This window comes from Pseudopodoces humilis, chromosome 2, assembly GCF_049639895.1.
Source record: "Pseudopodoces humilis isolate 2021_Gansu_Grassland_sample_001 chromosome 2, ASM4963989v1, whole genome shotgun sequence".
Classification (NCBI taxonomy): domain Eukaryota; kingdom Metazoa; phylum Chordata; class Aves; order Passeriformes; family Paridae; genus Pseudopodoces; species Pseudopodoces humilis.
Genome location: NC_142201.1, coordinates 78,155,078 through 78,299,256, shown reverse-complemented (window position 1 = coordinate 78,299,256; position 144,179 = coordinate 78,155,078). Strand labels below are relative to the sequence as shown.

At 38.4% G+C, this 144,179-nt stretch overlaps 2 protein-coding genes across 7 annotated transcripts; one reads left to right on the top strand and one right to left on the bottom strand.

Annotated features, from left to right (window-relative positions):
- Positions 1 to 45,834: 45,834 nt before the first annotated feature.
- On the top strand, positions 45,835 to 86,081 carry DEUP1 (deuterosome assembly protein 1). The gene is made up of 13 exons (XM_014248514.2): positions 45,835 to 45,878; positions 49,909 to 50,080; positions 51,373 to 51,468; positions 56,633 to 56,767; positions 59,538 to 59,648; positions 62,033 to 62,245; positions 66,985 to 67,130; positions 67,748 to 67,850; positions 69,474 to 69,671; positions 70,663 to 70,749; positions 73,161 to 73,360; positions 79,574 to 79,874; positions 85,911 to 86,081. Exons 1-13 carry the CDS (start codon positions 45,835 to 45,837, stop codon positions 86,079 to 86,081), a joined length of 1,977 nt encoding a protein of 658 aa, XP_014103989.2.
- A 6,565-nt stretch (positions 86,082 to 92,646) lies between these two features.
- On the bottom strand, positions 92,647 to 121,611 carry SMCO4 (single-pass membrane protein with coiled-coil domains 4). 6 transcript variants are annotated; one of them, XM_088051520.1, is made up of 2 exons: positions 121,451 to 121,611; positions 92,647 to 93,729 (listed from the first exon to the last, which is right to left on the bottom strand). In XM_088051520.1, the coding sequence occupies exon 2, from the start codon at positions 93,596 to 93,598 to the stop codon at positions 93,419 to 93,421; it is 180 nt and encodes a 59-aa protein (XP_087907646.1). In that variant the 5' UTR covers positions 93,599 to 93,729; positions 121,451 to 121,611; the 3' UTR covers positions 92,647 to 93,418. The 6 variants fall into 6 exon arrangements, with proteins under 6 accessions (XP_087907646.1, XP_014114130.1, XP_087907644.1 ...); XM_014258655.2 differs by lacking the exon at positions 121,451 to 121,611 and adding an exon at positions 120,922 to 121,104; XM_088051518.1 differs by lacking the exon at positions 121,451 to 121,611 and adding an exon at positions 120,972 to 121,104.
- Between the last annotated feature and the right edge of the window lie 22,568 nt (positions 121,612 to 144,179).

The window sequence follows — 144,179 nt, the reverse complement described above, 5'->3', positions numbered from 1 at the left end:
CAGAGTTAAATGCAAAATGCAGGTGGCCCAGTCTCCATAGCACACACCAAAATAAGCTGTCCATTGGTATCTAAAACTCATTTCCCAGGTAAAATGTCTCAATCATGGCACTCAGCAATATTAACTTCAGAAAACAAGGTGAAAAAATCTATCTCCAAAAGATGACTTAGGAGAGGAAGGGTCTCTGTGAGCAGAAGTAGTCTTCTCTCCAGTGGAGGCACACACATCCATCTCACATGGATTCCTTAAGAAGCTCCTGTCAAGATTCCTGCCTTTGATTGTCACAGGCAAAGCAGCATGGAAGTGTTTTCACTTCAGTGAAATACTGTGCCCGGTGTCATTCAGCTTCAGTGCTGGGTGAATCAGGCAGCAAGGAAAGAAAGGTGGTAATGGCACTGCAAAAAATCTCAGTGAACGTTATCTAAACCCCTGTGCACTACAGGACAAGAAGGATAAATTCAGCAGAAACAGGTGCTTTGAAGGATGGTCATTTCAGTCAGAGGAGGAGAAAATTGGAGGGGAAAGCTCAGAGATGGGCTTGTTTAGTCTAACAAAACAAGAGCTGAGACATAGCTGGCAGAGAAGATAAACAGCAAACAGAAAATATATATATGGTAAATCAAGAACAGGTAGCTATAACAGGTTATGAATAAGTTTTAATCTTCGGATTGGAGGAATGTCTTTGAATTCTGCCTGAATTAAAACTACTTTTCAATTTCCTGGTTAAAAAAGAGGATGATGCATGATGGCTTTCTGTACCATGAGAACCTGGACCCACTGATCCAGAAAGGCTTTTTGCAGTTCCCAAACCTCTATTTCTGGGCTGAATTTTAAAAAAAAACTCTCCAAATCTCTTGACAAATTTTCACAAATAGTGAAAACATGAAAAACTATACAGGGTTCAAAAGACCTGAACATTTAATATGGAAAATAAGTTGTTTGTTTGATTTTTATTATTGGATTTCCATATCTATTTGAAAAGTGACATCTAACCTAAATGCCTCTGCAAATCACTTTCCCATTCATGTCACAATTTCAAAACTTTGTGAATCAGAGTAATTGAAATCTGTTCACACCACTGACTGTTACCTTCTAAATAATACCAAAGATCAAATAGATGCATCAATGAACATGTAGGTCTAATTACATTAAGTATTACGTTATAAATGGAGCAATAATTATGTTTAAAGCAGATTATACTATATGGAAAAGGAAATTTTTATTATATCATTCTTTTGATTTGAACAACAATCAAATTATATCTATGAAAATGCTGAATGCCTTAGTGCATAATTAAATGTACAACAATAGCTGCATATTCACTATAAGAAGTAAGTATTCAGGTGGGAGCAAGATTTTGATATAGCCAGCAGCATTAAGCAATTATTTATAGGTAACAAACTAACTTGTCAATAGAGCAAAGGAGAAAAAAAAGTATTTTCCATTTGTTACTGTTTGGAATCTGTCATCAGCTTTCCCTTTGATCTGACCTTGTCTCACTGGCAATAGTGTGGAGCGTTTGCTCAAAAAACTCAGTTGCTGTAGAAGCAGTGCAGCTGCCTGGTGACCACTCCATCCTGGGGTCTAGTGCTAACACCGGAGATTGCTTCATGAGAAATTTCACAGAAATTGTCACCAAGAAAGTTCAAATGCTTCAGAAAAATAAGTCTAAATCCAAGTTGCCTGTAAGGGAGGGCTGCAAACATTACTGCGTGTGTAATAAATGTCCTAGTAAATGGTTATTTCAAGAAATGTAGCAAGGTGAATGCTTATCCATGACCACAGGTTAGAAACACTTTTGTGTTTGTGCTTGTGCTTGATTTACAACTACAATATATTTGTAATGATTAATAACATAATTAATTCTTTAATAAACCTTTGAGGAACAGAATCTAAAGACCTAAACAAGTTTAAAATTTTGACATTCCTGGCAGTGATGGTTGTGTCAGAGGCTTGTAACATATTCCCCAAAGATGATAATAAACTGTGATTCTTGGAATTTTAAAAATGTGTCATGTACTGCAGCCAAAGATAAATTTTGGTCAAAAAAAAGTGCATATCAATGTAGATGAGGAACAGATTTTCTCACACAATCCTATCTCAAAGTACTGAATTAGCAAATAAGAGTTAATATTGGCTAATGTGACAGATACCTGTAGTGTACAGAAGTTACTAAATCACAAACATATGCTTCAGTAAATGAAAAAACATGAAACAGGGAAACACATTTAGAAGCAGTAATTTTTAAAAAGTTCAGGAAAAGAAAGTGGACATCATTCTTTGTACCTCTCTTGTCTCTGGCAGCTCCCTTGACCATCATCCCACCTCACATGCCATAACCTCTCACAGTCTCTGCAAAGTTAATCCTGTAGGGTACTTGAAGCAGGGGAAAAAAATTAAAGCAGAAGCTGGATTGACATGTCCATCTATAAGGTCTTACTTCATTTCCCTGAGCCTTCCTCATGATAAACAGAGGAAGAACTTGGAAGTAATTCAGTCTTGAATATCACTGCTATTCCTCCTAACTCCTTCTATGGCCACTGCAGTATGTGGAACACCAGAATTCCAGTTGAAAGATAAATAGATGTAAGATGAGACAAGGAATTATCTACCCTCCTGTTTACCTCTTCCATTTTTGTAACCAAGTGCTTTTTACCATGGCTTTGGCTTTATAGGTTTTATGTTCTTTTGAAGGGACACAAGGTGGTGGGGTGGTATCTTTTATCTAGTTTCAAAAAGAGCAAGCATTGTCAGGAATGCACTTGTTAGGGGAAGCTGTAGATGGGCTTTCTGGGCACTTCTGATTTCTTCCATTAAGTTTTTCTGCCCTGCTCTCCAAGCAGCAGAAATAACATGGCACTTGCAATTCCACCAGAATCCAAGAAACACAGATGTCCAATGGAGTTGATTCTTTTGATGACTGGCTTTTGATGATTGGCTCTTTCCTTCAGTTTACAGAGTATATAACTTTACAATGAGAAACTAAGTCTTTTTAAAAACTATTATTTTTCCTTGCAGGAAAAATGGAGAGCCATTGAATAGCAGTGGCAACCATTTCCAAGATTATGAGAATAATATTTAATTCATTTTTATACTGGTGTCTGATGTGATTTGAAAAATACATATACCGTTTCCGTTAATGTAATGTTGGAACAAAGGCAAGAATGAAGAAAGCTGCCTCTGTTTCAGACCTTGCACTATGCCAAAAGAGTTCAAAAACACAGTAAATTATGCAGCTGTCAGGTGACATGTGGGAGATAGGGATCAGAAAAGTTCAAGCTCCTCTAGTTTACTCCAAATGATGTTTTCCTCCAAAGATGATTAGGCTCTTAGGAAACACCTGCAAATGTAGACCTAATTAAAACCCTGACTTGCCTACAGAGCAGCTGACTACCTTGCCAAAAATGCTCTTTCTATAAGTATGTCCTTGTTGCACTTCTCTGTTTATTCTCTGAAATTCTCATTTTGCTTCTTCTGTGGACACTTCCCTGAAAAGAATTGTAAAGTCCATGCTAAAAACTGGTTCAGCCTCATAAATGATAAACTTCTGGCTGCCTTCTAATTGCACAGCACACCAAAATTCAGAACAAACCTTTTATACTGAAAGCACACAAAACCAACACGAACTATGAAATATTTTCACTGAATTTTCTAAGAAATGTTGATGACACCTGGCCTCATACATAGTTACAGTGGGGGAGATTTCACCTCTTGCAAAAGACCCTGTTTTTTTGCCTCCCAGCTTGGGAAACAGGCAGGAGGACACCAGTTCTTGTCAGAGCTGATCTCACTGCCACTCCACATTCGCAATCCATATTATTATCCATTGATCCAAATGATCCATATTATCCAGATATGCTGAATATTCTTCACAGGATCGACCTTTTTGCTGTGAGGGCTGATCGTCTGCCATCCGCCATCAGTAATAACCAGACCTGCTCTCAGACCTGCCCGCTCCCGTTGCTGTGGGCTCTGCTGCCATCAAGTGGAAACCAGCACGAACTCGAAGGACCTTACCTCAAATTCTTAAGGACCTCTCCACAAAACCCGGGGGGCGCTGGTGTATTAGTGCCTCAGGAGTCGCCCTGAGGCTGGCGGGATGGATGGATAACCCACAGCAGAGCGTGGCTGATAGCAACGCTGGCTCCTCCAAAATATTCCGCCGGAGACTGTGCCATAGGGCAAGCAGCGAGCAGTCATTCAAGTCTGCTCAGTGACAAAGGAGCACCTACTCATCCTCACTGAAGTGTTTGAGTCAGCAGGGCAATTTCTAATTCACATAGATGTACCCAAAAGCTCACATAGACTGAGATGTCCCTCTGAGTATCAGGCAGAGGTGCAGCAAGGGCAGGAGAGATGGGGGCTGAGAGTGAGGGCAAGGGCGGTGCCATTCCTGACCACAGAATCATAGAATCATGGAATGGTTTAGGTTGGAATGGACCTTACAGATCACCTCATTCCAACCCCCCTGCTGAGGACAGGGATACCTTCCACTAGACCAAGGTGCCCAACCTGGCCTTGAAGGGATGGGACACCCCCAACTTCTCATGTCCCACCACACCCAGTCAGAAAAGCGCAGTAGGTGAAGAGACAGGGACTGGTGTCAGCCATGGCCCAGGGATGGCCAGCCCAGCCAATGGGCACAGGCAGGTCTCAGTCTGAGCAAACAGCACAAGTACAGGCTGGTCCCAGTGATGCCTTCCCATCACTGCTGCTGAAGCTGAGCTGCTTTGCAGAATAAGCATTCAGACCAGCACCACGATCCCCTTTGCTTCCCCTCCCTCTGGGCATACATATATCTCACAATCACATTTTTGGTGCAGAGAGTGACTTCTCTATTTGCACCACTGACAGCACATGGAGACTTACCTGGCTGGTTTCTATGTGCTATCAACATCATTTAGAGTCATATTCAACCCACAGATGTGAGTAAGAAAATGTGCTGAGAAAGAAAATAGCTAAACAATTTCTGCCTTGTAGATTTTTGTGCTAGTATGTATTGGATACTGCAAATTATGCAGAAATCTTTTCTAGACATTAATCAGTGAGTGATGAGTGCAAGGAGAGCAGCAAACAGCAGCATTTAACCCTTCACAGAGGGGCAACCCCATTTCCCTTCCAGCACCAGGCACAGTGCTGGTTGAAGGTTGGCCAACTCTCCAGCACAAATCACCAGCCACAGTAGTCATCCAAGCACCCTAAAATGTTAAATCAATGTTCAGCTGCTATCTCTCACAACAATTTCTGAGAATAGCCTATATTTGACAGCAGGTTTCACCTGTGAGCCAAAGACACTTTCCCTAAGCCAATTTAACCACATCTGCAGAACAAGCTACAATTCCACATGTTTAGAATTAATGTGGCCCACTGAGAGGTGCTTTGTTTTCAGTTTGGTATAGACAGTTTATATTGCAAATCTCAACTCTTTTAGGAATGAGATGACACCTCAGTTTTTCTGGTTCATGTTTGCCCAGGATTCAAGAATTCAAGAATTCTGTTCATCATGCAGATACATTTTAGCAAATTCATATTTAGCAATTCATCCATGTCAGTATTTATGTGGAAGCACTGCTTTGATCCCTTGACACATTTAATGCTGGATTTGTAGCTAAAGAGAGAACCTCTGTATACTTCTGTAAAGAGAGAATAAGGCAAAAATAGTCACAAAGGTCTGTTTTTCATCCTACGTTACTATGTCATATAAGTCTTTTTATAAAATGATCAGGTTACATCCTAAACAGACTCTTCTATTCCCTTTTGTCTCCTTAAATTTTCTTCACAGGGAATTAAAATTTTTCCTAGCTTAATTCTTTCACAAGGTCATTTGAGCTTTTTCACCAATGTTGTCTTCCATTTTAAATCATCTTCACTCAGTGAATATTTTCTCCTTTCCCTGACATGTCTCTTCTGATGTATTTATATGGAGCAAATATATTACTTGCTAACTTTGGTTTGGAAGGATAAACAAGCCAAAGTTTTGCCAGATTTTTCTGCATTAGTAACATCAAATTGGCTTGTACTTGTCTTCCATTGCACAAATGTGTATGACCAAGTAAAAGAATGGCAATTGAAAGTAAGAACCAAAAATACTGTGGAAAGGGCAAAGCCACTCAAAGCCCAGTAAATAGGGGTGGGAATGTGGTAGGTGTCTCTGTTCCACAGCCATACTGGAAAACCACAGCACGTATTTGGCCTGAATGGAAATATAAAAACATTTATATTCAAATGTTCTACTAAGAAAACTGAGACAAATAGTTTTGATTTACATGGAAGTCTCTTCAGTCCCAAATGAAGTGTTTAATTTAGTTGTCTTTTTAATTATTTAGTCTTTTTGTAGGCCTTGCACTCCACTTTCTTTTTTAAAAAGAACTCTAGTAGGTTTCGGGTACATAATGTCAAAACAAACAATTTAACAATACCAAATATATAATTCTGAAAATGTTAAAATTAAATGCTTTGACATTTCCCCAATTTATCCTCCTCTTTTGCAGTCTTAACTATTTATTTGTTTTGACTTGCCCTTACAGTTTGCTTAACTAAAATGACCATTTTTGGCAAAGTTACTGATCCTCAGAACAGAAAATGGTCCGTATCTACCTACTGGATGTGCCTCATCTTACCCTTCATCCTGTCAGCAAAGGTGGTTTATAGCAGTATCAGCAAAATGGCAAGTGAAATGTAGAGGGTGATCAGGTTTCAGTTATTATCTGCTTCTCCAAATAGAAAAGCTAAGAAATACCAAATGTAGTAGCAGATGGCAGGTTAAAAAAAAGTATTTTTACCAGCGAGTTCCTTTATACAGAATATTATGAAGATTAAGAAACTTACATGGAGTAAAGGGATAAATTTATGGAAAAGAAAGCTTAAGAGGGTGGCTGAAAACACAGACATCACCTGTGGCTCAGAAAAATGCGAAGCTGCAAACTGCTGAAGGTTGGAATAACATTTTGGCAAATGATTGTTGCATGCTTCCTCTGTTCCCTGTGGATGTACCTCTGGAAATTTTCTGAGGAAGGATACTGAGCTAGACAAACCCTTGATCTGACCCACTCATCTGGTCTGAAGTGCGTTCGTGCAAATAACGCAAAGGAACAGAATTAATGAAAAAACCAAGCTCGGCTGCTCTGCCCGTTGAGCACAGCTGTGTTTCAATGGTACAAACCTTATTAAAAATGTCAGATTTGATGTCTGAAATGCTCTTCTGAGTTCCTACTGAAAAGTGAGCAGCTGCCCATCTGGGAAGCTTTAACAACCCAGATATTATCTGTTTTATTTCCCTATTGGTAAGCTTATGATAGCTTGACCTATCAAACTGTTTACTGTGCCATACCAGTCTACTTTATTTCTTTTTGTCTTATGAAGGGATTCAGATATGTTGAAAACAGCAGTGTCAATAAATAAGCAGAAGGCATCTGCTAATGTCTTGTGCCAAGAAAAGGAGAGTGGGGAAACCAACATAATTTAATTTAGACATTTACTCAATAGCTTTAAGCCCATCAAACACCAATACTTTATAGTTCCCTTCACTTTGCATAAACATTTAGCACAGCATTGGGGGAGAAGCTGCTCCTCAAACCCAGCTCTCCCCACTCAATGCTGATTCCATTGCATCCTTTAAAGAAAGGGCTGGCAGCATTACTCTGCTTTATCTTCTGAAATGAGCAGAGAGAAAATTAAACTGATTAAGTTTTGGTTTTTTTTGAAGGCTCAGTCTTTTAGCTGGGTTCCTAAGCATCACGGTGACAGCTGTTGGTCTCACTTGAATATGTAGCCTTGAAAAACTACTTGAAAAATCTGCTCTGTGATTAATAAATAGCATGTTAAAATCACTGTCAGTGGAGTTGAAGAGCCAATGTGTGGATCACTACAAGAAGATTCAGGCTAGAGAGAGGAAATTCCTAATTTTATAACACCTGTAAAAGCTTTTCCATTAATTACAACTCAAAATAGTAATTGTTTTTGCCACTTTTAGAGACATAGGAAGTGTCTTCTCAAATAAAAAGATAGTAATGCTACACTACATTTAAAAGTTAAATTGGTTCTCAAAGCCTTGATTCATGGATCACTTGCTAGAGGTTTGTACACATTAAAAAAAATACAGTTGGTGTCTTCTGATTCCCAGCTACATTAAAAAATGCAAATACTCAATATTGTCAAAATAGTATTTTGTCTGTCAACAGCTCCTGATTTCATTACTGGAATGGTGTAATTTTGTAATTGGGACTTTATTATCCATGATGGTGAAGGGATGACAAATGTCACAAAGGGTTACATGAATCACACACCAAAAATCAGGGTAAGGTTGCAAAAGAAACATTATGTGATGACTCACTGCTTAAGGACTATGTTAATTAAATATTAGTCAGGGCCTGAAGTGTCACACTGAGAGCTCATTTCAATTTGTGGCCCCAGTTACAGCTACAAATAGTTGGAAATGCACCCAGTGAGACACAAAACACCCTGCTGAAGTACTTGGGTACAGCTCTTCAAGGTGTGCATGCTACTGCATGAAGGGAGAGAAAATGAGGGTGGAGAAAAACAGTGGAGCTGTAATAATTTGTGATTGAGAGACGCTACTGTAAGAGGAATAGTGGGGGGCAGGTAGGTGTGGGGAAAGAAGAGAGGAGACCGCTGTTATTAGGGAATCTGCCCAGAGAAATGATGGGCTCAGGATGAAGGAAGCCCATCCGTGCCCTGCACTAGTCTACCCTTGCCTCTACCCTAGTGCTCCCCATGAAGTGCCAGCCACTTGGACTGGACATCCTCCAGTGAGGCTGGGATTTGCTTTCAGCCTAAAGAAGAGTTGTAAACTAAGTCAGCTGTTGGAGCTGCAACTGGGAAGCTGATCCTGAGGATCTTCTCTGAAGTGGGATGTTGTACTGATGCAGCAGTGGCTGCTAGGTGGGTGTTCAGGAAGTCCCACCTGGTTCCTTCTTTCACCAGGGAAAGGTTTCATTTCTGCTTCTCAATTCTCATTCTGTAAAATGAGATTATCTCCCTTCATGATTTTGTGACAGTAAATACATGTCTAGATATTCTGGTTATAAAAAAAACACACAGAAACTTGCAAAAGGAAGTTAATATCTTTTTGTTTTCAGAGTAGGCTTTAAAGTTTTAAAGCAATAAAGAGTATTGGTCATTCACTGAAGAAAGGAAAAGCTGATGATAAAAGACAGCCTACAGATAAAATATTTGATAATGTATGTGGTAATTAGATACAACGTAATAGTGCAGCTGGACAAGAAGTCTGATGTAGGATTGTGCAGCGCTAACCTTGCAATTTTAATAACATTCATTTACTTCTGACTGGGTAGCATATATCAGAGATATCTCAGACCACCAAATGATAGAACATTCACTCCTTAATTGCTCTAAAATATGCAGTAGGTCTTTGCATGTAGTTAGATGTGCTTTTTTGAAAGTATCTTCTTTCCAAGGTGCTATCAAATACTTCAGAGATTAGAATCTCAGAAAGCACACAAGGAACTGAAATTACTAGTTGCTTCATTGTAGCTTTGTGCACCAGCTAGCTCACAAGTACTATGGTAGGGTTGATGAATCCTTATAAATTTTTCTGATATGCAGTCATACATCCACAAATAGACACACACATGCACACGCTTACCTCTCTCATACCTTTCCCTTTGTCTGAGTCTCTCATTGAGGGTATGTCAGAGTTTCAAAACAACCTCAGTTATGTTCTCCTGTATTTTTCTTCAAAAATGTTTTCAAGTGTTTGCCATTCCTCCTGTTTTGGTGGCCTCTGCAAATCTGACAAGAGGGCACACTCTCCTTTCCAGACTGTTGGTAAAGATGCTAAATGGGACAGATCCCAGGACCAACCCATGCAGTATGACATGTGTTAATGGCCTCCAAGGTAGAGTGTCATCCAATAAATGTGACCCTTTAAGCCTAATCATGCCACCAGTTCTTCTGATTTTGTTTTACCTCCCAGCAGCTCACAGTGCCCTAACTTGAATCATACTTGTTTTATCCATTTTCCTTTCCACATCCCTATGTAACATCAAAACATCAAAAGTCTGATGGTAACAAATGTCGGTAAGGTGTATATAGGAATTTGTGTTCTCCTGGGAGACAAAGGAAGCTGCATCATAATAAACTTCCTTACAATAACACTAAGTAGTCTTATTAATGCAGTGATTGTGAAAATGCCACAAGCCAGACAAAAATCCAGGTTCACACCGTGCAGGGATACAAGAGTACAACCGTCATTAGCAGAGACGTTGAAAGAATAGAAGATGCTTTAGAAAAAAGGTACTGAATGCTAATTCTCTGCTGCTCCTGGTTATTTCAGGGAAACTGGACTCTTTCCAAAGTCAGGCACTTTGTGCATTGCTGTGCAACAATGAAAGAGCCATTTGGGGTCAGCAGTAACTGTAAAATGAATGGACAGCAAAGGAGTGCCTCATTACTCAGCTTGACTGAAGACAGAAGAATATTTGATGATCACTTCTATATTCTGTCTCCGAAGCTGACCACAATTAAGACAAGCCAAAATGTTGATGGCTAATGGGATGCCACTGAGATTCAAATGTTATGTAGAATCCCATGGCATATGAAGTCAGAGCCAGCAACACGTTTCTGTGGTCTAATTAAAAACAAATACAAAAATTTAATGAACACTGTGTTAGTGCAAAACATTACCCTAACAAGAGAAGATGGAACTCTTGCAAGCGCTGAAAAAAAGCTTAGCTGGTCGAAGGATCAAGAGGTCAAACGTATTTCACCATTTTTTTTAGTTTCCTGCAGGAATTATAAACAGAAGGACCTTTGAGAAACTTAAGCAAGAAAAATAGCTACAGCAGCACCTGAAACTACAGTGGGCAGAGGAATTTCAATGGCATTCATTATAGCCTGAAAGAAGAAATTGCTCACTTCACTGGGTGAAATGTATTAACCTCTAAAAGGCAGTGAGTCAATAAAAATGATTTAAGACTTCTTTCTGGCCTGAAATTCCATGAATCTATGAATACCAGATGACACCTGTGCAAAGCCAACTGCTTATCATTCACACCATGATCTGCTTTGTTTCCTCAAGTATTAAAAGGACAATGTTCTTCTTCTCTATCTGCCTACTTGCACATCTTAAAAGAGTTTGTAATCATATACCAGAGACTCTGACTTGTTGCTGCCCTCCATGCAACCTACTTGGGAGCTGTGAACTTGGGATACATGCATAGAATCACAGCATGTGATAAAAGTGAGAATATGACTAGGCCCTGGTTCTTTCATTTTTATCAAATTCTTCATTCCAAACTATGGATTTCCCATAAATCCCATAAATCCCATAGCTCTCACAACACTGCCAGGACATAAACAGCAACAGTGACTTCAGATTGTGATTCCTGGTCCAGTCCCACCACAAGACGCAGAAGGAGACAAGGGCATCTTCGAGTGAAACATTTCCTTAGCCATAAAGTTTTGAAAAGATCTTCCATGAGCTAGGGAAGAAAATATATTAGGAAGAATTAATGGTTTTCCAAAAGTCAGACAGATGGGGAGGGTGACAGGCAGAGAGGGAGTTGTTTGAGAATCCTCTCTTGGTGCTCAAGCTTTGGTGTTATGGAAAGCACTCCATGTCTTTCTCTGGCTGCAGCAATCAGCTGCTTCCCTGGAAGATCAGATGAGATTTTATTGCCCTGTGCCACAGCCTGATCAGAGGAGTCAGTCTGCAACTTGTGAAATGCCAAGAGTTTTCTGTTTTCATCTCTGCTGCTTTTTCCCCACTTTTTCCACTGCAATTAGACAGTAACCTTCCTGTGCAACTATGCACCCTCATATCTCAAAGGTTCTGTGGCAGAGTTTTATACCCCTCTATCCAACATGCTGTCATCCTCCCAGCTTTGCACTCTGTGCTCTGGACCACAGCCATGGCCATTGCATTGGATTTCTTACGAGAAGCAATTGCTACCACTGTGTGAAGCACTCTTTTTGTCTTCCTCTTCTTCTTCCCCCTTTGTTTTGTGGCTTTTGATGTATAACATTATGTTAGGGAACATGGATTGCCTAGATGCCGATAGGAGATAGCAATGATTTAGGTAGCCAACTGGCATTACCCAGTGATACATTTGCAAAAAGCTGAGAAGACCATTAGCATGGGCAATGTGTATGTAATCAAACCATGCTCTGAGCAGTATTATTAGCAGAAGAAATAAGGACGATTAATATAGAGGTGGAGTCCATCAGGGTGAAACCACATAGTTAATATAGAAAGAATATCTGGAGAGTAAACCAGACAGAGCACCAGAGACAAAGACTCTTGGGGAATGCCCACCACTACCACTAGTAGCAGAACTACCACCTCACCTCCCAGCTAGCTGCCATGGAAGACTCACTTTTCTGTATCCCTTCCCTTTTTTTCTTTCTCATATTCCATTTCTCCTTTCTTTTTTTCCTTTCCCATTTCCTTTTTCCTTCCTTAAATTTGTAGATCTTCAAATCTTCCCTTTAAAATGGCCATTCCTGCCAGAGCTGATGTCACTCAGTTTTTTTTATTTTGTCAGTCATATACAGACACACTCTCTGTAAAACATCTATGTGGATGTTTTTTGGATAAAACAGCTGGGTAATGAGTCATTTCAGTGATTTATTGCTGCTGCCTGGGGAGCGCAGCGTTTCCATTTTGAAGTTTTGTAACAATTTCCTATGAATTAATATAAATTAATACCTAACAAGACTAAAAGATCTTGCTTCTTCTTGTCTGTTCTTTCTGCATATAAAAACTCTTGTCCACAAAATTCTGTATCTTTGTCTCTAAGACAAATGCTTCTTTCAAAAAACTGTGCTCTCTGCCTCTCTGGCTTTCCTTTAACAACCTGGAAAAATTCCTGCTGGATAGTTACTGTCTCAAGAGTACTACAGGTCATCTCTGAAAACTGTTTCGTTACTCATCTGTGGGAGGCAGCAGGCACCAGTAGACAAGGCAGTATACAGAGACTCAAGTTGCTGGGGTACATTCCTGCATATGACTCCCTTTTCCATGTTTTTTGGCAAGATACACCACCTTTGGGCCTTAATTTCTTTATCTGTGGCAAACAGAGCATTGGTACAAGGTTCTTACGGTTATTACTGCAAAGTACCTCGATGCTAAAGATGAGAAGGAACTTAGATAAGTACAAGTGTTCTTGTGAGATTGAGCTTGTTGGCTATTTAATCTTTATGAACAAATAGGTCCTAAAATTAGACCATTGTGAGTTCAGTTTATTTCATTTTAGCAAATCTAGGAACTTTAATGACAAAGGAGAAAAGAAGCTCATGCAAAATGCATGGAGAGGTGACTGGTCAGGTTCTTCTGCTGTTTTTTATACAGTCTGTTCAAATGAAAAATCCATCATTCACATTCACAGCTAATTAATAGAAGTGACTTTTTTCACCTGATTTATCCGTCTAGAAAGTAGGAGTCTAATTCAGACATCTAATTTTCTGCTATGTTTGAGAAGGAGACACTCCAGGATAAGCAGTCCCTCCAGTTATTAGGATACTATCCTGCACAATGGTATCTTAATCTGGTATCTGTTTTTCTACTAAACCTACTGTAACTACAATACTCTGGAATAATTTATACAGTTTTGTCATTGCATTTCTTTGGTTGCTCGTAATCTTTTTTGTGAAAAAGCAGTCTGCTGAAATCTTCCTTCTCAGTTTGTGTTTTTTTTCAAGATATGTCTTGTTGAGTGACTTCAGAAATTCTTTTTACTATTCCTTAAATTCATGATAAAACATTTTTTCTACATATGTGGATTTTTTTTCTCATATCAAGTATTTTGAATCTGAAGTTCATCTATTTATTGCTTGTGCTATTCTTCTATCTTAATCATGTTCCATAACACAATGTCATAAACAAGTTTTGTCAGCATGTTTTCACATTTAATCCTAAAAGAGTGAAAATAGTTAAGACATCAGTCACTGGACCACTCCTTAAGGAACTCCACTCCTGACTTTCCTCTGCATAGTGCATTCCCCTTCAAAGGCACCTATTGCTGTCTCTCCTCTAATTCCTATTCACTTGAAATTTCTTCCACTAATTTGCATCTTTTCCAATTTCCCATACGGCTGGTAGGCCAGACAGATGACATCAATGCCATTTCTTTTGTCTAGAAAATAAGTTAGCAAAGAAGGATGTCAGGCTATTCAAATGCAACTCGCATTCAGTAAATCCAAGCTGAAATTTATCTCATTCTCCATTTTTTCATTGTCTTTGCTTTCTTCTTCCATGGAAATATGTGTCAAGACCCTGAGGACACTCATAGCACTTAATTACCTGATCAGCCTTGCCTGAGGTCTCCACCCACCCCTGCCAGCTCCTCCACAACTGCCAGCCCTGCTTGTTCCCTGACAGTATTTTCTTAAACTTCTCATACCTTTGGGATCAGAATAATGGGCCTGCAGTTACACTAAGAACCATCCCTAAATAATATCACTGGGTTTTTATGCTTTCCCTGACTTGAGGTCTGTGTGGACGGACTGCTGTTAGACCAATAGTTTTGTGTACTCTCAGGTTTCTTACAGAGGAATCTGTAAAGATCACACTCTGTCCCTGACCTGAATTCACCAATTTCACTGACATTTTTGTGTGTGCCTCAGTTCTGGTAATTTTTACTTCTACATTCTTAATCACAGAGCTATCCTGCCTTTCCCCATATGTTGAGCATGATCACCTTTACTAACAAGTGAGAATCTGTTAGTAAACAATAACAATTAATGCTTCATCAGAAAACTTCTTGTAGACCCTCCCTCAGTTTGTTTGTTAGGTATATGCCAAAGTTAGAGGCCATTTAGAAAATTTGAATGTTTAAACACTTCACTCTACTGGAAATCTGCACCCAGTTGCCAAGGTTGCTGTCACAAGATTAGTGACATTCTGCACTTCAGCTCATATAATGTAGTCTTCAGGCATCTCAAGAAGCTGACACAGGTGTCAAGAGACACTTTCCAAGGCTAAATATTGGAGTTTGCATTTTAATACAGTACATTATTACCAGCAAATATTCTCATCTAGCAGCCATGCACCATATGGTTATCTAGTTTCAAACAGATTGCTAACCCCAGACTGCCTTAATTCAAATAAATCATGGCATTCTCTTAATATATTGGAGACTGCATCTGTTATCCTGCACCTGTCACTGCTGCAGCAATAGAATGATTTATGGTTCTCAACTTCAGGGTGTTATGAAGTGGCAGATGGATAGATGCACGTGCCACCATCAGTTTGGGGACAGATGGGAGTGTAGCCGTGTCATAAACTTCAGACATTTACTGATAATATCAAAGCTCTTTTTTCTTTTGGGAAACACACCTTGGTTAATGGTTACTTGCCAACATTTCCATGATTGTTTGATAACTGGAACTGTGCTTAACATCTGGTTTAACTTGTCATACATGACATAAAGTTTGCTTAAAAAATTTGTCCTCACTGGAGAAATGAAGATCAGTACATAGCTTTGATATACAAACAAGAAAAAAATTCTCTAATTATTTGTTGTTTGCAACTCAATTTAAAGGTGATTTTGGTGGAATTTGTGTGTGTGTGTCTGTGTCTGTGTGTCTGTGTACAACTCAGAGAAAACAGACCTCCTACTTATTCAAAAACCAGCAATGAAAAATATTCATAACTTAGCAAATAAAAACAACTACAATCTTATTTTTAAGTTGCTCTTTCTTAAAGATAGGATTCATTTCACCTAGCCTTAAAAATCTAATAAAAACATGTCTCTTGTGGCCCTATGGGCAATGAAGGGCAGTTCCACTCAGGTTAAAAACACATGCCAAAGAGAACTACTTTTTAAGTAAATGCAGAATACTTTTTTTTTAATTGTTTGCCAAAATTTTATTGCTTAAAAGAAGGTCAACCCCAAGACTTTTTTAATCATTAAGATTAGGAATATATTAAGGTTAGGACATTGTGTGACTTGCTCAGTTTAAATTATTAATTCATCTGTTTGCCCTATTATTTTTTTTACAAGGTCCTTGCCCTAGCTTTCATCAACCAGTTGATTGAATAATCATATATTACCAAGAACCTCTTGTTGATGTCTGCTCTTTTTCTTTTTTTAAGGTATTTAAACATAGCTGTTAATATTTTCAATTACAGACTGTTTGAACACCATGGAAATAATTCATGTAGTTTGAAGTATTTCCAAACATCTTGAAGACATTTACTTTGAAGACTCTTCTTGTCATTTTATGATTTCAGCTTTCATAATTATCCCCATTGTATGCTTGGAGAGCAGCAGAACATGGTTTTCTTCATTATCACATAAGCATAATACCTTAGACAACAAGATGAGACGGATCAAAAATACATTTCTATATAGTCTTTCTTCTCTTTCATGACCAAATTGGAGCAACTGAATTTCTAATGCCATGTAATGGCACACATTAGTACAGGCAGACTATTTTCTATTGTGCTTTTCATTCATACCAAGGATCTGTAAATGACACCTGAGCTGGTCCAAAATTTTCTGTAACAAATTGTAACGTCTGAAATTTTAACAAACCTGTAACGAGAGTCTTTCATTCACATTACTCTTTTGATGATTGCTTACCTATTTCCATGCCAACCTGCTTCCTCAGCAGGCACCAAGGGACATAGAAAAATTTCAGCTGCTTCAGGTTTTGACCTCTGTGACTATAGAGGATTAAACACTACAACTAAATTCACTGTTTCTTCAGAAAATTATTGGTGGAATAATGAAAGAGCACTTGATTAGTTACATCTACACTTTTGTTCTTAAGGGCTTCATCCTGTCCCAAACAAAAAACCCTGTTAGAGCTGCAACTGCAAAAATCCCAGACTCTTCTACAGGCCACCAAGCAGGTTATTGTGGAACAGAAGACCTCTAGATCCCTGAAGTATATCTGCAGCTAAATACTAAGGAATTTTGACTCCATTAAAAGTTAATTACTCATCTCTGTTCTCAAAACTATTTTTTAAGATGCAGAATTTGCTTTTTCAGCAAGCTATGAACTAGACACTGTGCACTAACAGATGTTACTATATATCTCAGTAGACATCTCACAGCTCACTAGAGTTTTCATATTTGTTTGATGCCATGCTGCAAGATTTTCAAGATTTTTACTAATGCAAATTTGCAGCTAGAGTACTTTAAAGGCTTTTCAAAACAGCCTATAGACTTCTCATTCCACTGATTTCAAAAGTGCTTTTGCATTCTGTGTCATGAAAACAAACATTTCTGAAGTTATCATTATTGCCTCTGTGGCAAATACTCTGCAACAGGAGACCATGGTCTGTAGTGTAGAAATTTCTCTATATATTACAGGAATTACTGATTCTACAGTTGGGCTTTAGAGCCTAGAAGGTATTCAAAATGCAAAATTATTGTTAAACTGTGAGCAAATTAGCATTGTTTTCTAAAAATTGCAGATATGGATTTCCATTTCTGAATGGAAATTGGTCTTCAATATAACATAAATAAACTTTAGGACAGCGGGACAAATTCTGCCTTGACAGAAACACAGTAATTTCTCTGTATTTTCCTAACAATGAATAGATTGTAAATCAAGACAGATTTTCACCAGTACTGAGCAATGGAAAAGTACCAGTCTTGGAGAAGATATAAGTTAATTTTTCTATTAAAATTGAGCTGGCTCAGACAAACCACAATTCTCAGTCAACAGCTTTACCCATATGAGAAACAAAAATTCTATGCCAACCTTATGTTTTCAAGTGAAGATACATTCTCAGAGTTATTAGTTATTTAAGGATGACTCCAAAACCTGTGGAAGTCTGCCATGCATTTTAATAGACTTTGGAAAAAGTCTTTCAAAATCATAAACAGATTAATAGTAAACAGAAAATACTCCATAAAGCAATCTCAGTGATCGTTCATTATTTTAGAACGTCTACCTTTGGAAAACTCCCAATGGAAGTTATAAACACATTTCTGATTTATGAAACTACATGGGCAGAGAAACCTGCACACAGAAATAAACGTTCTTTGTTTTTTATCTTTTGTTTTCTGCATTGTATACATAGATTATTTCAACCTGAAACTCGGCAGCCTGAAGAAAGTCCTAAAGCTGGTAAAAATTCTAAATAAAATAGAAAAGGCAAAGAAATCATGTCTGAAAGTCTGAGAGAAAGCTTAGTTGAGTTTATAATGTTTCTATAGATTACCAACAATTACATACAAATGGACTTAAGAAATCAATGGTTGTCAGTTTGATATTCTTGAAGGAAATTACTAATGTCACCAATTTTCTAAAACTAGTCATAATTTTTGTGATATTTAGTGCTATTCTAATAGTTCTAGATTCCTTGAATACAGTAATAATGTAGTAATTCCAGGCTTCATGAGAAGTCAAATTAAGTTTCTAATCCCTAGAGCGAAAGAGAAAGAAGCATGCCAAAGGCACAAAACCAAAAGCTAACAAAATGATCAATTAAATCTACAGGGGTGTTTTATCCCAAATCATACTCTTTTGAACTACTAGGATTTAGCAGCTCTTAAGAACTACTGTTAAGAATACAAAAATGCTAATCTTGCATAACTTGGGGTCTTATATTCTCATTATATTATTATATGATTATATTCTCATTCAGGCTTTGTTAATCAATGTCATTTGGGGGCTGGAAGAAGGATTTTGTTGGTGAGCCAATTTTTCTTATGTTACTGGCAGTCCCTTTATTTCCCTCCTGAGATGTATACTTGTCTCAAAAGAAGACTGGAATTCCAGGCAGTGCCCCCAAAGGAGTCATTTGAGCAGAATCAGTCAAAGAGAGAGCACTAGCAAATGTTAATACTTGGTTCAGAAAATGTGACCTGCTGGGGGAAGTTGAAAGAATCAGGATTGTTTAGACTAAATAAAAGAAGAGACACCAATTTTGTATGCTCTTATATAAAGTGTTGCCAAAAAGCAGAAGAGACAACTCATTCTTCATTCCTGTGACAGACAGGATGAGAAGTCACAGGATTTAGCTGCAAGAAGGCTCATTTAGGTTAGATATTTAGTAAATTTTTGACATATTTAATATTTGACATAGTTTTACAATAGCATTTAATGTGCCCCTCACCCATCACTGAACATGTGCTAGGGAAAAAGCAGACTTATAGAGAAGATATTCCTTATATTACTGGTAACAGAAAAAAACCCAGCATTCAATTCTAAATATGAGTAGCTTCCTAGGTTCTTTAAAATGTGGAATGAAAAAGACCAAGAAGGCAGAAGAGTTGAAATTAAGAGGTGACTTACAGATGATTTTTCTGTACTTTTCAAGTGTACATTTTATCATAATGAATTCATAATTATAATTCTAGATATAATAATGCAGGATTCCCCACATGCTGAAAGAATTATCCCATCATTCCCATCCAATTAACAAAAATTAATCATTCTTTTTTTGAACCACACTAATCCAGTCCCTTTTAAGACATTAAGTTCTAATATATACACTTAATCACAAGTTTCATATAGCAAGAGTTTGACGTAAAGGGCTCATTATGCCAACCAGTGAAATTATAAATAAACTTCTGCAAATTGCAACTTCTTTTTTTAATCCACTAGAAAAATTATGTCATTAAATTTATTTACTCTTTTTACCTGGAGATATCAAAACACTTGAGAAATTTTCATTACCCTCAGGACAATCCAACAAGGTAGCAAAGTGTTAGTGTGACGTGCTTGAATCATAAGAAAATTGTATGACAAAGACTCTTTCCTCAGATCATACAGAAAATAAGTGGCTATCATTAGAGCAAATTAAATAATTCTTCTTTTCTATTTACTAGATAGTGCTTCCTCTCTAACCATGATAATGTCATGATTGCTTATTTATGGCAGAATCGGGCAGAAGTAATTCCACTACACTGTAATAACTGATGGAAATAAAATGAGAATCTGGTCCATCAGGTGTGGCATTTCTACTTCTGCTGTCATTTGCTCTTTCCCTCAATTTTAACATACAAATTTGGTGTTCCATAAAAGTATCTGAACAGATCTGGCTTCCAGACCATCCAATTCACTGAAGCTGAAAGTGGAATACTTCACCAGGGAGAACAGACTCAATGCAAGTGGTTAAAGGTCAGCTGCAAGATATTCTGCTTTCTAAACTGCATGTGGAAATCGTATTACTTGTGCAGCTCCATAATAGAATAGCTGTCCATTAGACAAAAGTAGCAATGCAGAAACCTCATTGTAATAATACTGTCTTTCAATAATGTAATTACTTCATTTACCTTAAAGCTTCATTTAGGCTGGAAAAGATTGAGTTCACCCATTAACCCAACTGTAAGTTCACCACTAAACCATGTCTGTAAACGCCCCATCTATACATATTACATACCTCCAGTGATGGTGATTCTACTACTTCCCTGGGCAGCTTGTTCCAGTGCTTGACAACCCTTTCAGTGAAGGCTTTTTTCCTAACAATCTAAAAGTCCTCCACTACAGCTGGAGGCCATTTCTTCTCATCCTGTTGTTTGTCACCTCAGAGAAGAGACTGACCCCAACCTCTCTTCAATATCCTTTCAGGCAATTGTAGAGAGCAATAAAGTCCCCCCAAGCCTCCTTTTCTCCAGGTTTAATCACCCCCTACTCCTCACTGAACTTGTGCCCCAGACCCTTCTCCAGCTCTGTTGTCCTTCTCTGGACACAATCAGCTCCTCAATGGCCTTCTTGTAGCAAGTGGGTCAAAACTGGACACGGGAGTCAAGGTGTCTCCTCAGCAGGGCTGACTACAGGAGTACAGTCACTGCCCTGCTCCTGCTGGCCACACTATCACTGATACAGACCAGGATGCCATCGGCCTTCTTGGCCACCTGGAAAACACACACTGGCTCATGTTGGGCCACTGCTGACCTGCACCCAGGTCCTTTCCCACAGGGCAGTTTCCCAGCCATTCTGACCCAAGCGTGTAGTGCTGCCAGTGGCTGCTGTGACCCAAGTGCAGGAATCAGCACCTGGCCTTGTTGAACCTCATACAATTGGCCTCAGCCCATCAATCCAGCCTGTCCAGATCCCTCTGCAGAGCCTTCTGGCCTTCCAGCAGATCAATGCTGCTGCTGTTTGTGAACTGACTGAGGGTACACTTAATCAAAATTTCGGTTTGGTGAATCCCAGTGAATCAGTCTTTTCTAAGTTTATGTTTGTTGTAATGCAGTTAGGAAAAATGGTATGATCCAAAAAATGCACCCCCAAAAATGTAGAATTGTAAGTTTTGTTCCCTTATCTTGTTCTCCCCAGTTCCCCTTATTGGTTGTGTAAATTCCCTCCACCCCTTTCCTCCTGTCTTCAAAAAGGGGTGCTTATCGATACCTCTTCCTCTTTTCCTCCTGCTACCTCACCCCAAAGGATCCCAAGAAATAAAGCTGTAGCTGCCATCTCAGCAAGGGAAAGAGCTCGTTTTTAGGCTCTTCTTTGGCAAGCTAATCTATCTCCCCTGTCTCCCTGGCTGCTGCGGGGCAGACAGTGGAGGCAGAGAGACAGGGGACATTAGAAATTATAGCATGCTTTCAGTTGTCTTCAATACATTTTTGTCTCTTGAAGAGTTTAAAAAACTATATTAAGTTCATGAATTACTGTTTCTAGGCTTCATCCATACCTATTACAGCATAGAAACTAAAAAATAATAAATGCCTTACACTTCTAATTGACATTCAATAACTCTAGTTTTTCCTTGTCATTCTGGGGTGATTCTTAGATGTTTCTGAATGCTTTGAGAACTCCATTTCCAAATTACCCTAGCAATGAGCATATACCAACTCACGACATTTTCAACTGCACCAGATTTCTCAGAGCCCTGTCCTATCCCACCTTGAATGTTTGCAGGGATGGGGCATCAGCTCCAATCTGAGCAAGCTGTTCCAATGTTTCACAGCTCCCACAAAAAAACTGCTTAATTTTACCTGCTCTGACCCGACCTCTCACAGTTTAAAAACTTTACCCCTTGTCCTATCACTTTCTACAAGTCCTATTAAAAAGTCTCTCTCCATCTTTCTCCTTTGAAGTACTGAAAGGTCTCAATGAGCTCTCCCTGGAGCCTTGTCTTCTCCAGGCTTAACCCCAAGCTCTCTCACTCTATCTTCATATGAGAGGTGTTTCACCCTCTGGTCATCTTCATGTCCCTCCTATGCACCTGCCCCAACAGCTCTGTGTCCTTCCTATACTAAGGACCCCAGAGCTGGACACAACACTGCAGGTGGAGTCTCATCAGAGCCATCTTCTTTGGCCTGCTGGCCACGCTGCTTCTGATGCAGCCCAGGATACACTTGGCTTTCTGTGATCCAAGCACACACTGCCAGGTTATGTCCTCTTCACCCACCAGTCCTTCTCTACAGGGCTGCTCTTGAGCTAGTCATCCCCCCAGCCTGTGTTGATACTAGGGCTTGCCCCAAACCTGGTGCAGCATCTTGTACTTGGCCTCTCATGAGATTCCCATGGGCACACTTCTTGAGCTTGTCCAGGTCCCTCTGGATGGCATACTATTTTCACAGGTGTGTCAGCTGCACCACTCAGCTTGATGTTGATAAAATTCCTGAGGGTACACTCAATCCCACTATGTCATCACTGAAGACATTAAACTGCACTGGTCCCAACACAGACCCCTGAGGGACACTACTCACCACCGATGTCCATCCAGACAGAATGAGACATTCTCCACCTACCCTCTGAATGCAACCATCCAACCAATTCCTAACCCCCTGAATAGTCCATCCATCAAATCCATATTTCTCTAATTTTGACAGAAGGATGTTGTCGGGGACCATGCCAAAGGGTTAGCAGAAGTCCAGGTAGATAGCAGCAGCAGCTCTTCCCTCATCCACCGATACAGTCACTCCATTGTAGCAGGCCACTAGTTTACTCCGGCTCCTCCCTGTCCTCCATGTGTCCCTATGTGTCCCCTATTAAACCATTCAGATTACTGTGGATAGAAACAGATCTACAGCAGATGGGAACAGACTCTGGTTCCTCAAATGAATGTTTTTATCACCTAGCAGAATACATGTGGTAGGTTTTGTCCAGCTCTGCTTTACTTCTTCTGAATTACTGTGCAAAGTAATTGTGTGGTTATATTAATAGCTCAGTGGCTTTCACTGAGTGCTCACTTAGCCATCTCTGCACTGCTTCTCAGAGGCCCTCTTAATATGGTTAAGCAAATAGTTCTCAAATGTCTTAAACTTCCTTCAGTGAAAAGCTCTCAACAGAAAAACATTATTATAAAACTGGATCCATATATTCCTTTGTGAAAAAAATACAACAAATCAAAACAAGAGAAGTGAGTTAGTTCTGTGATATTTTTCAAATAAAACTATATCTTTAAGAACACAAAGGTGTTTGTTATTTTATTTCTGAATTCTTCAAAATGACTTTTTGATATTGAGGTACCCATAACAATTCATTGTTGTGACAGTCTCTAATATCTAATAGCCCTTTAACATCTCTGTGCACTCTAGTCTCCCACATCTTTTCACAGCAGGATCTATATATTCTCCCTGCCCCAAGGGTACTAAAAAGTCTGTAGTTCTCTTTTTCTCCTATTTACTTACTTTTTCTGGGAAGACAGTATGATTAATGTCTCCCTGGAAAATGTCAGGTAGCATTCACTCCACTCTAAGTCAGCCAAACCAGTTCCCTTCTAGATTTATTAAATAGATCAGTCCTTCTATTACTACCAGCACAATTATTACTCATTAGTTGCACTGCAGGAGCACTGCAGCACCTCGGTTCATCTTGTTATGGCACTCCAGCAACATATAGCAAATAACTGAACCTGTTCTCATGGATCTCAATCATAGGAAACATTTTATACAAAAATTATTACAGAGGGGAAAACAGAGACAATGTAATTTTTGTGACTGGTAGGCAAGATCCTCATTATATGTAATTACAAATAAATGCTGTCCTCTCCAAAATATGAACATGCCAGTCTGGAAAAGGCAATGCATCCTGGAGCAAAGGGAGAATCCTGTTTCTTTACTCCTGGCAGGAAGGGTTATAGCAAAGCAGAAACAGAACCTGCAACACATTTGTAAATTCCTTCCACCCTATATTATGATTTGAATTACCAGATGTCCATGGTCTCCCAGCTCTTCATAACCAGCTTGGTATTTCGATACTGTGATCTCCTTAAGGGCATAAACAGACCCTTGAATCCTTAGAAGTCCCTGTTGAAACAGAACTTCCCTGACATTACTTTTTTCATATCCAGTATCATCTGCCCTCTGGTGCATTCACATTCTGAACAGTGAGTATGGCCATAGTGCTCAAAGGGCAGTAATATTCTGAAAAAAAATATTCTGAAAGAAACCTCAAATGGCACTGTATGGATGCAGCTTTCACTTTCTCCTTGGTACCTCTAATGCAAGCTGTTTACTTTGGCATATTTGAAAGACCACGCTGTTATTTGTCCCAAAACTTGCCACAGATTGATTTGATAATCACAGCAAATTTTTTGTGTTTCTTTTTGTCTTCAGTCCTAATAATTCAACTCATTTATCAATGGCAGTGAAGGAATGAAATGCCTCTTGCTGAGCAGCACTTGCAGAAGTACAAGTCAAAGAACTTTATCAATTTACGTGTCCAGAAAGTGCTATGAAACACTCAGCATGATTTCTATATGTTGTGTTTCCAAATTCACACAGCTGTAACTGCTCTATTTTGCCCACTTTTCTGACTTATACTGTATTTTCAGAGCAATCCTTGACACAGATGCATTCAGCCTGCTGAGGATATCCTGCCTTAATATCCACACTGAAAAGCAGATGACCACAAACAGAAAGGTTAGCTTCAATCCCTTGTCAATTATGGACTTATATTCTGCTGTTAAGAAATTAAATTTGAGGAACACTCAGAACCATGTGATCTAGAAATCTACCTGCACTTCTTTCCTGCAACATTTAACTGAATTTACAGGTGAAATCATCACAAATGTAAATAAAATGGATTGGTGTTCATCTGGAAAAATTCTGCTCATGGTTACCATTTACATCCACTTTCAAACCTCCAGATCCTTAAAGGATTACTCTTTTTCTATTTTTTTTTACACAATCTGAACCAGTGTGACACATTTGCCTGTACTGGAGATCTTGACGTATCACAACACAAGAGCTCCACATTTCAGAGACAAGATACAGTTAATGTGGAAAAGGAAATCAGCCTGCCATGCAACAAACTTAATAGAAGGTATGGATAAACTCTGAATTGTCTGAAAGACCCAAAGAAAATAGCACTTGATCAACAATGGCAGATGATCTGAAAGGTGTTCAAAAATGAGCCATTAACCCTGGAATTTGTATTCATGGAATTTGATGTCATAAGGAAATAATTATTTTTTCAGTTAATCGTAACAGAAAATAGCTGGTTTAACACATAACAAAATATTGCAGCTAGCATGGCCACAAATGCACTTCTATAATTTAGCTGCCTTTATTTTGGTACTGCATCTTACCCGTGTAGCAACACAACTTCTGCTCTGCAGCTGTGGTAAAATCTACAGCAAATATTGTTTTATTTTCTTTTCAGCTTCAACAGAAATAAAAAACTGAAGCAAAGATTGTAAATAATGCATAATTGTCTTATTTTGTAACTTATAAGTACATTTTATTATTTATCAAATAGGAGTAATGGATTTTTTTCTTTATACCCTTTTAAATCTGTATGTTCATAAAATTGCAAACCAGATGCAAATTTTACAATCCTCTTATTTTTACAGTGATTAGTATGCATTTCATCATAAGTATTTGTTCATCCTTCTAGTCCTACTTCAGTGTGGAAGAATCTCATGTACTGATATGCAATTTGGTCCACTACAAACCAGTAAACAGAGCACTTAGATATGTTGATCCTTTTAGTCTCAGTGAAGCAAAAACATGTCACTCTGAAAATCAAACCTTCTGATAATGTTTCCATAGCTTTAGTTACTTTCCCATGAGAGTCCAGTAAACATAAGCTGTTTATCCCATTCCTTCTGAGAAATGTTTTTTGATGGACGTTTTGCATGACCAGTGTGATTGGGAAGGTGGTGATTTGGTTATCCAATCCCTGGTCATTGTCAAGAATCTATAAATACTGGAGTCAGAAAATAAAGTTACTTTCTTTCCTGACACACCATTGAGACATGTCCCCGTGAATAATTCCATGTCCTTTAGCAACGAAAACATGAATGTATACTAAAATTATGGGCTTGAGTTTAGATGTTTCAAAGGAAAGGAAAAGAGGCACTATCTTAGGCAGCAAGACAGCTGTTGTGTTAAAGTGCAATGTCCCATAGGATTGACACAGCCCCTGGATCCTTTAAGGAAATTCCCTCTCTTTACAAGTTCAGACTGGGCCTATTAATGCTACAAATGCCCTGTTTTCATCCTTCCTGTTGCAGTCTGTTCATACTTCCTCCTGCAAATAAAGCATACCATGTGATCTGTTTCTTGAGCAGAAGTAAAAGCAATATATTCAAATCCTGTAACATCCTAGTTTCTTTGATCACAGCTGGGTGGCAATATAGACTAGAAAGACTAATGACTTATAATGAAAAAATATTCCCCACACATTCAAACACATTTACCTACCATTTGAACACCTTTCTCAAGTAATTAAAAAAATTCAAACAGGAATTAAAACCAGTGGGTACCAAATAACCATGATAGTAATTAGCTGTGATTTTCTTTCAAGCCTTTGTCTACCTCAGCTATTTGGATTGCACTTTATCATTAGACTGCCTTTTCTTTTCATGGGTTTCTTCATTGCAGGCTCTGAAAACCAATTATAACTACATTTTTGAAGGTCATTTAGTCTTTAAGTCTATAAGGTAACGAGGACCAGGATGCAAAACTCTTTTCCTGTCATCAAAGCATGTCCTCTTCCTACCAGTCTGTAGAATCCATCTCTCTTTAGTTTTTCCCTCTGGTTTTGAATTCTTGTACACACAGTAGCTTGATCTAGATCCAAAAAAGTGACAGAAAGTACATCCTAACAGAGACCCTCCAGACTTTGTTTAACAAAACTATTTTTTCCTGAAGTCTTCTAACTTCAAGGTTATGATGCGAGAACTATCTCACAGCATTAGCACCAAAGTCCAACATTTGGCCGCCTGATTTCTGAAAGACACAGAAATCAGACATGAAAAAGATAGACACTGTGGTAAAACCAGGTTCTTGTTCAAATATAACTCTTCCTCTTGTGTTTCATAGTGCTTTCTCCAGCTGGACCCTCCAATGTTATATGGAAAGTCAGAACACTGTCAATGTACTTTAAAGGGACAGTGTAAGAGAATTTTCATGTTAATACTTCTGGCAATGAACAGAAGAAAGCAATAGTAACATTACATAAACTGATCATTTTGGTAATTTCTAAATACTTCTAACATCCTTTAATCATAACAGTCAGTCTTTTTGTACATAGAATTTTTTCATCAGAAAGAGGAGACAATAAACTGAATCAAAAGCTTAAAAATGTACTAAAAATGTGGCAGCCATTGAATACAATGAGAGACAATGGGAGAGGAAGAGGGGTCCAGCAAAGCTGGTTGCTATTCAAGGATCATTTCCTTCAGGCTCAAGAAAGATCTACTCATACAACTTAGAAATCAAGCAAAGGTGGCAGACGGCCAGTACAGGTGAGAAAGGAACTCCTGAGTGAACTCAGGCATAAAAAAAAGTGTGCAAGAGGCGGATGCAGAGGTGAGTTAGGAACGCCAAGGCCAACCCAGAGCTGAATCTGGTGAGGGATATACAGGGCAGCAAGAAAAGTTTCCACAAGTACATCTTCAGCACAAGAAAAACTAGAAAGAACATGGTCCCACTGCTGAATGGAGGAGGAGAACTGATAACAAATTATATAAGAAAGGATGAAGTTCTCAATGTCTCTGCCTGAGTCTCTACTGGTAAGCCTTGTCTTCAGGAATCCCAGGCATCCCAGGCCAGATGAAAAGCCTGAGACGTGAGGGAAGACATACCTTCAGAAGAGGAGGATCGGATGAGGAAGCCATTAAAAAAATTGGACATACAGAAGTCCACGGGGCTGGTTGGCTGCCCCCACAAGTACTAGAGGAGCCAGCTGATGTCACTGCAAGGCCACCCTTGATTATCTCTGAAAGATTAGAGCAACTGAAAGAGGTTCCTGAAGACAGTAAGAGAGTAAATTACACTTGTCTTCACAAAGAGCACTGAGAAAGATTCAGAGAACTACAGGCCAGTCAGGTTCACCTGAATCCCCAGTAAGATGATGAAGTAAATAATCCTGAAAAACATTCCCAAACTCATGAAGGACAAGAAAATGACTGGGACTAGTCAGCATGGGTTTACAAAGGGGAAATCACGCTTAGCCAACCTGATAGTAACCTAACTTGATGGATGAGGCAAGAGAAGTGAATGTTGCTTAGCTCAACTTTCATATGGCTGTTGACACTGACTGTCTCCCTTAATATCCTCATCAACTACCTGACAAAGCACAGGTTAGACAAACAGACAGAAAACTAGATTGAAAACTGTCTGAACAGTCAGGTCCAGAGGGTTGTGGTCAGCTGCAAGAAGTCCAGTTGGAAGCAAGTTACTAGTGGTGTGCTCCAGAAGTCAATACAGGGGCCTATGCTTCTTTAATGACCTGGGTGGTGGGATAGAGTGCACCTTCAAGGAGTTCAGAAATAATACAAAACTGGGAGGACTGGCTGATAGTCCATATTGGTGTGCTGATAGAACAGACTGGACACATTGAATAAGAGTAACCTTCTGAAGTTCAGAAGAGGGAAGAGCAAAGTCCCTCACCTGGGCAGGAATGAGGCAGTGGACCAGTTCATGCTGGGGACTGACCGACTGACACACCACTGATAAGGCAGACAAAGACCTGGGGTTGCAGCAGACAACAGTGATGACCGTGAGGCAGGAAATGTGTCATGGCAAAAAGAAGTCAGCAACTTCTAGGGCTGCATTAGGAAAAGTGCTGCTAGCAGCTGCAGGGTTCACTCAGGGCTGGTGAGGCCAGATCTGGAGTACTGAGTCCACTGCTTCCCAGTACAGGACAGATATGAACTTCATGGAGTGAGTCCAGAGCAGGGCCACAAAATTGATTAAGGGAATGGAACTTGTTTCATAACAGGAGAGGCTGAGAAAGACAGAACTGTTCAGCATGGAGAAGAGATGCCTCAGGGAAATCTCATCAATAAATAAATATAAATACCTGGTGAGAGGGAATGAAGAAGAGGCAGTCAGACTTTTTACATTTGTGCCCACTGTGAAGACAAGAGGTAATGGGCACAAATTAAAAAACATGAACTTCCATTTACTTTTCTGCACTCTGCATGAACAGTGGGATTGGACTTAATCCAAGGAGGTTCTTTCCAAACTAAACAATTCTGTGGTTCTGTGACAAAACAGCAATGAAAAATCAACTAATTAATCCTAAAGTGATGCTGTCCATAAATTAAGACACAGTAAAATATGCCAAATGCCTCATTCTCAGGAAATAAAATAATAATTTGGTTTTACAGCAAACCTAGTATTGCAAATGACTGAAAGAAAAGCACGTTTCTACAGAAACACTATGTAGCTCTGGAAACCAAAATCCTCTGTAGAATTATGAGTATCAGTCATTTTGAATTATATTAGAATACATTATTGTGAGGAAAGATAGCAGAGTGCTAAATCAAAGGAAATACAAATTCTGCTCTCTTTTAAAAGCTCTGCTTTTCTCATTAAAAAAAACCTTAAGAAAATTCAAAGCTTACAGAACTTACTATTATTGAAGCACAAGATATCCAATGGTAACTAACAAATGAAGATGGTCAGGTTGAACAGTCTGGTAAAAAAAAAATAAAATATAATATATCATACCTCCTATGATGTTTGTCCTATTTAAAAGTGAAAAAAATTATGAATTTTGAACTGGGAATATAGTCCATGCCTTGTGATTCTGTTTTCTCTGTTTCTTGATTTAAGTTTTAGAACAGGCATCTCTATATAATGTCTGATTAATGAAGGCTTGAGATCTTGTGTACATTCTTAGGAATCACTACAATGCAAATAAATAGCATGGAGAGGACAAGGTGAAAAAGACATAGAAAGAAAGAAATTTAAAGCATATCCTTATTTCAGATTGAAAAAGGAATGGAAGGCTGGTGCCTGAGCTTTGGGAGAGTCATAGCATACTGGAAAATTTTACTAAACTATGGATCAGCAAAGCCATGAATCAGAAGGCCAAATCTTTTCCTCTCATTTCCAAAAGAGAAAAAAAAACTGTTGGTTCTGAGGTCGGGCAGAAGAAGGCAAGGTCTGGCTGCCTAAATACTCACGTCTGGTACTGTAGTAGACACTGTAAAGAAACTAAAATACCTAGCACGTATGAAACATAAAGGAAAATATTCAGAGAGCACACAAACCCATCCAGATGAGAAAGAAACCATTTAGGGGAACATACCATTACATTATTCACAGTTACAGAGCTTCAAAAGATAATACAAAGCTCCCCAGATTTCAATATGCAGTCACAGAGAAATAATCATCTAAGAAAGCAGCATAGACTCACATTAACTTTGTGCCCAAACTAAAAGCTAATCCATAGTATTGCAGAAGATAATGCCTGTTCAAGATGTTAGAGAAATACTCACATGTAATATATGGATTCTTGAAAAAAACCCTATGGATTAGGACAGAATTATTTAAGCCACTAATTATTGGTATGACTGCAACCTTGGCAAAAGATCTGCCAATAATAGAACAGAAAAAGCCTGAGTTAGTGATCCTGCTGGCAGAATTATTGTTGAAAATTCACAAGTTAAGGCATGCACATTACAATGAACAGTAGAACTCTCAGATGGGTTTGTTTCCATACTTCCTTTCATCCAAAATTATAAAATCAGAATAAAACCTTCAGCTTCCAAAGCAAAGTATAATGAATAAAAAAGCTGAAAATTATTTTCACTTGAAGAGAAAATATGCCTCTCCCAGTCTGAAATCACTGTTTTCTGAGAATAAATTATATTCTAGAACCAGTAATGTCTGAGTATGATCTATACAATCCAAAGCAACCAATACCAAGTTTGCCAACTACAACACTTCACAGCTAACTAGCTACAATTCCTAAAAGCATCAGAAAAGATAGTGAAAATGAGGAAATGTAAGAACATCAAAAAAGTCATACAACCCTAACAGCAGTACTATCTTCTTAATCAAAATTAATTATGTGTAACTCATCTAAAAAACAGTAACTTCCAAGGGAGGAAACCTTCTCCTTCATTAACTGGTGTTTAGAAACACCCCATTTAGATCTCAAAATCGTGCATAAATACACTGTCAGTAATAATGTGAGAACAAATGGGGGACAGAACAGAGAGCACAGTGGAGCTTATGGCCAAGATATCTTGGCATTGGCTGGGTACAAGCCATATGATAGGAAACCGTGGATGTAAAAGGAGAGCTAGAAAAAGTACAGCATATGCCAATATCAAGGTTTTTGAAACTATGTAGTTTTGTAAGGCTGCCAAGTAATGAGAACAATATGCTGTCTAATAGGCTAGTAGGAAATTTTTGCTTGGGGCTGTCCCTGCTTAGGGCTGCAACAATATATAAACAGAACTTTGAGAAGAATCAATGACTTCAATAAACAACTTCAACTCAGAGTCCAACATCTTTTTGCTTGGGCTTTGATTTCTTTTTACTAGAGCTTCTTGCTTGGGCTACTTTTTGCAGCCCTCCTTTGAAGTCCCATCTCTCAATTGAGCAGCAAAAAATCACCTGGGTTTGGGGTTCTCTGAGAGGTTGCTGTTCTCTACAGGTAAACCAAATAAACAACACTTGAATAACTACTCTTAGAAAAATGTCACACTTTTCAAACAGGTATTAAGTACATAACACTTCCTGTTCCCCCACATTCAACACTGTATTCAAAAAGCAGTCTTTTCAAAAAGAAAACAGCAAGTCAAGGAATCAAAATTCTATTAAATAACATCTTTCACTTTCTGAGACATTGTTTTGACAAGCTTCTCTATATTGTTTCATTAGCAGCAGCATTTTTAAAGAAAGAAATGTCACATTAAGTAATAGGACTACATATCAAACTACCTGTGTATTTTCTGCAACATTAATTCCTCAAGATGGTGGAAAGTATCACATTGATGTGAAAAGTGGTTCCTGAGTTTAAGATTCAGCTCACTTAGCTTTAGATATATAACATCCAGTTTTCTATGTAAACTAGGCATTGTATCTTTCCTTTATAGTCACTGGACAGAAATAAGGACTTTGAAGGAAATTTTCAACAACCACATTTTAATTATAAGCATAGGAAGAGACTAATTTGGCCTAGAAATACTTACTTCTGTTCACAGACAGAAAGCCAGAAATTTCAGCTATAGACAACAACTATGTAGATCTTTCCAGGTCTTGAGACTTAGTTTAAATTAATTTGACCTAAAATCATAGAAAAGCAGCATTGTTTATAGCTAAATTTTGAGGAATTTGTTGCATACCTAAATGATATCTAGGTGTTAATTGTTTGTTTAGGTGCAGGTACCTTAAAAACACATACATTCCACATACATTTTTATGGACTACATGTATTATCAAACTGATATAATGTAAGTGAAAAAATGGCACCCAGTTTGTCTGCAATTTACTTCACTTCCTACATATCCTTTATCTCAGGTTAAAAAGGCAGTGAAAAAATCATGGAATATGGAGCATGCCTTTTATCATAGCAATCTTTTCTTTTTTCTTGTCTATTCTTCATCTGTATCTTCACCTTTGTCTTGACCTCGTTTAAGATATCCCGTTCCTTCAAGAAGGAAGGTTGGACTAGGTAACTTTCAAAGGTCCCTCCCATCTCAAACTATTTTATGATTCTATGATTCATCCCCTTATATTATAAACTTTCTGTGTGAAGAGTCTCTTACCAGAAGCTTTCTTAACTGGGCTTGAGGGCTAAACCAGCTTCAATTACTTCCCATGTGTATTGATGTATTGATGTGGACATCAATAACAAAAAAATGTGAAATTACTATAGAACTGTTGACATACTATGAGCCAGCTGCTAGACAGTAACTTGTTAAAAACCCTAGAATTCAGCATCCAGAACTTATTTCTAAAGAAAAGATATTTTAGGAAATAAAAAGAATGCAATTGAACTTGACTGAAATAGAGTTCACACAATTGGCTCCGAAGAACTGTAAAACATTATTAAAATCTATGCTTGGCCTTGTGTAATCAGCTACAAGGAGTTATTGAGGTACAAAGGATGAGGCCTGGGAAAAATGCTTAACAGCAACAGGTAAACAAGAAAAATTAAAATCTTTAGTAGTAACAGGCAGTATGTCTTTACTGAAGCTAATAGTGCAGAAGTTGTATGTGCAAAATGAAAAATAACAAAAAGGGAATTGTAACAGGAAACTGCTTAATATGAAAATAATCTATTCTCAATTGACCACTGATTCCTTTAGGCATTTTTCAAATGTAGTTGAGTAAAATTCTCTTCCCAATTCAAAGATTTCATCTTAGGCCACTTCACTCTGTGTTCCACCAATTATTCACTCTATGCCTTCCCCAAACTATGCACATACCAAAAATACACCAACAAGAACTGGCTTTCCAGACAGTGAGAAGGATGCAGAATTATAAGCCTGTGTGCACACTAAAAATGATAGAAGATATTTCCAAATTCACCATTTGTGTAACACATGTCAGGTTTCATAACTAAGAAAAATAACCTACTAGACCCTGAAAAAAATGCAGAAGGCAGAAGCAGAAACGTTCCCAGGTTTGGCTCCATGTGGCAGTAACAGATGACTGGCCATGTGACTTGGAAGTGCTCTTAGAAAAAAAAAAAACAAGAGTAACATTCACTTCCCAAAACTCAAGGAAAGGACAGCAATGTGGTGGATCTGTTTCGACATCACTCTAATGCTGCAAATATGGTTACTCTCTTTGCACTGATAAAGAATTCATCACATCACAAGAACACATGCTTTTTTTTTTCCCCAAAGGTTTGAAAAAATGCAAGAAGAACATAAAAAAAATCTTTATCAGCATGTCAGTTGGTGCTTTGATCTATGGAATTCTTTTCAGCAGAAAACTTGGTGGGAAAAATCCTTTACACTCTATAACAAGAACCATCAAAGCAGTTTAATTTTAAATGGTCAGAACTGGCTGATTTTTAGCACAAAGATGTTAAACTGCAACAAAGACATTTACAATGTTTCTACACAAATAAACTATTATTTAAATAAATATATTAAAAAGTGTATTAAAGACCTAATTTTCAGATGTGGTAGTGCTTAAAGGCCATATAAAAATTCTAATATCCCACTGATTCTGAAAATTTGAATGCAACCCCTCTGATTTCAATGCAACTCTAACAGTCATTTTGTAAAATAATCAATTAAATGTGTTGAACCACACTGGAAAACAGCATGAAAATGCAAAACACCTTTTCATTACAGCATATTAACAGAAACATTGGTTGGCTTAGATTTATCTTTCTCTGTCAGGCAAGATGAAATTGCATTAAACTACTTTTAGCTAAAGTGAGTAAGAAGAACAATCTGTGAATGAAGAATGTATATGAATACTCGGCCATGGCCACTGAGTTACAGAATCCCAGACAAGAGCATTATTGGATGACATGACTTGTTAACCAAGCCAAGAGTATTTCTTTCATATTCCATGCACAATAAACAGGAAATGGTCACTGCTGCAAGAGCTGAAAATAAAGAATAGATAAACAAATGAGAATATAATTAACAGTATATCAGATTTCTCTGTCTGGAAATTAATCCAAAAAGTATGCTGAAAAGTGTATGAAGCCTATGACAAATTTCAGAGTTGAGTCAGAACTCATGAGTTCAAAGAACCACCCCTCTTCTCTACTTGTTAAAAGTTATGATCATAAATTTGGCCTAGATAGTTTCTTTTTTTCACAGTAGCCATACACATGATGGCCAAAAATCCATTGCTCTCAAGCATCCTCAGATACTTCAGGTGATCTGTTATCCTACTGAATAGCTATACTGACATAAATCTGGTTTGTCAGGAAGCATGAAATGTTACAAAAAAATTGCTACCATGTAAGTGTGGCTGGCCCTATCTGACTGGTCTATATCCTCTGTAAAATAGGAATTTTGGGGGTTGGAGAAAAACTAAGAAACTAAAAAACTTGAAAACTAAGCAAATCTTGGACACCACTATCGGCAGTTGAGAGAAGGGGACATCCAAGTCAAGATCATAAGCCAATTGTATTCAGTATACAAGGAGTTTATATATGGTTTTACTAATTCGGCACTTATATAAGGTTCTATTTTTGGTAACAATTTCCCATTGGTTTTGCATTCTTCATGACATCAGTTGCCTGATAATCATTACAAAGTTTCACAACATATCTCTTGATCACTTCTACCCCAGGGAGTAGTTATCTGTATCTGTCTCTCCCATGGTTTCTGTTTGATTAGGCCCAGCACAGGAGGCTCCTTAATCAGTTCCATTGTGCTCTGTTTTATTCCCCACACACCACCACTGCTGAGGTTCCAGATGACTGGGAGCTGGCCAATACGATGCCCATTCACAAAAAGGGTGTGTAAAAGACCTCAGCACCCAGTTAGGTAATGGAAGAGTTTATACTGAGTGCCATCACACAGCAGTTACAGGATGGCCAGGGTATCAGACCCAGCCAGCATGGGTTTAGGAGAGGTAGGTTGTGTTTGACCAGCCTGGTCTCCTTTTATGACCAAGTGACCCGCCTGGTGGATGCTGGAAAGGTTGTGAATGTTGTCTGGACTTCAGCAAGGCCTTTGACACTCTCTCCCACAGCACACTCCTGGAGAAGCTGGCAGCCCACGGCTTGGACAGGAGCACTCTGTGCTGGGTTAGGAACTGCTGGATGGTCTGGCCCAGAGACTGGTGGTGAACAGTGCTGCATCCAGCTGGGGGCCAGGCACAAGTGGTGTCCCTCTGTCTGTGCTGGGGGCTGTTCTGTTCAATATTTTTATTGACAACATGATGAGGGTATTGAGTCGTCCATTGGTAAATTTGCAGATGACACTAAGCTCAGAGTGTTGATCTGTTGGAAGGTAGGAGGGCTCTGCAGAGAGACCTGGAACATTTAGATGAATGGGATCAAATTTATCCCACCAATGGGATGAAATTTAATAAGTTCAAGTGCCAAGTCCTGCATTTTGGCCACAATGACCCCCTGCAATGTTATAGGCTGGGGATGCTGTGGCTGGACAGTGCCCAGGCAGAAAGGGACCTGGGGGTGCTGGTGACAGCTGGCTGAACATGAGCCAGCAGTGTGCCCTGGTGGCCAAGAAAGCCAAGGGCATCCTGGCCTGGATCAGGAATAGTGTGGCCAGCAGGAGCAGGGAGGTCATTCTTCCCCTGTTCTCAGCACTGGTGAGGCCTCACCTGGAGTGCTGTGTCCAGCTCTGGGCCCTCAGTTTGGGAAGGACGTTGAGATGCTGGAGCGTGTCCAGAGGAGGCAACGAGGCTGGTGAGGGGCTGAGAACAGAAGCCCTACAAAGAATTGCTGAGGGAGCTGGGATTGTTCAGCCTGGAGAAAAGAAGACTCAGAGGTGATTTTATCACTCTCTACAAATCCCTGAAAGGTGGTTGTAGTCAGGTGGGGGTTGGTCTCTTTCTCCAGGCAGCAACTGACAGAATGAGAGGACACAGTCTCAAGCTGTGCCAAGCGAAATATAAGTTGCATATTGGGAAAAAGTTTCTATGGAAAGAGTGATAAAGTACTGGAATAGTCTGACCAGTGAAATGGTGGAGTCACCATCCCTGAATGTGTTTAAAAAAAGACTTGATGCGGCATTCAGTGCCATGGTTTAATTGAGGTATTAGGGCATGGTTTGGACTTGATGATCTTGAAGGTCTCCTTCCAACCTAGTCATTCTGTGATTCTGTGAAATACCCAAAAATCACATCAGTGAGGTCTATCTGCCTGTTGAAGAAAACCTCCTGAAGAGTGATACTGTTTCAGTCAGCAGAAACTAGACTGGATATAAAGGTGATTAGAACTGGCCTTTAAAGATCATTATGGCTTTGAGAGAAGTAGGTAAAGAATAAGGTTCTTTATAATACTGTAAATTGAGTGGGGGAAGCTATTTTTAGTCCTCAATTTTATATTTGGGTTTTCAATTTAAACTACTGGGAATGTAGAGAGCTGAAAATGTTGCTTTAATATCTCCCCAGCTGTGAACTTTCTCTGATAAGATGGAAAATACTAATATCACCTTATATGCATGCAGCTGCCTTTGTCCCAGAGGACCCTAGGACATCAACAAGCTATTCATAAAGAAAAGTATATTCACTCAATCACAGATTGCAGCAATCAAGTATTAGGAATACAAAACAAATTAGAATAGGAGACAAAACAAGAACATTTTGGGTACTTATCTCACACAAATCCCTGTGCTTATAGCTCATAATTAGACAACCTTATAAGATAATAACTTAATTATTCAACAGTTGAATTTCAAAAGTAAGCAGCATTGGAAAGGGAACAAAAATTGAGCCTTTCCTGAGATGTAGAGGATGCAGAATACAGGATTTCTAGTCAAAGGTAATTTTTTATCTCAGTGCTCCTAAGCATGTGCAAAGATGTGCAAGATAACTGTGGAGAATATGGAAAGTTTTAAAGAGATGGAACTGGAATTGTTTTAAGGCAGAGGAAGAATATTCAAGATTGTGAAAGGATGACTAGAGAACAAATCCATGGTGGCTCTAACATTACTAAATAACCATGTTATTTAACAACAAGGTAATAACCATGCTATTTAGTAGTTGGTAATAAGTAATTAGTAACTAATAATAATTTAGTTATTAATAATAACCATGTTATTTAGTTATTTAGAAAACAATTAAGTTCTTACTGAACCAAGATCTTTTCTGCAAACTTGTCCACAGTGAATCTGGTTTTATGCAATATTATGAAAGTAGCTAATGAAGTTCTGGAAATTCCTTTCAATTCTCCTTAACTGGTGCAAAAGTTTGAAAGGAGGATTGATTCTTCATTTAGTATTTGTTCAGTTCCCTGTTTCAGCTAACCTGTAACCCTTTCCTGCTCTAGTTGCAAGGCAGTGCTACATAAAAGACAGTGTGCTTATATCCACAATGGACTTGACAATTAAGTAACACAGGTGCATCATAAAATTGCACCAAAAAGCATAAGCATTGTGTAGTGGATATGATTTCTCCTTCAAATTTTCCTTTGCCTGGCATCAGTGTATGTACAGCTAGCAACTATCATCCCAAACAGCTCCCAACACACAAAGGTGATTTGGGTCCTTACTGGCAGAATCTCATTCCTCTTACTTTAAAAACTACTGTTGTCCAACTCCCTTCTTCATGTGCTCCATACCTCCATTGTCTTTCATCTACCTAGTCCTTCCTCAGCCTGTCTCAGCTCCTCCCTTAACCCTGGTGTTTCTCATGCACCACACTGATATCTGTAAGGACTGGTACAGGACCATCTTCATCCTCAAGTCTTGCGTTTCAGATACGAGGAAGCAAGCAGAAGATAAATCTTATTGCTCAAAGAGACAATTAAACCAGGGCTGATTTCTTTCCCACTTTCTTGTTTACCACTTTACAGCAATGGTAGCAGTGTCTAAAGTATGCACACACAGACAAAAACACACAGAAAATCTAATTGCTATTTCCTAGAAAGAGCAACAGAAAAGGTAACTTGTCAGAGGTTAAAGTTCATGACATTCAACAGTGATGTCTTCTGCTTCCTTTATTCAAAAACAGGCTCAAACCCTGGCAAATTATTCATGAGAAAAACATAAAATTTGAAAATGTCCAGTGGCCTGAGGAGACCATTCCTTGGATATACACTTTGCTGTTGGTATCTTCATTGCTTTGCCTTAAGATCTGATGGAGGTCAGGCTGAACCCAACAAGCAGCAGCAGAAGGCAGGTTTGAATGTACTAGTGAGGAAAAATACAGCCCCTACCCCAGCTGGCTCAGCCTAATTGGGGCAGGGAGGTCAACAAGAGCAGCTGCTTTGAGAACTCTGCCTTATGCCCCCGAAGTGCCAATCAGAAACTTGGCCAAGCAACCCTCAAGCCATGAAGGGGCAAAGGACTGAGTCAGGTGTAGTATTTTTCTTGCCACACCTACTGTGTTGGAATATGGAATACTTCAAGAATACCTCTCCAAAAATCTTTTGCTCTAGACAATCAAACACCCAAAACAAGTGTAAGATTCAGACATCTGTGTTCATCCTCGTTTGCATACCCAAGTGTCTGTGTCTTTCTCATGGGTCCTGCACATTTTTCCCCACTAATTTTATTAGCTACCCTAAATAAAAAACAAACTGACCATGGCTTATATCTGTCTGGCCAGTTAACCTTTCAGATAATAGCACAGTGCTTATAATATAATAATGCTTATAATATAATATACCTGCAATAAAGCTGCAATGTAGTCTTATGAGATGGTGGTGTTCAGGTTGGGAGGGAAAGTCAATCATTAAGGCTCCACCCTTAGAAGTAATTGAGTACTGATGAACAATCTTCTTTTCCATCTTGTAGAAAATGTAGAGTATTTCTGTTAGCTCAAATTTTCTAGGAAAGCTTTGCTTGCTTTTGCTTTTTTTATCAGCAAAGTGAAGCAAAGTTTCCATTGTTGGTGGTGGTGTTATGCATTTGGATGAAGTTGGCCCTGCAAGGAGCACTCACACTAACTCAAGTCTCATAACTGTGAGCTGCCTGTTAAGCAGAACGGGATATTCAAGCAGATGCAGTATTTGCTCAGCCCAGACTCAGCCTTGAGCATGTAAATGCTCAGAGCAAGCATCTGCAGAAGCAAGCAAATACTGTGCTACTGTTATTTGCGGTCTGACTAGAATTATGGCTCTCAAGGTCAGAAGGGTGAGTTTAGATGTTAGGTTGATAAAAAGCTCTTTTCTGTTTCTAAAGAAAAGCAAGAGAATGACAAAGCCAGTATCCCAAGTGCCTGCCTCTGAGTCCCCAGCCAAATACCTCTTTACAGTCAAGTTAAATGGAGGCTTAACTTTTCCAGGCAAGCCAAATAGCTCAGGCCTCATGATGCATTTCTATAGAAGGTAACACAATACTTTTTAATTGCTCTACCACTGTACCCCAATACTAATTCTGAAAATAATGACACTCAGATAATTAGAAAACTAAACAGTGACTCCAAAGATAAAATAAATAAAATTAGTTAAGGCACAGCACCTGATCACCCAAGCATTACCTGAAAATGTCATCTTAATATGACCAATACAGTGCTGTATTCTATATTATACATTCTTATGCAAGTGAGCAATGTGAACTCCTATGACATCTCCTCAATTGCTATCTCTGAAACCCCAAATGACAACTTAAATGTCAGCACTGTTAATTACTTCTCTATGAGGTATTTCAACAGAATATTCACTTATTGTGCTTGATTCAAAAAAGAAAAACTTAAATCTATGCAATATTACAAAACTTCAAATTATCTACTCTTTGGTCATTAAATTTAAATATGACCAAAAGCAGCTTGTACAATTGTTAGCACATTTTGTACTGTTGGAAATTAAAATTATCAAACTATCAAAAAATAATTTAAATTCGGGATGAAAACAAACCACAGTTTGTTTCCTGTAATCTTCTCAGACAGTACAAAGTCAAATTTATGCTGCTAGAATGTTTATTTTAATTTTTTCCTATAACTTGCCTATCTTAACCAGGATAATTTTTAATAAATTCTCATGTCAGTATGGCACAACATAAAAACTGAGGCAACTGTGGCAGGATATATAGCAACAGATGAAATGTACAGTCTCAAATTTAGCTGTCTCTTTTTTAATTTTAAAGATCACAGACAACTGACTATTTCATTTGAGAAGCAAAAACAAGTTAACCAAGAAGAATTTTTGTCTATAGAGCTAGAAAACATACACATACTGTCACACCATAAAATATTTTTTATATTTTTATGCTTCAGTGGGAATAACTGCAAAGGAAAGACTATGCCATACTGAAAGATGTTGCAGTAATGCTAAACACTATTATGAGTTTCCAGAAAAAGCAACTTTAAACAAGCGATTGTTCTTTTGTGTAGACAGTATCTAACATTATACAGATAAAATTCAACAAAGATCTTAAGTCAAAACAACCTCATGCAATGCTCCAGGCTTGGGTCAGAATGTCTGGGAAGCTGTGCAGTGGAAAAGGCCCTGGGGATGCTGGTCTATAGCAGCTGAACACGATGCAGGGTGTGCCCAGGTGCCCAAGAAGGCCGATGGCACCCTGGCCTGGATCAGCAGTGGTGTGGCCAGCAGGAGCAGGGCAGTGACCGTCCCCCTGTACTTGGTTCTGTCTCTTCGCCCAAATAGCAAGGGACAGGACAGGAAGAAATGGCTGCAAAGATGCACCAGGTGAGATTTAGATCCTACATTAGGGAAAATTTCCTCAATGAAAGGCTTGTCAAGCACTGGAATAGGCTGCCCAGAGAAGTAGTGGGGTCACCATTCCTGGAGGTAGGTAAAAAATGTGTAGATGTGGTGCCTGGGGCCATGGCTTAGTGGCAGACTTCACAGTGCTGGGTTAGAGGTTGGACTCCATGAACTTTAAGGGTCTTTTCCAACCTACATGATTCTACCATTATTTTTTGTCATCCTTAGAGACTGACACAGAAAGACTAATTTGTAAGTGTCACAAAAACAGGCCTAATGGGACCTTTATCTCCTGTCTGCATTCTCCCAGAGCACTAAGCTTAATCTTCAGGTTTCCTTTTACAGGATAAATTCTTAAAATTCTCCACTCCAAGGTTTCAGCCTACAGTATGACATATCAATTGGTTTACCTGGCAAATCCTACTAAATCCAAACTATTTCTGTTCTTTCCTTCAGTGATTTCATAAGCTGCTTAAGAAAATAGTAGTTCTCAGTTTAAACTAAAACCAAAATATTTCGAAACAGTAATCTTCATCTATATCTATATTATGTCAGGATTTATCAACTCCTGCCAGTAAATTAGTTAGGCACTTTCAGAATCTTCAGGCACATTTTATGCCCATCTCATTTTCAGAAGCAGAAATCCCTCTTGCAAAGGTTCTTTTTAAAATGTCATTCTTCTGTTATTGCTTACATCTTAGGGATTTTTTTCATAGATTTTATTGTCTCTCAGTGACTCCTGCATAGTTGTTGATGGATGGCTTATACTCAGCTATTCCTTTACTTTTCTGTAAATTAAGTTGGGGTGTCCATGTGCATTCAAACTAACATACAGAATGCAATTAATAAACTTTTATGGAGCTGCTATGAATCCATCATTTAAATATCACTAAAATAATGTGGTTTCTATGCTAAAGAAATGAGTCTGTTTCTTATGAGAACTATACTGAGCTTACTGGAACAAAATGTTCAATCAAATCTGTCATCTGAGATTGCAAAGTAAGTTGTGAATATATCCTGTAAATACAATCTGTATTTAAAGTTAAATACACAAATGCACTTAGCTTTTACATGCTATTACACATTGCACTACAAAACCAACACATGTCAAAGAATTCAAGTGACAAATACCTAGGAAGTAGGTATATAATCATTTATCACTGAAATTATATTTGAATTATGCTACTCCATTAACACCACCACTTTTATTCCGCTCTGAAAATATTCTATATTGAATTGTGTATTATTGCTTTAGTATTAGAAACTCTCAATCCCTAGTTACAGAGTCCAACATTTGGACTTGTTAAATTTCATCCCATTAATCATTGTCCAGCACACCAATCTGAAATCCCTCTGAAAGGCAGCTTCCTAGCAAATGCCTAGTTCCCCTTGTTTTTGTAAATAGATCAGTGTAATACCTTGTCTTGTTTGACATTTGTTCACACTCCGTTGTGTACCTGCCCTGATCTACTTTCTTTTCCTGCAGAAATCTGCTTATAGTTTTCCATTAATTTTAATCTAAAAGCTGATTTGAAATGAGCTTTTCTTTTTTGACTGACTGTCTGTCTGTCACAATTTGCAAGGCATGTTCTTTAAAGTCAACAAATAACAGTTTTGAGTCTCATAAGGCAAGCCCTAGTCAAGAGATTATGTGGATGAGCAAAAGCAAATAGAAAAGGTCAGCAATTTGATATGGGATTTTTTTAATATAGAGGGGGAGGTATTTAGATATACATAAGAAAATTAGAAACACAACTCCAGCTAGTGGCAATGGAATTGTCCTTCTAAAAAGCTTTGAAAATGTAAGTAAGAAATTAAAAAATTATTTCTCTGTATTTTTTTAAGTTGCCTCCCTCCCAATTCTACTTGGGCATGACAGATGGAAATTAAATTTCTGAATAACTGATTAGCACTGAGAGAGGGTAAGACAGGGAGGAAATTAAAATATATACACTGGGAATATGGCTGAAAAGTTCATTTCAATTGAGCAGATGAAAAAATGGAGATTTGCTGGCAGTTGCATTAGAAGTCACTTCTAGTATATAGTACTTTAAATCATCTTAAAGCTCAGTATTTAAAATAAATATCCCCAAATTTCACTATTTAAAAAAAAATCTCAAAACTATTTCAATTATAAGAAATTATATTTCAACATTAACTTAATTACAGTAAGTAAATAATGAAGAAAAGTATAATGAAGTATTAAAAGTGTAATGAAGAAAATGTTTTCAGGGCTCAGAGTGCAGCAATTGGTCCCACAGATTTCTCCTGTCATCCTGAGGTGCTTGGCTACAAGGGAAAACTCTTATTTTCCAGAATGAATGGCAAACCTCATCAGGGAGCTCCTGTCACCTGTTCTAGGCGACCCTGCCTTGGCAAAATGATCTCCAGAGAGATGACCTCCAAAGGTCCATTCCAGTCCTAATAATTCTGTCATTCTGTGACTTTCCCGAAACTTTGTATATAATTTTTAGTCTCTTATTAAAAAAAAAAAATTAAAATTAAAAATCATATTTCACAGCTTGAAACACCATTTCTGCTGACACAAAAACCATCTGCCACAGGACAGTATGTAGGAACCCAATGAAATAGATTATTCCTTTGAATGAATTGTATTGAATTTGAATGGTATTAAAACTGCTGTTCACTTGGCTAATTTGAGTAAATATACTAAAGGAAAAAAAAAAAAAAAAAAAAAGCCAAAGCTGGACATGTAGTGCACAGAAATAGACTAGCAGGTCCTAACACTGCTCTGTGAAATTTCAGGACAGTACATACAAAGTAAATGGCACCATCCTGGTAGAAAAACTCACTGGTGTTTGAAGAGATGTAAACTCCTCCAATTTATTACTGTAAAGAGCTGAAATAGCTGTGCCTAAAAGCATTTTGTTGTTCAGTAGGGCAGACTGAAGGCCACAAGAATGGAAAGACATCAGACCAAGGTCGTTTGCAAAGTAATCTGAAAATCATTTGAAGCCCTTTGGCAAAAGCATAGCTAGTCATTCAGGGAGGAAAGGGTAATGTTCATCCTTTTCATTATCTAGTAATAACAGTGTTTTAAGGGGATGGGGAAAAAAAAAAAGAAAAAAAAAAGAAAAATAAAGAAAAAACACCTTGCCTACTGATTTCTTAAATTATGGTAAAGAAAAAGCACATGTTCTTTACCTTCGGATCGAAGGAGGGACGCAGGGAGTGACCGCGGGATGTCCGCGTCGCTCCCCCTGCGCCCATAGGGGCAGTTCTCGGCCCTGTCCCGGCCCTGTCCCGGCCTTGTTCCGGCCCTTCCCCGGCCCTTCCCCGGCCCTGTCCCGGCCCTGTCCCGGCCGCCTTCCCGCCTCGCCCGCCGCCCTCCGCGTTACCGTGGCGACGGGCGGGAGCCGCGGCGGGACGGGCAGCGGGGCTGGCCGGAGTGCGGGGCTCGTACCGCGGCCACAGCGGCAGCGGGGGCGGCAGGAGCGGAGCGGGGAGCAGCGTAGGTAACCGGAGGGGAGGGGGCGGCCGCGGAAGCCCGGGGGGTGCTGTCCGTGCCCCGGTCTCCTCAGGTGTCCGGCGCAGCCAAGGCTGTCCCTGTGCCGGTGTCACCTCAGGTGTCCATGTCCTATGGCTCGTCCTGTGGCAGCATCACCCCTGGGGCCCGGTCCTTTTCCAGCCAGCGCCCCTTTGGCAATTTCACCTCAAGTGCCTGCTCCCTGTGGAGCCAAGGCTGCAGTGCCATGTGTCATTGCCCACACGTCTGTGGGTTCTGGTACCCGTGTGCTTGAGAGCCCCACTGCTCTTCCCCGCGAGGAATTAGGGCTGTTTGATGCTCCCCCGTCACCCATAATGTTCTTGCATGCAGGCAGGCATGTCCTCACATCCCTGTGTCCTGCAAGCACCCACAGAACCGGACTGGTCTCAGCAATAGCATTAGTTCTGACCTTCCTGCCGAGGTATTTGAGGACTGCATGTCTTGGACTGCATCTGCCAGGCAAGGGAGTGACCAGTCAATAGGAATCCGAAATGCTGTTTGGGAGCACTTAGAGCCTGGGTGGAGATTAATCACGGTGTGCAAAGGAACAAAATGTTTGATGAACGCAGCCGTGAATCTATGGCAAATTTAGATTCATGTGCTTCAGAATGTCTACGCAAATCATTGACATCACACAACAGGGAATGATCCGAAACAAATTTCCGTATGGAGACTCAGGGCTAGGTTCAAGCTCAGCACCACCTCTGGTATCTCAGTGCTGCAGCAAGTGCAAAAATTGCTGTCAGAGAGCTGAGCTTACTCCCGAAGCTTTTGTCTTGCCCATTCCAGCCTGCAATTAGAGCTGCACTCCCCTGTCCTTGTTTTTTGCTATGAGAAAATTGCACAATATGAAATGAAAACAGAACTATCCAGTTTGTACTATTTGGCTATATCAACTAATGCATTTAAGAATCTGAATTACTTGACTTTTGGTGTTTTAACAGGTTAAAACAACAATCAGTGTTATGGAGGAGGACTTAGAAGTGCTCCAGCACCAAGCTGTGACTATGTATGTAATGACTTACTGTCCTGGGAGTTGAATATACAATGGAATTAAATTATGTAGGTTTATTGAAAATGTGAAACACAAAATATTAATGATTTTGAAAGCAAACTTGATTCTCTATTTCTTCTGCTTTCCATGCAAACTGGAGAAACTGCTGGTAATTAAGACATCTTATTGCTGTGGCTAATACTCTACTCACTGTTTCTATTAGTTATTTAAATGTTTTAAATATTCATACCTGAACTGGGGGAGGGGAGGGGGAATGAAAGCTATGTGGGGTTTTATTAAGATGTTAATAAACGTTATTTCAAACTTTTTTTTAAAAGTACTTGAAGTTGCTAGGCTACAGCAGTATAAACTTACATATCACAGCTCTTAAAACATTAAGAATCTTGAAAACAAGATTCATTGCTAAAGCCCTAGCCTTATTCTGCACAGATAATAACCACAACTGTTCTCCCCAAGTATTAAGTGCACTTTTCATAGGAACACATAATCATTTTTCATTTTTACATAATCCAAGTTTAGTTCTTTTAATGTTAATCTAGAAAAAAAATGTTAGTATTTAGTTAATCTAGAAAATGTGTTAGCACAAAGTCTTTCTAAAGAAGTGAGAACATGAATAAGATTTGATGTTGGACCTCATCCCATTCAGCATCTTCAAGGAACACACAAATGTAAGAAGTACTTCCCTACTTAACGACTGAAACAGAATATTTATCCATCATAAATTTGTAGGTAAACTTACAAACTGCTTTTCAAATAAACCTGTTTATTCTGTCATTATTTCCAAGAAACAACACAACATGATACGATGCACATTAAACATAAAGGTATTTCTTAAAATAAAAGAGGCATGATCTATCGTATCTTATTCTGGCCCAAGAAAGTTTTTAATGGGATTTAAAAGTGTGCTTTGTCATACTGAAGAATAATGCATGCACTTTTCATGATAGATATAAATTGCTGCAGTAAAATATTCTGGTTAGTGTGCCCCCCCTTTTTTCTTTTGCTTTGAGGGAATCCTTTCTTCATATCATATCTATATGATTTGCAAAAGTAGCCATATAAAAGCTTGAGTTAGAAAACCCCAAAGGTACTGCTATTCTTTGGCTACAAGTCAGAAGCCTATTTCAAAAATTCAAGATTCTGCCTCCACTTTATTTTAATCAACATAGGAAATTTCCGCCTATTGCAGATGAATCTAGAGGAATTTCTCCCATCAGAAACCATAATTCTTGCTAGCTAGTTATTTCTATTAGCTATACAAAGTATCTGGAAGAGTAATTTAGGATACACCTTTGCTGAAATGAAACAATTTCAGTCTTAGACTGACAGTATTCCAGGGATAATGCAGTGCCTTTAAAATTTGGGAAAATGGCTGAGTAATGGTGGTGAAAATCAGGACAAATACATTCCAACTGCAAGGACACATAAATCACAAATTGTCTATCCATAGATGTGTATGATTCAGTATGGCTGCAAGTTGTTAAGTAAGTTAGTTATAGTTCTTGTAATGGAACTTCAGGGTAGAAGATTCTGTCACAAATGGTTTGTATATTTCCTATTTTTAGAGCAAGGTTTGCAATAATAAAATGAATTAATATTGACTGTGGAAGCTGTGGCAAATATTGAAACCTAATGAATATACTATGTAAGACTAAGTTTTGCTTGTGTTTGCATAAATATGGCCATACTTATTTTCCTATTTGTGTAGGATGTAAAATGTAAATAATAAGGGAAGAAAGTATTAAGTCAAGACAAACAGTATGAACCAAACATTTCTTAAATCATCTGGTTTTTTTATATCTGTAAAATAACTTTATTCTAGAGTGTATGGACAATACCATTCTTTCTATGTCTGTTAGGAAACACTAAGAAAAATGCAGACATGTGCAGAACTCCAAAGCAAAAGATGGATAAATAGAGCTAGAAAGGTCTAACTAGTGCAAAAATCGTTTGTGATAAAGGCCTGGAGGTGGTAAAACTTTTTATCTGGATTTTTGTCTAAATTTGCATGAAGATAAATAGTTATTAATGGCAGAAGAATATGACTCATCTTTATTTTCACTTACATGGAGACAGGATAAAAGAAGACTAAGAGCTTACCTACACCACTTTAAAGTGAGATAACTTTAAGTGTTTTGAGCTTTTTCAAAGTAAATGAACCAAAAAAAGAAATAGCTGCCACTTGCTGAAGTACAAGTCATTACTTCCCTGTATGATGAATCCATTCCAGCAAACTGGGAATGCTGACTCTGCCTGAGTAAAAAAAAACATGCCTACTTCTTTGCTTATGAGAAAATTTGGTTCTTTGTGTGTTTGTTTACATGATGTCTTACTAAACAAAAGTAACCACTGCATTCCACATCCAGTGATCAAAATATATTCTCATGACTGTGGTGCCATATAATTTGCCATATTGTGAGGGGGTAATTAGCACTAGTGGATTAAAGCAATAGTTACTGCGGCAAGCAGCACCTCTCTGCTAGTGAGTGGGGATGACTGGGGATCTGTTTTCAATACCAGAGCCTTGATACAGAGTAGTTTTGGTAGTAGAACAGCAGCAGTAATCTACAACTTCAAGTACAGATTTCCTTTTGCTGCTGCAAGTGTGCTTAGAGGATCCAGGTAAGGAATTAGAGAAAATGAAGATAGGCTGAGAAGCTCTTTCACTCCCTTTTATATAATGATGGCTTAATGTTCAAGAAGCATGCAAGAGCTGTTAAGAGAAATTTTTTTTTAGCAACAAATGCAGAATTTGTCATGTGAAAGAAGATCTGAAAGAGGTGGGTGAAATTTAAGAGTGAAGGGTGTCAGCCATGGTGGATCTGAAAGGGTAATCTGATGATCTAGGCTAGAAGTTGTATTCTTACTTGCATAACAATATTTAGATTATCCATGTGACAAAATAAAGCAAGTGCCTGCTTCTGAAGGCTGAAATCACATACCTGAGTCGTTGCTGGTGGTTCACCAAAGTTCTGCCATGTGACATTTGAGGAGGCTGGAAGTGCACTGGTCTTTAGAGCAGTATCAAGGAAAAGGTAGTCCTGATGCAGCAGGTAGACCTTATAAAGCAATATAGCTTTATCTTCTGTTTTCAAAATCCCATTTTATATTCCACCCAGAGGCAATCAGAGTTTACCCATCATTAATGCTACTTTTGAGATGGGTTCCAGGCACTTGGGAGGGAGGTGTTTTTGTTTTGAGAGACATACATCACTTGCTTGCACTTTCGTTATTGTCATTCTGTGATTCATATTAAATATCAAAACAGCACTGCCAACAGTTTTAACATTAAAAAGTCATTAAGATTTATGTGTGCATTTAAAAAGCCCTTCCAAGCTTAACATTGATATTCTTACAGTTTCAAGGATTTGTGGATGTAAAAGAAGCTTTAAAGAATTTAACTTTTAAAAACCATGCTATGTTTTAATTGTGATATTATAAATCTTAACAAATTCGCTCAAATGTCCTGTAATAATTATCAAAACAAGGGATGTGCACAATTTAAGCACCAAATAAAAGATTTGTGATAAACCCATATCCACATTAAGGAGCTGTATTTTCAGTTTAGTGCAGTCAAAAGTTGAGCATGCAGGCAAACTCAAGATTGATGAAGTGAGGTTGCACCTACACTTGAAAGCATGATTTACCTTTCCCATTTCTTTCTTTCTTTCTTTCTTTCTCTTTCTTTCTTTCTTTCTTTCTTTCTTTCTTTCTTTCTTTCTTTCTTTCTTTCTTTCTTTCTTTCTTTCTTTCTTTCTTTCTTTCTTTCTTTCTTTCTTTCTTTCTTTCTTTCTTTCTTTCTTTCTTTCTTTCTTTCTTTCTCTTTTTCTCTCTTTCTCTCTTTCTCTCTTTCTCTCTTTCTTTCTTTCTTTCTTTCTTTCTTTCTTTCTTTCTTTCTTTCTTTCTGTTGCTGAAAAGTGGTTAATTTGATCACAATTAAAATAGAATTGTAGCAATGGAAAAAAAAAAAATAGTTTTCTCCCTTATTCTTTATTTGAAAAAATAAATCTCTTTATGTTTTTAGAGCTTCTCCATGTGAAGCTGAACTTCAGGAATTAGTGCATCAAATTGACATCATGGTAAACAGAAAGCAAGTAGAATGGGAAAGAAAGATGAGGGCTTTGGAAGCAAAGATGGATATCCAGGATCAAGAATTAGCAAGTGCCCAAAGCAAACTGGATCAAAAAGGTCAAGAGGTATTTAAGAATATCACATTCTATAAAGAAAGTATTTATTCTGGTAGTTTCTTATTAGTATGCTTTAAATTCTCTATAAGACTGTTTGTTCTATCATGTAAAATACCAAACACCCCTTAAAGGTCACTAATTATCCTTAGTGTTTTGTTTTAAAGTGTGCTTCTGTTCTGAAAAGTGATTGTAAAAATGTCATTTAAAATCTCATATTTCTTGTATTTCCCTAAAGTCTACATCAAATATTCTTGGGTTAGCTGTAAAAAGATAATTTGATGTTTTTCCTAAATGCCAGCACTTCTTATTTCATCAGAAATTTTAAATGGAAGAATGCAGTTCAAATAGGTTCCCAAAATTATGTCTTTGTTACTCCTGTTTATACCTGATTTTTAACATTTTGCATGATATATCTTTGTAGGATAATTTTATTCATTGTGAAGATTCAAAATGTATTACTACTTAGACTTTCTTATGAAACTTCAAGCCCCAGTGTACCTGATATTGTCTGTACTTCACTGGCTTTTCTGCTGAATAATTATTCAGAAGCATCAAGAAATCCTTGCATAGCATTCAGTTCTAGTTCAAGCCAGCTGTATTTAGATGTTTAGGCAAGGGCAGCCTTGTGTGAGCTAGGTGGCTAAATTGCCGTGGGAGTTCTAAAAAGGAAGTGACTCTCCCTAATGAGCAATTAGGAACTTGCCCTTAGTCCCTGCAGTCAGAAGAACCAAGAGAGGAATTCAAGTAGCCCATCCTCAAAGCATCAATTTATTTACTGTGCAGAGACATTATCTGAAGTACTCTAGCATATTATACCGAGCTTCCAAATGCCCCTCCAGAGAAGCACAGGTGCCATGCATATTTCTCAGGTCTCTGTGAAACTGTAATAATCCATGATACTACAAATGGCACTGCACTTAGGGAGCTGAAATGAGTCTATGGTGTCTTCTGGTAATTTATACATAAATACTCGAAGGTAATTTGTGTCATTTTATAAGCCATGCAAGGAAAATTTTCACAATGGGGAATACCACAGTTGGGTTAAAAAAGCTTTCAGAAATGGTCTTTCATGACAGACTTGTACAATAATAGTTTTTTACTATAAAATCCCTAATTTGATGTTGACACAATCTGGGTGTGTGGTATGCAGTTTTATTACCAAGTTATTGAATTAATACTTATTTTTAATATCTCTCCTTAAAGAAGCAGTCTTCTTTCAAAGGTTCAAATTACTTTCCCAAAAATTACTTATTTTGAAAAATGTCAAAAAAGGTACATTTGAATGCTTATTTTAACTTTAGGTGGGACTACTTCAACAAGAATTGGAAAACTTAGAGAAAACTAAAAATGAAATGGCTCAGAGTTATGAAACACAGCTTCAAGCACTGAAATCTCAAGTAAGAAAAATGTCAGTTTCATTATTTTGTGATTGCAGTATAAAAAACTTACACATGCCAAATTGTATAGATGTGCCATTATGGATTTGGGAAAGATGAATCGTGTCATACAAATGATGATGGCTACAGCTGCCTACCAGGCTCCATTATAATTTATGTACTGTCGTGTCGAAACTCTTTGGATAGATTTTGATGTGGATGTGACATCTGTTATGAAGACAGATACTTGATTTCCTAACTTCAGACTAATACACTAAAGCCTTGGTGAATGAATAAAATAGGTAATTGGATTCATGTTAGTATGAGTCTGAGGCACGTTAGGGATTTTAAGATTTATACTGTGCTTGTCATGTCTTTGCTGTAACTTTTGCTGGCTTTAGTTTCCCTCAACTGTTAAAGTGGCCTGATAGCTTTCCATAAGGTTTCTGTTGTATCAAAACTGGTGTAGCCCACATTGATGATGTTGTGAGTTTTTTATTTATTTCAGAGTGTTCTTGCAGCCCCAAAAGCCAGTTATATCCTGGGCTGCATAAAAAGAAATGTGGCCAACAGATTGAGGGAGGTTGTTCTCCCCCTCTTTTCTGCGGTGGTGAGGCCCCACCTGCAGTGCTGTGTCCAACCCTGGGGTCCCCAGTACGAGAAAGACTTGGACCTGTTGGAGTGAGTCAAGAGGAGGCTATGATCAGGGGGTTCTGGACAATCTCTCCAGTGAAGACAGGCTGAGAGAAAGGATAAGGGTTTCAAACTGAATGAGTGCATATTTAGATTGTACCTGAGGAACAATTTATTATTTTTTTCAGTGAGGGTGATGAGATATTGGAACATTTTTCCCAGAGAAGCTATGGATGCCCCATTCCTGGAAGTGTTCAAGGCCAGACTGGATGGGGCTTAGAGAAAGCTGGTCTAATGGAAGATGTCCCTGTTTAAGGCAGGGGAGCTGGACTAGATGATCTTTTAAAGGTCCCTTTCAACCCAAATCATTCTATGGTTTTATGATTCAGTTTGGCTGTTTTGCTCTGCACCTGTGTTTTTGTTTGTTCAGTATTTTCTACTTCAATCAGGAATCTAAACTCTTAGCAAACTCGAGTTGATTCTGTTTCTCAGATTTTAACAACTAAAGTACATAACTCTGCATTGTTTTTCCTGCTACTTTTCTGTTCCCTTCACTGGATTCTCCTACCAGAGACATAGTGATATAATTCAGAATTTCCAGTCACCACATTTATTATATAGTAAAGTCAGATTGCATAAATTGAGTATCATTATTTTCATTTAGAAGTGGTAGTACACCTGGGTCCATCAGATGAATAAATGTATTACTTATTTTTAAGGTTATGTTGTCTTTATATTTTCTTTTACATATGAAAAAGGATTTGGAAACCTGAAATTCTGTAAATAGGCAGTGAATGCTTTGGCTGTTTTGTAATTATCACTTTTAATCATTTGGGAAAGTAGCTAGAAATAAAATCTGGTTTATAATTTGCAGAATTACAGAAAATCTTCATCATAGCATGATTATTGAGAAGATAAACACACAATGAAAAAGTGTGAGATTTTATGCATAAGTAGTAAGGTATCTTTAGCAATGCAGAACTATCCTCAAAATATAGTACACCTCTCTTCTTTATAACATTTGCTGCAATATTTTTCATTTCTTAATGTTTTTTATCTCATGCTAAAAATACTTGCATTTATATTTCACATTTTTGGTAATATCTTCACTAAAATTGAACCTTCTGAAATTGAAAGTCCAGGCTATTTTTCATAAAGATTTTTTATTTTAGAATTTTCAATTACCCTTTTCATGGGCAAATGCAACCTGTTTTCTATTTTATTTTTTTAAAGAACCTGACATTTTCTAACCTACTAGCTTTTCTCTTTAAACCTGGTTATATTTCTTGCCCAAATTCTCCTTTTTAGCAAACCTCTCAGACCACTTAACCTTTCTTTGAGTTTCTTGGTTGCTTCTTCTTCTGTCTTTATGCAAGAACTTTGGATTTCTAACTCCTAAGAATATACATCACCTTCCCAATCCATGTCTCCAAACATTTAATTCTCTCAGTCATCCTATTTATTTTTCTAAAGGTTCCAGCACTGATGCTGTTTGCATTTTATTTTCCAGTCCCCATTCCTCTCCTTTGAACAAACCTTATTTCTTCATGAAATATCCACCTCATTCACCTTGGCTGGAAAACTGTTGAATGCCTGTGTTGAGGGGCTTGCCTTGATTCTCTATGTGATAAACAGAAGTCTGCCCATCAAAACAGTTCCTAGCACCTATGCTAGACAGTAGGACTGTCCCACTCTGCTCCTCTAGCTTTTGCACATCTCCTTATTGAGTTTCTTTCCTGAATTAAAGTGCTGCAGTGTCTGCAGTGGAATGACTTTAATGTCCCCAATTCTCAGCTACACAAACTCATATCTAAAATATAGACCTTCTTTGACAATATGAATCTTTGCCTTATCTCCTTTGATCCCCTTCTTTCGGTTCTTATTCTCACTTTGAAGTTATACCACCTTCTGAACTGTAGAATCTTAGAACTACAATTTAGTTTTGCACAAAAACTAAACTAGTGTGTTACTGTTTACCAATAGCATTGTATCTCTCTCTAGAGGTGTGTTCTTAAAATCCCTCCCAAGATTTGTTCCTTCCTCATCTTGATAGAAATAGTGAGGATCACTTTTTCTAGCTATCAGAATGCTAGGTTATTCAGAATAAATTTCTTTTCTGTGGTCCTTTGTGCTTTTTTCCCTTGGTACTGCTAAAACCAGCTCTTTAATGAGCAGTATTCCCTCTGAATTGACTGTATGCCTTTCGAATGCAGTAAAATCTACATTTTTCTTGTATCAGGGAAATAATTCCTGGTACGTAATCTGAAACTCCTAGGCCACACTGCTGCATTCATTCAAACATGCAGCATTTTGTCATAACTAAATAGCAAAAGCTTTCAAGGTGTATCTTCATTACTTTGATTCTTATTTTTCTTTTTTTCTTTTTTTCTTTTTTTCTTTTTTTTTATATTAATGTCTAGTAGTTATTCTCTCTTTGAAAGTGATGGAAATCTCTCAGCAAAAGAAGATGGAATCATTCTTGCTCTAAGAAGTTTGCAACTAATTTCCTCACTTAGACATGTAAAAGCTACATCTGAGTTATCCCGGGCTTCCTTTAGAATCTACAGAAAGAAATGGACACCCCCAGAATACTATTCATGCCAGTGTATGACAAGAATTTAAGATAGCTGAAATGACTAAGCATTTACAGGCAGCTTTTTCTGATGCAGAGTATCTCAGGCTTGTATGTCAAACTTTCAGAAATCTAAACTAAAATCGATTCTACCCCAGAACTCACTAAAATGCCTTTTTCTTTTTTTCTTTTTAACATGTACAACAATGCAAATAGAGAAACTTGAACCTTTTAAAACAAATATCTGGCCTTTAATGGAAGGGGTTTTGGCTTTTAGTCTAGTTTCCAGTCATCATAATATCCAGACTATAATTTGCCTTCAATATCCTTCTGTCGTTAAAAAGACTCAGACTAAATTTTCACATTTTGGCCACTCTGTTCCATTTTAGATTGATTTACTGATTTGTTGTATTTCCTAACCTTTTTAGCATAAACATTCCAATACCTGTCTTATCTGAATTTAGTCTTCCCGGGCAGTTCACATATGCTATAATATATTCAAGAGCAAAACTGTTATTTGAAAAAGAGTATCTTTCTTCCAAGGTCAATGAGTTCCATGTTGTTTGAGCCTGGATACTCTGACTCATTTTAAATATTTTATCTTAACTCTGTTCTCTGGCAAAGTCAATTTCATATATAGGCAGCTTCACTGCAAGACTTTTGATTTGGTTTTGAAGGTGATAACTCAGCTCTGTGTGCCCATGTTACAGAATTGCTATTCAGACATTCCAAGTTCGTGAAATCTATGCCTGGGCCTCTTCATATAATGGAATTTTCTCATCCAGGACAATCTGTCTTTTTGTTATTTTTTCAATTAGTTTTTGCTGTCCTATGTTATGATTCCCAAGTTCATCTCAAATGTGTCTAGGAAGTTTGCAGATTATTTTTTAATTAGTTTCTGTTCTGTATCTTTTCTGGACTTCTTTGGCCTTGTTTGTTGTCTGAACAGACCTCAATTGCTCATTCAGTGTTGACTCAACAGGATTCCATTCCATTTCCAAATAACAGTTCACTTTGAGCTGTTAACAAAACTATGAGATTTTGTGGATTTTGTTTGGGTATACAAAGAACTTTATGTGAGAGTCAGGTTCTTTTTTAAGTCATATACTTAAATGCAAAGGAACTAAATAGCAAGAGACAAGATCAGTTATCTACTGTAAGCTTCTTTTCTGCACGATATTCTTCCCCAAGTTCTTTCATTCACCTTTCCTCAAGACCATATTTTTAGTGCTTCCTTTATCAATATCCTTGGGTTTGCATTTTTTTTTCAAAACCAAATGTACACGTTCCTACCAAACAGTATTGCTGTTCTGTATCAAATCTGTTATCAAGAGAGACCCTTTGTTTTGTGCAGTGTAGTGAACTGATGTGAAAACTGGCTCTTTTTCTGGAGAGGCTGGTCCTTCCTCTGGTACCTTTTCTTCTGTGCCTCTGACTCCTAAGCCAGGCTTTCATGGTGACATCAGTAGGCAGTGTCTGTTGTCTTTTTAGTGTCTGATTCTGAGACCCACTCAGTGGTACCAGAAGACTGCAATCATCACAGACAGAGCATTTTAACAATTTTCATCATAAGAAAGAAACACACAAGTTCAGCGTACATTAATGATAATCATTCTGACTAGTGAAGCACCCTTTAAAAATGTCAACACAAGATGGCAGTAAACAAGTACAGAACATTCCATATGAACATTGTAGAGGAAATGACTCTGTGGATGACAGTGCCATGGAGAACTCCGGTGGAATTAAGTAGCTGTCAAATGAACCCATTGGAACAGTTAACATTTATATGAGAGCTTAGTCTTGTTCATCTGTGATAACTTTATTAATTGATTTTAACTTTATTAATTGATTTTTTTTGTTACATTGATCAAACATTTAGAACACTAAAGCAGCAGTTGGTGATTCTAATTTTAAGAAAACTTTGGCCATGTGGTCATCCTTGATAGATTCTGCATATTGAACTCCAACTTTTGATTTTAGTTCTCAAGATTGACACATAGTTATGAAAAGCTACAGTCACATCAGTTAAAACAAAAAAAGCTCGAAAGTAGAGAAAAATATGAGGAAAACCTGGAGACATCATCTAACCCAAGGAATTTATACATGAAACTGGAGGTAAGAATAGTATGACATTATATTTTAATTTTATTATGCTTCTAGAACTAATTTTTGATTTGAAATTGTAAGCTTTATTTCACTCATAATTGTACAAAAATTGTATCATTGTCTTGCTTTGGCAAGAATGGTTCTTAGTTTTAATATTATTTAATACCAATTTTTTTTGTAAGTGTAGCTATAAATAAATTTTACTGTTTTCCTGGTGAATAGATGTGTACTGGATAACACAGTCTCTTGAGGCATGAGAGCTTATACATATGCACGATACTGTCACACAATACCTACCATTAATTCAAGTTTTATAGACCTCAGGACAACCTTGACCATATTGGTCTACACAGAAAAAAGGATTTAGGATTGGAAAACTGCTTGTTATACATAGATCTTGTCAGCACCCATATGCCTGAGGCAATCTGTGACCTTTACCTCAGTGCCTGATTTCCCTGGGCAATGTATGAGGAAGGATTAGGCACTTACAAACACATTCTCCAGAATCCAGCGTACTGACTGGGGGAGTAGATAATAGATGCTGAGGACAGGATTCAGTCATATTCCCTATCCCTTTGGACACGGGCTGGATTTTATTTGACTTATTCTTGAATATGGGAAGATGCTGATTTTTGTTCTTAATTCTCAGCCTTGACTTCTCAGAGGTTACTTTATGATCTGCAGAATAATCAGGTATTTATTGGACAAAAAGGAAAGTTAGGTAAGACAGAGAACTTGTAGAGAGTGTGTGCCCAAGTGGTGTCTTCTCTCCAAGTACTCTTCTGGCTGCATTCACTGGGGCAGAAACTGACATCCAGTTACCTCTTAAAACTGAGCAATATAGTGTCTAGGTATGCTAATTTTTGCTGCTTCTTTTTTACCTATCCAATAAATTTCCTGATATCCTGAGCTAAATGAAACAACTTCAAAAGGAAGAATTCCAGAGCCTGTTGAAAAATAACATTTGTCTGATAGGTATAAAACTAACATGGGAAGATTATACTTCAGGTTCTGTCTTGAAAGATTTTTACACTGAGTCTTCCATTTATGGGAAGAACAGTCTAACCAGTAATCTGATGAAGCATAGAATGATCACAAAATTCATATTTTCTCTGTCCATCCTTTGTGAAGAGCATAATAAAGTAGTGTGTGCTCCACATGCTTACCGTGCTGGGTGCTGTAGGCAAAGCAAGGAGGGTGGTACTAGGTGATATGGGAGCTGCCTGCCCAGCTGCTAAGCATTGGGTAGACTTAGGCATTTATGATGTAGATTTATGATGTAGATGATTTGGACACTTTGAGGACTTTGCAATCAAGAAATTCAGCTCTAGAAGATTTTAAGTAAATCCTACTTTTAACCCATATTAAACAGGGTCTTAGGATCTGTGTTTTGGACTTGCCTTTTATGTTATTCTATAAGATCTAGGACTGACTTCTGTGACCTTCAGGTTCCTGTGTCTACATAGACACATCCCAGCTCTACATGATGTTGGCTGTCTCTTTCACATGGGAGTTCTCACCATCAGAAAAGCTACGATGCTTTGGACTGCAGCATAGCTGCATGTCAACTCATGCCAACATCAGCTACCACAAGAATAATAAATGGATTGTACATCTATCATCGATATATCACTACTGTCAACTAATTTGAGAATAGCCTTACTCAAGATTAAAATGTGAAAATAATGTAAGACAATGCTATAATTTGATTAATTATGCAGTATGAAAAATGAGTACTTGGAATATATTCAGCAAATTCAAGTATTCAGGAAATAATTACTGTGATGAAAGTCTACTAAGCTCAGCAGTGCTTTAGTAAGGCCTTGAACCTTCAGTCCTCATTAAGTAGTCTGAAACTCCATTTGTATCATGTTTTATAAAATAGGAAGATGTTTATTGTTTTAAATGTCAAAGCAGATATTAGGGCAGCTATGAAAGAAGATTTGTATTAATCCTCTATGTTGAGAAATAGTTTTTTTCAGTAGCCATAAAAACCCTTATTGTTTTAAATTTGGGGAATACGCCAGTTTAGTTTAATTATAAAATATCATCTGCCCTTTTGGAACAACATTTCCATTTGTTTTCAATATATAAATCAGTGTACTGTTGTTTCACTAAATTTTCAGACTAAAAGAGCAACAGTTCTAGTAACTGAAGTTCTGCTTATTTTTAGGATACTGCCTTCAAAATGTATTTGTGTACATATAAGGTTATGCATGAGTTTAAAGCAAATTCAGATACACTATAAATATGAATAAGTGCAAATACAAAAACAATATTAGATAAATCTAATATAATAGAATTTCTTAAACAGTTTTTTGTTTAAACTAGATGAACGCAGAACCTGAAGCACCAATTTTAAAGAGAGCAAGAAGTAAAAAGTGAGCACTTTGTGCCTGAATATTGAGGATTTGATTCCCTGCTGATTACCCTGCTCAACACTGATATAGCTTTAAAGTCACAGGAGCAACTATCCAATAAAATTTGTGTATCATAGTAATAATTCTAATATTTTATAGTTTTTATTCAGTTATTATGTTTACACTCATTGCTCTCAAATCAATAGCCCTTAAGACTTACCTTTCTCTGGTGGGGATGACTGGATGACTGGTTTATAGAATTGTTCTTTCCTTTAACTTCTTTCCAAAATTATGGAAAGATTATGTATTAATTTAAAAACCAGATATTTCTTAGAACGATAAAAATTTTAAAAAAAAATTAGATTGAGGAAAATAGGTATTTTCTCTATGTTTACTAGCCTTGTTTTGTTATCTTTCAGGAATATAAGGCAAAATCACAAGAATGGGAGAATGGGACAACCTGTGTAAATAATTCTGTTTATGTAGATATGCAACCAAAATTATTGTCTGAGAAATGTAATTTATTTCAGGTAAGATTCCCACCTTCCTGTTCTAGGAAGAAAATGAACTCTTTGCTCACCTAGAGCTTACTTTAACTTAATTTTTAAAAACTAAGCTTACAGTGAATCTTACAATGCATGTCTATATTTGTAATGAATATATGATAAGGCAGAACCATACTGGAAGATCTAATGATACATGATCTTATTTTCATTTAATTGTTCTCATGAAAATGAGAAAATGAATAAGGATCATGATGAAAATGATAACATTTCTTTTTTTAAAAAAAAAAAGGAAACAATTACAAAAACCAGTGAATGTTCCTTTTTACTTTTTAAGCATATTATGGAGATACTTTTCCATGCTATTTACTAATATGCAATTAAGTGTGACAAGTTATTACAAAGTATCTTACCAAGTAAGTACTGCATGCCATTAAGGTGTTAATGCAAGTATAAAGTTCCTTCAAATCTGATAGCCTTCATTTTTTTTAAGATCATAAATATACGCTAGTATCATTTATGCAGAAAAATGAATTTTCATATGCTATTCGAGAACCAGTCTTGGCATTGTTTGTTGGATCACTTAGCCCCTTTTTTCATATTTTTCGGCCTTTTAGTTACCATGCCGTTCCTTGGTTGACTTTATGATTATTTTCTACTTGACAATTTGTTTATTGCTTTTTTTATATATAGACTATTGATACTGCATATTTTTATTTTTTAATTCCTTCTAATTCAGAAAAACATTTAATTAAATAATGTCCTGATGATGTATCCTTCTCTAAAAAAAACCAAAAAACTTACAAATTGACTGGGCCACAAGACAGCTTGAAAATTAAGTAAGGGGAAGCCAATTATGTTGCTCACTGATTCCCTTTTCCACTGTTACTAAGCTCATTGGATCTTAATCTAGTGAAACACTTTCTTAACAATTCCTGTGAGACTCTTTACACATATCCAGAGTTTCCAAGGATTGCAGTTATGTTTTGGGTTTAGCTGCTGAGAGCATTATATTCCAGCAATTGCACTTCCATACAAATGTGTTCAAAAAGCAAGTCTTTGACTAGACGATTTACTGATGACATGTTGATTGTACAGTTAGACAAGTCAAAATAGAGTACTCAGGGTGATCATTCACATTTTTCTGTTGGAGCTTTCATTGCCATCAGTGAACTTGCTTTGAAGACAATTTCCTTCACAACTGTAACATAACACCTACTATTTTTTGAAGTACAAGTCTGATAGACTGTTACCCTTAGCTGTTTCAAAAGTGTTAATTGTTCCTGCATCTTTGCCGCAAATTCATTTCTCATGAGATCTTTGATTTCTATTTGGAGTCTTGCACTATATTTTTCACAGGATGCATTGACACTTTGGTATATCCAAGTCTATAACTTGCATGTCAAAGGGACCTTATTTTTTTTTCTACAGAAATGAAGCCAATTATTTTTGCTTTTTATTTGATATGCAGCCAGTGGTCCATTCTACTTAGGTTCTCAGCTAACACAAATTATGGGGATATAGTCAATAATGTCAAAAACTGTCTAAACTATGACTTCTTGCAGTCCTTGTCAGTGAAATATAGTATTTGTAACCCTATTTATTTTTACTTTATATTTTCTTGCCCAACTTGATCTCTGCACATGATATATGATTTCCAGGTCATATTTCGTTGTCATTTTTCAAGTAATTCTCAGTCTTCTGAAAGATTAGTGCTGCTTGTTAATCTCCAAGTAGTGGGATTCATGTGGATAGTTTTTTAAACAGCAAAAACAGTTGCCATAGTAATTATGCTTCTTCACAATGCCTGTGGATTCAGAAATATTGGCAATACCAATTTTCTGAAGTTTTGTTTTTAGGATTTTAATTGGTGCAAAAAGCTGCATGAGGTGTAGGAGTCTGCCGAATGTACGAATTATTCTTCCCCAAGTTTAAGGATAATGATCTCAAAGAAGTACTGTTTCTGTAGTAACTGAGCTGTTTGTACATGACCTATGTAATGGTAGCCCTCTAGTCAAAGGTTAATATCTATCATGAGGCACACACACACATACAGCTCCTACTGAGTTCAATGAATCAAAGAAGAACATTTCTCTCAAATTATTTCTCACAGGTAACTGCTTTGAGTAGGTCATCATAATCACCTTTTTCACGTTTGAGGCTCATTAAGTACTAGGAAAATACACAGTACAGGAGAAAAAGATCCTTGAAAAACTCCCGTGCCCTTGAAGGTTCTTGAAACATTTTTTTTACTGAAGGCAAGTAATTCAAACTGTTTGAATTGTGCCATCTTTTCTAAGCAAATCCAGGTGAAGATTGGTATAGCCTTATGATTTCAGTAGTAATGGTTTGGTCCTAGCAATTTACATACAATAATAGAGTTTAATTTAAAATATTTTCTTGTTTTATAGAAGCAGACCCAGAATTATCAACTCCAAATATGCAATAAGAAGCAAAACGAAGAAGAGCTAATTACCTGTACCCAGCCCAAAAATGAAAATGATGATTTGATTATTGAAAAGCTAAAGGCAATTGTGAATGAAATAGCAAGAAACAAGAATGAACTAGTAGAAGAGAATATGAAACTCCGTGAGGATCTGAAAATGTACCAAAATCAGTGCCAGGTAGTAATAGTTTTTTTATGATGACTGTAGGTTAATGTTGGAAAATCAAAATGAGATGCCTACATAAATGTACATTAGGTATATTCTGTGCATGAACACAGAATAATATGGGAACGTTATGGGTTGTTTGTTTTTAGTAAAACAGAAATAAGTTTGATTTGTAGTGGTATACTTTTTCTCTTGTCTATGTATCTAGGTTTTTATAACTCTTCTATATCCATGGGATCTCCATGAACTTCCCCTAGTCTGGTTCTTTGTATATAAATGATTTCTGTGAAATCTCTTTATCTGATTTACATCTTGTTCATTGTGTCATATAGCTAGTAAATAAGTATATACAAACATGAATGTTATGCTTTGTTAGTTTTGAAAGAAGACTATGCAGTCAGTTTTTTTAAAAAATTAAGTTTCTGGCCGTGTAAAGAACCATCAGGTTTTATCTTATCCCGTTTACTGTTTTTCATCATAGCACTGATCTATGAAGACAACCATTTGCTCCCCTTCTTTTGGTCATGGTATATGAGTTCTGACAAGATTGAGATAATACAACATCTTTACAACTTTTTTTATTATCTCTGTTTGAAACATATCAGGAATGAGATTCTCAAGGATATTTTTTTCTGGTGACATATACCAGTTATGCTTTTGCTTATTTATTTAAGCATTTCTAGGTTCAGTAATATATTGAATGGCCTATAACAACTTCAAATCTTTTTGGAGTAAGATTTATTTCTGTTTATAGACAATCTTGCAGAGTGCTAACAGCATATCCAATATACTTTATCAGAATTAGCATATACATGGCAGAGGTTAATTTCAGATTGTGTTGTCAGGTGTTGTGAGAAGAGCCAAGTTTATACATGCCATTTGCACATTAGTTCACTGAATCTTTTGCCTGTAAACAAGTTATCAGTGTGCAATCAAAACTTCTGTTTTGGGGCCTGTTAAAAAGGCTGCCATCTATAGCAGTGGGACTAGAATACGCAGTGGAACAAATCATGGCAGTTGGAGCAAGTGGATATATGCTGTACAATGGAGAGATTGTGCTGTAGCCTTGAAGAAAATCTTCAACCAGGAAGAATTTAGGAATAGCGTATTCAAGAGAATACAGGAGCTGTAGGAAGCTTGAAGACACTTTAAGTAGAAGTGGAGCGAGATGTACATAACAGTGTCATCTAAAGGGCAGAAAGTTGCAGAATAACTGTGTTGGTGGTGTGGAATGCTGCTATGTTGGTTAGAAAAGCTGCATTTGGAAATAGATGCATAAGGGAAACACTGATGTCAATGTATGGTGAAAAGGGGTAGCTAAGGGAAAATATTTTTTTAGGAATGTCTGTATGAGGAAGAAGAAAATGCAAGGCCTGTTGTAAGCCAGAAAAGGTAAGCAGGCTTGTATGAGAAAGAATCAGGTGGAGGATGGCAGTAGTTGGACATGATATAGGTAAAGGAGGAAGGAGTGGATGGGAATCTTGGTGTGGAGAACTGTGATGGCAATGAGAGCAAGAATTGTTGTGCCTCATATATTCCTCTATGCCTATGATCATTTCATGTGTGCTTCTAATTATTTCACTTATACTATTAATTAGCAAATAATAAAGTAAAATGTATGGAAGACCAGCTTTTTGACTTTACAGAAAATACAAAATTTAAAATACGTAAATGCAGACTGCATTTTATTTCTCTACCTTGTGAATTATCTGACAAACTTATCTGCAGCCATAACATGAGAGGTAACCTGAAAACATCACACAAGGGGCTTGGTTCTTGAAAAGTCAGCATTAGGTCAGGTTCTGGACACTAATTTACATTAAAATGCACCATATAATTGTATTTAAAATGTTGAGCAGTGTATTGGATTTGTGTTGGGAAGGTTTTGGTAATGGGGGCACTCCAGGGATGGCCTCTGTGAGAAGCTGCTGGAAGCTTCCTCCATATCTGACAGAGCCAATGCCAGCCGGTTTCATGATGGGCCCACTGCTGGGCAAGGCTGAGCCCAACAGCAGTGATGGTGGCACCTTGGGATTAATGTATCTTATAGGAGGGGGGAAAAACCTTGTGCAGTGGAGAGAGAAGAGTGAGAATATGTCACAGGAACAGCCCTGAAGACCCAAGGTCAGTGCAGAAGGAGGGGCAGGAGGTGCTCCAGGCACCAGAGCAGAGATTCCCCTGCAGCCCCTGGTGCAGCCCCTGGGGAGGCAGCTGTGCCCCTGCAGCCCAAGGAGGTACAGGGTGGAGCAGAGATCCACCTGCAGCCCCTGGAGGGACCCAGCCAGAGAAGGGGGATGTTTGAAGGAGACTGTGGGAAGCCTGTGCTGGAGCAAGCTTGTGACAAACCTGTGGTCCTGTGGAGAGAGGAGCCCACACTGGAACAGGTTTGCTGGCAAGACTTATGAGCCCCTGGGGACCCACAGTGGAGCAGCCTGTTCCTGAAAGACTGCACTCCATAGAATGAAGTCATACTGGAGGAGTTAATGAAGAACTTCAGCCTATGGGAAGGACACACCATGAGTAAATTCATGGAAGACCATCTCCCTAAGGAGGAACCCACAGCGGAGCTGGAGAAGAGTGTGAGGAGTCCCACCGAGAAGGAAGGAGCAGCAGACAAGGTGTGATGAACTGACCACAGCCCCCATTCCTCATATCCCTACAGCACTGGAGGGGAGGAAGTAGAGAACTGAGGAGTGAAGTTGAGCCTGGGAAGAAAGGAGGCGTGAGGAGAAGGTGTTCTAAGACTTAGGTTTTTATTTCTCATTAAGCTGCTCTAATTTATTAGCAATAAATTAATTTCTCTGAGTTGAGACTGTTCTGCCCTTGGCAGTAACTGGTGAGTGATCTCTCCCTGTCCTTACCTCAACCCAAGAGCATTTCTCTTGTTTCTCCACCCTGTCCAGCTGGGAAAGACAGTGACAGAGTGGCTGTGGTGGGTACCTGGCATCCAGTCAGGGTCGACACACCACAAAGAGCTTTGAGTAGAATTAGAACAAGAGCTGATCAGGAACTTCTTGGGACTTTGTTTTGATTGGGAAGCTAGTAGAAGCAAAACTTTTCACAGAAGGAAATAAAAGATTTAATGTTTTTTTCAACTTGAAAAAGGCAGGCGATATGAGATGTTTTCTAAACAAATCGTAAAGTTTTCTGCTTCAAAATTAATTTTCGTTTTTACCAGATGCAATAAATATTTTCTAAAATTATAACTGTTGCATAACTAATTTTTTTAACTGATATGTAAAACTGTGAAACTCTTGACCTGAAGTTCTGCCAATTATTATTGCAGCTGCTGCTGCGACTGCTGTTGCTCCTGCTACTATTTTAATTCACATGAAAATACAATTTATGTAAATATGTGTGATGACAGCAGTCTATCACAGAAAATATTACTTCCGCCACACAATTGTGTGGAATTCATTTTCCTTATCCACGCCAGAATGAAATCAGAAGGGTAACTAACCATCTCCCATATTCATATGTTATAAAACAATTGTGGCTATTTCTTGAATGTTGGAGTCATGAAGATGAGTATAAGCAAGTCTTACCAACAACTTTAACAGTTCATTAAGCTTTATTTCACTTGAATATACCCAGAATTGCATTTTGATGTTTAAAAAAGCTCTCTTGGCCTTAATGTAACAAAGGATAAGATGAACGAGTCCTTATATGCAGCCCCCCCCTAAAAGAATCCAAAAAATGCAAAAGCACTTCATATCTGTCCTCAGCAACCCTTTCAGCGAGAGGAAGACCACAGGCTTCTTGGAAGGAGGGTCATTCTCATAGGAGGCTCTAAGGGAAATAAACCTTTGAAGTTCTTCCTTGTAGTGCAGTTTCTAGAATCCAGTTCTCTTTTGAAATTTTAAAGGCTTTATTTTTGCTCTTAAAAATTGAAGCTTTATTCAGAAAAAATGAAGAAATTAGGAAAAATGTGAATGTTTTTGGCGTAATAGTTTGAAAGGTAAAGGCTCAGTATCCTTGGAAGAATCTTTTTTTTAATGCTTTTGGATCTTAGGTGAGAAGCAATACATATTTTCTGGATATTACTGTTGCAAGCACTGATTATTATTGATACTTTTGTTATTTGTGGGTTATATTTCCAATTTCTTATATTTAGTATGTTTTCAGTATATTTTTCTGGACTTCATGTTTTATCATGCCAAATGTAGTATGTGTCTTCAGGTTGCCTAACACACGATCAATCAGAAATTAAAGATAAAAAAGAAAAAGGTTTGTCAATTTCCTAAGAAAAATCTTTTTTTGATTGTTTGAAAATTTTGTGATGTTCATTTAAATAAGCAATTAACTCCATGCAGATGGAACGAGCTTTGAAGAAGATTTATGCAGCCTTGTAGTTTCTAAAGTTTATAAATTTGGAAATGCTGTTAGGAAAATAGAAAATGGAAGCCACTTATGACACCAATTTTGGCATGTGAAACATGTTCCATGATGCAGAACCTTCTAAAACAAGCAAGCTATATATTTTAGGTGCATTTAGTACAATAAAGAACTTCTGAATTACGTTTCCAATGATAATTTCAGAGGCAGATACATTGGAACGTTGCGAGGGCTAAAACATATTCAGAATCTGATTTTTAGATGAGAGGAAATGACATGGAAGCAATATGTTTTTCAGAAATTTAAATCATGTATGTACAGGTATTGAATATGATGTGTCAAAACCCAGCATTTAAGGCTGGTTAACAGCTGTTTAAATTTTATTTAACTGTTCATCCATTTGCTTGTTTCTTTAGAACATGGAGGCAGACGTCTCAGAAATGAGAAATGAGCTGCAGTCAAGGGATGGTCTCTGGGGAAGGATACAAGTGGAATGCCAAAAATTGTATACAGAACTACTGAAAATCAAAGAGTATAAAGATATGCAGGAAATTCAAATAAAGTATGGATGGTGAAGACATATTTAAATTAACAAGTACTTCTGAGCTAATAATCTTTTTCTTACATTTGTTTTAAATTAAGTCTGTTTGAAAAGTCAGGATTCAAATGTCAGCTTCTAAATTGTAGACTGGATATTTTCATTGACAATTATATCACACAATTTTAGGCAATAGATGCAGTCTCTGTTAAAAGACTTTAATGATGCCTAGATTTCTACAAATCAACACATTTCAGATATTTCTACCTATATCTTTACAGTGTTTCATTTTCTCAGCTTTAAAACACTTTGGAAACAATGCAGTTAAGATTCTCCCTAACCTCATTTGAATAAAATTGTCATGATTTTGTGGCTAATCTAATCTGCTGTTGCCATTTCAAAATATATTAAATACCACTCTAGAGGAGCTTTCAGGATTCTTTCTGCACATAGTTGTATTGTCCTTAATTTCTAGATGTCTCCCAAAATCCAGCCTGGTTTAGGCCAAATGGTGGTTATGTCTGGGGGTATTTTTTCATCAGCAAGCAGTTCTACAGTTTTACACTGTGGAGAGGATACTGCAAGGTAAAGAGTATTGAATGTTCTGGTTGTTTCATATTTTGTTTCTTTCTTACTTAAAGGCATCAATCATCTCATGTTCAGCTTACTGAGGAACTAGAAAATAAAAACACTGAGTTATTGCTATTTGCAGGAAGTCAAGAACACAAAGAAGAGCTGAACAAGGTATTTAATATAATTTCCAGGTCTTAACTGCAGTACAGCATTTTTAGGAGAGAGTACTGACCTAGGGTATGTGCATATACTGTAGAGAACAGGAGGATGCATTGTAGGTTCAGGACAACGTAAGTTTTTTATATGAAAAATATTTCATATATGGTTGAATTTGGTTGTGTAGCTGTAAAACTGGCATTCTGATTCTGTGCCTACCTACTTCATTGAAATGATGGATGAGGCCATGCCTACGCATTACTGTGATACAGATAATACCATGCAACTAAGAAAGCCTCCAAAGCTCTGATTAATTATTAGCCTGTAGAGCTAAGCTGTAATTTGTAGGTGGTCTCAGAGGTAGGATATGCAAACAGATAACTGATACAAGTCACTGTGGCAGATACTCACACAAGGCTAAGCTTAATCAGGTACCTGCTGCGCAGCACAGCTCTCACATTGGAACAATGCATCACATTGTGCTGCACATTTCCAAAAGTGCTGTGAGCAAGCAGCATGGCATGACACTGTGGCATGGTGTATGGCTTGGCAGGCTGAAATACTTTGGAAGTAGAGGATGCTCAGAATTTGTCTTACAAGCACGTTGTGGTTTTGCCAAGCAGCAATGTAAACAGAAATCACAGAATTGTTACGGTTGGAAGGGTCCAACCCCCTGCCACCTAGAGCAGGTTACAGGAATGCATGCCAAGTGGGTTTTGAATGTCTCTATTTGGATGCATCGAGTTGGGTTCACCAGTTTTGGCATGACAGTTATGATCTAGCTCTTAGGTTTTTTGCATCTACATCTAGTTTTTGACAATTCTAATATTTCTGTGCTGTTCGCATAAATAAAAATGAAATGCAATCTGCTACTCATATATAGTACTTTAAAAGTTGTTAAAATGGGTTCAAAGGTTGTTATGCTGGTTTTTGTTGTTTTGTTTCTTACACAATAAAAAATCTGTCAGTACTAAATTGTTGGCTATAGTAGAAAGATTAGGAAAACAATTTTTGTATTGATACTTTGGAGAACTATACACAGGCGGTATTGAAGAAAGTTTGACCTTAAGGGCAGAAAAAATTCTTATAAAGTGATTTGCCATATATACCCTTTATTTCTAGCACCATTTCTTATTAAAGAGCCTAGATTAATGTACTTATATTGCTCCTAAGTTAATTTAAGCTTTGTCAAACTGTTTTTAAACCTAACTTAACTTAGGTGCTGTATAAATCAATAGTACTTAAATTTATTGAATGGATATTACCTAGGATATTCTTTACCATAAATTCCAATTCTTAACTTAATTTTTATTACTTTCTTTTAAAAGGTTAATTGAAGTGTATTGTATTTTGTTAATTTCTAATATTAAATATTATTAATATTATTTAATTAATATTATTTAATATTAAATAGGCAAATGAAAGTACAAGAGAAGCGTTGAAAAAAAAGATGTAAAAATAAAAAGATTGCTCTGCACTATTCCAGAGACATTTTGTTTTACAATCTCAGAATCTCTGATTCAGTTAGAAGAGTTGGTGTCTTGGAAGCAACAGCAGAAAAAGTCAGTGATAAGTAGCACGTCATGCAATCATATTTACTGCACAGCATTTTTTCTTTTTGAAATGTATTTGCTACAGATAAGAAACCATGTTTATCGAGAAGAGCAGTCCCATTGCTCTGAGCAGGAAAGAATGAAGACAGAAATCTCTGACCTGACAGAGGAGCTTCATCAGAAGGAGATCACTATAGCAACTATCATGGAGAAAGCTAGTCTTCTGGAAAGACAGTTAAAAATGGAGTTAGAGACAAAACAAAAATTGTTAACTAAACAACAGGTATGCAAGTAGGCAAAGCAGCCCACATCATTTTACTCCACACTCTTGATAATGACATTCATTATCTGTGGAAATAAAGACATCACATTTCTTGCTGTAGTTTTTATCAGTGGTGCTATAGTATCTGTGAAGTATTACAAAAGCAGCCAAATTGATACTGGAACAAGAAATCACCAGTAAATGTCAACTGTATATCTAAATTGAAATTTGTTCTGACCATCACATCTAGTTACCATTTAACATCTAAAAGATCTTGAAAACTTGCAGTTTGTGGTAATTACATATGTTTTAAGTTTCTCATTTTTCAGTGTTTTCTAAAGCTTTTTGAAGAATGTTACAAATCTCCATAGAAAATTTGAGTAATTTTATAGCTGGAAACTGTAAGATACAGTGGGGATCTTGGTGGCAAATTTTTGTTTTATAAACAGATTTGTAATCTTCATTACTTAGTTTGTAAAACAAAAGAACAAGCATATTTAGAGGTTTCTGGGTATCTCTACGGTTTCTGAGAGGGTCACTACGTGTGGAAAACTGATTGAAGTAATACTTTACTTTAGATAATAGCAAAGTTAGTGTTTGGGAAAATGAGAGATATCTCTTGTTGTGTGGCACTCTTTACCAGGTATTTCCAAATCACTAAAAGAGTAGATATTATTTCTAGACGTCATGAAGAGGATTTCATCGAGTTTCAGTGGCCTGTAAAATCTGTCCCTATTTCTATGTAGTAACTGCATTTGAACTTCTTGTTTTCCTAAGTCATTACTTCTTTCAAAAAGGTAAATAAATTTAGAGGCATTGCATTTTTATATCTTTTATAGATGGTTTAATGCTTCTTCCTACATTGGTATTGCTATATTTAAAAATATTATAGTAGGTTTTGTAATTCCTAATATACATTTTGTAAAATTAAGCTTAAATATATCTATACCCAGTGTTATTCCAGTTGAGAGTAATATTCTTGTATTTAACTATGAACTTAATCTTTTCCTAGTTGTTGGAATTCCATTACCGAGTTATCAAATCTGAAAACATACATCTAAAAGAAATGGTGGAAAACCAGGAGTGTGAGAGTTGCATGGTAATTTTTTTAACCTATGAAGTATGCAGAATAGTTACTTATATTTATTGTAAATTTAGATTAAGATCATGGCAGATTTAGAGATTCCTGACTTGCATAGATTAAATAAATAAAAATAAGCTGTGCAACATAATCAAAACAAAGTGGCATTCACACACAGCCTGAAAATGAGTAGCGCTAAGAGTAATTTTTACCTTAATTGTATTAAACTCCAAGTAAGCTAAATTTTTCAGTAACTGTCTAGACACGAAACAATTTCTGGGAGCTTTTTTTTTTTTAAGTGATATCACTTATTTAAGTTTAGTCATCATTCTCACAGACAAAAATATGTCCCTTTTTTAATACCTTACCCCTTTGTTCACATGGTATTTAAATAGCAGTGTAGAAAACTGACACATTTTGCTCCCACCCAGCTTATTTTCAGTTTAGTATTTTTATCTCTCCAAACAGGGGATCTTTAAAATTTAATTCATAAAAAGTGTGCCATAAGATTATCTAGAACTATGATTTATGAAGGTATAATTAATAGTATATATCCTGTTTTCCACAAAAAGCTTCAAAACATCCCCTGCTTACAGAACATCTGCAGTTACTGTATTTATCACCAAAACAAAAAAATCCCACTGGAATATTAAGAATGTCACATTTATTCACACCCTTCAAATAGCATAGATGTCCATCAGTGATGCTTTACCTACACATACATACACACTATTATGGATATCTGTATGTGTATATATATTACTGTGGAAGCATAGATGGCTATGTGTATGCATGTCTAACTCTTCTCTGCAGTGACACTTTTCTTGAAGATTGAGAAGAGCTGTCTGACAAGGGTCCTTGGAGACATCATGTTTGTTATATTTTAACAGTAAAATCCAGTTACTATGTATTCCAAGGTCAATACATGTTTCAGTAGAATTGTGGACTTAAAAATTCTTTCCTGCTTTACTAATATATTGTGAGGATCTAAACATTAGAGATTGTGATATATTTGTTATTAAGATTGCAGGGATTGGAGAGATTTTTATGGACATGTTTGTGCTGTACAGTGGAGCACTACACAGACCTCAAAGACCAGTGCCAGCCTTAAGTCAGTGTGGTGTAATGCATCATCAGGCAGGGTTTAGATGTCAAAAGCAATGTAGCTGGGCCAGCTCACTTTTGGGGTTCATGCCATTATAACTTTACCGCTGATTCTAGAGCTATTAGTGGTTGGATGACTTAGCGTTCCCTTCTCCCTCGGTTCTGCCACTCCTCCCGCTTTTGAGCTGAGCCCCTGCTCCCCCATAGTTGCATGAAATACTAAATTTTCTTATACCTTCTGGCATTTCCATGCCAGCTTGGCTCATGAATTCCCCCTAAAATTAGGCAAAGCAAGGTTCACAGGAAGAGATGGCATCAAATCAGTGCAAGGAATAGACAAGCTTTCAAATGTTGAAGCACAGTTGATCCAGCCGTGTACTAAGAACCAAATAATGAGTTACTGAGTTCCAAGAGAATAAGGTAAATCTAGGAACATATAAAAGCACAACTTAATGAAATGCAAGGGATTTTAGTCTTTTGTGTGTAATCTGATAAACCTTTTGAGAATTTCCTGGTGACGACAGTATATTGTTATTGCAAATATATTACACAATGCAGTGCAGTACTCTGCAGAGAGATAGTTCCAAAATAGCTGGCTCAGGTGTGCACTGTAGCCTTTGTAGATTAAGTGATAGGAGAAAAAAAAGAACAGTGTATCCTGGCTAGACAAGTTCCAGAGCTAATATCCATCTTCCCTTCTTGATATCCTAGTGGGTGGGGGTCTTTAGCCCCTGATCACAGTGCATGTGTGGCTTGCATTTTCAATATTTTGCCTTGCACACCATGTGGGCTAACCCAGCTGAGAAGCAGGGTTCAGTGACATGGATAGAGAGCACTGTGCTTATGTGGCTTTACTGCTTCAGAAACTGAAGGTGACTGTCTCAACACACATATTAAACTGTACACATACTCTGTATCTAGTATAGTAATGAACTCCTATAATTTTGCTTGTTATTTTTGAAGGAATTGTTTCTGGAGGGAGCAATACAATCTGCAACTATAGCTGTTATGGTTGTTTTTATGTCATCCGTTTTACAAAGCAAGTGATACATTTACAACGGTAATATTTTGAATGCATGTTTGCTGAGAAATTTTAATTTGTTTTATTGTGTTATAGAAGCTGTTATCCCTTCTTTTCCATTTAACTACTGTGATTTTTTTTCTGGAGGCAATTCTTTTGGTTTGCCCTAAATGTTGCATGATTATATATGGTAGCTAGGTCTTTTCTTTAGCACAGAACATTGTTTTGTGTTTGCTTGTTAAAAATATACCCATTTACTGTGGAAAAAATAACTGCTTAATGATGGTATTATCTCTTTTCACAGTGTATAGATTTATGTAACAAAGAACATGGAAATTTCACAGCTTCTGTTCGCAAAATGAAACATGAGAATTTAAGACTACAAAATAGCCTTGTTAAACTACAAAACAACACAGAAACATCGATACTGGGTTGCATGGATACATATAAGGAAACAGAACACAGCTACCAAACCCATTCAAAGATGCAAGAAACAGAAGAGAGGTAATATTTAGATTGTTTATGAAATTTCTTTTAAGTGTTTTGGATGGTCTGACTAGGCCAAACTGTCAAGTTTTTGCTGTTTCTGTTCATTCAGAATTCCCACCAATATAAATATCAGACCTAGTTAGTATATTTGTAAGGACTTCCTACATTTTTCTGGTTGGCTGATGGAAATTGGCAATAAAAAAAGTCCCAGAAATGTTTAATATCTGTAATTAGCACATGAAACTTTAAAAACTTTTTATATGCTGCTCAAGCTGTTCTTAGTTCCAGGTTTTGCAAAATAGAGCAGACTGTATTTTTACTACCAAATAAAAACAAGACAAGAAAAGGATAGAAAAATCAACATGAGAGGTAAACTTCTCAACGGGAGGTTCTCTTAATAAGCAGTTTGAACTATAGGCCCTGCTGAAAAGCTTTATGTCCTCCAGTTTCATTTGCTGGAAGTTTCAATAAATGTATTTTAATGCCTTGTCTGGTTTTGGTGTTCTTGGGTGACCTGATTTTTGAAAGGAACATAATTTCAGATGCCCTGAGTAAGTCATTACTACAATAAACTCCTTGTTAGGGAAAAATAATGAGACTTGAGAATATTCAGACTCATAGAAAGCATTGTAGTGATGACTTTCTTCTTCTTTCCCTGTATTCAGTGAGCCACTGAATTGCCTTCAAGCATATTATAATCATGGCATTGCAATAAAAAAAATTAAAAAACAAAAAAACTCCCTGGTAAACAGTTTTTCACAGTACAGGAAAATAAAAATTAATAGGAAGCTAAATATGTTGATTATTTGTAATAAGGAACTGACATGATAGCACTAACATGAAACAGATATGTGGAGTAAAGTTGAAATAGTTGGAGCTAAAATTGGACATGTTAAGATTTCAAACTCATACATTTAGGTTATGGAAAAATTTAAAACAATTTTCTTTCTGCAAAATAGAGAGCATCCCAGTATAGGTAGATCCAGTTTTGCCTAAATTCTAATTTCTTTTTAAGGAGTGTTGTTTTGTGTTGGAGGTAGTATTCATGTGAAAATAAATAGGATAAATTATATGGCGGTATATATGTTTACATACATCTACCTGTCTTTGGAAGTGGCAGGTATGGCTGATTTCCTGTGAATTTTCATAATATGTTAAAAATGTTGTTGAAACAAATACTTGTAAACCAAGGTACAGATTATTCTGCACCAATATGTCTCATAACTTCACAAAATTGGTCAGTGCAATTTTTGCTCATGCTTAACTCCTCTCAAGTGAGAAGGAAGTAAGATTTTTTTTCTCATTTTCTCAGGATTTACACTTGCTGTACATAAGAGACTTTGAAATTTAATTTATGAGAATATAAATATTTGAGACAATGGAACTACGCAGGTAATTTGCAGGATTGTGATTTCAGAGCTGTTGGAAGATCAATCAAAACTGTGAGAGAGACACCTGTGAGAGCTGACCTTTCTCACAAGAAAAATCTCAACCAGACTACTGAACACAATATAAATTATTATTATTATTATTGTAGTTAATATGATGAAACAGATATATTGAGCCTGGATTTCAATATCTAAATCATGCATTAGAATTCCTAAATGAAAAGCTATTCAGATTTTCAAATAAATACACAGATTTTAAAACATGCAAATTTGACATGTACTGTGTATGTACATCACCTTGCCAGTGCTTTTATGATTGGGCCCACTTTGTACTATCACTTCTCTGTTCCCAAGCAGGAATCTACCTAAGGATTTTTCCAGAAAACTAAAATTATATTTTCAACCATTAGATGTATGCAGATAAACTAGGAAATTGATGTTAGTTAAGTTAAAATCTGGGGTAAGTTTTATTTTATTCTGAGCGTAAACCTGTTATTTCTGGTTCTGTTTCCATGGTAATTATGGCACTGGAGAAAGGGCACAAAATCCTTTTTTTATATGGTAAAAAATTAGAAAACATGGTGTTGGTGCAAGGGACGGGTGTATATTCTACAATATTTTTCATCTGTGTCTCTCAGTCAGTAGTGGAATCCTGGGCACAGGAACCATCATGTCTTAGAGAGGAGACCCCTAGAGAAAACACAGGAAATTGCAGGAAGTTATACTGGCAGGCCAAAAAGCGGCATGATTTCTTCTTTTTTTTCAGTATACAGTGAATTTCTAGGTATTAGAAAGAAAGATATGCAGAAGTAGCATCTTTTTGCTAAAAAAGGACTATGCCCACATTCTACCTATAACCATCTCCATTAATTACTGTTTCCTTATGTAATTATCTTACTTCTAATTGCAATTTACATAAGCTTTCCTCAGTCTCTCGATTTCAATCCTTTAGTTAGACCTTGACTAAGTTGAAGTTGATTTATATACAGTTGATTTAAATTTGGGCATGGTTGAAGAGGACTTTCTCTGATGAAGTTGATATGTTCCGTTTGTTTCTTCCAAAATTAAAACATGCCTGTGAGTTCTGAAATGAAAAGCTATTTATTTACCACAAAAATGTGCACAAAATAGATAACTGATCAAGCCAAAGCACTTTCATCATGTGGGAAAAGTGAAGGGTAAATGCTAAGACTTAATACCTTCTAAGGTAGCGGGGGATTGCTCAATGGATGCGTGTTTGGAGTGAAATATCTGTGTGAAGGAGGTTTTCTCTACTCTTTGGAGATCATACAGCTCTTAGTCACACTCACCACTGTATCAGTTAGTGCAATAAATAAAGTGGAAACAGTGAAAACAAAACAATTCTTCAGGTAAAGGCTTTTTATCAATTTTAAAATCAAGCTAGCTGTTATACTTGCCAGGTAAAAGCAACAGCACAAATTCTTGAAGACATTTTGGTCATTAAAGATCTGCAGTTTTCTTTCTCAAGAGTATTATGCTGATTATGTCAACCAGCTGTGTAAGGTATTTGGGGTTTTTTGCATCACTGAAGTCATTGACCTCACAGGGACCAGGCAGATATTATGTATGAGTCTGGAAAAGTAGAGCCTGTCTGTATAAATTCCCTTTGTGAGGACACTGTTCTTTCACTACTTGTCCCCTATGTCACCATGTCAACAGTGATATTATTTGTGTGGTATGTGTACATGTTAAATACTCCATGACAGTAATCTCACTGAAAGCATAAGTTGATCAGCTGTAGTAATAATAATGTATTTGCACTGGTAGTATTAACAAATGGACAGCTTCCTACAAATTTGCAGATTGTATTTAAAGTAGATCTATGTTTTTAGATGGTATTTTGCACATTAACTGGTAGAAGTTTAAACCACAACTGTGAAAACCATCCAAAGTAAAGGCCCAATATCCCTATCAAAGCACCTTAACGTAGTTGTCATGTTTTTCCAAAATACCAAGCAGGCCCAGCAAACCTACGGATTACTCTAGGAGGGGGAGAATGGGAGTTCATTTTAAAAAAGATCAGTCCTTTTTTGGGGGGGAGTGGAGGTGCAGTGTCTGTTTTTATTATCTAAAGGCTACCGTAACCCAAGTCAAGTAGGCACTCAAGTCTGAAAATTCTGTTCTTAGAGAAGTTATAACACAAGACTAATAATTGTTATTAAATACATAGAGAAGCAGTTCTGTGGGAAAAAAAGAAAACCGATCACATGGACTTCACTGTGGGTTTAGAGAGAAAATTACTTCCAAAAAGGTCAGAACATGAGATTAAAAAAACCTGTGATTTTATTATTCACGCCATCTATCTTCAGTTGTGGCAGGCTTTTTTTCATGGTGCCCTTCATCCAAACTGTAGATGGAATGGACTTTAAAATAGGAAGAAAAATAAAGAGAAAAGGAATTCTCCTGTGCCCAAAAAGCAGAGTATATTTATGTAAAGAAAAGCATGAAAGAAAGGAGAAAACTCTGCCTCCATAAAGGCAAACATTTAAGGTGATTTAGAAAACTAGAAGGTTTGGTGAGTAGTTTCAGAGAGTTTTATGTTAGCATGTATAATAGTATTATTACTATAGTAAAAATAAAATTATAGTAACAAATAATAATACAGCATCATGCTTATAATTTGCTTTGCCATAGCATTCAGAGTATCTCTAATCACAGCTTCTTTTGTAATCAGAGAAAAAAAATATGTTCTTCATTAGTTCTCTGAGTTGTTCTGCACAGTCCATGTACTAAATATTCAGTTTCATGTTTTAGGTCTTTTGTGGTTTAACCTGGCAGGTAAACAGCACACGATTGCTTCTTCACTCCCCCACTCACAAGGAAAGAATTGGAATTTAAAAAAAGGAATATTCATGTGTTGAGACACAATTTAGTAGGACAGAAAAGGAATGTAGTAGTAATAATAACAATAACAATAGTAATAATAATGCTATAATTAGAATATATGAAACAAGTGATGCCCAGTTATAACAGTGCAATTGCTCACCACCTGTCATGTGAAGCCCAGGTAACCTTCCCACAGCTTTTTATTGCTGAGCATGCTCCCATATGATCTGGAATATCCCTGTGGTCAGCTGGGATCAGCTGTCCCAGCTGTGTCCCCTCCCAAATCCTCATGCACCCCCAGCCTCCTCACTGGTGGGGTGGGGTGAGGGGCAGAAGAGGCCTCTGTGCATGTGCTGCTGAGCAGTGACTAAAACATCCCTGTGTTATCAATACTGGTTCCAGCACAAATCCAAAATACAGCCCCACACAAACTGCTGTGAAGAAAATCAACCCTATCCCTGTGAAAACCAGCAGAAGGGCTTATGTAAAAGCAGGTCCATCAATGCTCCACAGCCACTCTCTCCTAATACCAAGCATTTAAATTAAGATTAGAAAATGACAGTATGATCTTTCTGCAGAAAAAACTCTTTTCCCTACACTTGGAAAGTTCTTTTATTTAAAAAGAAAAAAAGGTACTGAGTGGCGCTGCATACACTTGAATATTTATTGAATTATATTTTACATGCTCTTTAAAAGCTTTTATAGCTGCATTTCAAATTAGTAGAGTGTTTTAGGATAGTTGCAATGATAGAATCTGTTCAAACTGCTATCACATCTTAGTAGTTACCTCCCAAGATTAAAATTTCATCATAAGCACAGACCTCAATACAATGGAAATTTTTATCTCAGGTAGAAATACTGTAACATAAAATTAATAGAATCTGAAATAACGTTTTTCTGCATGTTTTGGTGTCTAATACAAGGAATGATACAATTGAAAATTCATGTAATTTTGCAGACATCTGGGCAAGCAAGTCTCAAAATCTTCTGCTTTTATCAGTACAGTATCAGAATTGTTCAGTTAACTATTTTGAATGGGAAGAAATTTTTTTTTCTTAAGTTGCTATTAACCCAAATAGTTTTTACTTTACAGAAATACAAATTATTAGAAATACATATTTGCACATCTATTCTGATCACTGAGATACAAGAGTTTTGAAACATCATATTAAAATGCTTAAAAATTATTTTTAAGCTTGAAGATTTCATTTATTGTTACAAAAGCATGCTATTGTACAATTTTTTAGAAAGTATATTTTTTAAATCTAATAATTTTTATATTAATCTCCAGAGTGTTATCATTAAGTCAGTGGCAAAACTATCACTGCAGTAAAAATGCAGAATCAAAGATTCTTGTACTATTTTTTTGTTTAAGCATTTATTCTGAATTCTAGCCTCTTGAACATAGTTGTTTAAGATAATATTAGATCAAAAATGACTAATTATCCAACCACTAACAGGATTTTTCTCTCCTCTCACACTTTGATATTTCATTTCCTCTATTTGTGTGGCTAAATTCACTCTAGTTCCTAGACATGGCCAAAGAATGCTTGCATAGCTTTTTCCACTGGAAAGCCAAAGGAATGGTAGCCTTTAGCAAAGGACAGGTAACAGAGGAGTTCCTTAAAGAGTACTGGCATCTTCAATACCTGAAGTGAGTTTGTGTTTTAGCTCCTTCTGCCACAGTTGTACCAACCAAAGCAAGGTTCCTCAACCCAAGCTCCAGTGAAAGGGTTTAAATTAGGGTGGTTTAATTCACAGCTGAAGCAGACAGAGAAAGCACACTCAGACTTTCACAGTAATATAGGTGGAAATTGCTAAATTGTTACAATTGGGTAATGCTTAATCTTATGCCCATAACTTCATGCATGAAACAGTTTAAACAACTAAGTAATCAAAACTGTGTAAATAAATACAATGAAAAACTCTTGGCTTTGCTGTGATAGCTTATGAGGTTCAACTGGGTTTCATATTTCAATTCTTTTTCTTTTAGATCTTTCCAAAATAAAGATTCATGGGAAGTGGAATGTCAACAGACTGCTATGCTTACTGCAGGTGGATACCACAGAAACTGTAGTCCTGCTTTGTATGGCCAAGGCAATATCACTGGTTCAAACAGTGATAGCACTTTATCTTCTCATCCACTTCGCAGAGGTCATGAAAAGAAAATAGTTCATAAATCTCCATTACCACCAGAGGGGTATCCTTTGGGCTTTCCTGGGCCATTTCCTGAAGTGGGCAGAATAGGCAGCTTTCAGAGCCCTGCTTACAATGAGGAAGAAATCAAATTATCGGTAAGTAACTGTTTTCCTGTAACACCTTTATTCTCAAAAATCCATCTGTGGACCAAATGCAGCCTTGACAGAGCCAAAAATTAGACCACTCTTGTTGTCATTGTTAGTTACACAGTGCCAGCCCAGCAAAAATGGAAATATCATATCCTAACAGAAGTGCAGTTTTTCTGGAGATTAAACATCCCCTACTGAGCCATACCTCTGTTCTAATAATGATGGTGATAATTACCTGCCATTATGTGACTGTGAGAAAGATTTCTACATTTTAGCTTACTGGCTTCTATATTGGGGCACTTTGCTTTGTATTGCCTATGTAAGAGCACTCTGCTTCAAGTGTATTTCCATAATACCTGAAGATTTACTGCCTTAAGTGCTGTTAGACAAATCAAGTTCCTGTTTGATCTACATCTCTTTGATTGATGGATGAAATCAGAAAAATCACAGCAACTATTTTCCATATGTTAGCTATTGTATTTGAAAAGAAACAGAAATTATAACTACTGTGATCCTTATTTTTCAAGAGTAATAAGACAGCATTCTTTCTTTTAGTCTTCATAGGCTGGAGACTATTATCCTCCATGACAAGTGGGACAAATCAAACTTTGCCTAGGACAACTTAAGAAAACCCTTCCATAATTATTTGGCTTTAGAGCTCCCTTTGAATTTGAGCTTTATCCTCTTCCTTAGTATCTTCTCTTCTTCCTTAGGCCTCCACTACAGGCCACTATTGTTTTCCACTTGACAATTAGCACTTTCCTGACCTCAAACCATGAAACCATACCATCAGTAAGTAGTGGAACTAAGAATGTAAGTGAGGAATGAACTACAGGCCTCCCTCTGCCCAGCTGGGTTACATGGATCCCTACATGAACCAGGAGATCCTCAGCTGCAGGGCTCTGGCTGAACCTATAGAGGGAGAAGAGGGAAGACTTCAGCATTTACTAGAGGGATTGACAGGCAATCGTACCTGTGGTTGTTGTACCCCGGTTCTGCTGTCCATTTCAGAAACAAATGCACATCCCTTCCTATCAGAGACATGGCTGCTGCAGAACTATCTCCATAGTCCAGAATCTCACTGTTGATGGCAAGAACCATAATGATGGCATGCCTGGGAAGCAGGGATTGCAGTGCAGCCCTTCACTTACTGTGGTCCCATCAGCTCTGTCCCAGTAGTCTAAGAACAGTGGGAACCATGTAGTCCCAGATGTTTGATCTCAATTCCATTTTTACATTCTTACGTTTCACAGGAATTTTAAGTAAATGGCTTTTGGTTTCTCACAGCTTGAGAGTTTTTCTCTTTAAACTGCTGGTCATGAAAAGAGTCATTTGAGCTTTTCCAGATGAGTCTGATAAACACCAGTTCTTCTCTCTTCTGTCAGAAGCATCAGACGAGACACCAAATCACAAAGTTTCTGTTTCCAGAAAGCATGGGGAAAATGTCCATTCTGAGACACTTCTGCAAGATGCAGAAAGTATTACCCAGCTGGGAAACTATTACCCAGCTGGCACTCAGGCCAGCTGACTTTCCAGCTGGTGTGTGGGCAAAGTACATAACATAACTATTAAACAAGAGATGTTTCTCATACAGAGTCTAGGTCCAAATCAGTGGCATTGAAGCAGGTACAAATTCAGACCACTGAAATCAAATTGTCACTCAGGCTGACATTGAATACCACAGCTTTGGTGCAGAATTCAGTAGTCTGTTACTCCAGAGATCTGTATTCAAACGCACAGCTGTTACACTAAGGAGAAAGAGGGGGGAAATACACAGTATGTTAAAGCAGAGTTCTTTGACAGATTTCTGAGGACTCGAGGGGTATAGAACACAGGGACAGGACCCACATGAAATCTCCAGTATGTTCAAAACTTCAGAGAATGTTATAAGGCACTAGTTTTCTAAAGAATATTTGTATGCCAAATTGAAAACATCAAATTTCCAGGTGATGTCCTGATAACCAACAAAATAACTCTATTGGTATTGAGGGAAGAAAGAAAATAGTCTGTAGGGCTTTAGACAATGGCTTGTATCTCTCTCCCTGGTAGAGAATCTTCAAAGATTAGTAAATGTTCCACTGGAACTTCTGCCCTTTCACATTCTTACTTAGAAGTTACATGTATAGTGTCATTCTTGCTTTAGAATAAACTAGAAAGCTCAGCTGGGATTCACTGGAAATTCCCATAACCCCAAAAATTCTTGTTTCAAGGGTTTCCTAATCTGGAAAATACTTTTTCCTCTAAATAGTACTTTAGGCTGTACTCTCTTCCTGAACTTCAGAAAATGACTGGTTGATCTTTTAGTCATAAATACTTTCTCATATTTCTCTTCAGATGATAGACAGTTGTTTGTTCTGGCTTTCAAGGCTTGGAAATACAAGACTTAAGCTGTAATAATTAAAATTTAAATTAGGCATTAGGAAATTTTCTAACATTAGTATGGGAACTTGCTTAATAAATAGTTTGCAATGGAAAGCTGTGGAAATTCTGCCCTTGGAAATCATTAGGAATTATTTTGACAGTCTTGATCCTACCCTGAGGCATGCTATAGTCCATGCCTCTCTCTCCTAGGTATTACTATTTCCTAGCTATGTAGGCCCTCTAAAAATCTTCCTATGTCACTCCAATTTTCTAGGCAATTCAAATTTTCATATATGAACAGAAGCATGTTTAAGATAGGCATCTGTACCTGCTGCCTAAGAGATATTGTAGTGTAGGGTTACTCTCAAAACATCCCAAATTTAGTCACTATGAGACTAAAATTAGCCAGACCAATTTCTACTCTTATTATTAAAAAATCTTTCTTGGAAAGTAGAAGCAGCTAAACATGAGAAGACTCTAACAATGGGGTTTGACTGATCATGATTTGACCAGTAAATGCTAAAATACCTCACATTTTAAAGCTTTCTTGCTGCCCTGCTGAAGATGCATCCAAGAATGCTGGGACAGCTCATGGGGCAAGTAAGAGATTAATTAGGCAGTTCTGTCTCTCCCTTTGAGAGAGCTAGCTTCCTCCTGAAGGGCTCCTCCCCAGCAACCCAGAATTCATTCTTAACTGCTTTGGGTAGTTCTTATTTAAGGAGAAGACATACTTAGCACATATTTCATCTATAAAAATATGTATCTCTGTCAGGTGCACTCCTTCATTTCCAGGCAGAAAGGTGATTCTCATTACTGATATACACCAAAGAAATATGAGATCAGCTGGCACTGTAGAAATGAAAAAATAGAGTCCTCGTTGCTTTATTACCCAAACAGGTTAGATGGAAAGCTTACAATGAACACATCTCTATCCAGTTTCAGTTAGAAAACCAAAAGACATAAAAGCAGTAATATCTGAGAAAAAGAAATTCAAAACCAGAGACCATGAATCTCATCTGAGACATGGATTAAAGCACTTTGTGTTTTTTCTTCCTCAGAGGCCAAAAGTAAAGACAATAAAGAACATAATGAAAGAACAGACCAGAGGCTTGAAAAGCAAAGTGCTGCTAACAAGGAGTTGCCTTTTAGACTTGCTTAGATAAAACCCTCTCTCAAAGTGCATGAAAAACAATGCATTAGGGTCCTATCTAAAATCATAGTCTGTGATGTCTGACCCTCGGGTAAGGAGCTGTGGGGAGCCATGACCTGCTTATTCTAAGTGAGAAACATTCTTCTCTCAACTCTGAGGAAATTCAGAAATGTCTCATTTGGAGTTTACAGTGTATTTCAAGAAGAAACACATCAAAGTACCAGTTAAAGAGAAGAACATTTAACAGTTTGGGAAGATAGATTGATCATGAGGCCAATCTGTTTCCAATGACAAGTCAGTAATTATAAGCATTATTAATTTGAATCTCTAAGAATATTTTGTAACTTGATATAAACTTTCTGAGACTGGCAGCTGTGTAAATCTGCAGTCCAAAAGGAAAAGTCTGACATGACATTTTTCTCTAGGTGATGACACCTATTAAATTTGTATTTCAGATTCAAATTTTCCCAGTTTCTCATGCTTCTCACTGCAAGTATTTTATTTGTTCAGCATTGAATCAGTGATTTCATAGCTGGTATTCAGTAAGGGAAACACATGGTGATTCTTTAAGTAAAGCCTCCAAATCCAATGTATTCTCCATAATACAAAAGCCTTCTTCAAATGATTCAAAATAGCACTAACAATTCTGTCACTGAATCTTGACATCACAAGGAGATGTATTTGTGACCCAGCCCATGAAGGAATAAACAGTATGAAGCCAAGGCATTCAGAATGTCAGGAAAAACTCTTCATATGGGAACAGTGATAATTTATGAATGAGAGACCATGCACATGTTTATGAAGAAAATCAAAGGCAGCTTATGTCCCTCCATTTTCTTAAACTTTAGAGGATTGGCGTTCTTTCTTATTCTTGCTAGTACAAGGACTGAGTGAGAGAGGGGTGTTATGGCACAAAGTGGTTAGGTTTCTTATTAATACATGTCAAATTAAGTAACTTTTTCTTGACCATCATTTTAAAACATTAATTTGGAGGGATTGAGGAAAGGAAGAGTCTGCTTTTTCTGTGAATTTCATTTTAGGAGCCCTATGCATCAGGAAGCCTCTCTCACTCAAGAAGGATGGTATTGAACTCAGAATTTATTTCCAGCTATCACTTACTTCTGTACTTTGAAAAGAAAAGGGGTTTCCTATAGGAAGTCTCTAAATTTCATCTCAGAGTCCACTGCAAAGAGTTTGAATGGATTGGTGCTTTAGAGCATTTTTCTAATTAGTATCTTTTAGCCTTAAAAGCTTCTAAAGAGCAGTTTTCAGTTAAGTTGAAAACAAAAGTCAAAATCTGTCTCTATGTTGCTGTGGAAATAAGGAATACCTCATTCTGATACAGTGCAGCCTGGAGTAAAAATTTATGGATGTAACAGAACTGGCCTTTTCCACAGACCATCTGAATATTTGAACTCCTATTTGATATGCTGATACATAAACTTCAAACAATTTTATATTCTAGAAAAATACCCTGAAATTCTAAACTAATAATTTAATCAGTAACTAAAACTATTGAAGATATGGTTTAACTAAGATTAAAGATGCCAATCATTTTTTCTCAATATATGACAATATAAAGATAAAATATTACCTTTCTTTTAATATTAAAACTCCAATACTAAGTTTTTTCCTCAGCCAAATCTTAAAAATTTATGTCATAAAATTGCATTTATCTCTACAAAAAAGCATTGAATGTATTTAAACAGGCATAGTATATTTAGGAAAATAAAAATTATTTCATGTATTTCATACATTTCTTTTGATAAAGATATCCCAATGAATGCATCTGAGATATTAGCAAGAAAATTAACAAAAATTGGTGCTTAAAAATTTAGAACTTGTTCCAGCAAAGATTCACACATGTCCTTTGCTCTGTACAACTCTGCATCCCATGACAACTATCTAAAGGCTGATTATTGGTGTGGTTTGTGTCTGAGTCCACTAAATGCTCATTAAACAGAAAGAATATTTTTTTCAGTGAACTACTTTCAGTGAACAAAAATTTAGTACATTCTTCAGAATGTCAGAGCTTTGAGTTAATAGTACTGAAATGAGCACAGATTTTCTCCTTTTCCTCAGAAAGCAGAAGCAGAGAGCTAAAATTCCAGAAGACAATCGGCAGCATCCAACACTATTTGTAGTCTGTAATTCCAAAAAAGATTGTTGTCTGCCCTGGTCTACAATATCCAAATAACTAACATAACCTGTAGTTGATAGATTTTGGAGGTTCTGCAGCAGCTTAATTCTGTCTAGTGGGATATTTTTATTTTTAATGGCCAGTCTACATCCTAATGCTATGAATATCAGAGGTAATCAAACACAATGTTCAGTTCATGTCATTCAGGCACATGGATGCCTTCAAAAATGTATGCCTTTAAAAATGGTGCTTTCTTGAAAGAGGTGTAAAGCATTATACTGTTATTAGCTCCTATAGGTCAAGATGTTTGTCACATCTAGAATTTGATAATGCAAACGTGTTGTAGCACTTGATGGTTTTTCCTAACCATGATTTTCTATTCACTGCTCAGTCTCCCCCTGCGATGTCCTTCCCTGCAACAACAGAGAAGTTCCTTCAAGAGGAAGAGAAACATGCAAGAGAATTTGAAGAACGTTTAAATTCACACCTTGAAGAGCTGCAAAGATATTCTGAAAACACTCTAAAAAAATATGCCAGGATGCAGCAAAGCAGGCATACTTAAGCCAGTCACACAATTAAGGAAAGCAAACCAAGTAATCACCCATGAGTTTCTCAGAACTAAAATCTGCAAATAGCTGCCTAATGTGTTTAGGCACATTGCCAATAGCATGTATTTGTAACACCAAGTTTTCAAGAAAATAATCATTATCCAACAGATTTAATTATATTGTAACTATATTACAAAATAAACTCTAAACATATTCTAAAATATACAGGTGGGTTAAATTGTGTGCAGCAGAGACCCTGTTGCAGCATTGTAAATCAAGAAACAAGACACTTAAAATTCTGTAATGTACAGAGGGCTAATAAGTGGAATTACTCCCTTGAAATTAGAATCAACCATGAGAAATTCTCTAGATTGTACAAAAAAATAATAAAGGCCTTTAACCATGTCTGGGCTCCTGGCATGAAAAGCTTATCTATGCTCTGGTGATTCTTGGCTGTGGAAACAGCCCCTGGGCCTCTGGAAATGCTGCTCTGTGAGAAGAACATTAAAGGACCAAGCACATGTTCTGAAGCCATCCATATTGCCCCTTTTACCAGACCTATAGACTTCACCAGGGGCAGAGCCTGATCTTAGGCACTTTACATTAAGACTTTACAATTTTTAAAATCTGTATTCAAAAGCACCTATTTTTTATTGAAGTTTTTTTTACCATGGTGGCTTATTGTTTAACTATATTGCAATAGTGAGGAAAAACTTTAAGTTCAAGCAGCATGTGATCAGTCTTAGGTAAGGGCCTAAATTCTTAACATTTTCCTACATCATAGGAAAACATTATATAACCAAGCAGAGTTAATTCAACTCCATGTGCTGAAAATCTACATTATATTGAGATTCCTTTTATTTGCAATTCATACTGAATTCTATTGCTGTGCAAGCGAAACAGAAATTACAGACACTGTTGATGAACCACCAATTTCAGTGAATGAGATACTGAAGAACTGCTTTCCAGCATATACTGTTGCCAACTTCCTGGGAAAATCTGGATAAAAATAATACCAGGCTGTCAAACCGCTCCAGTTTGTGAGTAAAAGAATTCTCATTAATATTCAGGACCATGGCTAAAATGTAAATTGTTTTTCGATGCTATATTTTCACTAAGACAAAATATACTACATCATACTTACATAAAATACCAAGATTTTAAATACCAGTTTGGCTCAGCTTGCAGTAAAAAGAGCAATGAAGATGAGAACATCAAAGAACCTTTTACAGGAAAATTCAGGAAAATTACTAGACTCAGCTGGAGGAACAAGGACTGAATAAAAAGATGATGGAAGGACATCTGAACAACCTAAATATATACATATCCTCAGCTTAGGGGGAGATGCAGTTTTAAAAAAATTAATGAAGAAATTCAGAGACCTCTGAAAATAAAGCTAAATTTTAAGCTGGGGAAGATGTGTAGAAACAGAAAGACAGAAAAGTGCTGTATTTCAGAAGAGCAAAATAAATAGCAAGTTAGCCAGAATTTTTTGCCACTCTGATTCAAACATACAAGACGACAGTCTGCTCCAGATCTTCAAAGAAATGGATGTGTCTGCCTCCATTTCAGGCCTGAGGACACCTCTCAAGGTGTAGATCTGTGAGATGATGAAGAATGAGCAAATTAAATCATCAAGAAATGGGTATGATGATTTTTTTTCCTAAAGCTTTTTAATATCTGGGCAAGCTACTAATTTTGGGTAAGAAAATACCAGAGTTAGTTTCAGCCTGACTTCTGTGCAATGCCATATATTAAACTGCCTGTGAGAAGCACTGAAAACTGCGAAGTACCTGTAACTGAGCAGCCTACTTGTTATTGTTACTGCCTGCTCAGAGAGCACTGTGCCACAAACGTGTTGAGACACGATGGATCAAGGGGACATTTTTTAACACCTACTTGCCAGAAAGGTTGTCCTTCTCTTTCTCAACCAAGCAGCAAAAGTTGCTCATCTGACAGTCCCCAGTTTAAATGAGCCCATTGCTACCACGGAAGAACTGGAGCCACTGGTCTGAATACTTTAGTTGCATTAAAAGGCAGAAACTCAACTGAACTGGTGAGAGATTTCTAAAGGAAGATACATGTTCCTGATGTTATCGTGCCAAAAAGAATGATGGACAGCAGAAATAATAAAGACTGAGAAATTACTCATTTATGAACAGGGATTGGACATGGATGTATATTGTTAAAAAAGGAATAATCAGAAGGGTCCAAGGCTATAAATCCCAGAAAACACCAATAAAAAGGAAAAAAAGAAAAAAAAAAGAAAAAAAAAAGTATTAATCATTAGGCTCATTTGACAGGACAAGGTGCAATCTTTGGGAGCTGCAAGTTGCCCAAAAAATACAGAAAATTTTTATTCTACTTTGTGAATAGCAAGGCAATGGAAAATTTTTGTAAGCTGCTGGACTTTGATGATTTTTCAAAGCTGTACTGAAAAGCAAGCTTTTGGCTCCCAGTTGAAAGACTTGTTTTAAATACAAAGAACAATGGTTCAGGCTGCCACAAGCTTTTTTTTTTTATTTTTGGCTGAAGGAAAAACAGAGGTCAAATGCACGCAGTTGCCAACATGTTTCATCAAGATGTAATTTTGAAATAGTTGGTGGCATAAGAGCTGCCAGAGCATTGCTGTCCAATTCACTCCTCAAAACTTATTCTGAGGGGGTTGAAACAGCAGTTACTGAATACTAAATAGCCATTTAAAAGTGGCTCACATGAAAGTCAGATATTTAGCGCATTTTCTTCCATTTCTTACTCTCTCCTTTTATGTATGGGAAATTAATGGAAGAGTGTCAGACAGTGGGTACTCTGAGCCAATGTAGAGAGGAATGCAAACTGCAGCAGCAAAACACACTGCCAAATGAAGACAAAAATGAACAATCACAGGCACGGCTCTCTTGCTTTTCCGATGGGTAGACTTAAACAACGGCCAATAAATCTCTGCTGTGATCAGAGATAGCACAGGAAGTGCCTAACCCCACAGTGTCACTGTTCTGGCTTTATTGTACTGTAACTGGTTCTAATTCCTGATTTAACAGCACTACAACAGCACACAGAATCAAGCCCACCAGCACTTAGTAATTCAAAGCTCAACTAAACACCACCAGTGGGAATGAGAAGGAAGTCGTCAACAGAGACTGCTGAATGCATGAGCCCCAGGTGACTTCACATCTACGGTCTATCATGCCAGTCATCAAAGCCTGGATTACACAGCCAGCTCAGGTGTGTGCTGAACTCTACTCACTCCTGCTGTTCTCTGCTCCTGTGTCTCCCACAGACTCAACAGCTGGGAGAGTGCACTGGGGAGAAGGTCCTTCACCAGTATCATTCCCCTCTGGCTTTACAACCTACAACAGCCGATTATATAATTCACAATCTTTTTTTCCCCCATTTAATTCCACTGAAAATAGCTACCCACTAGATTTTACACACAAACTGCCTTTTGCTAGGGAAATCTGTTGTTTTGTTTTTTTCTTGTCACACACAGCTTCTGCTGAGAAAATGCTAGGTTAAGCAGAGTTCCTTGGAACTGGCCAAACCAATGTGGGAGCTGTGTGTTGTTCTTCCCTCACTGTGGGGATCAGATCTCAAAGTTCACTGTGTTGGAGTTACTAGTTAATCACATGGACACTCTCAAATCCATAAATAGGCTGTAATTTAATGTACTGCATCTAGGTTTCTGCTTGTGGATTGAGCAATGTCCTTAGATTATGATATGCTGCATTCCTGTGTCCCTTCCTAAACCAGCAGATCAATCTGTTTCTTTCATCTCTTCCACAGCTACAGGACTGTTCAAAGCTGTACATGAACCATCTGGGCACTGAACATACACAGTCTGAAAAAAGAACAGCACATCTTCACTGGTGTGTGCATTTAAACTGAACATCAGTGAGTAAGTAAATGTTTTCTTGTAGATGGATTGAAACATGAGAGCAGGAGCCAATCTCTGAGCTCTTAAAATACATGTAGTTCTTCCTTCAGACCACAGGCAGTGCTGCTGGCTTCTCTCACTTGGCTTTGGGGAGCTGGGGCCATGTGTAACACAGCTGGGCATTTACCCACTGCAAGAATACTTGACACAATAGCTTTGTTTTTTTAGCACTTCACAGACATTTATAAAACTCCACTCAAACCTTGATGTTTAAGTATTTTACTCAGATTTGATTTATGCTTTGAAAAATCAGGTTTTAAAAACTGCTTCTATAACTTGATTTATCAGAAGGCAAAGGTAGGTTTTTAATGACTTCACCTGATAATGAGCACCCTTGGAAACCGTAAGACAGTGCTGAAGAAGTGTCTCAGCAGGAGTTTTCTGGAAAATGCTTGTAATAAATCATTCAATTTTGCCCACAAGCTACTGTATGCTGGGAAAAGGTTTGAAACCCTATTTCTAAAACATTTTTGAAGGCAACTGACAGTTGGAGTAATACATACAGTTAAAAAACCAGAGGCACAGTTACACCTTTGGCTGAGAAGCTCACACAAGTTGACATTTGGGCAACCACCATTAATTTACTTCCCCATTATTACTCAGTGATTTTTGACAGTTTCTGTCTGCAGAGGCTTCATACCTTTTCTCCAAATCCACATTCTCATATTCAATACTAGTAAAAGGGAATTTGGTAGAAAATGTCAGAATCCAACTTCATTGTTTACTAGAGAAAAAAATACTGGTTTTTTTAAGGTTGAACTGTGAAATCAATTCCAGCTTCTACATAAAGAGCCATTCAGAAAGTGTAACACTATTTTCCTCTCAATTAGCACTCAGTAAAATTAGACATTTCAGAGAATTGAAATACATGTCTCTAATTAGGTATAGATTTATATTAATAGGCATTTGTCCCTGAAAAGATTATTATTGTGACCCGAAGAATTTACCGATCACAAGAGATAAAGAAAGGGCATAAGAAAAAGCAGCAGAAATGTAACATCTCATTAGAGGAGTAATCATAAATGTTATCTAACCCAACTGACCTTTTACCTGTTTAGTTGTTATCAGCCAGTTCATCAGTTCATTGCTCTTATGTCACAGACTCAATGAAGGTGGGGCAAAACCACATAAGGACTCTGAACAATTTTAGGGAAGGCTCTCTGAATTATATAATCATTGCCTGGGCTCATAAAAAGCCCTGCAGGTAGAAGGGACTGAAATAAGCTACTAGTCAGAGATGAGGAAGTCACAGAAACCTCATTAGCACCATCACAAAGTATTACAGGACAAGAAGGGTCAGAAAACCCCTGGTTAAGAATCTATAGAAGAAGACAATGAGGAGGAATCTGCGCAAGAGGTTATCAGAAACTGCACTTCTATTCCAGACACCCAAGACAACAAGCACCCTGAAGGACACACATATTTAAATTGCACACACTTTTGGTCACTTTTTCAGGCACAAATTTTATTCAAGCTGAACAGCGCAGTTGAAAAAGGTACAAACTACCAGTTCTAGTGCAGCCATCCCTGACTGAGGATAAAATAAAAATAGGACAAGGATTTGGTGCCTGGGAGAATAGAAACAGCTGGGAGATGACAGACTAAGCAATTACCCTTACAGATTCATCATTTCAGAGCTCCCCAGTTGAAGGAAGCAGTTGTCAGTGCAAAGCACAGATAATTCCAGTGTCAGCACACGGCTCGCTGAGCACAGGGGTTTGCCAGCAGACTTCCTGCTGGTCACTCTGTGGGTAAATGCTCTTGCAGTCAGACCACGCTGGCTATGCTGTCTGTGCAGTTCCTTGTTCAGATATCCCAACTATGATGCAAGCTGCGGGGGTGAACAACCTCACAGTTCATCCAAACTCTTTAGGTTTTAGTAAACTTTGTATTTCAAAAACATCTCAGTCTTCAGTGCCAGTTTTATTCTAGACACTCCCAGCAGCGGTAGCACAGTGTCAGGAGCCATGGCCATCCTCACACCATCAGGTATCTGCATCATTCCCAGTGGAGCTGGTTTATAGCCAGCCATAGGTTTGCCCTGCTGTGGGAATGTGGGCCTTAGGGCAAAGTACACTGCAAGGACCTGCATTTGCTCCTAAAGTAACTTTGGCTAGCAGCAGCATTCTGCACAGGAGCAGTACATGGACGTGATGCAGGAAACACAGACCCCTCTTTCACTGGCACCTACCTCAGTGAAGAGTCCTGCTGACTTCATTGGTGCTATCCCTGAGCCAAAAGACTACACATGAGGGAAAGACTCAAGGGATCTTTAACTTTCAGCACAGAAGTATTTCCTGCCGTGCACCAGTGCACTATAGCATCACGTTCTTCCTTGCCTGGCCTGCACTTAAGCAGCAGTGAAGAGTTTTCCATCTCCTTTCCCAAAACCTTCTGAAGGTTAATGCCTATTGAGTGCCTTAAAATACTTGGATGAGAAAGGGCTGTACTAGAATACACGGTCATTGAGGCATTTTCATGAGAATTTGTAGCTTAATTTCCTAAAATTAAACTGGCCAAGCTGTGCTCACAGCTTCCTTCCAATGAGGGGATGGGGGCATGTCACAGGACAGCAGCTCACTTCAGCAAACAGATCAGAGACCAAGGTTACACTGTTACTTTTCCCATCTTAATAAATAATCAAGAGCTGTATGCCAAACCACCTTTTTATTGCCACTTACACAGTTTCAAATATTGAACATTCAGATAAGCAACTATCTGTGTTTATGTAGTTTGTTACTAGTTACTTCACCATAACGTGGCAGAATCTCCCTGTCCAAATTCTGTAAGAACCCATCCAGAAGATCCTGAAATATTCACTTTGCATGCTGGCATCTCGCACCAAAAAGAAATTCTTTTTGCGTGAACTATATAGTGGTTGATGAAAAAATTATTACACAATGTAGGCTTTCACAATGTCACATTTTTTTTGCAAAATAATTTGAAGATTCCAAGTAAGACTTCTTTTATTCAAAAAATAAATATATCCTTTCTGAATCAAAGCACTTCATATGACATTAAGTACAAAGAAGAAATGTACTTCTTTGGAAGTTCTGAAATAGACATACAAGAGCTCATGGGAGCAACATTATCCATAACAGTGATAAAAGCTGAAAGCTGATTTTTTACAAATTTATAGCAGAACACGATTTCCTTTTACAATATAGAGCTTCAAACAGCTTTAAGAAAAACACCATTTTTAAAAGTCTGAAAGGCACGTAACTCGACCATAAAACGTACTGGCACATTCACTAATACGTTTTATGTTACATTCCTAAAGAGAATCTGTGGGACTGTAGCCAAGAGAAAGACTGAAAATACCAGCAAGATCCTTTGCAAAGTACTAAAAGAGTGGCAGAGTGTTCCTTTTGGCTCTTGGTAAAATTAATATCCCAAAGCTAGGGAGTCTGAAAAGCTGCATCATTCAGTTGTATTTGGACGAGTCGCTACATAAACAAACACAACAATCAGCAGTACTACGACAGCCAGTGTGGGAAGCACCACGGTGGTGATTTGTTGCCGGGCCTCTTGCATTGCCTGTTTTCTCTCCTTTTTATCTTTGGAGGTCTCTTTTTTAGGTTTTCCTCTAAGCTGCCTCATCCTCCTCTTTGGATCTTTTTATTGCTGAAGTGTGGGACCAAAGGGAGTGGAACAGCAGAAGATTGTCCGAGGTCTTTTGAAACAAGAGGCTGAAGAATTCTTTTCCTTTGAGTGGCTGGCTGTGGAAGAAACTGCAAAAGAAAGAAAACAATTCTCTTGAGCAAGATCTACACATATTCCAGTCGTCAAAAACACTTGCAGCTACACTTGGTAAATCTTTCATCCAATGGAGACTAATGTAACTTCTTTCAAGGAAACAGAATCACAGAGTTCAGCTCATCCCCATAACACTTTCCCCATAAAAACCAGAGCAGTTTGTCATGGTGTGTATCAGTCCAAGAGCCCTGAACTTGTACTCTATTAAGCCAGAAACAAAGCCCAGCACCCTACATTTTATCCTCCAAGGCAAACAAGGTAACACAACTAGAGTCTTAATGAAAATAACCTGAATTAGTCTTGCATCAACACAGGGTTCAAGCTGCCCCTTCTTGAGACAGCAGGAGGCTCCCTGCTCAGGGGCTGTGGCTCCCACAAACCTGCAGAATAAGGAGGGGCAAGCACACACCCTGCCACAAGCATTTATCATCCACAACAGGTAATTACTGGTATAAGGGATACTCCAACAGGAAGAAATGTGGAGAAAAATCTGCTTAATTTAATACTTCTGGTTCTGCTGCCACACAAGAAGTCTAAATCATAATGTGACTCAGTGCTGACACTCTTACTGCAGCTGTCATTGACGACAGAAAAGAAGCCCAAGCGATAATGAGTCTGCTAACAAACCACTGGTGTAGACAAGCAGTCATCAATAAAGTAGAAGGTAGTTGTTCTAAAGCATCTCCTAGACAATTTTTAAATAGAGAAGTATCTACAAAGTGAGAGAAACAAAAACACAGCACGGTATGAAAGCCTCTCTGAAATGAGTCAGTAGGGGCTTAGTATTTCCATACCCGAAGTTTTTTTGCCCCTGATCTGCCTGGAGCTGTGCAATTCCCTGACTGTGCAGTAAGGGTGGATGCCAGCCATTGGTTATATTTTTCTCTACCACATCCCCCAGTTCTGCCCTGGCACAACAGCTGGACACAGGTCACAAGTAAATAAACAGATTTGGAGGGTAATAATTACTGGTATCAAATACTGAGCTGAACTGAAGTAAATGATGAACTCAGGTTCTTCCATCACTCTAATATACTCAGAATAAAATGTATGTAGAAATTAGTGGGTTACTATAACTTCCTCTTTTCTTTCCCTTCTTTATATCCAAATGTAAAGATTTTAATGTGCTGCTGTAGGTAAGGAACATACGTCAACAAGCAAAGGTGCAAAGCTCAGTTCACCCCAGACATGATTTCCTCTTGATGTGTCATCTCTGGTTGATGCTACAAGTTGTCTTATGACTACTTTTTTAAAAAACAAGAAGAGGTTTCACTGAGAGTGTAGTACTTTCTTTTGGTATTACCACTCAATCTCATTTGTCAGCCGGATCACAAAAGCAAAATGCAACTAAAAACACTCACATACAAAACAAAAATCCTCACCTAGAGGTTATGTGCAGCTACAAAGGACTTTTCATCCTTTCTCACATCCTTTCTCTCAACCTGCCTGCTGTGAATCTCATCCAGGCAATTATTTTGCATCATTTAAAGTACAACGTGGAATAACTCTGCTAAACTTGAACTGATGGAAGCGACCAGACTACCATAGCAAGCCTGTTGCACTAGAAAACCAGCAATAAGGCAAAGAATCAATACCTTTAGCTTTATATGGTCCATCCTGGATGCAATCTAAACAAATAAACAAAACCGAAACAATAAAAACTCCACTCCCAACAAAAAAAAGGCTCAAGCATGACATGATCTCAGTGTTCAGCTGGATTCCTCAATTCTGTATCCCCTGCCTATACATCTTTCAGGAGGTTGTTTTTTGACCATAAACTTTGCAAATACAGCTTGCACTCTGAGGCAAACCCTTCATTTTGGTTTTAATAAAGCACAAACGGGGAACTTTGGTGCCTAGGATATTTTTCAAAAGAGAAAACAATAAAATTCATGTCTTAAAAAGAATCAATTCTTTCTACATGGTACAGCATTAGAATCAAAATACATAACAGATTTAGAGATCAGAAGTGGTCAATGAACTTCATGATGGGGAGGTAAACAGGAATTGGATGGAGCAACTACACACAATACCCTGTTCCCATCTTTTAATCAAATGGGCTACGTAATTTCTAAACTTCCATAACTTTCTTCTCAGCAAATCCTCAACTCTCCCTGACTCATGGTGGAGCTTTTGGTATTACATGACCTGCAAGCCATGGGCTTCTGGTTTGGTGTTACCAGTTCTCTAACTCACTCTTGAATTTCCTCCATTTCCATTCCCTCTCCTGCTCTGCTCACAAGATTTATTAACAAACTCTATAAAAACTACTATGGAAAATAAAGTTTTGCATTTGTCCTTTGGGATAATTAGCCAACTAGAGCATTTCGGAGTGTATTTTCGTATTATTTTATATTTCCACTGTTAATGTATGTCTGCAGCTTTTGTATCTGGTTTACCCACAAGACCCAAGAAGTGATGGACAGTAAAAGCCTCTGGGACTTTCTGTGTACCACAGTAACAAAGAGGAGTTGCCTTGAAACCAATCTCTCTAACAATAAATGTATGCCTTGCTCTGTGCAGCATCGCTTACTACCCACACATTAAAAACATCAGGATGGCTTTTTTAAGTCTCTTTCGAATGGATATTTCATTCTGAAGCAGAATTATACCAAGTTAATTACACAGACTGGCTAACATCTGACAGCTTAGAACTGAAAACCTTCCCGCAAACGTCAGCACCACTTGAATTGCAAGCTGACACTCTCCAGTTTGGGAATCTGGCATCAGTCTCCAAATACATTTCCAGCAGACTGCGTTACTTGGCTTTGCTACTGGCAGAGATGGACTCACTCAGAAACTGACCCAGAGTTTTCAGAGAAATGAGCCTTCGGGTTCCTCTTAAATGAACCATAAAATGGAAGTGGTGAATCTCTGCAAGTTGCTGCCAGGGTCCTGCTAACACCAGGTGCCCAGATGTGACTGCCAGGATGGACAGTTACCGCAAGAAACAACACTTTCCCACAGGAAAAGTCCAGGATGTTGTCGATTCTGCTATGTTCATCCTGGTATGAAACAGCCCTGAAAAAACAGTGCTCAGCTGGATATGAGGAAACTCTACAGCCCACATTGTACAAGCATGTTCAGAGTGCTTTACACTGCCAAGCCTCTTACCAGCCCCCGTGGACTTCACTGGCTACCAAAAATTATGGGAAGCAAGAAACAGATCCATAAAGCACATCAACACAGTGACAGGGACAGGATTACAACATTAGGGTCTTGTTCCCTGTGGTATGCACAGTCCATGAGAACAAATTATCTGACATTACTGAGCTATATCCTCCCCCAGTCAGCAACCACCCTGCTTGTGCTCTGGGAATGCTGAATGCCAGTGAAGAGAGGAAGTAATACAGCACTGGGATGGGTGTAATTAACAGTCTCATTAGCACTGCTCATTTAAACCATTGCAGAGCAGCCACTATCAAAAGGTCAATGAGAAGGTGATGTCCCACAGGTTCTTCAGTCTTCTGCAAACTCGAACTTTGGACCAGCTGCAGAAAAACTGGAAGCTCACCTTTCCTCCCCAGACAGAAGCTGAGTCTCCTTCCCATACCAGTCCCCTGAATAGAGGAGGGCTCACTGCCAGAGGCTGCACACATCCCATCCCCCTAAGGCTACTTCCCATGGGTATTAACTGCTCAACGGGCCCAAACATCTGCCAAGGGGGAAAGCGATCACCAAACTGGTTCAACAACTGCCTTAACTGGAAAGCCAGCAACTTCCTCAGCTGGGACACAAGCAAAACACCAACAGAAGGGATTAACATTCTAGCAAAGTGACATACCTGTAGTCCACAACACTATGACAGCAGCCTGGGACTAGCCAGACATGGTAATTTCACCTTTTATCAATTTTGAAATTTAAAATTCGACAATAAAATTACATGGGGTGATGAAGTTATTTTTAAATTCACTATAGGAAAGTTTCCCCAAAAAGCAGAAACCTGCTGGCTAGAAAGAAACAATCTTGATTGCCAATTCAAGAAAATGAGTGTTGACTTGGTAAAGTTGTTTGATATGCCCATCTCACAAAGCCTACCCCAGCTTGATACTGAAGAGCTAAGGTTTCCAGGACAAAAAAAACAGTAAAAAAATTCAGGCTACTGAGGAGAAACACCGTTCTTCAACATAGTACAAATTCACTAATTTAGTATTCTGGGTTGCCTGCTAGAGCAATTACATTCCCCTTTGCCCATCATCAACTTGTTTTTTTATATACAAAAGTGTTCTTCGTTCTGTCTTCTGGGTTAAGTTACTATGAACTGTTTCTGCAGAGCTAATATAAAAACATAAAAACATGAATTGGTGGACCGAGTCACTGAAGTCACTCATACCAATGCTGAAGTATTTGCCAGCATCTTAGACCAAGTCAATTGTGGCTAAGCAGGGATAATTTTATACCAAAAGGCTGTAGTGGAACTGGTAGGGACTGATATCCTTCAAAATATACCAACAATCTTCCAACCACACCTGTGCCAGTCTGTTATCTCTTTTTTTTGGTAAAATTAACTTCAGTAGCCTGCAGTTAAAAGCTCCTCACACCACACAAGGCTATTCCTTCGAGTCTTGAATGGCAGTCTTGATTCAGGATACACCAGTGCTCACGGAGCATGGTATTGCAAATTTGCACATCCTTCCACATGCAACATGTACACAAAAGATTTTGTTTATCTGCACTTAGGGTAATTGCATGTCTCAATGTCTAAAGAACTTATTATCACCAGCCTTACAGCATGAATGTATTAACCATGTTCAACTGACTAATTTTCCTCCAAAATTACAAGTGTATGCAAGCAAATTTAACTCAACCTGGCTTCATGATCCTGCTACCGACACTGCAACACGCCTGGAACACCAAAACAACTTGAAATTCAAACAAATTATCTGACAGGAATTAACTTTTATAATTTAAATTTTCCCTTAGGGGTATGGATGTTACTGAGACATTAAAAATAAAATCAAACAAGAAACCAGCAGACAATCTGAACACACAGCATTCAGACTGCCTGCCAGCAGTTGGAAAAAAAAAACACAAGACATCTAAGCAGACAATACTCTTCAGATTATTTGAGCATTAAGAAGCCCCCAAGCCAGCAGTTTCCTATCGCCAAGACACACCAGCATCAGAGTTGGGAAGAACCCAAACCAACAAACTTATCAGCTTGTTACTTATTCTTACTACTAGGCTGATTACTTCAAGGTCATGCAGCCAGAGCTGCTGCACGGAGGGTGGAAGAACCACTGGCCCCAAGAGCTGGAAAGAGAAGGAGGCAGGGACCCAAAGGGCAAGAGGAAGCCTGGCCAGCAGGGAACCACTGCTCAGCACTGTGTGGTCATCAAAACAAGAGCACTTCCCATCTTCATGACAAAGACCATCCTTCCCACCAGTGAAACAGGATTGTTCCTTGAGTGCTGCTGAAGCCCCAGGCCATGCCACAGTGTCCTCTCCTTGCACACTCCCAGCAGAACAGACACAGAGGCTCTGTGTAGCCAGAGCAGCAGTGCAGGGCTTCCTTCACACAAAGCTTTAATTACCCTTATCTCACAGATCTTCAGCTCCCTGCAGCCAAGGCAGTGACCTGCCAGGAGATGGCAGCTCCTGACAGAGCAGAAGGAACCATGATGTGCTGCCCCAGCCAGCATGGGGACCCCAAAACCCACAGGTTAGCTGAAGTAATATCATTCTTATTTCCATCCTTAATAAAAATGGGGTCTAAGCAACAGAGACACTTTATTTCCTAGGTTCGAAACCAGACAAATGTTTTGGGGTTTTTTAATGAATGACCAAACTACATGTAATACTGTTACACAATGAGTAATGGTACACAATGAGTACCGTGAGTACTATTCAATAAAAGGACAAGTCTTATTTTAGGCTACCCCACAGAATCAGAGAATTACACAATCAGCTGGACTGGAAAATGCCTATGAGATCATCAAGTCCAACCTGTGACCAGACATCACTATGTCAAATAGACCATAGCACTAAGTGCCACATCCAGTCTTATCTTAAACACCTCCTGAAACTGTGACTCCACCTCCCTGGGCAGTCCACTCTAATGTCTAATCGCCCTTTCTGTGAAGAAATTCTTCCTGCTGTCCAACCTGAACCATCCCTGTTGCAGCTCAACGATGTGTCCTCTTATCCTGCCACTGGTTGTCTGGGAGAAGAGACCAACCCCCACCCGGCTACAACCTCTTTTCAGGTAGTTGTAGAGAGTGATAAGGTCACCCCTGAGCCTCCTCCAGGCTTCTTCTCCACGGAACACAGATTTATTTTCTTTTATCATTACTTCATAACTGATTTTACCTTGAGGTGACATACGGGCTACCCACGGAGCTGGAGTCACAGTTCCTGGAGGTGTTTAAGATAAGACTGGATGTGGCACTTAGTGCTATGGTCTATTTGACATTTTTTTTTGGACCGGAAATTTTCCTTACTTAATTCTATGGTCTGGCCATTGTAGGAATAGCTTCAGCAAGGCCACCAATTTCTAAGGTGATTTGGCCAGATTAGAAGTGCAGCTAAATGAGAATTTTGAAAAATATTTCAGTTGGAGTCTGCAACAGATGTACATGCAGGAATACCAGTGCATGGAGCTCTAGATGAGGTCTCCAGAGAACAGTTCTGTACACAGCCTTTCCATCCACCAAGGTCCAACTCTATTTTAACCCACATTTTACTTCTGGCTGATATGCAAAACGTAACAACCCTTACATCTTCTCTGGAGAACATTTTCATCACTTTGTGTGGCTATTACCCAAGTAGAATGTGCAGCAGCACTTGGACCAGTATGCACCCATAGCCCATGCAAAGACACAAGCTAAACCTGCCCCTGTGTTTGTGCCAGACCCATTAGGCACCCAGTGCCTTGCAAGCCTGGCTCTATGCAGGAAGCTTTATGGGGAGAAAAAGAGGCAAAAAAGCTTGACTTTAACAGTTTCCAGGCAACTGCAGTACTAAATGTCCAGCAGTATTTCCATCACATTGAAGCACAATTATTATACTTCATTTTTAATAAACATAAAATTAGAGTTTGAAAAAAATCTTCATTATTTGACTGCTTCTATGTAATCACTTGTGTGAGAGACAGAGCAAAGCTTTGCCAATTTGACTGAGTTCTGAACCCTAAAGTCAAGGCCTGCCCAAAGGATTGGCAAAACACTTCAATCCAAGTCACATCCTCCATCCCTCTCCCAACCTCCCTGGACAACCCACTCTGAGCAACACAAAAGCAGCTCCATGATGAAGTGAATATTCCAGCCACAGGAGAGCTTCTTATGGTACTGGAACACAGTTCTGTGCAACCACTAAAGAGGGGAACTTATTGTCAATTGCTTAAAAAAACCCCAATTTTTAATTTGTACAAGCCATCCCCTAACATAACGAGCAACGACTGCAGCAACAGCCAAAAAAATAACTTTCCTTTTCCACGATCAAAATGCTCCGGGATCACCCATTCCTTTTAAACTGAAGCTGCACAGCAGAATTGATGCATACTTAAAAGATAATGCTTCCAAAGCTAAATTTGAAATCTTCTCTTTCAGTGACACTGTCATGATTTCAGAGTCTGCTAAAAATGAAGAAAAGCATTAAGAGAAAAATTTTTGCTCTGTGAAAAATGGATTTTCACGTTACAGCATGAGGCCAATTCTTAATATCATAAAAAATTACCTCAGTCTATTTGACTGTAGCAAGGAATTACAGTTAGCAAACAAAGAGAACCCTTTTTTCAAAGGTGAAAGCTTTTAATTATACACGTAGCAATATGGAACTATTAAGATTCTGTTTGAAGTCAGTTTAACATTATTTTTTAGTGAGAGGTGGTGGCTTTTTTTCTAAAGCTGAATTGACCCATCATTACTGCAACATCACATTTACTGTAAATGCAGCTTTGAGAGTCTCCAAACTACTCACAGCATTTGGAAAATGAAAGCCATCACTGAATGCTGCCAGAAAGTCAGAGAGAGCAAGGCCGCCAAAGCAGAAAGCTATTTCCATATGACTCTCACAATTCTAAGGACTTGGGTATAGCAAGCAACCTCCACTGGAAACAAAGAGCTGCACATCTCTGCATTTGGGGAGGCACTGTTAAACAGAGGCTAGGCAATGTGCGGTGCCATCCTATCTGCCCTGAATACAGCAAAGAAACTGAGCAGAATGCAATTTAAACAAAATAAATAAAAAGGCAAGTTCTTTTGCTCTGTGCAAAGTCTTTCGCACAAGTGGATAAATAACCTGTATTTTTCCTGGTAGAGAACCAGCATCAAGACAACTTTTCCAATGGGCAGTCCAATGTAGAAATACAACTAATGTTTACTGAAAACACAAGAAAAATAAACATGTCATTTCTGCCACTGCATGAATTAAATTCCTAGGGGAGGCTGTAAAAGAAGAGCTTGCCATTCTGCATCTCTACATATACAGATGATCTCGCACATAAATGCAGTAAACCACAACATCTAGCATATGACTTGATATTATGTGTTTGCTCAGCTGTTTTCATAAAAGGTAATTTTCTCAGCTGCTCCTGACAAGGCTCCTTTGGATACAAAACATTTATCTTTACAGTGTATTTACAGAAATCCAGTCAGTTTCTAAACAGCTACACTAAATAAATAATAAACTGGTCACTGGTGTAAGAATTCCTCAAAATTTAAGTGCTGCTTTTCCAGACCAACCTCTGGCATCTGCCAGAAGGGTCAGCAACAGGAATCTGGTGTGAAAACTATGTTTCTGTTTTCCAGTCCAGCTGCGTCAGCCCACCCAGATCTCGAATGTCACTGCTCACACCTCAAGCTGAACTGTCACCAGAGGGTAGCAGTGCTCATCTGCTGAAACGGTGATGACCTGGATGGGAAACACTCTTTACCTACATGAGGTCTGGTTGTTGCCTCCGCTGTTCAAACTAAGGGGTTCCCAACACAGTCACTCTGAGACAGCATCACTATGAACACCTTTGAGACAGATCCCCGAGGCATGTGCCAGGCACAATGCCAGCAAGTCCAAAGCCTGATGTTACAGTTTCGTAATGCAAACAGGAGAGCTGAGGGACTGTCACTGCTTTCCATTACAATTCTACTGTCTTTAAAACTTTGGCACTGAAAACTCAGTCCAGGCTGAAGACTGGCAGGCAGAAAATCCTTGCCCACAACAAGGAAGGAGGGAATGTTAAATCTAAAACCACAGAAACCACAGAGGCAAGAGCTGAGCCTGGGCAGCAGGTGTGTATGTACACCTGTGTACGCACTGGAGAGGGGAAGAATGCAGAGTGACTGATAGAAGAGAAAAGCTGGAAGAACTGTCCCAAGGTAGCACAAATCTAGAACATCCAGAAATGTGTACTTCTTGACCACAGGACAATCTGTGTATGTTGGATCAAAACTAATTGTGAAACAGTTTGTTTCTTCAGAAGGCACAAAGGGAAATCTTGATCTCCTAGCTCAAATATACAGAACTATCTGGCACAGGAATAAGCAAGATGGATGTTCACCTGGGCTCCTGAAACCCCCAGGGGTCCCACAAGGGAAAATGCACAGCGCTGCACTGACAACACCACTTACTATTTTATTCTATACAGTATCTTAGAGGTATTCACAGATTTAAAGCAAGCCTGATGCAATGTCAGAACACACTGAACGAGGGGTTCAGATCTCAAACTCATCCCCTTTGGGGCTTGTCTGAAGTTCTGGTTTTTCAAGCTTTTCTTGGCACGGATAGTTTTCCAGTAGGAGGTTGAGGAAAGACTGCTGGCAACATGCCTGTCTCTCCCTGCTTCCACATGTGCCAGGGAAGGTCTGCATGACACTGGAGAGTAACTAAATCACACAGAAATCGACCCAAATACAATCGATGAAGTGGGCACCGGTTACTCCCCTCCTTACTCACTTTCCAAGCTTTATTTTAGAGCTTATGCAGTGCTGCCATTTCGCAGATTTCATTCCCACCTCTGCTGCTGCTTTCTACACGCTCACATTTGATTTGGATAATCAAGTTATCAATGAATGAAATAAAAGCCTCCACCTTACATTAGAAGAGCACTACAGGTTTAGGCTAGAGCTCTTCATCCATCAGCCAGAAATCTACACCTTTCCCAAATTCCTTTCAGGTACAGAAATGTTCTTAACATCAGTGTGAAAACAATGCAATCAGGACACTTTTTTTTTTTAAGGGGGTGGGGGGAGGAATGATAAGAACTGAGACTTGCAACACAGGATGGGTGGGGAAGTTTTTGTTCCTACTACTGGTCTCAGTAAAAGCTTATTCTGTTTACTCCCCAGCTTAAATCTGAAGTCTTATTACATTTCACTAAACAATCCCACATTGTAATAAAGCAGTTGGCTTTCCTGCCATGATTGATAGACTCTTTGCAATTATTTAAGGGGAAGGCACATAATTACATACAGCTGGATTAGGCTGATCAAATCCCTGTTAGCATCTGTCAATAATAAGACAGTGTGACATTAATGTAAACTAATTTAAATGCAGAAAGTTTAATTAAGACTTAATAAAATTACAAACAGAAACAAGAAGGTTTTGCACAATCTAACCAAAGGGAATTCCTCAGCAAAGGCACCCTATAAACACAAACCTGTTTTGCCTCATCAGCTCTGCAACACTGGTTCCTGCACCACGTATTTATATATTCTTATTTACAGTTCTACTGCCAAGACTTTCCCCCAGCTCAAAAACTTGGAAGCAAAAGCAATTGCTGTGGAGCCATGTGTTAACAGAGTCCATTATGAGCAAGCCCAGGTAGTCAGAAAAGGATGTCTCAGAAGTTCTTCTACATCACTCAGCAAACAACTATTGATCAGTATCACAGTTCAACACAGTACAGTACAAGTGACCTCCTTTTAAAGCACTTACCAAGACCAAAACATCACCTTCTCCTATGCAACACTAGTCACATTCACCTTTCTCATTTAGTCCCTTTTTCACTCGGGTTGTTTTTAAAGAAATCTGCTACATTCACTGCGCTCTCAGAGTCACCAGTGATACAAGATACTGCATTAACCCCTGTAAGCTCAGTGCAAGACTAAGCTTCACTCCCTGATGCTGTTTTCCAAGGGTTGTCATGCTTGTGCACTGCCTTAACCATCCTTTTCCTGCAACTCCTAAGGTTGCAACTGATTTCCTAATGATAGCTAAAATACACTGAATGCTTGTTGGTATGGCACACCAGCCCTTTGTATAAGCCCAGGCATGCAGGGCCAGGGAGATCTGGGTATGGATGCCAGAAGTCCAGTTGTCTACAAGAGTTCCCTTTCCCCCTTCACTCAGTGATAATGATTCATTCTGAATATCCACATGTTATCACCATTTCCAACCTTGCTCTTTCTGTGGCAGGCATTTTCCAAGACAGTGACTCAACGAGAAGGGTGCAGGACCAACACTGTGCCACTGCCATCCTTCTTTCTGTCATCAAGGATACCAGTGCTTTGTTATTAAAAGCTAGGATAGCAGATCTTAGCAGAACAGAGCAATCAGCTCCTCCCCAACACGCTTATTTTCCCATGCTAAGATTTCCTGGTATGCTCCCTGCCAAATTAAATCAATTTGAGTATCTTGTTAAAGAAAAAAACATTGCAGATTTTGATCTATTTTTATTGGTCTTCCAGTTGAGCCTGTTGCTCTGATCTGGTTTACTTGACAATTCCTTAGCTGCTATGTTCAGCCACTTTTCTGTGGAGGCCCTACAGTGTTTCAAGAATATTAGAAAGTTCTGAATAAGACACAGGATCGTCACCATGGCCTTATCAAAAAAGGCTGCAAAAATTCTGAACGAGTCCATTTCACAAACATGAACGTTTCCTTCAGAATTAGGTCTTGTCAGCTGGGGGAAGAAGAAGAGGGAAACAAGGAAAAACCTCAGAAATAGAAGTGCTAGAAAGGATTACAGTGCAATCTCCTGGAAAACATATTAAAACTCAATACCGTATTAAAACTGATGAAAAAAAATAAGCCCTCCTGTGTTCAATCCCATCCACCCAAAGCTCTGGGCCAACCACTCCATGCTAGAGACAAATCACTGTTAGATAACCTTTTCTGAACAAGTCTATCACTTATTTTAGTTTATGTTCTGTTTCCTTTGGCAGCACAGCTATTTAAGTCATCCTTCTAATCCAGAGCCTCTGGTAATTTTTCTTTTCTGTTATAGGGCAATTCTTCAAAGCATCATAAAGGCAAATTTAATAAGCACCTCAATTTGTATTGCTTTCTATTTATAATACTGCAAGCACCTGCTGCTGCTGAGATCTAAGCACATATCTATCTATCTTACTCTGCATAGACTGATTTGGATTAATCTTAATAGTTTCATATTTTAAAGCAATTTCATGAAATATTGCTCCAAGCTGCTGGGTAAATTGGTGGTTTTTTTCCTCTTTGGGGTGTTGCTTTTTTGTTAGGTTTGTTTGGGTTTTTTTTCTTCAGTGTTTTGTTTGGGTTTTTTTTGTTTGTATTGTGGTACAATTAGTTCTCCCCATCCCCCTCTTTTTATTAAGATACTGCTGACCAGCTCTTAAAAATACAACTTATTTTGCTTCCTTGTTTAAACCAGCCAGATTTGATATGTGTATTATATCTATATATATATAATTCTACCGGAATATTCAGTAGATCCCTCTTGTCAATTCAAAAGCAGACACTCAAGAATCAAACCAAGTTGGTCCTGGAACCCCAACAGTGGAAGTCAAGTCAGCACTGGGGCTCACAGATGGTTTTGGGAGCTGTGCATGTGCAGGGAATGGGTGTTTAAAGGTTCCTGCCATGATCCAGTACATGCAGGGTTTGAATCACGTATTATTTGACCTTCTCTCTAAAGAGGGATATATTAGTTTTTAATCTTATCCAAGTGCTTGCAAACACCAAGTGACAGCTAAGGCTACACAGTAGAGAAGTTAAGTCCTATGTCTGACCTTTCAAGAGGGGCTGAGGAATCATGTCCTTAGGCACCTCTTCAGAGTCTGTCTTCCACAGCTTACAGACAGAATATTAATGGCTGCACCCTGGGCTGTGGACATCCTGGTATCTACAACATCAACACCGACTGCTCTTGCTGTTATTTCATTTGACAAAATGACAGATAGGAAGTTTAATGCAGTGGGGGGAAAGGAAGAAAAAAGTTATGATGCAGCACAAGTAGGTGAGCAAGACAATGAAGCCCAGACAGAAAGTGCAGGAGAGGCCTCCTAGTGCACAGGAAAAAAAAGAAACAAAATGAAAACAAAGACAAACCAGCACACAGAAGAAAAGCTGCATGGAAGTAAAATACTGAAAGAAGTGGATGGAAGATTCCATCCATCAGAGAAGACAGACATCAGTGACAGGTCTCACCACTGCACTGTGTGTCTTTGCTTTTAGTGGCTGACAGCTGAGGTTCGTACTTCTCAGCTATCCTACAAATTTAGGTGGGATGGAGCAGCCTCCTCTACAAACAGTCAGGAGACCTCATGGAAGACTTCCCAGGATACTCTGCAGACAATTTAATCTCAAGAGTGACTCTCATTCCCATAAACTCCTACTCCTACAGGGGCTGTGCTACTTGACTCCCTGCAGTCTCTAATACCGGCTTTATAAGGAAGCATTTTAAGTATTCCCATTAAAAATATACCTCTTTCTCAACCAAAAGAGAGTCCGATTGCTGTTTTTATTAACTCTAATCATGGCAAGATTGCTGTTAACCTCATGACAAAAGCACGCTCATGAATGTGTAAAATGAAGTTTCCAAAACTGTTTTTAACTGCATTTGTTGGAAAATTAAGCAAATAGAAAGGCTCGGAGACAGGAAACATCACTGCAAGATAATCAGTAGCATGCCTTGCATGCTTCCTCTTACTTATCAATAACAAAAGCCAATACAGACATCATCTTGGGAATCCATTTTTAAATTTTCTCTTAATGTGAGAAGATGATGATAGAGATTTCCTCAGAAAATAAACGAGGCACAGGGAGACCTTGCATGTAATTTACAAAGAGGAGATGCCATGTATCCTTCATCTTCTGGCTGTGGACTCCAAATTACTGTCCCAAAACATCTGTAACCTTCATGTGCTCTCATCTTCTTTCACAATTACTTCTTCTCATGTGGGGAGGTCTTGAACTTTTGCAACAGCTATACTGAGTAAATGAGCTATAAACAGACATGCTATTGATACTCCAAGCCAACAGCTAATCATGATTTCTAGTCTTTCAAGCGAATAGGACAACTTAAAATGGCAAACATTGCTCTATCTACTCATCCATAAATTAGGAGTGACAATTGCAGATTATTACTCATTCACTCAGAGCGTTTGTTTGGCCCTGAGAGAACTGGCTTTATTCCAAGAGCTGGCAAACACTGGTTAATAGACATGTAAATGTTTTATTTCTCTTGGAGTAGGCAATTTCACAAAATGAAATACCGAATTAAAGATGACCTCAGTCCTTCTGCTGATGCCTGTCTCGGATACAGTGCTGCTGGAAGCCTTTGCAAGCTTTTTCACACCAAGTCGACAGGGAAAAAGACACCTTTTCTTTTCAAAGTGAGACAATTTCACTGTGGAAACATGAAAGTTTTTATATAAATATTAATCACCACATTTGTCCTGGAGTTAAGTGGATGGAGACTGTCTTATATAAGGTTGCAGCACTGACTTGAAAATAATGAGTGAAATGATTCTGTAAATACTGCTCCAAACAAGCTGTTCCTCTATATAAGAACTGTAGTCCAGGAAGTAGATTAGCAACCTCAATATTTAATCCAAGGGTACTACAACATAACACTTCACTCCTGAGAGTGAAGAAGAGGAATTTTGTCCTTTGAATTTCTGGTTTAAGTGTAAAGAAAAGGGAAATATTAATTTCCTCCAAAACTGTAACTAATTTGAACTGGGAAGGGATGACACTGAGAAAAGGAATGGAGGTTCAACACAGAGGGGGAAATAAACTAAGTATCTGAGCAGAAAACCAGGCAGTGGCTTAACAGAGCCTCTTACTAACCAGAACAAAACCTAAATATTCTAAATAATACCAAGTGTACTGTACCCATACTCCTGGAGCATGTGTCTCCAAAACCCTAGAGAATCAACAAGTACATTCTGTGCATTTTGAGGTGAGGACACCTCAAAACACATTTTGAGTATACACCACCTCCAGCAGGACTCTGAGAACCATCTTTTTTCTACAAAGGCCTGGAGGCATCAGATATGCTTACTCCTCCTATGATAAAGGCCATCAGCCATTGCTTACCCCTCTTTCCCAGAGAGAACTGAGATTTCTTTTCACAAATTAACCAAGATTTGAAACTAGAACTACAACTACAAAGCAGATTTCTGAGAACAGGGAGAGTGAAGCATAACCTCTTATCTATCATGGTGTACCACAGGTATCACCTCACTTTCCTTGAGGGCAAGCTGAAGTTTCAATCAGCTGAGGATGCTAAAAACAGATCAAAATTGTTCATAAACCTAAAGAGAAATTACACTATTAATATATTTCAAAACAGCAAGTATAGAATGAAATACAAAATAAGGTACAAAGTTTGGCCAAGACCACGGTAACTTAATGGAACCCACAAGCAAAGAGCATACAACAATTAAGAAACCCCCAATTATCAAAACTGCTGTAGTCTAAATTCACTCCCTCTGACTGAAAGGAATAGAAGATGAACAAACACTGATGGGAAGCGATCACCAACAGATGACACCTTCAAAAGATTCAGGACTATATTTATGTGGCAAGAGCTGATGAAAAGTTCAGTTCCCATGTGGCAATTCATCTCGATTGCTATTGCAGTGCTCCACAGGTTTCATTCAGCCAGGTCTTTCCATGGACACGAACATCTATGGATACGGAAGGAACACCAGATCTGTATTTTCTGGAGAAAAAATACATCAAAAACTGCAGACATTAGAACTTCCTTCTTCACATTCTGCATTTTAACAGGAAAACAATTTAGACTTTACAGGCTACTGCATTAACTAAAGCTACTTTTGAAATATTTTCCATTATTTCTTCCCGAAATACAGTTTTTTTTTTCTTCTGACCTGTAGAAAACTACTGCTGGAACAAGCACACTAACTAGTACTTGACATTACTTTGCTTTGAAACTTGAACCTAATGCTGCACTTTTCCATGCTGCCTTCACACAAAGCACACTCTCCCCTCTCTTGTGTGCTACTCCTTACATGGCATCTGGAGATCTCACAAGGAAACCTGCTGGAACAAAGGGCAACACAACAGAACACGACAGTGCCGGCCTCAGTTCTGAAGAGGATTTTAAAATTTATAACAGGGTCTCACTTGGGCGCTCAGTGCTCTACGTGGCTGAAATGAATACACAAGCCAGGCGGAACTGCAAGAGAGGCGCCTCTATAAAAGGCGACAGCACTATTTCAGATAAGCCACCAGTTAGACATCACTGATTACCACACTGGACAGAGATTTTAACTCACCTAGAGAGCAGACAGCTAATCGGATTTCTTAATGGGCTTCTCTCAGTTTCACTGGGGCTGATGCATGCTGCATACAGGATTTGGAATGAGATTTTTCCCAGAATAGCACATATTGTTTTATTACAGCATTCTGTTATCATCTTGGCTTACGCTTATATAAAATACCAGACGTAAATTACATGAACAGTCATTAAGAGGTTAATCATTAAATTCAAGCTATGCCAGGGCAGCAACAAAGCCGACCTCTTGAATAAATTTAGCTTAGATAGAGGTTACATTGATTTTCCTAAAGAGGTCTCATTGCTTAACTCTAGATTTGTGATTTCTTTTGAGAGTAGGAAGAGCAAATCCAAATTTACTATTTGTTTATTATTTACTGTTTACTATTCATTATTTACTATTGAGAAACCAGCCTATTTAAAATGCAGACAATATGATAGATCTCCCTCCCTTTTGCTGTTCTCTCCCCTCTGAGAAAAACTCAACTTCACAGGACTTCAAACCTCTCCGAGGAGGGGAGGAACCCACAAAAAAACCCAAAACCTAAAAACCTTTAAAAAAACCCAGTTCATCTTTACTCTACAAGCTTTTCCTCCAGCACTGAAAACCTAATGTGCATTTTCTCCCAACTAGTTTTATCCCTGTATTGTTCTTAATGCTTTCCTGGAAAGGATGTTTTTTTTAGGACCCAAGTGAAAAACTTGATGAAGGGATGGGGACTGTTTGGAGCCCAGAGTCACTAAAAAGGCTTGAGGTCAACATTGGGATATGCTACAGGATACAGAGCCTTTCTGCTATATTTTCTCCTTTCTAACTCTGATCTTCCTGCTTTCATTTTTAAACAGGTATCAGAATCAACCAGGTGACTATTACAAGCTATATCATTAAATCAAAGAGTTTCCTCTTCACCTCCTTCAAATACAATAAAGATCATCCATAAAAACAAAGTCATCTGAGTTCCCCATTTCCCACAGATATGCGAAAATGTTTATTCAACCATGGCCATTAGGTCTGTGACAAAAAGCATGTGTTACAGACCTGGGGGTTTCTTAACTTTCTGAAATTACCGTTTTGACTTACATCTTTGGGAATGCAAAACGTACTTAATTCTAAGAAAAATAGCTAAGAAAAAGCAAAGAAGAGACAAAGTTATTCAGAAAAGAAAAAATATGCAAAACCTCCAGAACACACATCTTTTACAAGGGGCAATTTCTTACTCTCCTGTTTTAAGAGCCTTGCCTCTTTCACACTTAAGCAAAGCTTCCCCAAAACAGACATCACTGATTGCCTTCATTTGGAATTTTCATGTAAACAATCTTGAAGAAGTGGGAAGCCAAAAAAGTATATTAAATCACAGGATAGATACATCCCAGAACCTTGTATGTATCTCTTCCAAGAGAGGTATAACGAAAAAAAATTCAACATGAAAAAGAAATAACAGTAGGCAAGAATGTGGAACATATAAGGCTTTTTGCTTAAGGTCCCTCATGTCTTAAGAATTTATTAAAAGATGATGTTAGAGCACCTGAATTTCAGCAAATTGCTTCTGAGATGGCTCCTGTTGCAGCAGCTTCTGCTGGAATATTTCACTCTGGCTGTCAGCCAAATCTTTGCTATGCTGATGCCAAATAAACGATACCCAATTTCAACAACAGATGCTGTTGTGTTGACACATAATTGATACCTTTATATTCAGGGCTCCCTAGAATTCTGAAACACTTTATTCACAAGAAATGTAACTGACAGCAGAATTCAGAGGGACTTGCATGCACATTGCTGGTGCCACTATACTGCTGGTATTGTGAGACTGCATGGAAGAGATTGCCAACTGTCCAGGGTGGTCAGGAACAGGGGAGACCAAAAATTTTCCAGGGCTAAGGAAAATATGGAGAGATTCAAGCCAGCAGTAATGGTTAACCTGCTCAGAAACCTACATGACCAGAGAAACAGGAAATCTGAAAGTTTTCAACACAAGCCGCATATCCCTTTCCTGCAGAGTTTCTAACTGCGTAGAAGATGGAAGTCAGAGAAACAACACAGCATTGAATAACAAATATGTCCATAATCTCCTTTTCATTTTGACTTCCTTGGTTTCCTAGGCAGGAAACAGATTAGCAACCGTTAAAAATATATTTACCAAAGTTATGTTCCAAAGAAAATGTTATATACACTGATCCTTGAATGTTCACTCTCCTGTAGACAATTTCTAATAAACTTCCATAAACAGCATTTATTTGGAATGCAAGTATATCCCTCCTCAAGGTAAACACACCTTTGCATCCACTGTCATTCTTACAGGAAAAAATGCTGACAATATTACAATATATGCCTGCAACCTGGGGATTCTTTTGATTTTAGTAACAGAGCATCATATTTTCACACAATGGGTAAAAACATGGATGGAACTATTCAGCAAAAGATTTGTACTCACTCATTTCACAAGAAAAAAAAAAAAAAAACAGAAAAAAAAAATGGCATAAAGGAGCAAATAAATGCCACATGGCAAAGTTTTCAGTCATTTATCCAGATAGTATATGCTGTTCAGCAAATATGCAATGTGGTATACTCTACCATGATGACTCTCTTAAATTAAAAGAAGGTTAAGCTTAAGAATAATTTTGAAATGTATTATATGGGAATTATCAAATACATTTGAAGTTTGCAGGTGAACTAACTGAATACACATTTTGTTAACTGTTTCTTAAATTATATTTTACTACACTGATCACAACCCAGAAAGCTTCTGCTGTGTGATATACTTCTGCTGCTTGTGAGGCCTTAACTAGGTCTCAAATACTGTCTGTACTTCTCTACCAGTACCACAGGAAAGCTTTCCTCCAGTCAACTCTTTTCTTTCCGGTGTATGAAGAAGGGACTGATATTAATTCTTCAGACTTTGCACACTGCAGCTCTTTCCTTTAATTCTTCCTCTCCTATGCTTCTAAGGGTTGCTAAGGGCAAAACTGTCACAAGACCTCTCTTCACACTGAATTTCTCCTTCAGGAGTGCCCAGCACAGAGAATACAGATAAAGTATTACAAGGGAAAAATGCATTTATCAAAGCTCCTATCTTTTAAACCCCCAAATTTTCCAGTTAGTTCAGCAACACAGAATATATAAAATATCCAGGTTTATATCCTTGCAAAAGCACAAAGGGCTTGAAAATGTCAAGGAAGTGCATAAAGCAGAAAAGCTTTAGGGGTCAGAGGTTCCTTTTTCACTGTTCTGTGAGACATTGGAAAAAAAACAACCCAAAACATATCCAGAAGTTAAAACTTTAACAGCAATTGCACAGGTACTTTCTTCCCAAAACACCTCAAAACAATCAACTAAAAAGCCAAAACAATAAACCACAGAATAAAAAAAATTTAAAAAGCCCACTCCAAAGAAATCACATCTCTCCCCAAACCACACAGAAATTCTGTCAGTCACAAAGGATAGCTGGGACTAACCTCCCACTGGAATTTAGGCATTTCAGGAACATACACAGAGAATTATAAAATGGTTTGGATTGGAAGGGACCTTAAAGATTATCTTGCTCCAAAGAGAACATGAAAAAAACCAGCTAAGCCAGCTGTCAACAGCTTTGATTTACCAGAACCGGACATGGGGTTACGACAGGGCACTACACCACAGGCAGACCCAATCCTCCTCACTCCTGTTCAGAGGGGATGAGATGCAAAGCAGTTCCAGATGCTGGTCTGAAGGCCAGTCCCTCAGCACTGCATTTTACACTGAGCACAGCACGGAAATAACAAAGCTCAAAGGCTTACACAGAAGATCCTGCTTCTGTCTAATTACTTGGAAGTGTGTGCAGGAAAGTATAGGTCAGACTGCAAGGCACTGTATAGCTAAACCGTGTATGTGTTAGGAGAGGTGTGATTAGTTCAGGAGGAGATCAATGCTAAGATGCGCAAACCAACTCAACTATTTCTACTTGTTACTGAATTTATTCCAAATATTTATTCCTACAGGTCTTTAGGGGAGCTTGAAAACTCCCCCTGCTCCTCCCTTAAGCACATACTAAAGTCAATAACTTTCTTTTTTTTTAAAAATACATCATATTCAATAGTAATAACCCATCCTGTTATTAACAAAGGCAAGAATTTAAAAAGTCAAATGGATTCTCACTCCTACTTCTGCTATTGGCTTCTGCATATTGTTCTGTTTGGACACAGAACAGAAAGGTTTCACTTTCTCCCAACTCAGGAAAACGGTGCTATAGCTGGAAGACATAGGAAAAAAAACAATAAAATGATGGTATACAGATATTTCTGTTTCTCATCCTCAATTTATCATGCAATTTAAAAGAAAAGCAGAAGTGTGCTTGACAGAGATTACTGTACAATGAGTTTAACCTGCTAAGTAAATTACCAACAGAAATAACTAAGTCATCGTCAACTTTCAGAAATGTAAAAACTTAGCAGTAGTTCAGGCACAGATTTCAAATCTTACTTTACAGATACCATTTCCTGTACTCTTAAGTATTTCTCTCACAACTGTGGGAAAGATTTAAACAATGGAGGGAAACCATTTGCTCTGCAGACTGAAATAATAATTCAGCAGCAAGAACCAGCATCAAGACTTTCGAGTAATGGTATCAAACCCTAACATTAAGGCAAAAAGTTGGCATGCAGCCTTTTCCTCTATCTTAAAGTACTTTATCACTAGTAACTTAGACTCCAAGCCTTCAAACATATTTCAGAGGTTTGAACAGTAAAAATACAAGCTTCTCCTGCAACACTTATGAATTCAGAAAACTCAAGTTTTTCTGATGTTGTATAGCATTAATACCTAAACCTCTCAAGCCACTTAGACACATTTATCCTGCAGTTTTTGTCCTAAAATATTCTAGAGTTTAACTGTATGTTTTTCCATTTAAAGTAGGCTGTGAAGGTTGAGTTGATGGCCAGACCCAGCACAGTAAGTGCATAGGTTTCTGAGCAAACCTAAATTTGCAAAGACAACTAACCACAGACGAACTTCCTGCGCCCTTTTGTGGCATGACTGCAGGCTTAGAGCCATATTTTAAACTGGCACCAGTAAGTCTAATAAAAGGCTCTGGGATCTCATGTCTTATTTGTATCATGACAGCCATGTACCTGATCTGTGTTCGAGGGTGCACTTTAAAAACTCCATCCTGCACCTTCCTTCTTTTTGTTATGCTTCTAGCTGGGTGTCAAAAACAAGTAGAAGATCTATCCTGATAAAATGATGCCACTGACATATAATTACCAGTAAGCAGCCATGCTCAGAGCAAACATTTGAGAGGCAAAATACTACAGTGAGTTTTGGTAACAGATTTATATAACACACCTCCCCCTCCAGACCTGACACTAAGCACTGTACCATGGTCAGAGAACTCCTTTCCAAATATATAAGCAAAGCCAAGGTGTGAAACCAAACTGACACTGAGTGAAAAAGCAGTGAGACCAAGTTCTAAACCAAAAGCAGTCTGAGAAGGAGATGGGATATACACCGCGAAGTCTAGTACATCCAAACCCTGATTATCTATACCTCTAGCATGATACAAAGCCCCAGATCAACATGACCTGAACACAAGGGCTTTTATGCTTAGCAACTAATAAGGCTTGAGGAGCCTTATTAGAAACCCTTCTCAAAAGAGCCTATCTGAAGGCAGATGGTACTTTGAGAGTTAAAGCCTACCAGCCACCTCCTCTCATTTAATGTTTTTAACTCAAGTTTACCATCATGCAAACACAGCTCTTCAACTCTTTAACTGTAGTACATCTTTATTCTTCATAATTTTTTTAGTGCAGTCTATGGAAAATAAATAAATACATATATCACAGCATTACAAAGGCAGAACACAGCCACAATCCAAATGGATTGGGTTTGTTACTGCCAGAGTCTAAGAGGTGCCCATGTAAGCAAACATAAGGCCATATCATTCTGCACTCCCCCTCACCACACCAGCTCATTTCAGCCTGAAAGAGTCATTTGTGCCTGCAGCAGGGCAGGCCACATTTCCTACTCTTCATGTGACAAAGATACAAACACATTGGTTTAGGCAGAAGCAGCTTTTGCACTGATGTTGCTCTTTATTTTCCACTCTTTTTGTGAAATAGAGACAATTTCTGAGCAAAACCTTTTGAGAAAGAGCTTTACTCAAAATCACTACTCCTCTGTCTAGCATAATAAGAGCAGAGAATGCAAATTAGTTTCAATAAAAGCAGCCAGCAATCAATAAGAAAGGGCTGGTCTCTAAGAGTAAAACTGGTTCCTCTAAGGATAAGAGTTAAAAGGAGAAAAATGTAGGAACATGAATAAAGGAAGCATAAATGTAAACAACATAGGCCATGCACAGGAGAAAAATCTAACAATGCAATAAAAAAAATCAGACAAATTGTCAAAGAACAGCTGGGGGTAAATAGGGAAGAAAAATACCAGTGCAAATAAAAGAACCATGAGAAAAAGTCAAATGGAAAACATGTGCAATCCAAATAAGATAAAATAAAAATCATGAAAGGGATCAGAAAAGAGGTTAGCTGGCACTAAGGCTTAGGGCACCAGTCACGAGTTCATATTCTAGCCTGGTTCACAGGCTTTGGTAAGTCCAATAATGAGTTTCAGCATTCCTGCTTCCACGCATCAGGCCATTTCACAAAACCTTGTAAACCTGTCTCCTCTGACCCTCTGCTGTAACACAGAAAGTCAATACCCACCTGAGCAGATCAGAGCCCACCCACTCTGCATGCAGTCAGACTCCTCTGCTATGTCCCTTTACCTTCAGGTCAACAGGCACCTGCAGAGGACTGGGAAAAACCCCAGCATTATTGTTACTACCTATTTAAAGAAAAAAAAAATAATCCAAACACTCAAGACTGATACTTTCACTGAATTTCCACATTATTGTGTTTCATTTTTATAAGTCAGTTAAAGACTGCATTATGGTCACAGAAACAGCTCTTACAGACAGGAGAAAATATAAGGGGGCACTGTTAGCAACCTCCACTCAGGAGAAACCTATCAAGTGACGTGCATACTGCAAAAGTCAGTGTCACAAATCACTTCTCCTCCATCTTCCACCTATGAATCCAGCTCCAGTTTCTGGTTTTATCAGCATCTCCCACCAAACCTTGGTTAAGGTGGAAGTGAGGTCCCTATCTTGTGCATGCCTTTACTACAGCCGATGAGCAAACAGGAAGGCAAGCTAAGGGTACTTAGCTCAGCAGCTTTTTATCCCCAAAGAATCTCACCACAAAACCAAACAGGTAAACTCCTCTGGCCCCAATAACGCAGCCCCCATCAATGAAGTAGCTACTTAAATAGCATACATGAATTGCAAAATCTGGTGTTTTCTACACTCACTGGAAACTGCAGTGGAAAGTTCACTGCACTGCACTCTATTTCATTTCCATTAAGTTTTGACCAGCATACTGATGGACTGGAAAGGTAACCCCTCTGACAAGTCACTCGTATACTTAAAATTATGCTTGTACTTTCAGAACTTTAATGCAGAGTAATTTGATTGGGGCATGCCCTACCTTTTGAGAAATTCTACAAGATTTTTAATGACAACAGTAGTCAGAAAAGCTCACACTTTTAAGAAAGTAGGACTAACTTCTTTGCATCTAAAATGGGTGTACAATACAACGAATAAAGAAGGATAAAGAAGACAAAAAAAATCCCTATCTTGAAACTAAATTAGTGACAGGGCAAAAGACAACAGAGAATATTATCACACATTCTCAGCCCCTGAAGATAGACATGTGCTCAAAGGGCTCACAAATATCTCCTCTCTGGCTGCTTTCCCCACTCAATATACAAAGCCTGGTTCCTCTATTACCTACAGGAATTATTTTATGGTTTGTCTTAACAAGTAAAAATATTTCTCTCAAAAAACCCAAACAAGCAACCAGAAAGGGAAAAAAAAAAAAAAAAAGCTGGGTGAGGTGGTCTGTACTGTTGCCGGATTTTACATCTACAACTTCATGGCCTGTAGCTTCTGATAAAACAATTACAGCATTTTAAGAGCACACTTCCCTAACACAGAGAGCAGTTAAGATCTTCATATACTGAAAGTGATGCCCTTCCATATTTGCATGACTTATCAGCCACAAACAGGATTAAGAGCTCAGCAAATCCTCACACAGGCTACATCTGCCAACATATAACTTGATCCCATAATGAGCAGAAAGGAAGGTAACTTCTCAGGTAACTTCTCAGCTGTATGCAGGACTTACTTGGAAGCTGTTACTGCTATAATTTAAAAAACTTTAAAAACCAACAAAAACCAAAACAAACCAAGAAAGAAGCAACCCAAAATGGCACCATGGACACCACAGGATCTTTTACCCTTTAAAAAACAAACTCAACTTGTTACAGAATTTGTGGGCTTACAGCCTTGCCACTGCTCTGGTGGCAGGCATCAGCCTTGAGGATCTCCAGAGAAGATAACAGGCAAGGTCTCTTTGCAGGACAATTTTTCCAAGCATGACAGCATTTGCATAATGAATCAAAAATTAGAGAAAACTATATTGGCATGCAACACAAATTGCTACTGCATGTCATGGATGTCAATCTACCCAGGCATGCTTCTTGCAGTGAATGATGGAGACATTAGTATGGAGACAGAGATCATTTTATTCTGAGGCACCTGGACCTGTATGAGATGCCAGATCCATTCTCAAAGGGCTCAGATGGCTTTGGGAGCAGCTGAAGCACATCTGTAGCAGTAAAAGCAAAGCCCAGTCCAATTCAGCAGAGAGAATTCATGGTTAGCTCCCTCAAACCCCGACAGCACTACTAAAGATCAATGTATCTCTCTGAGCATAGTCCCCATGGCAGCAGTGCTGCCTTCTGAATCAGGACCCATCTCCTGTGACTTCATGGAGGAGTTCAGTCAGCTTCTCACCACTGCTTCTTGGTGGAACACCACCATTGGGACAAGCCTTGTTGGTCTTCAAAGTAACAGGAAAGGGAGAAAGATAATAGAGAAGGAAAATTTGTGAAAACGAACAAGGAAACTGCATTACTTTACACACTGCACATTACACATCAAAGACATCTACCATCCAATAAGATAGGTTGTATCACCTAATCAGTACATGTATATTTTATATATATACATGTAAAAGCATTTCTGTGTTAATTTAATGCATAGAAAAACATTATTAGATTTTTAAAAATACAGAATATCTGATGTCTCACACATACCAGTCCCATCAGACTGTGAAGACCAATTATATCCCAAAAAGGTGTAATGTATGCTCAGGAGTCCCTAGGAGAGCTTTCCAGTGTCCACCCTGGCAGTGTCTGAAGCTGCCCAGCTCTGCAAATCGCTTGTCTTTATCTCTGTAAGTCTGCCAGTGCTGTCCATGCTCTTCTGTACTGCCCTGCATTTGTGGCTAACAGCTCTGCCAAAACCCTCTCAAGGAGCAGAATGGAGACCTATGCAAGCCAAGGCTAGAAAATCGACTAAAGAAACAGGTAGTTCCTAGTTCTCCCAAAATATTGGGCAGTATTTGATAGCTTCACCTAAAATTCCTGTTGGCACATGTCCCTTCGACATTTTCCACAAAGAATGAGGGAAACCAACAGCTAAAATCTCTGTGCCAGGAGCAGTTCATTTATCTGACAAAAATCAGCGAAATCAACAAAGGTTAAGAACAGTTTTCTTAGCTTCATCTTAGGAGGTCTGTATGTTATAAACAGGCCATTAAAAGGCAATTAAGAGAGAGAGAGAGAGAGAGCAAAAAGTTATTAAAAATGTACCAACAAAAAACTCATTTCACTTTTTTTCAACAGGGCATCAAGGAATTCCTGTAAGACTTCTAGTTCATTTCAAGGAGGAAATTCTGAACGAAGCCAAAAATAGCTGATAATCAAATTTTCAAAATTGAGAGGAACACGGAAACCCCCAGAGGTTCGACCCAGGGTGGCACCACCGCACAGACCGATAAAAATACCATACATATTTCAAGCAGGATAGGGACCACGGAATAGAAATCACTCTGCTAAGAGAGCATTTAAAACAGTCGAGAAAATAAGAGAAGGGTTTGAACTACAATCGGTTTAGAAACACAGCAGAAAATATTTTTTTTAAGGCAACCAACGATAAGGAGAGCCGCAAAACTATGCGCCGAACTCATGACAGCTCATCGCAGGGACAAAACACGCACCAACAGAGGCACGGCGCTTTAAAACAGAGATGAACCCCACGTTTTTACACTCAGAATAGATTGTTTTCTTTCTTTCTTGGGTCACCTTTAATGCTTCCCTGAGATTTTTTTTTTTTTTATTTCCAACAGCCTGCTTAAACACGGGTCTCGGTCGTTTCCCGGCACAACTGCACTAGCGATTAGGAATCGAAATTAAGCGGATAAAAAAAAAAGAAAAAAGCAACAACACACAGACCCCCAAAGTCTTCTGCGAGTCTTTGGAGCAGTTCTTTTCCTCGCTAGCCTCTCAGCGGAGCTTCCCGGGGACTGACACCCAGCGCCGGGAGCGTGGCCCGGCGGCGGCTCCCTCCCGCCGATCCCGGCCGGCTCCCAGCTCCCTGCCCGCCCTCCGTCTTCCCAAACTTTCCGGGCTGATCCGCGGCGCCCCGGCCGCGGGACGGAGCGCCCGGTGCCCTAGTCCGCAGGAAGCTGTCCCGCCCGGGAGCCGATCCCGCTGCCCCGCGGCTCTCCCGGGACACCGCGGGCTCGCCCCGTGTCCCGTCACGGCGCTCCCGGCCGCCCCCTTCCCAGCGCCTCCCGCACCCACCGGCCTCCGCCGGGACAGCGGGCGGGAGAGGGGCCGCCGCGCGCCCTTACTTGGAGTTGCGTTCTCCCGAGGGACGGGAAGGGCCGGGCAGCGGCGGGAGAAGAGCTGGGTCCGCAGCGCCGGCCGCCGGCAACTTCCCCGCTCCGCCGCCACACGTGGAGCTGAGGAGCGGGCTGCGCTGCCCGCCCGCCGCTCGCCGCCGAGGACGTGGCAGCTCCGGCCCTCCCCCCGGCCCTCCCCGGCCGCGCCGAAGGCTCCTCCCGGCCCCGCTCTGCGGAACGCGGGGCGCCCTCTGCCGCCCGCCCGGGCACCGCCCGCCCCAGCCGCGCCCGGCCCCGCCGCCCCGGGGAGCCCGGCCCCGGCCCCGGCCGGAGGGAGCCCGCGGGCCGCGGAGCTGCGTGCAGCACCCCAGGCCCCCTCAGGTGTCGGGCGCGCAGGACGAGGGAGAGAGGTTTGTAAAGGAGAACGCAAAAAACAGGTGGCATCAGGACAGCGATTCTTTTTTTTTTTTTTTTTTCCTTTCGCGTACCAGCTGGACGGAAGCGCCTGTTGAGTTGGTCAAACTCTGCGATAATGAGCCGAAAATAAAAATGGAGCGCAGGCTGCACGTCCTCCGGGAGCAGGGGCTGTGTGGGCAGAGCGACGGGACTGGGTGTGCTGGGGAGCCCTGTCACACTCAGCCTGAGCTGCTGCTGTCTCTGCACCGGCGACACCCCAAAACACCTGCAGCTGCTTCCCAGCTCCCGTGGCTTAGGCTGACTGCCACAGAGAGTGTGAGTGAGAGACTCCTCTGCTTTCTTACTGCGGAGAAAAGACCTCTCACCACCTTCCTAAAAAGACAGAAGCTGTAACTGGTGGAAAATAGATCTCAGACATCTATTTGTCTTTTCTTCTTGTCAGGATTACACATATTGAGAATAAGAGACGTTTCTTGGGCTTGCAGTGGTTGCAGTGCGTCTGACAATTAGCTTTCTGCTGAAAAGGTTGGTTGGGAGGAATCTTGCTCTTCTTCCGGGTTAATAACAGCTACAAAACTCTTTCCAAGCTTAGTGGTTTCATCCTTTTCCTCGTGCCTTTCTTAAAGTGTTTTCTGTCAGAGTGTTCATGACAGGCACCTTAGTGTAACCTTAATAAACCTTGTAATTGAGTGGTCTTAGACTGTCCTGTTGTTACCTCCTGTTGCTCTTCTTTCTGCTGGAAACATCCATTTCTCAGAGTGCCGGGCACAGTTTTAATCTCGAGGTGCACTGCCAATTTGAGGTTGGGTTCTGACTTTGAAGTCGTAAAGAAGTGCTGTTGCTGATGTTCAAATAATGCTGAACCGCTTAGGGCTAAAGCAGAGAAGAAATAAAATTGTGCTTTTCTAAAACATCTCTCACACTGTGGTTATCTCAAAGGGCTTTATTAAGTAATGTCAAGTAAAGGGGCACCTTTAAGCATAGCAGTGATTCCATGCACAAACGTACCTTTGAACAGGGAAAATTTTGGCATTAGAGTTATCTACTCATTTAGTAGGGCTATTATGTATGCTTAATGATCACTTGCAGTGCCATGAGAAATATCCAATAATGGTCACCGCTTAAAACCATTAAGAAAAGATAAATTATGGGTGTATATTAAATTCCTCCTTGGGCTGACTCTAAGTAAGAAAATGCAGCCAAGTCAATTTAAGGTTAAAGTGAATGTGTGAATCTTTGCTACATATTCCAGGAAAGCTGTTAAACTTACAAAGTACATAATTGGGTGGTTATTAAGTTACATATTTATACTAAAGTATTCCAACAACAAACTATACTGGAGCTTAGAAGTTTGAGCTCTAGATCTGTCTAAGGCTAGCTGGCACAGAATTACCTTCTACTGTGATCACTCCAGCTTTAGCGATGCCCAGCAACAGGATGTTGCCATTTAAGAAACAGAGCTTCCTGTCTGAGCTTTAAGAAGACAATGCGTGGGCCGTATAGGTTTTCCAACCTGCATCTGCCCAAAACAGCTATGATTAAGTGCATTTTTGTTTAGCTATTGATTTATTCACCTGGCTTCCTCAAATATCGGATATATGTATGTCTCCTGTCCAAGAGAAACAGGGCTCTTCGGAGTATTGATTGCAGCAGTGAAGTCTGCAGTATAGCTCAGTAGATTTGGCTCACATTTTAAGACATTGCACTGTTCTAGGTAGTAGGTAATAGTAGGTAATAAACCTACACGTCCTTTGGATGTAGGTGTAAAATCTGCTGCCAGGATTATAATCTTTATTATTTATTCCTAATGTAGAAAAAAGAAATATTTTCAGGTTGAACTGTCAGTGTGCAGTAATCTCCCTATAAAGCTGCTCAGAATTTATAGATTTGTTTTATGCAGTACTGTAAAAGTGTGGGAAATGCTATTGCCAAATTCAGTATTTTGTCCTTTTGTTGTATCCTACTTCTGTGACAGTAGCAGCTTAGTCTTTTAATAAATACGTGTGGTTTTAGGTATATGCATGTATGGAGAGAACAAGAAAAAAATCACACACAAAGTGCAACTGAAGTGCAGAAACTCTGGTGTTCGGTACAAGTTCTAATGCAAAGTATAATTGGATGGATTCATATACATGTACACTTACAAGGCCCTTTCTCTTCAATATTGTTTCCTTCTCTGGGAACTTAAGAGTGGCAAAACCTTACTGATTGTATCCTTCCCAACTGGCAAAGTATTTTGTGACAATAAGAAATAGATGTTGCTTGCCAAGACTCTGGATTTGTGATTTTCACAGTCTCTGGCAGTTTTGGACTTTTTCTCCAACGAGTGGCAGAACCACATCACAAATACTTTCCACCTCTGTGCAGTTACACCCCTGGGTTTTGCTGGTCTCTTTGCCTTCCAATAACTCCTTTGCCTTTCTTTTGATTTCTTTTTTGTTCCACACTTTCTTCAGATTTACTTTGGGTTTTTGTTTTCCTTATTCTCTGTTCATATCAATCTCCTGTGAGACTTCCCCTAAATCTCATCATCAGAGTCTTCTTTCTCTCATAAGATTCAATGTGGAGATCTCACAGTTACCTCCAACACTCAGACTAGATGATCTGTCAAGCTTTGTGTGGGACAGAGGTGCCGTGGAAGTGCCTATTTATCTTTTTCTGACTATGAAAAGTACATAAGAAGTAGATCAGATTTAGACATTTAAAGTGGGGTGAGATTAATTCCATTTTATGGTATTTCTCTGTTGCCAGTGAAGTCAAAAACAAACTGAGTCATTTCAGCGCTGAAAGATAAGAAATTTTTATGTCCTGGTAACAGTGGTACCTGAGGTGATGGATAAAGAACGCTTTCTTTTCTAACTCACCAGCTACCTCAAAACACAAGTGACCATTTGTTATTATTAGAGTGTAGTTTGGTAGTTTTGGACAAGTGAGAAATCCACATGGCTTTTAGTCTGTGTTTTCAGTGATTGCTTCATGATAGATGTCACTCGCTGAACTGTCTTAGAGACTATAATGCTCTTTCTTCTCTGGAGAGGAGATCTTTGGAGCTCAGTCTGTGTTACAACAAGCATATCAAAAAGGTGCTTTAAGGAGCACAGCAGCTCAGGACTAGAAGTAACTATGTATGGAACAAGATCCTAGGAATAGACTGTTTAAAGCTCAACATTTTCACACTAAGAATGAGATTAAAAACATGAAAGCAAATAAAAAGGGAAAGTAATATACATGCTGAAAAACTGTCAATAATAATAATGTCTAAATTGAGGCAGGATGCTTTCCTGACTTGGGTCTAGAAATTATGATGACCTCTCTATATATAGAAAGCCAAAGTAAATTATCACAGTGCTTTCTTCTGACTTTACAAATTATGGAAAAAGCTCTTCAAACAGAAAGCTGGGCTATATTGACAAGGTAGAAGAAGCTGTTTTGTTTTGTCGCCATCCTGCAGAAATCCTTTTTCTGAAACCTGAATAACACTTTCACAGTCACAACAGTTTGCCCAGCGTAGAGCCTAAAATAACCTTTAGAAGATGTGAGTTTTGACACAAAACAAAAGACTGGATTCATCTGCTGGTGTTAACTTGGCATAGCTCCATTGAAGTCAATGGAATTATATTGATTTACAAAAGGAGAAAATCTGATCTATAAACATTTGAAGCTAAGACTAACACACACTAAGACACTATGCTTTTTCCCTTGTACTCCAGGTTGCAACAGAACTCCTGAAGTGTAAGATTCCTTTTTTAGCAGAATATGATATGTAACATTCTGAACGATATTATGGAAATGTGATGTCACCAGAACTTTGGCTGATCTTACCCGAAAACCATAAAAATATTATTCAGAAACTTCTGAGGGATAATTTCTATTTTGTGTGTTGGATACATGCCAGTGTATTTTGCAGGCTAATTCTGTAGTGCAAGTTTAGTCTTTTTATATTTCATCCGCTGTCACAAGTGATCAAACGACAGATAAAAAATTTACTTGATAATAATTGAGTATGTCATCTGCTTTCAAGGGCTCACAGTTCCAAAACTGGGAAAAACCGAACAAGGAGAAATGTATAGTGTCTCATTATACTTTATCTTTCAGGTAGCTAAATATTGTGATTAAAAGTCAGAATAGACAGTTATACCTGTACCATGTTTTACAAAAGTGGAAAGATAAGTCACAGACGTTGACAAGGCTTTCTTCGGTACATTCTATTGAAAAAAATGCTTTAGTTGATCTGCTTGTAATTTTTCACACTTTGTCCTCATTTGGCACTGAACTCTATGAAATTTACAAAAGCAACACCTGCAGGTCCCTAAATCACAACCCTCTTGAAAGTTGATGTCTACATATAACATTCTCACATTCAATCAACCTAAATGTGTTAACAGCTATGTGACTTACAGTGAATCCCTGAAGACTTATGCGTGAGAATCTTCTTTGTTTGAAGATGTCTCTCTCTGAAAAACCTGTCATACCAGCCAGACTTTCAAACTCTGCTCTGTAAACACCGTGGCACAGTGCTGAGCAGCTTCCTGCGAGTTACTAAGTGCTTTCAACTCTTACTGAACTTTTAGGAATTGTAGGAAGTTGACTATTTACAGGAAGAGCTGAGACTTTAAAAGAATGAAGTGCAAACTAATTTTATTAGCTTACATGCTTGTAGTTACTTTTAGGTATATTTTGACATTTTCTATTTTTTCTTCTTGACATAAAAATATACTTAACTGGCAAAGTCTTGCTGTCACTTCAATTAAGATTCTCACACCAGCCATCAGCTTCTTCTGTTGCTGTTGATGTTAGAGGACAAAATGTTTTGGAGGAACTTATGTGTAAAAAGCTTTAGTTTTTAAATTTGTGTAGTGTCATGAATTTCAGCAGATAATTTGCTTCCCTTATGTATATAAATGTACTAATACTGTGAGATATTTTTTATTTTTCCAAAATCATAGCAGCCAGATATCCAAAGGACCAATTTGGTTGTGGACTTTTCTCTTAACAGTCAGTGTATTTCCAGACCAGAGCTGTTGACTGCTCAATGATCTGTTGAAAGATTCGGTAGCATTTGGCACATAGATACTGTTTACAGCATGCCCTTCATTCTCTCTGGCACGTAACAGGGCCTTCTGCTTCCTCTTGCCTCCCTGATGATCACCTTACAGTGACTCTGGAAGTAAAATAATGTAATTAAAGGGAACGTGAGTATCTCCAGATAACATTAGAAAATCACATAGCAGGATTATCCAGCTTTGTGCTTAGCAAGTTTAGCGGAAAGATGGGTTCTGTGCTTTTTGACATAGATGTCACTATAATTCTTTGTGATGGGTCTTCACATTTGATGATATTGCAAAAGCAGAGTGAGATAGATTTAACCTTGAAATAAATTGCAATCTGTGGGAATAATTAAACAGTAGGGTGCTTTCACAAGGAAGTGGTGGATCACTATAACTTTGCTTTTTTAAAGTAAGAGTTGATTTTTTTTATTTTTGTTTTACAAAATATGCTTAAGTCATCTGGAAGAAATTTATAGCCCCTGTACTGAGATTATGGGCTGCAGACATTGTAGTTCCTTTTGATTTCCAGAACCATGAATCCATGAAGAGTTTCTTTGTGGATTGTGGCACAGTGAGCAGAATTGTGCTCATAGTCCTTACTTTGCTCATAGTACTTGTAGTTCTGTATTACACTAATGTGTGTAATTAAATGTCATCTCTCAGGACTCAGATTATTTTCTGAAGATGTTAGGAAGTTTTCTCTATCTTGGCCCCTCACTTGCCTGGGCAAAACTGGCCAGATGTACTTTTATTTTTCTTTTCTTCCACCAAACCCATTGAAAGTGAGGTGCTGGATGGACTGGAGGCTAGAGAGGGTGAAGATTTCACACTGGCTGGTTGGAATGTCTTGCTCATGACCCAGCTTTGGGCCTAAAGAAGAGAGATCAGTCATAAGACGAATGCATATGTTTCTGTCAGAAAGAAAGGGTTGAGGGTTTATGCTTACAGTTGGGTGGAGGAGTGGAGTAGATTCTGGCTGCAGATGGGTTCCAGTAATATCACTAATGATGTCACTATAAAACATTTTAATACATAGCAAGATTAAAAGAGAATATGTGATTCCTGTTGACCTGCCTCTAAAAAGTCTGTAACTTGACTATAAAGTCTGAGGGTTATATTTCTATACAGATTGAACTAGGCAGTAAAGACCTGTTCCTCATAAAACTATGCAGGTTTAATTCCAGCCCCCAAACCCTTTTATTTAATAATATCAGATTTGGAGATTTTAGGAGAAACATAAGGAACTGTCTTGTATCAGCAGTTCTTTCTGGGCTCAATTCCAAAGTCTTTTTCCACATTGTATCCATGAATATAATATCTAATATTACATCTGTGGACATACTTAATAATTCAGTTCCTTGGATCCCAGAGGCCAAATTCATAACTTCCTTTTTTTTTCCCCCTCAAGGTTTTATAGTTATAATGCAAAGATATATATATTTCACTTATTTTCTTTTTTTTATTTTTTTTTTTTCAGTGTTGTGAGACTTGAAGTGGGGACATACTCTTACCCCCTCCCCTTCTCCTTCAGTCTAATAACTTCCATGAGTAGGTGCTACTCAGCATGAGGGAGTACAGGAGCAATCTCACCAAGCTGGGCTGGGCATGAAATTCTATTTTGAAACTGGACCCACACAGAAGCCCACAGTCAGGGGTGGGGGTATTTGAAATAGTGCATTCCTGATGGCTTCAGATTTGGAGTTCTGGCTTTGGATCTTTTCCCAGCGGAGATAAACATGATTATACACCCTAGCAAGTGTTATATAATATCTAGTCACATTTGGATTCACTGCTACCTATGTTTGATACTTCCTCTCATACAAAATATTAGAGATTAGTTCTCTTCACCTCCATCTGTGTAGCTGGGTTTTTTCCCTATAAAACTCAGTAACAAGAAAAAAATCCAATGCATTTATACACAGAAAACCAGTCATGCAAAGCATTCGTTTATGAAAGAGAGATGGTTACACTGAGTCAATACTAATACAATTACCTACTTCAACAAGCTCAGTTACTCAATACATTACCTAATTCTGTCTTTTGAAAGTCTTGCTGGATTGTTTTTTTCTTAAGGTCCTCTTTCTGTATGCTTTTATTCTTGTGTTTTCAAGAACCACCAGTAGCTAGAAATGTAGAAGTACACACTGTTGTCATGGAAAACTTGACTTACCCTACACAGATATCTTACCATCACTATAAACAAAAAACAGATGCAAGATTTGCAAACTATATTTACAGCTCTGAGACACAGTAGACTATTTGGTAGAGCTGAAAAATATTTTTTTCTGTCTGTCAAAATCTTGAAATAACCTTTTTGCATTCCTGATATGACCGAAGTTTTGCTTATTCCAAGTGGGACAAAGGTTTCCAGGGGCAGGGAAATGAGTGGTTTGGAAATTGTCTCTATTAATTTTTTAAATAAAAAAAAAATAATCCTAGATGACTTCTCAAGTTTTACCTTACTCTGTTCCAAATTTTTTGCTTCAATTCAACTGTTTTTATTAGTTCCATCCCTAAATGGCAAACCATATTGAGTTAAACATTTCTAATTTGGAGAATATGGAAAGAGAAAGATTTTTACTATTTCCTAATAGAAACTGCTTTGAAATTGATAATTTCACATAACCCCCTCCCCGCACACTTCTGTAGAAATGGTGCTTTCCAAACAAAATATTTATGTTAAAAAGTGTGACTAGTCTGGATTCTCAACAGTTCTTAAAAATTAAGATTGTTGGTTTGGGGTTCTATCTGTGATCCTCTGGAATCAGTGGGAATCTTCTAGTTTCTGGAGACTGTATTAATCATTTTTGCTAACTGTTATGTGTGAAGCTCACAAAAAAACCACCCCAACAACTTTAAATGGGTTTCACTTCATCTTAGGGACCTACTGAAGTTTACAATAGCCTGACATTGTTGTCCAGGAGCAATGGAACAGGAGCTGATTTAAACTCTGCATCCAAGGAACGTGGAGATTTTGGTTCTTCCCCTTTACTTGCAGTTAGACGAAGTTGCTCCACTGCACCTGTATGGCTGCACTTGATCCTCCAAAACTGTGGATTATCCCCGAGTGCTGCACTAATCACAGTTTGAAGTCACTTCAAAAGGCACCAGAATCTAATTGTGATCTGCATAGGAGAAGTGAGTGGTAAAGATGCTCCTCTGCCACAGCTGTTCATCTCCATGTAGTGGTATGAGCAAATTTAAGTGTGTGTCATTGTGCGTTGCCTGCTTAGCATTCATCTTAAGTTTTCCATAACATACTCAGTAAATTAAAACTCATATGCTCCCTGGAGAACAGACAAGAAGCCCCATTCCTTTTCCAGTTCCCACCTTAATCACTAAGTTACAAGGCATACTCTCTCAGGTCCCATCATCAATTATTATCAATATTTCATGAATACTGAATATCAATTATTCTATGTAGAGTGGAACAGCTTCAGCAAAAGTGGTGAGATAGACATTCAGAGTGCTCTATAACTTTGACATTATGGCACTTCCATGGGAAAACAAGCTCAAACCTTTAAGGCAAATGAAGTAACTGGGGCACTTCTGTCCTGGGCTGCATTCAAACTTGAGTCCTTATCAGTGAGTTGTTAGGTAAAAACACTTATCAGGAGCATCCAGCAGGCCCAGAAGAGCTCAGCCTTGAACTTAATCCAAAGCAGTTTGGTAGCAGTATAGTGGTCACAAGACTATGACTGGTACTGGTATAACTTCCTCTAAATTTGATCATTATTTAGAAATAATGGCTGCAGTGGTTTGGTTTTTGATCAAGCAGAAAGAATGAGGGCAGAGAAGCCCTCATATTTGCTATTTCACAAGCGGAGTGTGAAGCAGTAGCTCTTCGGGAAAGCTGTTGCTGGAAGTCTGCACCTGCTCCATCACTCTGCAGCTCACCACAGGGAAAGGTCTGACTTTGCTGAGCTTGACAGCAATGAGCATTGCACAGCTGACAACTCAGAAAGCTGAGGTTGGCTCACACACAGCCATTTCCAGGTGATGAGTTGGGTCAATTGATACATTCACTTTGGGAGACATAGTAAGAACGCTCTCAGTTCGAGCAAGGCTACACTGCATGAGTATCTCCCTCATCGGAAAGAAAGATGAAGGCTGCATACAGGACAAGGCAGGATTGGCATGAGGGAAAAGAAAGAGAGGCAGTATATCTTTTGGAGAGAATAGTTTCATCCATTTTCCCTTGATCTCTTTAAAAGTTTGGGGTACTTCTTCCTTTTTTGTCATGTGTCCCACTTGTAGCCAATGGGACTCTAGGCTTCCATCCTTTCCCCATTTTTCACATACACTGCACAGAGTGCACAGCTATGGGTGTAACTTAACAGTTGTGCACAGACTGCATCTCTTCTCCAAAGAAGAGGGACCGTTACTTCGCAAAAGATGCAGAAATTAATGACTCTTTTGGAGAGTAAAAGAAGTGCAGCTGGACACAGAGGGGAACCAAGGGCAAAAGAACAGAATTGATTGATCAGATGCCTAGCAGTAAACTTCGTTGCTTGGATTCTGAGCTGTGTGGAGCAGAGCAAGTTGTTTAGTTTGATTTTTTTATCAAGTTGCATGATATAGTATATATGATATAGTATAAATAAGAACAACTCACAGTTCAGTACTGCTCTTCTAGGCAGTACCAAATTGTTTTTGGTGCAGGGAATCAATGAGCTCTTGGCTTCTTTTTTTTTAATGTTCCTCCACGCACAGGAGGAATTTCTCATGCTTTATATAGTCAGTTGCTGCTAGATTTTTTTTCTGCCACTGGCATTCAATCTTTGTTGTTGCTCTAAGTGCATAATAACAACACAATATATATTAGCAAAAATACAGTGACCTGTCACTATGTAACTTGCTGCTATAGCTGCTGCAAGAACAGTTTTCCTGTTTCTGCTCGGGACAGAACCTTTCCTAAAAACCCTTAAATAAATCAAATATTCCCACTGTGCACCTTTTACTGTCAAACTTTCCTGCTTTTAGGGCAAGTGTGCAGGGCACTGTTACAGCCTGTGAGCACACAGGATACTGTTGTGAACACGGTATGCAATGGAGGGGCTGGGCCACTCCTCTATCGCAAAGGGCCATGCCCGACAAGAGAGTGGGCTGGAATCAGCTGGAACCAACTTAACCAGCTGGAGCTGGCTGGAACCCGCAGGGTGCAGCCCCTATACTTCCAGACTTGTAGCCTCTGGTCTGTTGACTTCCCTTTGGGACAACTCTTGGACTTTCACATCGCCCCATTAGGGCAGCTCTTGGTATCTCATATCTACGCGCTGGGACGGCTCTTGGTAGCTCCAACTGGTACAGCTTCTCCACTCTCGCATCTTCCCACTGGGACAACTCTTGGACTCTCGCATCTTCTGCTTTGTACAGAGATATGTCATTGGCAACCTTACAGTCCTGCAGTGTTAATCAAACCAAACAGTGGGCTTATTTTGTTTCTAATACAGATACAGAGCCTTAATTACTCCAGTATCATTTTAACTACCTCAGCACGTTCTTATCTGTTTTACTGCACTTCATTTCATATTACACATTTCCAGTTGGAGGCTTGACAGGAGGCAGAAGCAATCAAACCATATTGTCTTGCACAACAGTGGGGAAACTGCCATGTCTCTCATGCAAAAGATTAATCATAGACTGTGTGCTGTCTTTGTTAAACAAAAACACGTCTCGCTTAAACAGCTTGAAAGTTACGTCCCGTGTGATGCTGTCAGGGTAGGGGCCAAAAGTCAGACGCCTAAAGAGTCGAATCTTTGCAGAAGCAGCTTTTTTTTCTTCCCCTTGTAAATCGTACCAAAAATTGCTGCAGCTGATCTGGGAGCACGATGCTTACACGAGCCGGCTGCTGCAGATAGGAAGGGACAAACTGTTGCTGGGCAGATTAGTGGGGGAAGCCAGAGTGCTTCAGGTGGAGAAGGAATAGCCTGCTGATGCCAGGCGAGGGAGCTGTTCAGGTGCAAGCTTGAATTTTAGATCCAGACATTATCTCTGGAATATAAGGAGCCTAATTGTGTAACTGCTGTCCTAAAATACCTGTTAGGGCCAGGCACTTTATTTCTAGGTCTGACAACAGCTTGGAAAAGCCTACTTATGTGCTGTCACCCTCTTCACTGTGTTTAATTGGAGGAGGTAGGGATATGCCCAGAATTATTAAACAGAAAATATAGGAGTAGCAAGACTTGTGAGGAGGCAACTAAAGTCTATTTGGAATTTTTACCCACAGATCTGTTAAGGAATGGTTCAGAGATACATGAAATCGCTGTAGGGACTGATTTTCAATACAGGAGTGTAACTCCTCCATATTGCATTTACTGTGATCCATCTTGTCCTAAATATCTGAATTGAAGGTAATGCAGCACAGAGCACTGGATTTTATTAATCTCACCAAAGTACAGAGAAATGGTTAAACATAAAAAAATTGCAGGTGGTGGGGAGGAGGCAAATAGAAAGTCCTGGCACAGGGACTTATCCTCTGCTTGCAGGGAATGTGTATAATCTTCATTAAAAAATTCAAAGCTGGCTTGGCATAGATCCTAGCTGCGTAGCGGTTTGTTTAGTGATGATGGAAAGCTCATTCTACATTAATTCCTAATGGTTTATTGCAAAATGCTCTGTAATGGTGACGTGCTTGAGCTGTTAATTGATTATGAAATGCCTTGAGATCTTTATGAAAAGCATAAGATACAACTGTTATTGGATCATGCCGCTCGTTTACTTTAAAGAAAATAAATGTGCTGTAATTCCAACTGTCCACTAAATCTCTTCTATTTGGAAATATTTTTATGTCATCCTTCTTTTCTCTGGTAATATCAGTGTTTGCTGCTTGTTCAAATTCCAGTACATTCAGGGAGATTAAGGGCCTGAAACAATCTGATTGAAGTCAACCTGAATTGTTCCCTTTGAATACAGAAGGAGTTGGAGCAGGTATTGTTTGCTCTGCCCAGGTCTGAAAAGAAAATCTGTGGAAGAACGTGGCAGCCATGAGACTTGCTGAAGAGAGGGGACATGAAAATTTTTGTTTCTGAACTGGGAGAACGACTTTATACTAGAACTGTTCCAAGCTCCTAGCTCTCTTTTGTTGTCAAAATAATTCTGCATAGATGGTGAGGTGTAGGAGATTGGGACAGCATTTGCTGTGATACTATTTCATCTGAAATACTCAAAATTTGGGTACAATTACCTCCTAACCTGGTTTCAAGAGGACTTTGAATTCTCAGGGTACCACTGAGACATGGTAAGGTGACACTGGCCAGCGCATAAGGGCCAATCCAGGAAAGGAGATTGATGAGTGGGACTTTTACCTTGTTCTGAATGGGGCTTAGAGAAGAAGCTTGGTAGTGATCCTCTGTGTAAGGCTGAATTTCAGCTCTAGTTCTCACACTTGCAGCAAGTCCATCATAAATGACAACTGAGCATTTTTATAATTAATACATTAGAACTAATTTAACTGGAGACATGCGAGTTGTATTTTTAAGCATTTTTAGCTTACACTGTTTCAGAAATAATGCTGTTGCCATCAGCTATTTGGGATGGAACATATGTGTTGCAAAAAAAATTTCTATTTTATCAGAAATAGTGTAGACCCCTAATTTCTGCAGAGCATTTTGTCTAGAGAAGTCTGAACTCCCACGTTACTTCCCAGAGGTCAGAAGCAGACTCCCACATTACTCCAGACCTCAAATGCTAACAGGTAGCACTGGCACTCTGGAAGGTGAAAGTGAATTCTGGATATTCATAAGTAAATTGAAGTAACCGATGCCCCACTGTTCCTTTCAATTAAAAAAATAGAGAGAGAGCGAGAGAGAGAGAGAGAGAGAATGAAATCTCAAGAATATAAGAAATCCCCCCAAATGTAATGACGTATTTGCATATAAAAAGACCTTTAACTTACATTCTTTGCTCATTGGCAGTATTTGGAAGCCCATCATTCTTTTTTGTTGTTAAATTTCCTCAGAAAAAAACGTTCACATTTCTGGGGAAGTAGAAGTTTATAAAAAAAAATTATTGTTCATTTATTTTCATAGGATGCAGACCTTTCTAGACACAAGAATTGTTTCTAGACACGAGTAGGAGAAAAATGAAAGATTCTGTGGTGGTGTGTTGTTTTGTCTTTTTTAAAATATCCTAGATAAGGGTTTATAGATGCTGTATCAGTAGAAAATCTTACTGTGGCAACAAAGGAAACGTGGATGTTTTCAGTTTCTCATCCTGAGTGTGCAGCTTTGTGACTAGATAACCATGAATAAATGACTTATTATATCAAGGACTAAAGTTAATGTTATTTCTACTGGTGTAAATCTGGAATAACTCCACAGAAGTCAATGGAGTTACAATGTTTATCCAATATTGTTTCCTCATCTGTAAAAGAGGTTAATGACATTATCCTCTCTTGGGGAATATGTCAAGGATATTTAGTTAATGTTGACTCTGTAAAATGCTAATGAATTGTTAGTGCAAAATTTGTACTTTACAGGTGAAAGAAACAGCACACAAGGTACTGATGCTTAACCCATTCTGCTAAAGATATATTGGCTTTCATTACAACATCTCAAACAATTTTCCTATTTTCTTTTTCATTTGGGAGGGAAGACTGATCCATTCTATTAGGAAAGCAATCAGATACATGTAAATAAATTTACACCAAAAATTACCAAGTGTAGCATGTGCATATGTCCTATACTATGCAGCTTGCTTGTGTGCCAGTCCAAAGAGAGCATTGTAAGTTTAAAATAAGCAGCTTTGATTCTGCCAACTAATTTATTGATATATATACACTGAGTGAGAATAAAATATACACAGACAAAATGGTGGACAGATAAGTAATTACTGCCAGAAGGATCTGCAGCTTTCAGGCAATCCTTCTAACATTTTTCCATCTCATTATTTCTGTATATAAATGAGAAGTGTCTTTGTGAGAAGCAGCAAGGATGCCAGGCATGAAAGCCCTGGTATATGTCTATCCAATGCAAACAGAAACATGACTGTAATTCTTAGTAACTCAGAATTAGCAATTTATGAAGCGCTCATGGGACACTGTCACAAAGCAAGTAGAAGCATGTAAAACTGCAATAGCAATAATTTCCACCCCTGTTCTGAGGTTCATGCTGGTAATTCTCAATGCATTTTTCAAAAATGGGTGCATTATTTCCATTTTGCAGGTGTGGAAAGGGATGGTCCTGAGGCAAGTGCCTTGCCTGAACAAAATAGCCAGTGAAGGAGGTGCGAGGAAGCCATGCAGCTGCGTGCAGATAAGAAAAGGACAGGAGTGGGGGTCACATTCCCATTAGCAGGCATACCACAGAGCCACTCCCATACCCACTTTCTCATATGCAAAGAGAAACTTGGCCTAGCAGCTCTCATATCTATCCACTGACATCAGATTAAAGGTAGAGGACAGAAGGATACCACATAAAATAGCATCAAAGAACTCTTCTTTATGAATGACCAACTCAAGTATTGGGATCTCCTGGTTTTTTTCAGGTGCTGCTCTTCTCAACAGTGTGTTAACACTGATGTGTTGCATTGCATCTTCAACTAACAAACTGCCAGTCTCCTTTTGTTGTCTCTTCTACTAGTGGTGCAATGATGAGGAGGCTGATTGAACAGCTCTCATGTTCTAATCTTTCCAGGGGTTCAGCTGTGGTCTCTCAACAGAATCAGGTCTGTTGGACACGACACAGCTTTCCAGCATAGACCAGCTCAGGTTTCTGTTCAGTCTGCAAGGACTGGTGAAAACAAACAGTAATGGTTAAAGCTTCCTTCTGTCTTAGCCACATGACTGTGTCCAGTGAGATAATATTTCCAGAGAAAAACATTTTTAACCAGTTCTGTGTTAGCCAATAATATTTTTACATGTAACTCTTGAGCTGGCAGTGTAGTAAGAGTGAGTGGCTTTGGGCACCAGCTGCCAAGTGTTTACACAGGATTTCAAACTGGCTTGTTCCATTCATGTCATGAGAGCTACGCTACTACTGGTTCCTCAGTCGTCATGATACACAAATTTCGTTTATTAACATGACATAAGAACATGCTAGACTTACCTTTGTTGCCAAACCTTTTGCAAGGAAAACCCAAAAATTCTGCAACAATCATTTGAAATCACACATTGAGAAAACATTTCCTTTCCAAAATTAGGTTTTTGTATATTCACATGCTAAAAGGAAAAGCAGCAACAATATTTCCTATAAAGTTTTAATTTAGAAAAGAAAATAATCAAGTAGCTTTTTCTGTAGCCTCTATAAATTAGTAATAGCACTGGTTTGGCCAACTTGTCCTGAAAATGAGCTCATTAAATCTAATTGCACACACTGTATAGCAAAGAATCATATGAAAAAAATCTCTGAGTTTTATGTCCAATTAGAAGAATACTCCGTGGTGTTCAGCACTGATTCCAGTGGTGGATGTCTGCCAAGATACATTTAACTGAAATTAAGACACTTTGAGATAGAATCAGCCAGGGAACAGGGAAGTCAACTATTAGAGGCAATAACTCAAAAGATCACAGCAAAATTGCATGTTAAAAGAAATCATAAACTTGGGAAAATACCAATTTTTATTAAAATTTATTATCTCTGATTTAAACAGATGGCTTAGTAGAAAAGATTAAGATATTTTTAAGATTTTGTAACTTGACTGTAGAGAATCAAAATGAATGAACACATGCCTTGCAAGTAGAAAATAAGGCTAATATACTTTTCTGCTGTCAAAATCAAAGGGAAAATGCACAACTAAGTTATGTGAGGATGAGATCCAGCATGCCTATTTATGCATCATGAAGTCTGGGCTCAGCAGGGGAACCCAAATAACTAAATTATGCATATTCCCAGAGAAAATAATTGGACACTGTGCAGGGTAGCCCAGAATGCCACACAAGGGCTTAGTGGCTGGCCAGTATGAGATCCTCAGGATAACAGGTGTCTGAGCAGTCCCCTGTTCCTGAACCTCGGAGCTTCTTTCTGCTCAGGGCACACTGCACAGAGCCTTCCACCCACTGCAATAGCCTGAGTGAGCATGGCTCATTCTTTCCAGGTGCATGGAATGACTGAAGGACAAACCTGAACCTGGAATCGCAACTCATTCATTAGCTTTGAAAGTTCATCTCATGATTGCCTAATGTAAAATGTAATGAACATTCAGAGCACAGCAGAGAATTCAATCTTTGCCTGATTTCCAGGTCCCCCCATCTTTCTCTCTGGCACTGCCCTGTCTGCTTTCTTTCCAGTCTCATTCCTGGATGTGCAGCAGCCCTTTTGGCCCAGGATGTGACCCTAAGAAACTTTTCTAGCCTGAGACAGGACATTTTCAGGCTAAGGATTAACCCCAAATCTCCACTGCTCTGGGTAACTGCTTTGACTACAAAGCAATAGCACTGAAAAAGCAGCAGCAGCATCACTTCTGTAAAGGGTAACTTGGCTGTCATGCTTTACACTGAAAAAAATACAGTCCTTATGTGATAAATATATTTAAGCTTATAGCTCACATAGTCATTTCTGGTTGCATCATGTTTTTACCAAGCAGGCACCTACTTTCACAGAAAAGAGCAATACACAGAAGTCTTACTTGAAGTGCTGAGAGAGCTTCCAAGTCAAGTAGGGGCATGCCATCTCCAAGAGTAGGTTTTCTGTGGAACATGGAATTTTGAAGGTGATTTTCTTGTGTTCTTCCCAACTTGTCTCTAGGCACTGAAATGATGTCCCTAGAATTGCTCCCGGCTGAAAAGCATGATGCCAGCTATAGGGCAGTTGCAACCAAAGGACAAACTTGAGTTTCATACTTAAAATTTAACCTCCATAACTCTAGTCACATTTTGTTAGCTCAGTGCCCAGTCTGTATGGAGTGAAATGGACAGTATACTTGTCAAATGCCTTCCCTCTGTGTATCAGGATTTTTCAGAACAAAACCTCATATTAAATCTTTAGTAGAGTGTCGCCCTGAGAATCAGGCCCTCAATATTGTTTCATATTGTAAAATATAAATGTAAAATATTGTTACTTTCCCAGGAAAGTAACAGTAAACATAGGTGTTTATACATTCCATTAAAGATATGCCTTTTGATGGACATCTCTCACGGCCAGTGTGTTTGGGAAGGTGTTAACCTTACTATCCAATCCCTGGTTGTGGTCTGAAACTTATAAATACTGAAAAGAAAAATAAAGTTTGCTCTTTCTTTCACCACACCTCAAACTGTGTCCGTGTGACTCATTTCGTGTCCAACAGCAACAGTAGAGGAACTGAGTATTTTAGAATAGAGATTAAAATACCATATGTAGTATGGAAGCTAGCAAGCAAATAAGCAACTTAGGTTTTCAGTAAATGTAGATATTTGCATGTCTCCTATCACTACAATACCTGAAGGATTCATTGCCTTTATATAGCATTAACATTAAACTAATTTTATACTGATCACTGAAGCTTGGCTTTTTTGAGTCCCAGTCAAGTGTCTTCCAGAGCTCAGGCATTCTGTTTTTACTTAATTTTTTTTTTCTGCTAGTGTTGCTTTTATAGAAATAAAATAAAAAACATAAACATTGTCTAATTCTGTCTCCTTCATTCTTAAACCAGTGTTCATTTCCATGGAATAAAATTTAACTTTTGGCAGAGAACTGAGCAGCAGGCCTGAGGACATTGACAAGCGCTGATTGGCCATGCATGCAAAGAATTCAGCCTTGGTCAGTCTTTTTCATCCAAACAATCTCAATGTCTTTCACTGATTTGTGCCTGGCTGTTCCCTGCCACCTGCAATGGAATGAGATGCCTGACCAGGCAACCCAGCCTGTCTGAGAGGAAGTTAACAGATAATGTGCAATAAAGCTTTATTGTTTCCCCAGTATGTGTTTACTCTGCGTCACAGAGAATCCATTTGTCCAATATTAATTGAATTCGCCAACATTTGGCATATTTGCATAAGTATTATGAAAAAGAGCATTATCTCCCTTGGTATTATACCCATTTCCCTTAGATGGTCTCTCTTTGATCCATTAATCATGTTTCCTGTAATCCTCCCACAGAAACTTAATTGCTCACATCCTGCAGAACCCACTCACAAAGAAAGAAATTAGCTCTATGTAAATCTAAGGTTATTACCTTGTCTCTATAAATGTAAAACAATTAAATTATCCTCTAAAAAGGACAGTGATAAAATTCCAGATGAGCATTGATCACCCAAAGAAGCAGATTGAGGCAATTTTATTGGACCAGTGGGAAAAAAGTGGTTTTGCTCTACCAAGGACATTACTGGGGCAAATGATACTGCTGTCTAGGTTTGTCTCTGCTACTGTTGCTGTTCCCTTTACTGACTTCAGTATTACTTTAATATCTGAAGCAAAGTGTTAGATTCAATAGACACCTCCAACTGTAGGGCTGATCCAGCCTCATACTGGTGGGTACATCACCTGGGTTTTGGTGGAACGTTGAGGTATGATCTAAAGATGTGAGCACACTGCTAGGGAACCATGTAAAGTCAAAGGTGCAGCTGTCCAGCTGCCTTATAGGAAATACTGAGAAAAGGAATATATCTTGAATTCCAGCTCTCAGATCTGTAGGGATATGATTTTCAGAATACGTATCTATAGCCTCAGACTTCTACTAAATATTGGAATCCGCATGAAAAACCAAAAAAGCCCTTTTGAGTATACTAGATGTTGATGTATACATTTCTATATATATAAAAAAGACGTAATTCCGGAACCTTGTTCAAGTTTAGATTCTGAGCCTTTCAGTCCTGTCAACATCAGAAGAGCTTGGGCATACAAAGATCAGCAGATCTAGAAGCTCATGGATCTTTAGGATTGAAAAATGTTAACAGCTTCTAGACTTTAGTAGCTTAGCCAGGCTTTCCAGGATCAGGATTCTGGGACTTCCATTTATCAGATCTATCCCAAGACACCTAAGCCAGCATTACAGGCACAAAAATCTCTCATCTTGTAGAAAACAGAAGCCAAGACTCCAGTTTACCAAACTAGCATCTATATCATCAATAGCTTCCTTACCCATTTGTTTTCCTCAGACTTGACTCTAATTCTTTGCAATCACTAAAGACCCTTTGTTCTTTCACCCTTCCTTGGTTTCTATAATAGTTAGCAAAATTATGACAGAAAATGTCTCCGTGTCTTTAGAGAGATTGTTTAGAGAGATGGTTTCTGTTAAAAAGAGTAAAATGGGAGCAGTAAGAACCATTATATCATTACTCCATGTTCTCTGCTTTCTTCTGAACTCATTTGTTCACTCTTCATCTTTTCTAAATTTCTTTTTTTGGTGCAAATTCATTCTCACTTCTTATAAATTTTTCTTCACCGCCCATTCTTTTTGTAAGGTTCTCTTTGGATATTTCATCCATAAAGCCTTTTAATGACTTCATCTATATAATCAGTTTCTTTCTACTAAAGAAAACATCAAAGTTAATCTGCAGTAGAAGTGTAATCTGCTATATCACAAGTCTGTCTGATCATATAGTCTCTTTGATTTACAGCATGAAGGCCTTGATCAAACCAAGATCCACTCTCTTACACTGTGAACACTTTTGCTGGTGTTTCATAAACAATATTAAGACGTTATAACAGCTATCAAAGAATAATGACATGTACTTTCCCAAGAGGAGACCTGCATCCTGTATCATATCCTGTATGTCACCCAGTGTACAGGTGAGTGGTCAGAGAGATATCAGAAGTCAGCATTAAGGAAAGGGAGAAACTAACACATATTTTTAATTGTTTTAGGTATAAATGACTACTAACACACCAAAAAGGATTCTGAGATTCTGTGCTCAAATTGGTCAATATATTGGCAGGTTCTGACAATTTAATTCTTTATGATTTTATCCAGAACCTTAATTAAACCTCTTCTTTGGAGACTTGTAGACCTGAAGCCTTAAGCTGTTCTTCAGGATGTCTTTGCATTATTTTTTTGTTTATGGCATGGCATTTAGATGCCCATCTCTGAGAAACTGAAGCTTGTAAAAACTTCCATGCTTCCTGTATAAAATGTAATAAACATAAGCTATCAAATGGAGGGGGCAAACAACACAGAACAAGTCAAATTAGAAAGAAAAAGTAATTTAAAGTAAATTTAAAAGAAAATTAAAAAGGAAAAAATTTAAAATTTCAAAAAGCAAAAAATTAAAAGTAAATTTAAAAGAAAAAGTAATAACTTTGAAGTTAGAAAAAAACCCCGTTTTCTCCATTCACCTTTACTACATGCTGAAAATACAATGCTTACTACTAATATAGGACTAAACTCAAAAAGCATTTTTCATCACATAAGGAGGGCTTATGCCCTACAAGGCAAACTTTTAAGCCATTTAAGAGATCTTGCTGGAGTAGAATCTGTTGTTTAAAGAAAATGCCAGAAAATCCAGGTTACTGCTTGAAACTACCTGCAATAAAGAAAGGAATGTTCAATATAGTTTCTGAAATAGAAGTAGATATTAGAAGAAGAAACTCAGGAAGGTTAGCCAAACAAGATATGGCACAGTAGTTGAGAAAAGCTGGCAAAGTCCAGTAAACTCACTGGACTGAGCATAATTGGCCTATTAGTGCTCATAGTTACTATGCATATTTTAGGAACTGGAGAAAATTCTGTGTATGGTTCTCATATATTTTAGAAGGCTGAACGCAGGTTACAAGAATTTTAGCAAATGAATGTGCACACAGCAAGTTTGCATTGTAGAAGTCTAAACATGCTGGCATCACTGAGTAATTAGGCAGACTGGCTCTGAGGATATACAACAGGTACACAAGGGTCCATTTTGTCTGTGAAAACCTAGATCCAGCTCAATTCTGTTGGCTTCAAGCTTTGGGAGAATTCATTTGTTTGAGAGCCCATTCTAAAATGACCTTAGGCAGCACAGTGGTTCATGCATGAATGATAAGCTCTTAGTCACTTGTTGCTGCTGCTCTTACTACCCCAAGGCTGGTTGTTTTCCAGAGACCCAAATCATTAAGCTGGGATAAGGATGCTGGGTGAAATCCCAGGAGCATCTGTGATGGAAAATGAGCCTGGTTTCCTAATAAGAGCTTCTGGATCAATGTCATAGGACAGCGTGCCTTTTTTTTTTTTTTTTTTGTCTGTAAGACAACACTATATATGCCCAAAACCACATCTGAATTTATAGACATTTCCTTCCAGAACAATAATTTTAGGATGTACACTGTCTTTGATTACACATAATTATCCTTTTGCCAACTACATAGCCTTTTATGCCTCATATTTTACTTCTTTTTTTCTCTTATTTTTTAAAAACTGTAGCACCTTTTTTTTTGGACAGAATCTGCACCTTGAGAATTTATGCAGGCACAGCTCTGGATACAGTTGCTTTGGTACTGGAAGGCGTAGCTTTGCAGCTTTCTCTTACATGACACAGAGTATAATAACAAAAGCTATTCTTCCACATCTGTCAAGAAAATTTATCTCCAAATCAGTCTCAGGCAGAAACTATTATAGGCTGTGCTTGCACAGGCTGACCATGGTAGATTAGTCAGCCTCAAAAATAAAGATTAGCCCTTCTTCCTTCTTAGGAAACTCTGTCTTTTTACTAAGCTTACACATGAATGTACTTATTGCAAACTATTTAACAAAAGCAGTTTGCAGTTTTGAAAATGTATGAACTGGAGGATTACAAACATTTGTAAAACCATATCCTGTCAGTTCCTGGCGGTCATGATAATTAGACATCAGGTGCCAGGTGCTAAAAGAGAACAGCATGGGAGAAGTAATCACACATCAAACCAAAATGAACCATAGGGGAACTTTTAAGACTATATGAGTGTGGGATGTGACACTGAGGAATACTGAATGCAGGGAAAGGCAAATTCAGACTGAGATAAATTCTCATTTCATTCTGATACTTCACTTATCAGCAAGAAGGAGACTTGAAGCAGAAAACTGCTGTAATGTATAATGATGTGTTAGAGGAGTCAGGGCAGGAGGATTTTGTGTCTGAATATGACATGTTTTCTAAAGCTCTTCCTTCAGAGTTTTTCAAGGAGAATATGTAATTTGTGCAGGGTGCCAAGTCCTGTGCAAGGGTGAGCTGTCAGGAATTTATACTCTTCCATTACTAGCTCACAGAAAAACTTTAAAACCAGGGCTTCCCTGCTAAGGATGCAGAAAAGCCTACATAGTCATCTTTGCCTTGTGCAGCTGAGAAACATGAGTGGACAGTGAAGAATTTCTGATGAAGAACAGGGCAAGCGTTCCTGTGTGGTAGTAAAAGACATAGGTTGCTTATGCTAGTCTGCTCGACCTGCCTGTGAGACATGGAATATTTTCTTTCAGGCCACAAAAAGTCAACTCCAGCCTTACAGATCTCATATTGAGACCAAACAGCCTCACAGAGCACACCAAGGCAAGGTGCCTGTGCCAATATCTCTTGCAATGGTTCCTCTACTGATGGAATAAACCTCCTCTGTGATAGGGAAGTACAAAGAGTCCGCTCTCAAAAGGCATTTTCTGGAACAGCACAAGGCCTGTACTGTGGTTTGAGCTCCTGACTGTGCACTGCAGGCCAACTCATCAGTTGCTGGCTTTCACAGTCATACAACCCCTCTTCAACCTCAAACACATCAAACTAATATGATTTCTTTAAAATCTGTGTTTTCACATAGATTCACTCTGAGACATTTTTTACATATGACAAGCATTCTATTCCTGAAAAGAAATTCAAATTTTCCACCGGCTATCTTGGCACTCTGTAGGTAATTCCTGCCAGTGTAATTCCTTTTCCTCAAGAGGAATGTGACCAATAATTGAA

Coding starts and splice junctions, on each gene's coding strand:
- SMCO4 (XM_088051520.1), bottom strand. CDS start 93,598: ATGAGGCAGCTTAGAGGAAAACCTAAAAAAGAGACCTCCAAAGATAAA.
- DEUP1 (XM_014248514.2), top strand. CDS start 45,835: ATGGAGGAGGACTTAGAAGTGCTCCAGCACCAAGCTGTGACTAT. Junction 50,081..51,372: donor TGGATCAAAAAGGTCAAGAG/GTATTTAAGAAT, acceptor TTTTAACTTTAG/GTGGGACTACTTCAACAAGA. Junction 51,469..56,632: donor TTCAAGCACTGAAATCTCAA/GTAAGAAAAATG, acceptor TTTTGATTTTAG/TTCTCAAGATTGACACATAG.